The 144,179-nt window shown below is 38.3% G+C and overlaps 1 long non-coding RNA gene across 1 annotated transcript; it reads left to right on the top strand.

Moving 5' to 3' along the window:
* The first annotated feature begins 24,152 nt into the window (after window positions 1-24,152).
* LOC139083691 (uncharacterized) lies at window positions 24,153-92,760 on the top strand. Its single transcript, XR_011540604.1, has 2 exons — window positions 24,153-24,304; window positions 91,200-92,760. It is a non-coding gene; the product is annotated as an uncharacterized lncRNA (long non-coding RNA).
* Window positions 92,761-144,179: the final 51,419 nt, after the last annotated feature.

The raw sequence follows: 144,179 nt of genomic DNA, 5'->3' as shown, positions 1-144,179 counted from the left end.
TTAAATCTCTAAACTCAGGAAAATGGTTTTGTTTACTGAGCAAAGAATGATCTGAACATAAGGGTTTAGGCACAAGACCACCTACTGAGGGAACAATCGGAGTTTCATGTGATTATTTAGCTGCAATGATGTTTAATTAAAAAACCCAAGTATAGAAGATTGCTCTCTATGTGATTATTTAGCTGGCATAAAATTTAATAAAAAACCAAGTATAGGAGGTTTTCTTCCCATTTGAAGCTTTAGCAAAGATAATTTTTATCCTTCTAAATCATCAGGAAGTCTGTTCTCTCATTTCTGGTAGCTCTTATTATCTAGGATGGGACAAGATGGAAAGTTCACAAGCAGAAGTAGAAACACCAGTCATGTCCTTGGCCCCAAAACAAGTCAGTTCACCTGGCAGCATTAGACTTTGTCTCTATTTCGCAACTAGAAGGGGGAACTGTATTTATTCTCTTCCTACTGATTTTGTTCCACTCTCAAATGACTCCGGGAGAAGATAAAAGAAATAAAAATCTTATGTTTGAGCGTTGGCCACACAGTTCACTCATTATGCGTCCTCAGGCACTTCACTTCTGTGGGATCTCAGGTTCCTCCTCTGTTACATGAGGTGAGCAGAGTGGCTCCAATCAGGTAGGCGCACATCACCTCGATGGTTCGCGGGAGCATTCTCAGGCTCTGATTCTGACTGGCAGACACGTATAGGGCCGCCAGGTTAAGAACTCATCTTCTGGAACACAGAATTCCAAGGCTTTGCAAGACAGGTGGCCCAACAGCAAGAACCTGGGCTTTGAAGTCAGACAGACCTGGGTTTGAATCCTCAGGCTAGAACTTACTAGAACTTATTAGGCTAGTTATCCTTAGGGAAGTTATGTACCTAGAATCTGTAACTGCATCTGTAAAATGAAAATACTATTTGTACCTCACGAAGTTGTCATGAGAATTAAAAGAAAAAAATAAATGAAAAACTGTTCTATAGTTCTCAATAGAAGGTTGTATCCACTCCCCGTCTCTGCAAACATACCCCTCGCCACTATATGGGCAATGAAGATGGGCATCTGGCAGGACCAGAGAGGGTCAGAGGAGGCACACAGGGCTGTGGTGCTCTAGAACACCATCAGGCACCCGCAACCAGGAAAATTTATTTTCAGTGACTCCAGCAAATCAAAGGTAGGCTTCCCCGAAGTGGGACTAGATGGAAAAAAGTCTCAGACAAAGGGACCTTGGTTGGAAATACCCATTTCTAGGCATTTGTGATGCCAGCCATAGCTGGCTAGACTCCCTTTTCCAAGGGGAACTCCCTCCACGATGGCTTAGGGAAAAAGTCCAGACTTCACCCGTCTCTTTCCAGAAAACAAGAATCTCTCAGTTTGTGTTTACGAGAAGATTGTCGGTTTCACTCCAGCTGAAGGTGAAAAGAATGTCACCCTCCTCTCAGCCGAGCCGAGCCCAAAGAATTTGCTGAAGGTGTGTGGGGGGGTGTTTCTCCCCGGGGTGCCTGCGTGTTTGTATGTGGGGGGCGCCAGGCAGGAGACACAGTGGGAGAAGGGCCTCAGAGCTGGGATTCGCCTCGCGCACTCGTACACTGCGTATGTTGTGCATGAGAGGTTGGAAGTCGAGCCAGAAATAATTCCCTCTTGAGACAGAGCAGGGCAGTTCCTACTGGCTCGGTCAGGGGGTGGCTCCCCCTTCATCTGTCCTGGAGGAGACGCTGTTGACAGATTGCTGGGGTCCTTTCAGTTTAGACCTCCGTGTCGAGAATGTGTAGGGGATGCTGGCGAGGGGAGGAGAAGGCTTGCTCGAATGTGAGGATGGGCACACTGCCTCGGTGGGTAGGACACCTGCTGCTGCTTGGAAGCTTCACGAGCAGCCGTGGACCATCACGGGGGGTTGAGAGGGTTCATAGGTGTAATCTCAGGTTCTGACTGGATGAGGCCACAGTGGCAGACTTCTTGTGTGTGTCCCAAATGTGTTTGTTCTGATCAGTCCCCTGTACTTTTTCCCAGTAGAAATATGGCTGAGAAACCCAGTTATGGAGAGTGGAGCTGAGGAGGCATAATTGGCCCTATTATGATACAACTGTTGGTTGGTTCCATTCCTACTCTTGGAAAAGTGGATCGAGGAAGACATCATGGAAAGAGTAAGCCAAAGTGAAAACTTGTGGATTCTCTGGGCACAACTATTTTGACTCTGTGGACCTAGTTTTAATATGGGATTCTGGGGTAAATAATGTGTCCTCCGTGTTCTAGATTCAGCTCTCCTTACTGTCTTCCAGCTGTTTGGAGCTGGAGGGCCATCTGTATCCCCACTCCTTTATCCACCAACCCACTGGATCTCTGTTCAGTCTTTCTAGGCCAAACTGAACCTAAAATGCAAATGAGCTTCCCTGTTGTCATCCTTAGTAATCATATATTTTACCAAATTTGAAAGTAGTGAGAATATTATTGAGGAAAAGAGGTGATGAAAATTTAATTTACAAACAACAGCAATAATAATAATAATGATAACCCCCCTCTGATGAGCTGGACTCTCCCTTCTCATTTCTATGCTACTGTAGCTCTGGTTTGGCTGGCCTCCTTGGCTTGGCAAGCCGAACCACTTCATCTCCCGCTTCTCCTGTTGGCTGAGCTCCCATCCTCCTCTTGGCTCCTGTAGCTCAATTCCTGGCTGGCTACGCTGATCCCACATAATATTTTACGCAAATTTATATGAACCCCGTTACAAAGCTTAGCAAAGAGGCACTGTTTCTTTTCCTTGATAAAATTAATCATTTATAACTTAGCTCTAAGAAACTAGTCCAACTTGTGGGTGCTTAGTTTTTGCTCATAAGAAACATTCCCAGCCCTCCACCAGAAGAAAAAGATTTCCCATTCCCCTGGCCTGCCTTGGCCCCCCAAAGCGCCGTCTACTTTGGAAATTCCCACCAGTCTTATTTAGAACCACACTCACCAGTTGCCTGGGAATTTCTCCCAGAAAGCTCCTATCTACCCCACCCCTTGGGGCTTGACTTCCCACAGACCCCTGGGTGGTTTAGATTGTCGTCTATATCAACAACATGGTAAACTTATTGTGGCTGCCCAAGCTTCTCCAAAGAGTTGTGGGAATCATTTGTGAATTACTTCTTTGATTTCTCTTAAATGAAATTCTGTTTTTACTCATGTTAAATGACTGTTCCCAGAGTACATTTTTTTTAGTGGCATTGTTATATTTAGGAGGAAGATATGCTCTCTGGTTCTAACAGAAATCAATGAAACTACCAAACTCTGGATTTGCAATTAGGGCAATGTAAATTCAGCCAAAATGCACCTCTGTCAGGCCCCGATGCCTCATTAATAAAGAACGTAACTAATTTTTCACCACTAAAGAGAAAATCTAAGGACTAGGCTATATGTTTCGGCACATACATGCAGCCTCCATACATAGACCATTTTAGGAAAACAGAATAGAATTTCCACGCTCTTGTTTTCTTTAAGCAAAGACAAACAGTACATTGTAGCATCTAGCACCTCAAACTTTTCAACAAGTCAGGAGGAATGGAAAGAGCATCTGTGGATCCAGTCACTTTTCTCAAGCAGCGTGGGTGGTGGTGGGTTTGTGTGCGTGTGTGTGTGTTTTCCTATCTGGCGCTAGTGAAGGGTTAGTTGACTATGTTTATAGCTCCAGCTTTGGGAATATAATTTCTGCCCTTCATCTAAACATCTAACTTTTTTTTTTGTAGCAAAGAGTCATGGCAAATATACACTCAGGGAAGCTTTCTTCAAGTGACAATAAAGCAAATTGGGATGAATATCACTTCCCAGGTGAACGACCAGAATCTCAATGTATCATTTTAAAATAAAACATCTAAAGCTCAGAAATATGGTCAGATTTGTCCAAGTCACACAGCAGTTTAGTAACAGAGTTAGGACTAAGGTCTAACTTCTTCAAATTTCTAATCTAGTGATTTGTTCTTAACTTTATTTACTATCACTCTTTGTCCAAAATGTTTTAGGCAGCGTTCCAGATGCTCAAGCTCTATCTTATAATTCTTCCCACAAGAATTCCATATTATATTGCTCACAATCTTTTCATATTACAGTGGTCTCTCAGTGTCCATGGGGGATTGGTTCCAGGGCCCCCATGGATACCAAAATCTGCAGATGCTCAAGTCTTTTATATAAAATAGTGTGATATTTGTATATAACCTACTCACATCCTCCCACCTACTTTAATTAATCTCTAGATTACTTATAATACCTAAAACAATGTAAATAGTATGTAAATAATGGTTGTGTTGTTTAGGGAATAATGACGAAAAAGTTTGCACATGTTTAGTACAGGTGCAACCTTTGTAGGCCTTTTGATCCACGGTTGGTTGAATGTGTGGATGTGGAAGCTACAGGTACAAAGGTCTGACTATATTTGCTAAATAGGAAGGGAGTAAATAGGTGTTTAAACTGGCATCTGCCGAATGGCCTTGTTTTAGTTAATGCATATGAAACAGTAACTACCCTATATGAGACAAAGTGGACACACATACACAAATTCAGGAATCAGCACTCAGGACTCAGTATCTCAAAAAGAACAGGGTTGGGGGCCGGCCCAGTGGCACAGCGGTTAAGTTCCCACACTCTGCTTTGGCGGCCTTGGGTTTGCTGGTTCAGATCCTGGTGTGGACCTACGCACCACTTGGCAACCCATACTGCGGTGGGCATGCCACATATAACGTGGAGGAAGATGGGCACAGATGTTGGCTCAGGGCCAGTCTTCCTCAGCAAAAAGAGGAGGATTGGTGGCAGATGTTAGCTCAGGGCTAAACTTCCTCAAAAAAAAAAAAAAAAAAAAGAGGAACAGTATCCATGTGGCCAGGTTCTACAAGTAGTAGGTGGAGTAAAGGAGGATTCTCGCAAAATTGACTTGAGAAGATCAAGCCTTTGATCTTTTTAAATGAGCTTTTTATTTTAAAATAGGTTCACATTTATAGAAAGGTGGCAAATATAGCACAGAGTTGCCGGGCATCCATTGTGCCCTATTAAGATCATTCATTAATGTGATAAACTTGTCACAACTAATGAACCAATATCACAGCTAATATCATTCTCAATGGAGAAAAACTGAAAGCTATCCCTCTAAGAACAGGACATAGATAAGGGTGCTCACTTTCACCACTTTTAATTTAACATAGTATTGGAAATCCTAGCCAGAGCAATCAGGCAAGAAGAAGAAATAAAAGGGATCCAGATTGGAAAGGAAGAAGTAAAACTGTCACTATTTACATGACATGATTTTATAGATAGAAAGCCCTAAATGATCCACCAAAAAAAACCTTTTAGAAATAATAAATGAATGTAGTAAAGTTGCAGGATACAAAATCAACATACAAAAATCAGTTGTGTTTCTATACACTAATGAAAAAGTAGCAGAAAGAGAAATTAAGAATAAAATCCCATTTACAATTGCAACAAGAATAATAAAATACCTAGGAATAAACTTAACCAAAGAGGTGAAAGGGTTGTACACTGAAAACTGTAAAATATTGTTGAAAGAAACTGAGGAACACAAAGAAATGGAAAGATATTCCATGCTCTTGTATTGGAAGAATTAGCATAGTTAAAATTTCTATAATTAAAGCAATCTACAGATTCAGTGCAATCCCTATCAAAGTTCCAACAGTTTTTCACATAAATAGAACAAAGAATCCTAAAATTTATATGGAACAACAAAAGACCCCAAATAGCCAAAGGAATCTTGAAAAAAAAGAACAAAGCTAGAGTTATCACACTCCTTGATTTCAAAATATACTACAAAGTTATAGTAATCAAAATAACATGGTACTGGCACAAAAATAATCACACAGGTCAATGGAACAGAATTGAGAGCCCAGAAATAAACCCACACATCTATGGACAGCTAATTTTCAACAAGAGATCCAAGAACATGCAGTGGAGAAAGGAAAGTCTCTTCAATAAACGGTGTTGGGAAAGCTGGGCAGCCACATGCAAAAGAATGAAAGTAGATTATTATCTTATACCATACACAAAGATTAACTCAAAATGGATTAAAGACTTGAATGTAAGACCTGAAACCACGAAACTTCTAGAAGACAACATAGGCAGTATGCTCTTTGACATCAGTCTTAGCAGCATATTTTCAAGTACCACGTCTGACCAGGCAAGGGAAAGGAAAGGAAAAATAAACAAATGGGACTCTATCAAACCAAAAATCTTCTGCACAGCAAAGAAAACCATCAACAAAACAAAAAGACAACCTAACAATTGGGAGAAGATGTTTGCAAACCGTATATCAGATAAAGGGTTAACACCCAAAATATACAAAGAACTCATACATCTCCACAACAAGAAAGCCCAACAACCTAATTAAAAACATGGGTGAAGGATCTGAACAGACATTTCTCCAAAGATATACAGAAGGCCAACAAGCATATGAAAAGATATTCACCACCACTAATTGTTAGGGAAATGCAAATCACAACTACAATGAGCTATCACCTCATGCCCATCAGAATGGCTACAATTAACAAGACAGGAAATAACAAGACTTGGAGAGGATATGGAGAAAAGGGAACTCTAACACACTGCTGGTGGGAATGTGAACTGGTGCAACCACTATGGAAAACAGTGTGGAGATTCCTCAAAAAATTAAGAATATAGCTACCATATGATCCAGCTATCCATCTACTGAGTATTTATCCAAAGAACATGAAAACACAAATGTGCAAAGACATATGCACCCCTATGTTTATTGGAACTTTATTCAGAACAGCCAAGACTTGGAAGCAACCCAGATGCCCACCAAGGGATGAATGGATAAAGAAGATGTGGTATATATACACAATGGAAAACTACTTAGCCATAAAAAAGGATGAAATCCAGCCATTTGTGACAACATGGATGGACCTTGAGGGTATTATGCTAAGTGAAATAAGTCAGAGGGAGAAAGTCAAATAACATATGATCTCACTCATAAACAGAAGATAAAACAACAATAAACAAACACATAGAGACAGAGATTGGATTGGTGGCTACCAGAGGGTAAGGGGGAGGCAGGAGGGTAAAAGGGGTGATTGGGCACATGTGTGTGATGATGAATTGTAATTATTCTTTTGGTGGTGAACATGGTGTAATCTACACAGAAATCAAAATATAATGATATACACTTAAAAAAAATAAAGGCTGAATAATATTCTCTTGTTAAAAAAAAAAGAAACACGTGTGATACTAAGTAGTTTAGCCATGATTAGTCCAAAGATATATTCCTAAAAATGAGAAAGTCATATTTATTCTGCCTGGATTCGGGCTAGTCTTGAAATTTCTACAATAACTTTCAATTACTATTTCTTTGAGATGAGTGCTTTTTTTCAGCTCTTCGATTCAGCAGGTAAAGGCCTCATCCATAACTATTTTTCAATTATCTAGTACTGTATTTGTAATATTAGCTAAGTAGTAAATATTATTGTCCAGAAATTTTCCATAGAATAAATCCACTTGATGAAGGCAAATGTACTCCTTAATAGCTTTATAAATCTACCAGTCATGGCTTTTGGGTTAGAGTTAAGGAATAAAATAAGTTTACAGCCTATACATTTCCTTTTTCTTGCCAGTGAAATTGGAACAAGGAGGAGTTTCTTTGGTTCCTGAAGCATGTTTATAAACCTCTTCTAAAATGCAAGTAATTTATGATTGAATGTTCCGTGCCATACAGTGATGTACCCATCTGAAAATAAAATAAAATAAAATAGGTTAAAATTTACAGAAAAGTAGAAAGATGGTACAGAGTTCCCATCTACCCAGCATCCAGTGTGCCCTCTCGTAAGATCTTACATTACTGTGATAAACTTGTCACGATGAATGAACCAATATTGATACATTTTAACTAAATTCTTTTTAACTAAAGTCTATATTCAGATTTCTTTTTTGTTTTTACATATTATTCCTTTTTTATCCCAGATTCCCATCCAGGATACCATATTACGTTTACTGGTCATATCTCCTTCAGATCCTCTACACTGTAACAGTTTCTCAGACTTTCCTTATTTTTATGACCTTGGCAGTTTTGAGGTGGACTTGTCAGGTTTGGTAGAATGTCATTCAGTTTGGGGTGTCTGATATTTTTCTCATGATTAGAAGGGGGTTATAGGTTTTGGGGAGGAAAATGACAGAGCTTAAGTGCCATTTTCATCACATCTATCAAGGATACACATTATCAACATGACTTAGCACTGTTGTTAACTTTGAGTATCTGGCTGAGGAGTATTTGTCTGATTTCTCCTACTATAAAGTTACTCTTTTCACCTCTTTTTTTTTTTTAAAGATTTTATTTTATCCTTTTTCTCCCCAAAGCCCCCTGGTACATAGTTGTATATTCTTTGTTGTGGGTTCTTCTAGTTGTGGCATGTGGGACGCTGCCTCAGAGTGGCTTGGTGAGCAGTGCCATGTCCGCGCCCAGGATTCAAACCAATGAAACACTGGGCTGCCTGCAGCAGAGCGCGCGAACTCAACCACTCGACCATGGGGCCAGCCCCCCCTTTTCACCTCTTTTGATAATATACCCTTTGGATAGACATTTGCTACACACAGTCTACATTTAAGGGATTTAAGGGATAGAGTGTGATGCTCTGTTTCCTTGAGGGGGCTGTATTTATATAAATTATTTCAGATTTACCCTTGATTTTAAATCACAATATATATGTAATCACAAGAAACAGTAACAGTACATTAGACCATAAAAAAAAAGGTAAGATGTGAAAAGGTCTCAGGAAATACCTAGTTCTGTTTTCTTGATTGAGTGAGGACTGTATTGAGTAATTTGCATAGTGCAACTCACATGTGGTCAGGTTAAATTGTCAGCATTCATTATTCATTCAACAAATGCTTTTCTGGTGCCCATTCTTTGTTTAACTCTGGTTTCCATCATTTGAATTCAAAACCACACTGTGTGGCAGGTAAGAAAATTGCCACCACTCTCACTCAGTTTTCAGATGAGAAAGCCATGGTAGAAAGTTTTTCCTGGGTGTTATTGATCAAACTATGAAGAATACCCGGGTTTCTGGACAACAAGTACAATGCTTGACTATTCTCAACAGTGTGGTCTTCCTAACACCACTAAACAGAACAGAACAGACTGTTTTTATTAAATATTTCCATGGGTAATCCTTATTTGCTAAGCCATACCTGCCACTGAGAAGTCAAGGATTCAGCTTAAAGTTTTATTTGGCTCATCCTAGGATTCCATCTCCTCCAGCCACAACCTCCTCCCCATCCTTGCCCCCACCTCTGTAAACTCTTAGGCTGGCTCTGTCTAGATTCCTGCTACTGAAAATAAGTAGTGTGTGGACTACTTGAGTCTTGAGTGCCTACTGTTTAAATATATTATCAATGTCTTTACTAGGAATCTGTTGCTGTAGAACTTTAGTGTTCTTATAAGAGCTCAATTTATTCTGACATTTTACAAATCAGTCCAGTGGTCTTTTAGGAAATAATGAATATCTCCTATGCACATAGCATTGTATTAAACATCGTAGAAAATACCTTCAAAGCAAAAGGAAGAGATTACAACAAGATAAATGGTACTGGAAGGTTTATGATCTGGAAATTGACAAAGAATAGGAAAATTCCATCTTTTGAAAATGTAGTTCTCACAGTAAAGAGAAAGATAGAGCTGGTTAAGAGGGATGAAAATTGAAGGAAACACGAAGGTAAACTGAAGAAGTCTGGCTAGAATAAGCTAGAATGATGGGGTTAAACTGTGAAAGAATGAATCCTTGAAGATTAGATCTAACATCTTTACCTATTGGCATAATATTCATTGTCACACTCAGATTTTTTCCCTTCTCTTCCTAAGACTTCTCGTGAATATTCCTTCATAGTAAACTACTATAAAGTATTTGACACCCGGAACAGTGGTGGTCCCCTGGTCCTCTTTGGAGTGGTTTAAGGCAGACTCAAAATCTATATTCCTCTTCCTTCAGGGTTTTAGGAGCAAAAACTATCCAAATTCAGATTCATCATACATTTATTTCTGAAACAACACGTTCACATTTTATAGAGCAGGCATAGAGCATCTCTGTCGTTTCTTTAGCTCTCCTAATCTTCACGTTATTTTGGCTGCTTTTGGTCAGACAGGATCCCCTCAGCTAGCTCACTCAGTATGCAAATATTCACTGTGTAAACATTTCCATTATTCTGTAATCATTCTCTTTTTCTCTCTCTTGGTTGTGTTTATTGACCTCAAAGGCGATTAATTTAAAAAAAAATTTAAGACAAAAAGAAAAATTTCTATCACTTTGTTGGATCCTTGTCCCATGTGCTATATAGCAGGAGAAGGAGAGCGGAATAACCAGACTTCAGACTAGAAAACACTGCACTGAATCAGCCCCCTACCCTATAGCATTTGGATGGTATGAATGGGATCATTTAATGATTTGGCAGTCAAACTGGAAGTCTTAATGTCACTATGACTCAGGTCTAGCAAGAGAGGAAAGAGGTTTCAGCAAAGGAAAAAGACTATGGAACAAAACAGTATCTGTCATGTCTCTTTTTGTCCACAAATCAGTTTTTCCCTATTGTTACCATGTAGTCTGTCTCCTAGCCAACGCATTTAATGTAAGACTTAGATTTAGGCAAAATAACTAAGTGGGCTTTTCTCTTCTTTTGTTTTCAGAGTAAGAATATGTTAGAAAAGCCAAGAAGTTTCAAAAGAAATACTGCTCTCTTTCCTTATGTCTACTGACAAAGAGAAGAATAAGTCAGAGCTCAGGGCTCTCTGATCTGCTTGCCAAACAACTTTAGAAAGATGGAACTTGATTCTCCAGGAAGTTCAAACCTCAATCCCTCTATCAATATTATGAGAAATTCTGTCAAAGTCAACTCTTTATCATCTGGAATCTATAGTTATTCTAAAATATTGTCTCTAATTTAAGAGAACTTTGCAAATGAAAAGGATGAAAATCCTTTATTTCAAACATAGAAAATAAGCACATAATAAACCTGTAAATATGATTTGTCCTAAATGAGAAAGATCATCATGATAGAAAGGTTTTCAAGTTACTAAAGATTATAATATTTAACACAAGATCGATTTCTATAATTTCCCTCATTTTCCTTGCTCTCCTCTGCATATCGGGAAAGACGAAAGGAATTAGGATGGAAAAGAATGACTTACCACAGAGAAAAATACCTCCTGTCGTAACAGAGGCCCAAGGTCTGGTTAAAGGTACAGTTGGAAGAAAGAGGAAAGAATAAATTAAGGGTACATTTAAAGCGCAGTAATGATGGGAAATATTAAAAAAAAATCATCCCAGTACTTTTGTCTTGTGTCCTGGAAGACTTGTGTTATTAATAAGAGGAGAAAAAGGAGATGGGACGGGAATAGGGTTACTGATTGGAGGCAATAATGGACCATCAAAATGGATGCATGTTGCAAGCAATAATCCCGTAGAAGAAGAATTCAGATGAGAAGCCAAAGTTAAAAAATTAGATTTTAGAATTATCTGCATAGAGATGATGATTGTAGTCATCAAAGTGAATTAAATCATTTGAAAAGTTAGAGGAGTAAGAAAAGAGCTGATTATGAATTAACATTAATTTATTAATAAAAGACTTCAAACCACGAGAATTATATGAGTAATATATTTTCTGTATTTCTAACCATCTTTGTGATCAACAAGTAGGGAGACAAGCTAATGCTTTCAAAGTTAGATTGCTATTTTTCTTTTGAGTGCTCCCAAATACATTAGGCAAAACAGGATATTTTCCTTGAGCCTTAAGAGGATTCCAATGTGGAGAATCTGACACATGCTGAAAAATGGATGAAACTTGAGGACGTTACGCTAAGAGAAACAGGCCAGTCATAAAAAGATAGATACTGTATGATTCCAATTACATGAAGTACTTAAAGTAGTCAGAATCATAGCTACAGAAAGTAAAATGGTGGTTGTCAGGAGCTTAAGGGGTGGCAATGGTCGGTTATTGTTTAAAGGGTAGAGAATTTCAGTTTTGCAAGATGAAAGGAGTCAGTGGAGAAGGATGGTGGTGATGGGTGCATATCATTATGAATGTGTTTAATACCATTAAACTGTACACTTAAAACGGTCAACATGGTAAATTTTATGTTACGTGTATTTTACCACAATAAAAAATTTTTTTAAAAAAGGATTCCAGTGTGATTGGATGCAAAGCTTCCAGAACCAGGGCTTTTGTGGTATCCTTAGGGGACGTGGTAATTATTACATCCGCTGGGTCAGATCTGGCTGAAGAAAGACCTTCAAGAAAAGTTTGTCAGAACATGAAAACTGTGTGTCAAAGTCCTGATGGTCGTCACCCTCAAGACCCAGTATTATGAGATGAAAAACCCCTGGACTAGGATTCAAGGGTCAGGAAGTTTTTCTCACTTTCTCACTTTTTCTCACTTTCAAGCTTGAGGAATTGTTGAGGACCTTACCCAAATCAGGAGTTGCTTTAATAAGCAGTAAGATAGAAATTTCAGGATACCAAGAGACCAGTTAAAGATTTTTCCTTTGACCCTTTCTTCTCTACCCAAAACATTATTAAACCCCATTCAGATATTATCCACACAGGTTTCATTTGAAGTCTGAGCAGAGCAGTCCTAGACTTCTCCCTATTCCTGTCTTCTGGTGGGTGGAGAACAGAGACAACTGGATAACCTCTTCAAAGTGGTGGTAGGAGTTTGAGCATGTCCTGAATTCTTTGATTATATCTCCTTTGAATCTAGTGGAGGGTATTGTAACCTCCACTCATGATTCTGTTACTTATTTGAGGCAGGTTCCATGGGTCAGTTACTCTCTCTTCTCTAACAGCCACATTAAAAGAATGGAAGAAGCGTTACAACTTTTATTTGTTACAATACTTGAAATTTTCTTTCTGGAAAATTAACACACAGATGCTACTGTGCCTTGCTTGGTGGGTGGCAATGGGGTGGGTTTCAGACCTACACAAGAGAATTTATCCAAGAATCTCCTAGAATGGTGTGCCAAATCAATAATTCCAATGTGTTCCATAGGCCAGTGCCACCCACTGCTAAGTTTTTACTGTTACATAATAAAAATTTAAAAAGAAGCAAAATACGATATATATAAAAATATATATCTATACACATATTTTAAGTAAATACAAATATAAATATACATATATGCCTTTGTATAATTTTTAACTGTCTTTTTTTTTAGGAGGGCTGTCCTTTATTCTAACACTATGTCCTTCACTTTTGGGGTAAAAATGTCCCCTTTTTAAAATAAAATTGAAAGGCTAATGCTCAGTGTTGCATGTCCCTTAAGTGTGTGGCTTCTAGGCTCACATTTTTTTGGGTTAGAACATTACCTTTGTCATCTGTTAGCTGTGTGGCCTTTGGCAACTCAGTTAACCTTGCTACTCACCTCATAGGGCTGTTATGAGGTTTAAATGGGATCATTTGTTGATTTAACAAATAGCTATAGTGCCACTCTGAGCCAGACATTGCTCTAAGCACTTGACAAATATTAATTTACTTAATGTTCATAGTAAACTTATCTTTATCTCCTGGGTAAGGAAAGTGGTGGACCAAGAGGGAAAGTGATGAACCAAGAGGCTAATTGGTCATATGATCATATCGCCACTAAGTGACAGAACTGATATTCTCATCACGAAAATTTGACTTCACAGTCCATGGTAAGTAAATGGTACAGAGTGCGGTGTTGATCATCATCATAATTATTGATGAGCCTTGTTTTTTTTTTCAAATGTCTTCATTTGGCAAAATACTAATTTTGCTACCCTAAGTGGCCTCCTTAATTAGTTTTAAAAGTTTAATAGTCCAGGAAATTGAAAATTCAAGAATTACTCAATTTTATATCATTTCTGAGTCTCTAAGTTTCCTCATCTCTAAGGTGCAAATAGTGCTTTCTGGCTTCTGTACTGCAGTGGATTTTTGTGACGATTAACTGAGGTAAGTGAAAATATTTTGAAAAATCATGATTGTTTTGATCAACATTGAAAAAGACTTTTGACTTTTGTCTGCTGTAGGGAACTACTGTAAACGGCAGTGCGGTGAATGAGAGGCAAGTTCCTCTGGCTGCCTCTGCACACGCACACACATACACACTCACAGAATGATGAAAACCCCTTCAGTTTGTCGGTTTAATGACACAGCCGGGTTTCATGCTGTTTTACAAAATACAGCACAGGTTTGAAAATCTTTGGACATCACAAGGTACATAACTGCCACCTTTTTAATTGGGGGTTAAAAAGTGGGCATAAGAACCAAGGAATCTTAAGTCGCTCTGTGCAAGACAGTGGAGCTGTGGGGAGCGGAGCATCCAGGCTGCAGATATTTGCACAATTTTACTAGTACAAACACCCAAGGTACCAATGCTTTCATGGAAATTCTGGCTGTGTAACTGTATTAACATTGGCTTAGGCTTGAGGCTATTTTCAGAATCCTTCGCAAACTTACAGGAAGTACCTTCCCTTTTTATTTACATTAGGTATTGTTATTTTTAAGTATTGCACACGCCGGAAGACTTGTTTCCTTTGCCTCCACTAATCATCATGTTTTTAAAATCACGCATACATGAATGATCATGAAAACATATAACAATTTGGTTGAGCTAATCTGAAAAAAAAACACACCCAACTCTCACCTGATTGAGATGCTAGACCTGATGGCTCTTTCTAGCAAAGCTTGAAGGCTCACAGACTTGGTTGAGTAGACTGACCCCCCACCTCTGGGCTCCAGCATGAGCTGTGGCAAAATCAATAAACAAATAAATAAAGTAAAGTAAAGACCAGAGGCTCCGTGGAGAGTTGGGGCTCCCTGTCTCTTTTATGAGTAATGAATGTGGCAACCACAGAGACTTGGAAAAGACTAGGTTTCTCAAATCTGCAAGCTGACTTTCAAGTAGGTCAGTGCACGATTACACAGACTCACTGGGGATGGGGGATCAAGGAATAAATAAGAAGAGGGGATTCAGTCAGAACAGCAGGGGTCTTGGAAAGGAAGATACGATAGGAATTACTGTAAATCTGCCCTCCCTCTCTCCCGAAATTTGTATGTGTTAACGTTTGAATCCCTAGGATTTGTTGTGCAATGTGACTGAATTTACCAGCCAATCTCTTGAGAAGTAAGACAACTTGTGCCCAAAGAGGCCCACCTGACAAGGCCATCTGTCTCAAGCCTGGTTTACTGTCCTGGGTGGTCCCAGGCTCTTGAAACGGAACATCTTTCTCTTGAGAAATACACATGAAGCAAATAGAACAGAAGGTGGCTCTTACACACCGGCCTCGCCACTCCATCCCAAATCTTTCATGTTTTTTTAAATGGGGGTGCTCTCATGCGTCAATTCCGTATGTGCCTGTTCAGGAATGCCGGCAAAAAAAAATGTCAAGAGGGAAGAAAGAGACACTGGAGGGGCCCAGAGAGCATGTGCAGATCCAAACATGAGTAAAACAACTATGATCATCTTAGTGACTGTGATATCTCTTCTCACAACTCAGTAGTCAATCTTCAAGCTCATGGGGGGTTAGAAAGACAGAAATGCCGCTCCTTGTTCCATGTAAAATAGTTGCTATTCCATAATACCATCTTTTTCTGTGTTTACAATAAAAAATATCTTTGGGACACTGATATGTATCTTAATTTGTATGGGAATTGCCTTTTCACTAGTGCATTCATAGGAATCAAGAACAAAAAGAGGATTTATTTTTTCTCACATTTGTTAAAAGAGGCTCTTGCTCATTTCTATACAGAATTCATGATTGCCTATGTAATGGGTCACTCAATTTACTCTCTGTATATTTAAAACATTTATGACTCAAGGAGCTGTCAATAATTCTTCAAGGAAGAGAACAATGTACGTAAGGGTGCTGCTTCTTCAGGTGGAAGTCAGAAGCTGGAAATTTGTATAAGAGGGAGCCAAGCTGAAACTATACTGCAGTTCCCTTTAACTCTTCAGGAGTGACCAGGACTGACCAGGCCTTTGCTCTGTTCTGGAATCATGTGTAGGAGCCTGGGTACAGGAAGAATCTCTGCTTAGCTGTACTAGTCATGAAAAAGTTTATTACTTGCTCATCCAATAAGAGGAGCCCTGGGAGCTTAAGATGTAAAGAAAAGAGATAGAAAAAGAAATAGACTTTTAAAAACTTCCAAGTTATGAGATTAGAGAGGATAGACGAATATTGGAAATTGAATAGGAAGAAATGAAGTGAAAACCTATCACAATACAGTGACTCATCTGGCTTTGATTTTTTTTTTCCATTTAAATGTATCATCATACACGCTCTGCTTTGGCCGCTGGGGTTCGGTTCCTTGGTGTGGAACCATGCCACTCATCTGTCAGTAGCCATGCTGTGGTGACACCTCACATAGAAGAAACAGAAGAACCTACAACTAGGTACTGGGGCTTTGGGGAGATTAAAAAAAAAAGAGAAAGAGGAAGATTGGCAACAGATGTTAGCTCAGGGTGAATCTTTTCTAGCAGAAAAAAAAAAAAGAACACAAATAAACAGAGATTGGTTCTTTAAAAAGACCAATAAAATTAACAAATCTGCGTTAATACTGTTAAAAGAGAAGACAAAGGGTTAGGAGAGATAGTGAGAGAAAATGATTAATATGAGGAATGAAAGAATAGTCATTAAGGCAAATTCTGTAGGCATTACAAAGGCAATATGATATTACTGTGAACTTTATGCCAATGAATTTGAAAAAGTAGAGGAAATGGACAAATCCTCAGCAAAACTCAATTTAAAAAAAATAGAAGGAAGAAATAGAAAATCTGAATAGCCATATAACTATTAAAAGTAATTTCAGGATCACTCAGATGGCCTCACTAGTAAATATTGCCAAATATTAAAAAAGGAACAAATGCCAATCTTATGCAAATGTTTCCACAGAAGTGAAACAGTGGGAACACCTTCTATTTCATTTATGAGATCGGCATAAGCTTAATCCCAAAACATGACAAGGACATTACAAGAGAAAGAAAAATTATAGTTCAATCTCTCAAAAACATAGATGCAAAAATTCTAAACAAGTTGTAAGCAGGGAAAGAAAAGATAATACATCATAACTTGGTTTTATTCCAGGAGTGCAAAGTCGTTTAACATTGATAATCAGTCAATATATTTAAATGCATTAAGAGAAGAAAAGAGAGAAATCATATAATCTTCTCAAAGGTGCATTTAGTGTAATTCAACAGCATGTCAAAATTTTCTCTGGAAACTGGAAATAGATGGGAACTTTTAAATCTAATATGGGGCACTATAAGTATCATATAGCAAACACATATTTAATGGTGAAATATTGAAAGCTTGGTCTTGAGATTGGGAAGGAAACATGGATGCCCACTAACATCACTTCTATTCAGCATTGCAATGAATAAAGTCTTAGACAGTTCAGTAAGCAAGGGCAAAATATTGAAATGTATAAGAATAGGAAATGAGAAGTAGAATTATTTAGAGATGACACAATTTTGTAGGTAGAATATCCAAAAACATCTATAGAGAAACTACATTAGAGTCAGTTTGGCAGTTGCTGGACACAAGGTCAATTTACAATTAGTTGGACTTCAACAGACCAGTAACAAAATGAGTATAGAAATGCAAAGTACCACGAAGAGCTATGATAATCTTGAAGAAGGAAAAGAATAAATGTGGAGGAATTACACTATTGGATATCTAGACTTATTGTAGCCTATGGTAACCAAAACTGTATAAGATTAACATAAGGAGAAATATACTGACCAATGGAATAGATTAGAGAGTCCAGGAAGAGACTCACACATTAGATTAATGGCAAAGGTGACAAAGAGTGCCATGGGAAAAGGAACTTTTTTCCAATAAATGTTACTAGGCAAAATGAATCCACACAAACACACGTGTGTACATACATATCTTAACCTCTATCTAACATCAAAACATAAATCAATTCCAGATGGATTCCAGATCTAAACATAAAAAGGAAGGCAAGAAGCTTTTAGAAGAAAAATATAAAGAGGACTCCAAAAGTGCTAACCATAAACAAAAAAGAAGTATATTATTGCTTTAGTGTTAAAGACGTTTATTCACTAAAATACATCATTAAGAGAGTAAAAAAGCAACCTGTAGAGTGAGTGAAGATAATCACAATATCTCTATCTGACAAAGAACTTGTACGTACAGACACATATTTTCTGAATATATAAGAACATGTGAAAACACTTACAAATCATAGGACAGACAACTCAGTAAAAAATGAGCAGAAGACTTGAAAGGGCACTTCACAAAAGAGACTATCCAACTGGCTAAATTTATTAGTTATGATAGAAACCTAAGTTAGGACCAGCATGGCTAAAATGGAAAATATCAAGTGTTGACAAGGATGTGGAGCAATTCAAATTTTTGTACACTGCAGATAGAAGTTTTAATTAGCACACCATTTGGAAAACTTTTTGCAGTATCTGCTAAAGCTTAAAATATGCATAACATGACCCAGCAATTCTACTCTTAGGCATGTACCCAACAAAAATGTACTTACACCAAAAACTAAAATGTACTAGAATGCTTGTCCCTGCTCTATTAGTTTCCAAACCTGGAAATTACCCAAATGTCCATCAATAAAAGAATGAATAAAGAAATTGTGGTATATTTACACAATGGAACCCTATATAGCAAAAAGAAAGAAAAATCTAGAACTTCACACAATATGGATTTGTCTCACAAAAATAATGGTGGGTAAAAGGAACCAGACGTAAAAGAGTATTATATTATTTCATCTATAGTTATTCCTTTTATGTAATGTTCAGAAACAGGAAAAATTAATCAAAGTGGTTAGAAGTCATAAAAGTGGTAACCTTTGGGAATGGGGCAGATAATAATCAGGAGGGAGCAAGACAGGGTCTTCTGGAATGCTAATAATATTTGGTTTCTGCATTTGGACTGTGGTTATGTGCTTGTGCTCACCTGTGACTATTCACTGAGCTGTGTCCTTGTGATTCCTGCACTTTTCTGTATGTACGTTATACATCATTAAATTAGTGAGTGATTTATAGTCCATTCTAAACTCCAACAAATTTTGTTTTCTCATAGAGTTTTTGGCTAAGTTAATTAAAATAAAAGTTGACTGATTTATGCATTAATTTACAAAACGTTTTTGCCACACCTTTAACGATGAAACCTATTTCTTTTTTTTCTGCCAAAGCAGGATTTTCCATTACTGCCTGCTGCTATTGCATTAGAAAGTTGCCATTTCAAACACTACTGGAAGGTTCCATTTCTTCTTGGAACCTACTTAAATTACACATTTAGAACCTTTTAATTACCAAAAAGTCCCCTGTGCCCTTTGTCACTTCTCACTTAGCATCTTTAAATTTAGGAAAAGTTGCGTCTTAGAGTTTATTTTTCTGGAAAATGGGCATAGGATGTCAGGGTAAGAAGCTTTTGCACTCTCTCATATATCTTCGGATTCCTTAGAATTGTTCCATGGAATTACGCATTCTAAGTGAAAGAAGGAGAGCTGAGAGAGCAGTCAGGACAAAATGGAGATTAGTTCTCTGAGATACCTCTTCATGTGCAACCAAAGCTGCATAACAAAAAATTGATGTTCTCTCGGGATCAAATTTTATGAAACAAGCCATTTACCGAAGACGCTGGGAAGCTTCTCCTTCTGACCTTCCAAAAGCCACTACAGCAAGGACATTTCCATCCAAGGGGCAGTCTTGTCAGAGAAAGGTCAAGTGTAGCTGAAAGCCACCGTCTTGATGAAGCATTTCCTGATTTCTCTACTCATAATTAATTTCTTCCTCTACTTTAATTCAATACACTTTGTCAATTTTCATTTTTATCTTTATATTCAACCAAATGATATTTCCCCCCTTAACCAAAATGGCCTCATTTTCCCTTTTCATAAAAACTGGGTGTTTCAAGGATCGTAGTAGCATCATACTATTATGCTTTGTCTGATATTGCCCAAACCTTCCTTAACCAGCATGTTATTTCAACTTCCTCCTTACACTACTGATAAAGAATTCTTAGACTAAAATAGATACCTGTATACCCATGTTCATAGCAGCATTATTCACAATATCTGAAAGGTGGAAGAGACCCAAGCTCCCATTGAAAGATGAGTAAACAAAATGTGGTATATACATAGAATGGAATATGATGCAGCCTTAAAAAGAAGGGAATTCGTCATATGCTACAAGGTAGATGAAACTTGAAGACATTATGCTAAGTGAAATAAGCCAGTCACGAAAGAATAAATATTGTATGATTCCATTTATATGAGGTTCCTAGAGAAATCAAATTCACAGATACCGAAAGTGGAATGGTGATATCCAGGGACTGGCGGGAAGAAGGAACAGAGGGACAGAATTTTACCTGCAGACAATAAAAAAGTTCTGGAGATGGACACTTCTGATGGTCACAAAACAATGTAAACGTACATAATGCTGTGGAACTGTATACTTAAAAACAGTTAAAATGGCAAATTTTATGGTATGTATATTTTACCACAATAAAAATTTTTTAGAAACTTAAAAAAAGAATTTTTAGTGCTTTGGTTTTTAATCAGTTTTATTCCTAATATCTTATTCTGCCTGCCCCCATCCTTCTGTCTCATGTACTAACACATGCCATGCGTTTGACTTTAGACGACATTTTGGTATATTACCCAACACAAAGGTCTAAACACATTACCTAAGGAATCTAGAAGGGCACTTCCTTTTGGTGAGTGGCAATGCCTCAGAACAGAGAGGTTTACTTGTTTTAGCCCCATAAAAAAAGCTATTTTGCCCTGATGAGTTTTTGGACAATGAGACAGAACAGTCTGAAACAAAGAAATAGTGACACTAACATTATAGTTGGAGTCACAGGAGGCCACCCAGCTCCCTGCTTTAGAGCCCAGAGCAAATATGTCTTTAGAAATTAAAGGGTGCCTCATTTTCTGAATATATATGACCATGAGAAAATTAGATTGCCTCATAGAAAATCTCCTTAATTTAAAAAATTAAATTCAGGTTCAAGGGAAAAAATAATTTCTACTGTATTTTCTAATTTGTCTTTTATTTTCTGTTAAAAAGTACATACAATCCTTGGGGCTGGCCTGGTGGCATAGTGGTTAAGTTCACATGCTCCACTTCAGCAGCCTGGGGTTCACAGGTTCGGATCCTGGGTGCAGACCTACACATCACTCCTCAAGCCATGCTGTGCTGGTGTCCCACATACAAAATAGAGGAAAATTGGCACAGATGTTAGCCCAGTGACAGTCTTCCTTGAACAAAAAGAGGAAGATTGGCAACAGATGTTAGCTCAGGGCCAATCTTTCTCACCAAAAAAAAAAAAAGTAAGCACTGTCCAATTGCTTTGTCAATCTCTGTTTTCTCTCATCCTCTCACTCTCCTTTTCATGCATATAGCTCCTTAGAACTCACAGAATAAATTTCAAACTGTTTGTTATAGAATATAGGGTTTATGACAATCTGGCCTCAGACCGTTCTTCTTACCTTATCTCTTAATACTTAATACTTAATCCAACACATCCTAGGTTCACTCCAGTCATATCACACCAGCCACCTGTCCGAACTGGCCATGGTACAAACATCATTCTGTTCTTTCTTTACATATGCTATATCCTCTGATCAGAATAGCTTCCCACCTTCTCCCTGTGACAAATCTTTATCCGTCTTGGAAACGGTTCAGTCTTCACCTTCTCTGTGAAGTATTCTGTGCTTTTCCCTCCTATGGCCAGTCAGTTACCTATCCCTCTTTGACGATCCTTAGTGATTCTGGGACCTTCTGCATAGTTCTACTGCAGTGCTCATAGCACATGGTAGACATTGTCTACATGTAGGTTTCAGCTTTTAGACAAGAAGATTCTCCAGCGTGGTATCATAATTGTATTGCCGCACCTGAGGCAGTGCCTTAGAGTGGACTCTCAGATGCTTGTTTGAATACGTGAATGAATAATGAATGTGTGAAAAATCAAGACATAGACATTCATTATTATAAAACTCACAGAGAGAACATAGAGGCTTATGTGTCCCAGGACAGGAATGAAGGTAAAGTTTATTTCTAACTGAGAGGGTAGCATTTTATAGTTACTGGTTGAATGTCAACGCCACTTACAACTCAAAATCACTTACTCTGCTTTGTATCTGCAGAGCAGGCCATACCACCATTACACACAGGAGTGCTGTGAAAATCAATTCACATCAGTTAACTGCTTCAAAGTTGAAAGGTAATAAATTGTCGTCACTATATAAAATAAAAATAGTGTTGTCCTCTAGCAATTTTTTTTTTAGAGAGAAAAGAATCCCTTTCTACATAGAAAATGTGTGGCAGGAAAGTAAATAGAATTGTTTCCACTTACAATGCTTTCAAGTTATATCCCTGGAGCCATTTGGCGTGAGATATAAAGGTGGAAAGAAACAGTTTTATGCACATGCATGCTCACACACAGTACACTCTCTTATGTAAACCAGGCAGTGACAAGTCACTTGGATGGCTAAATCAAAACTGGTCCACCAACAAAATTGTGCACTGTGTTGGAGAGCATTAGGGCTCCTGGGTTTTAAGGTTTGCCTTGGCTGGAATTCATTGTAACACCACCCACCTCTCTCCAGTTGCAATATTCTAACCAGGTCACCTAGATTCTGTGAAACAGATGTTCATTGAAGAGAAAAGGAAATAGGTGGTGTCCATTGAAAAGTGATAGCCATGGCAGAGGGGAAAGTATATTTTTACCTGCAACACAAGCTGAATATTACAGAAAGTTATTGGTAGGGTAGAATTCCTGGCTCTCCAGGAATCTGCAGCACTTAGTAAGCACTTCAGTATACTGAGAGGCAGGCAAGCACAGTGGTGAAGCGCACAGGCTCTGGGGTCAGACTGTTTGGCTTTACCTCCCAGCTCTGTTCTTCCTAGCCATATGTCTTTGGGTAAACTACTTAATCTTTATTTTCGTTTTATCTATAAAAGTGAGATAATAAAAATACCTACTTCATATGGTTCTTGTGACAATTACGTGTGTTAATACATACAACGGGTTTCAAATAGTGCCTAGTGCTGTTCACTATTATCACAATGACGGTCTTTATGCAGAGGGACACCTTTGGTGATGTGGGTTGCCAACCGAACTTAGCCTAAAGTTCTAACAAGAGAGGAACAGTGATGAGAGCTTCATCAATGGGCTAGAAAACCCAGTCAGTCCTCAGTGCTAAGAAGGCTTGCACTTAGAAAAGCCAGGAAGGGAGAAGGCAAAAACAACCAAATATAGAGCCTCAAACCTTCCTTTGATATTCCAGAAGTTGCACTTTACAAAAATGCACCACAGGCTGTGCACTGGTGTAGCCCTCTGCCCTGGAACTAACTAGGCATCTTCTTAGCAATTTGATAGAGCTGTTACTTGGTAATGCTTGCATTCAGCTTTGGGGTTCCAGATTCTTTCCTTGAATCTTACTCCTCTGCACCTTCATGACCTTTCCAGACTTTCACTCGTAATCTATTTCTTTCTGAAAGAATTTCAGTGAGGGTAATCTACCTGTTCAAGTTGTCTATCTGTTTTGTGATTCAATGAGTGTGTATGTTACACATACCACTTTCTGATGTCACATTGCAATATCTACTAAACTAAGTCACTAATTGGCAGGAGTAGGAATTAGCAATTTGGATCCAGAAGCTTCTCTTTTTACAAACTTATTTTTAATGAATTTTCACTAATGTGAACAAAACTACAAGCCAGAGCATAGCTTCAGCAATCTGTCACTAACAGATAGGAATAGAAGCTGTGTGCTATTTCAGCCTTTGTCTCTGACAAGTTGTTTTGTGTTTGTATATATTCTTACATGTCTTATGAACAAGATTAACTCTACCATATCCAATAAATACAAAAGCAACAATAGTTTCAAAGTGCTAGTTAGAAGAGGAATTTGAATTTAACATAAAAATAAGTGATCTCTTCTGCGTCTGGTTATGATGGAGTAACTGGTGCCACACTAATCCTCCTCTGTAAACAGCCATAAAATGGACACCTCACCTCTCAACATGAGGCAACTGTGTTCAGGCATTGGCAACAGGCAGCACAAGACAGTAGTCCTTAAGAGAAAGGAAATCCACAAGGTGAGACCTATGATTGCCTCAGTTCTGTGCCTTTATGCAATTTCCTGAGTGCAACACAGGAAGCTGGAATCCAATCAGATACACTGGTTCCTCTGGGCTAAAGAAGCAGAGATCGGAGTCCAGAGAATGTGGCAGAATCTGAAGAGAAATTCATCAAAAAGGGAGACTCCAGAAGTCATGTGGGCTTCCAGTGGGTCTTCGGCTGCAGGAGGCCTTGACAACTACGGGGTAAATATCTTGATCTTTTGCATCTCTTCCAGTTCATTGTCTTACTAATTTCCTTGAAAATCTAGGAAATGGTTTGTCTGTGATATTCTCTTATATCCTAGGTAATTCTTCTGAAGTGTATTCATCTGGTTTTTGCTTATCATAGTCTTTGCCGTGTTCTCATTTTGTTGAATATGTACCTAGGTCTTACGTTAAATTCTTCCTGTTAATTGCTTATTTTGCAATATCTAATGTTCTATCTAGAACTGCCATTTGCCCGAGAATAACATGGGCCGGGGTAGAGAGGGTGATTCAGATCAGCAGTGGAGTCTGTCACCTCAAATCACTTTCTCAGTGTGCTTGCTGTGTCTCTCTCTGGAGAACGGCTCTGTTCATCTTCTTGGAATTCCTTCTACATCTCCCTTAACACACTTTGGAGTGAGCAGATTGCTCAGCCAGAGGCCAAAATGGCTCTTCCTGAAGCTTAGTAGTGCCAAGTTGTGCTGCTTGGTGACTTAGTGTTTGTTTTCATTCTGATAGTGGATACAAATCTAGTTGGCTACAACTTTCCTTCTCTCTCTCTTCTGTTTGGGTTGAGCTTAGCAGTCTAATTAAGAAAAATCAAAGATGGTGTGACTCTGTCCTACATTATTCAGACTCTTCTTTCCTACCATTCTATGTTTTGGGGTCAAATTTCCATAGAGTGGTTTCAAAGTTTTTCCTCTGGCACTCCCCAAATTCTAGTTTCTGTCATAAAAGGGAAAGAATTGTTTGTTGAGTCCAATAGAAATTAATGTATAGGATTGCATATAGCTCTCACTTTTAAACTCCCTCAATTTGATGCTAATTTTCACAGATTTTTAAAACTTTTGAAAATTCATGGTTTGGTGTTATAGTCATCTCCTACTTGTACTTAAGGAATAATTTTTTCATTTGTTTCTCATTTTTTAAAGTGAGTCAATATATACTGTTTAAAATTGAGAAATTTAAAAAAAGATTTTCAAGTATATTATTTAAAGTTATAAAGCTAAGCAGTAACGGAACTGCTTATCAGGAGAATAAAAGAAATACATACAGAAATAAAAGCAAAAACTGTTAAGTGTCTAGAATTTAGATAAATAAAGAAAAGAAGTGGTAAGAGAGAAATTAACATAAAGTAAGATGATAGACTATAAAATAAAATCACACATAATAAAATGACTAAATATATCTACTATAATAAATATAAACTGAATAAATTTTTAAGAAAATTCTTAGCTTAAATCAAAACCCAAAGCCCAAATATAGATTATTGATGTAGCAAAAAATTGGAAAATATTTAACATTGATATGGTTTATGACAAATAAATATCATGCTCTCATTACGGAATATGCAGGTATTAATAAGAATCCATGTATGTGTGTACACATACACACACTGATATAAAAAGTGGGTGAATATAGATTTAAACATATATAATTAGCCCTATAAGCAAGTTGCAAAACATATGTACAAAACTGACTTCATTTAAGTGAAAAACTTGAATATGTGCATTTTAAATGTTTGTATAGTCATGGAAAACATCTGAAAAGACATATAATATTTCCTTTGGGGAGCAGAATTTGAGAAATTGTGAAACGGAGAGATTTTATTTTTCACTTTTTAGAATTCTGAACTGTTTATAATGTTCATATATTGCTTTTATAACAAAAATGTTTTAAAGAGCTACCACATATATCAGATTCAAATGATGAATTGTCAAATATTTTGCATACAAAAACACATTCTTAGTCTATGCCAAAAATCATTGACACATAAAACAACTGAAATGCTTTAAGCAAGTTGAAAAACACCATTGAAGTTGCATTTCCAGGAGAGTGCTGATTAAATGTTGGAGAAAGAAGTTGGGGGAACTGCATGCGTGAAAGGAGAACTTGTGATTTAAAGCTGATATTCTTAAATCTTCTGCTTGACTCAAATACTCAAATGAGAAATATGATTTATGAGTCAGAAAACTGGAGTACAGAATATCAGGTTTTTTGTTTTCTTACTGATGAAGTTAAATTAGATGCTTGTGCCCAAGGGTGGACTATTTCCTGTCTTTTTCCTTCAATTTGAAGTCAAGACCTTGGATTGACCTGTCCACGTGGTCATTTTAGTCTGCAAAGCTAGGTATCTGTGCCTTGCAATCCCAGTGACTAAAAAGAAAAGAGAGGCACAGGTCTTCAGACACGTCTTTGGAAGGCAGCTTGGATACAGAGTAAGGTCTAGTTACCTGGATCTGAAGAGCAGAGCAGAATGCGTCCTTTCTATGGGCAGGCAGGTACAAAGTATAGAATCCACAGGGTTGAACCACGAATGATGGCTCCTCTTTTTTACGGGTGGGGCCATAAGTGAGAAGACAAAGAGGATAGAATTATTTCTTGAATAATTTCCCCTCTTTCTCTAAGAATGTGATGAGTAAGGAATAAGTGTGAGCTGGAGCAGAAGGACCAGGACAGTGAGCTCCAATCACTTTAGAGGCTGCAGTGTCCTCAGATGCATAGCAGACTCCTGGGAGGAGAGTGGAGCATCTCAGAGGCAACTGAGGACAGAGGGTGTTTCTTCAGCATAGAACAGGGGTTCTTGTGGAGCGAGGACTGATTGGCTCACTGGAATGGGGGCACATATAGTTATGAAGCTAAGACTTTGTTTTATAAAAAGGAGTTGAAAATTTTTAGCTATTTTACTCTTAGAAGAATAAGCTAATGGTTTAAGAAGTGCATTTGCAAGGTTTACTGATTAGAGTTTGAGGTTTGCCATTCAGAAAAGGCATTCGACCATATTCTGTAAGTATTTTTTCTTTCTTTCTTTACTTTTTTTCCCCTGTCTGCAGGTTTATAATAATAGTCCTCTCCAAGTTTTGGGCTAGATATCATTTCATTGATAGTTTCAAAAGAAGTATGTATGGCAACTATGGAAAATGCTCTGTGAGTCACATTTATTATTCAACAATATCAAGGAGAAACTAATGGGCATTTTATGAAGGAAGATGACTAGAACATTGCGAGTTTTCACCTTACAAATTACTTTAGAGTGTTTCTTCCAATTTCTCATAGTCCATCCTTTCTCCTTCTTTTCTTCTAGCTCTCTGAACTATGATGATGCAATTGGAGAATTTCTGGATCTAGCAGTATTGTGGATCAAAAAACTTGAATACTAACTTGCTACAAACACCCCAAAATGCTAAATCAGTTACAACACCCACTATTTTAAATGTGTAGTTATGTTTGTAAGAAAGCAAAACAAATCCCATACATGTGAAAGAAAACAATCTGAAAATCAGGATAGGGAGCTCATTACCTGATGCCAAGTTTGCTAATAGAGTGAGAAGTGGAGTTTGTGTGGAGTGTTCTCAGGCTTAATAACTCATAGGCTTGAGTTCCAATCCCTGTATGAGGACAGAAGATGGTGGCCTTGAAGCTGCACGAGGCAGGGAGATGGAACTAGAAATTCACACAATCAGGACTGTAGAAGAGGAAACTAGAAAAAACAGTCTTCCACTAGCACGAGTTGGTGACAAGGAAGTTTTAGATCTGTCAGGATCCAGGGTAAAAAAAGTAACAATACTTAGGAAACTAGGAATAAAAGGGACCATCCTTAAAGTGACATAGGGAATCTACAAAAATGTCTAGAACGATCTTCAGACTTAATGCTGAATTTTTTTGTAAACTTCACTTTAGGAGAAGGATATCAATACCAGCACTTACTGTCATTATTAGTCATCATAGTGAGGAGGAAAAAAGGTACAAGAATTGGAAATAAGGAGCTAAATATATTATTTTCACATTCTATGATTTTCTTCATAGAAAGGTCTAAATAACCTACAGACAAATTACTAGATATAATAGGGGAGTTTAGCAAGGTTGAAGAAAAAATAAATAAGAAAGAAACAATTCAAAAGAAAAATGGGCAAAGGATTTGAACAGGCACTTTACTAGAAGAGGAAACACAAGTGGCCAATAAATATGTTGGAAAATGCTCAGCCTTATTAGCAATCAGGAGAATTCGGATTAGGACTCTGCTGAATTATGATTTCACACCTACTTGATTGGCAAAAAACAAAAGGTCTGATGAGCTAAGGAGTCTTCCAAGCAGATTTCTGAAGCTCTTTTGTTCTGCATAGTTCCCTCCTTTCTGGAACTCTGCCCCAGAACTTGTTACCACCTCACCCTCTCTGAGCCCCAATCTGTGCTTCCACAGTTCAGCGAGACAATCAAACATCCTTGCAATGATTCTCCCTGTTGTGCAGAGGGAATGTGCCTCCAGGCAGAAAGTTAGCTGGGGCAGTCATTGGGCTCTTGTTTTTTCCCTTCTCTCAGGCATCACAGTCTGGGGCTACCTGTTGTCCAACACCTGAAAACAGTTGTTTCATTTATCTTGTTCGGTTTTCCAGTACTTGCAGTAGGTGAGTAAATCTGGTCCCTGTTACTCTATCATGGCTGGAAACACAATTCCTTTGTATCATGCAGGGGAGAGTTCTGAGAAAATGAAGCAATGAAGAAAAAGGACTTCCAGGAATCTGGACAGAGGTACCCTTGAGTCCTTCCTGATACTAAAGTATGCATGCATAGGGTAGAACCCCATGCAGTTGGGAAAAAAACGAGCAAGGACCTGTGAACCGAATGGTTCCAAGAACTCATGCAGGACATGAAATTTCAACCAGTCAAAGTTGCAAGTCCTCCCTGGTCACTTTAGGGCATTTATTAGAGACCCAAGGTGGGTCAGATCTTCTGAATGAGATGAAATCATCCCCAGTAAAGGGATACTCTGGGAAGGGTTACTCTGGACCTGCTCTGACAAAGCTGAAAACAAGGCTCAGAACAGATCAACCTAACTTGCAACTAATTTTGCTACCTATAAAAACAAAGTCCAACAGTCTGTAGAGGAAGTCAACAAAATCCAGACATTTAAAAAATGTACCATTCACAATGTCTAGAATCCAATGAAAAATTGTTACACTGTTAAAGCAGAAAAATGTGACCCAGAGTTAGAAGAGAAATCAATGAATAGAAAAAGACCAAAATGATGAAAACAGATGGAAATGCTGGAATTAGCAGACAAGGATGTTAAAATTATATTACAATATATAAAGGAAAATGTGAGCTGAATGAGAGAGATGGAGATATAAAAAAGAACCAAATGAAACTACAGACATGAAAAATAAAATATCCGAAGTGAGAAGTTCACTGGATTGGACTAATGGCAGATTACATTCTGCAGAAGAAGACATAGTAGTAGAAACCAACCACAACGAAGCACAGAGCAAATAATTTTAGTACATCACTGTGTGTATATACATTATATTGATAATTTTAATATATCAAATCCTGCAGTATATATATATACACACAAATCCATATAGAATGCATAAGTATATTATACATATATGCATATAATCCATATATAATATACACAAATCCAGCAATATATATATATATACACACACACATAAAACATGGCATTCATCCCAAGAGTGCAAGGTTGATTTAACATTTAATAATCAATTAATGAACTTTGCCATGTTAATAAAAGGAAGAATAAAAGTTATAATATCATTTAAGTAAACGCAAAAAAAGTAATTTAGGGGCTGGCCTGGTGGCATAGTGATTGGGTTCACATGCTCCACTTCAGCAGCCTGGGGTTCAGATCCTGAGCACAGATCTACACACCACTCACCAAGCTTTGCTGTGGTGGCATCCCACATACAAAGCAGAGGAAGATTGTCACAGATATTAGCTCAGGGACAATCTTCCTCACCAAAAAAAAAAAGTAATTAAAAAAATTAACCCTCAATCACAATAAAATTTTCATCAAAATAAGAATAGATAACTTTGTGAATCTAATAAAGCGAATTCATGAAAATTATAAGCTAACTTCATAATTAATGATAAGAAACTGAAATACTTTCCCCTAACTTCAGAAACAAGGCAAACATATTAATTCTCAACACTGCTATTCAATGTTGTATTGGAGGTCCTAGCCAGTGCAATCAGGCAAAAAAATAAAATAAGATTAAAAGGCATACACATTGGAAAGAAAGGGAGAAGTAAAGCTGACTTTATTTGCAGCTGGCACAATCTTTTGTGAAAAAAAACTTCAGGAATCATTAAAAATCTACTAGAGCTAAAAATGACTTTAGTCAGGTTAAAGGAAACGAGGTCAAAATACAAAATTCAATTGCATTTCATTATATTAGCAATAGGCAATTTGAATTTGAAAATAAATATAACATATTAAAATATGAAATAGAGAAATTAACAAATATATGCAAGAAAATTAGCAAAATATATGCAATTCTAAAAGAAAACAGGAGAAAATTTTGGCAAAATTTGGGCAGGCAAATTTTTATAAAGTCAAATATAAAAAGTATGATCTACAAAGAAAAAATTATAATATGGACTTCATCAAAATTCCCAATTTTTGTGCTTTGAAAACACCGCTAAAGAATAGAAATGTAACCACAAAAAGGGACTTTCTACCCACGGCAAAGACAAGCCAAGAGTCCAGAGGCAAAGTGGTAGGAGAGAAAGGGTCTTTTTATTACTTGCTAGCAAGGGGGAAGATGGCCGTCTAGCATCCTAAAGAACCTTCTTAAAACTACGGAATTTTGAAGTAGTTACATAGAGAAAACGGGTTGAAGTAGGGGGGTCTCGTGATGTCATCCATCTGATGTTGGCGTCCTCGAGACTCCAGATCATCCCTTCCTCTTGTCACTAGTGACGGATACCAGCAGAAGGCTTTCTCCTGGAGTTCGTTACATCCCTGGGAAAACTGAGGGAACAAAGTTATTGCCTTATTGAAATAGGGAGGTCTACATATAAGGCAAGGCTATAAAAATAGGAGAACATGTGTATTTCTTACAAGCAGGTATGTACTTATCTAGGAACATGCAATGTAGAGTATTGCTGACAAGGAGAGGGGTGTCTCATGAATCGGGGTCATTTATAGTCCTGACATGGTTCCTTTCTATAAGATGGCTTCCCTTATGCTAACCTATGTTAACCACTGGCTGGATTTATCTAGCTATTTAGGCAGCACTAACAGAAAAGCAAGTTAAAGAACAAAATACTTGTTTTCTCCCAGTATAGATTAGTAAATTGTATCTAGAATTTACGAACTACTTACAATTCCTTAATAAGAAGACAAGCAACCAGATTTTTAAGAAGAATTTGAATAGACACATCATAAAATAACTATATGAAGGCTTAAAAGCACATGGAAAGATACTGAATATCAATATTCATCAGGGAAATATAAATTATATCCATAATGAAATATCATGCATACCTATTATAATGGTAAGGTTAAGAAGACTGACAATACCAAATTTTGGCAAGAATATGGATAAACTGAACTTCTTATTAATTTCTGATGGGAATGTAAAATAACACAACCACTTTGGAAAATAGTTTGGCAGTGTCTTATAAAGTTAAATATGCCCAGTATATTAAATATAGTTAAATGACCCAGTACTTCTAATCTATATCAACCCTAGAAAAATGAAAACATGTCCACAGAAAAGATTGTTCACAAATATTCACAGTAACTTTATTTATAACAGCCCAAACTGGAAATAATATAAATATCCATCAACAGGTGAATGGGTAAACAAATTGTGGTATATTCATACAATGGAACACTGCTCAGCAATATGAAGGAAGGAACTCTTGACACACACAACAACATCAATGAGCCGTAAAAACATTACGTTGAGTAAAAGAAGACAGAATAAATACTGTAGGTTTCTATTTATATGAAACTCTAGGAATGATAAACTTGAAGTATAGTGATAGAAAGATCAGTGGTTGCCTGGAGCCAAGGATGGGGTAGCAATTTACTTGGGAGGGCACGCAAGGGAATCTTTTGGGGGTGATGGAAACATTTTATAAATGATTTTGCTGGTGGTTACAAGTACATATGCTTTGTCATAACTCAGACTGTATCCTTAAAATGAGTAGATTTTATTGTTTATAAACTATGCCTCAATAAAACTTGATTTTAAAAGTCTTGATAAAGTCAAGTGGGGGAGATAATTCATGGTTTCGATTTGCATCTCCCTGATTAGTAATGATGTCGAGCACCTTTTCACATACCTGGTGGCCATTTGTGTGTCTTCTTTGGAGGACTGTCTAGTTGAGTCCCTTGCCCATTCTTTAAGTCAGCTTATGAGATATCACCTCACACGAGTTAGGATGGCCATTATGAAAAAAGAAACAAAAAATAATGAACGTTGGCAAGGATGTGGAGAAATTGGAACCCTTGTATACTGTTGGTGGAAATGCAAAATAGTGCAGCCTCTATGGAAAACAGTGTACATTTTCCTTAAAAAAATAAAAATAGAACTACCATATAATCCAGCAATTCCACTTCTGTGTATATGTCCAAAAGAACTGAAATCAGGATCTTGAAGATATATCTTCATTCCCATGTTCATTGCAGCATTATTTACAATAGCCGAGATATGGAAACAACCAAACTCTTCATCGACAGATGAATAGATGAAGAAAATGCAGTATATAAATACAATGATGTATTAACCTTAAACAAGAAGGAAATCCTACCATTTGCAACAACTTGGATGAACCTGGAAAACTTTATGCTGCGTGAGATAAGTTAGTCTCAGAAGGACAAATGCCATATGATTCTACTTGTATGAGGTATCTAAAATAGTCAAACTCATGGAAGTAGAGAATAGAATGGTGGTTGCCAGGGGCTGGGGAGTGGGAGAAATGGGGAGGTGTTCAATGGATATAAAGTTCCAGTTCCGCAAGAGGAATAAGTTCTAGAGATCCTCTATACAATACTGTGATTACAGTTAACCATACAGTATTGTGCACTTAAATTTTTTTTTTAAATGTAACTTTACCAAAATGGTAGTTTTCTTTTTTCCTGCTCTTTTCTCCCCAAATCCCCCCAGTACATAGTTGTATATTTTAGTTGTGGGTCCTTCTAGTTGTGGCACGTGGGACGTCACCTCAGCGTGGCCTCACAAGCGGTGTCATGTCCGCTCCCAGGATCCGAACTGGTGAAATCCCAGGCTGCAGAAGCGAGCACACAAACTTAACCACTTGGCCACGAGGCTGGCCCCTGTGCACTTAAATTTTGTTAAGAGGGTAGATCTCATGTTATATTCTTACCACACACACAAAAAGATATGAGGAAACTTTTGAATATGATGGATATGTTTATTACCTTGATTGTGGTGTTAGTATCAAGGGTATATGTATAAGTCCAAACTCATCAAATTCTATACGTTAAACATGTGTATTTTTTTTGTATATCAATTATACCTTAATAACACTGTTAAAAAAGTCAAGTGGCGGAAGATATGGATCAATGGGAACATTCATACACTGCTACTGGGTACACATTTTTACAACCATGTTAAAAATAATTCAACATTATCTTATACTTTTGAAGATGTGCATATCCCTTTACCCAACAATTACACTCTAGGGTAGGTACCCTAAAGAAATCTTGTCCTAAAATTCACAAGGAAGAGTCAAAAACAAAAAAAAGCCAAGACAATTTTGAAGGAAAAAAGGGGCATTTGCCTTATCAGATATCAAGACCTACTACAAAGTAATGATATATATATATATATATACACTAAACTATTGTGACATTTGTGCAGAAATAAATCAAAACACAGAATAGAGAACCTAGAAGCAGTTCCCTGTACATATGGGAAATGGAATATGACAGGGGTGTACTTAGTAGTCAGTGGAGAAATAATAACTGTTGTTGTATATATAATGCACACACATACATATGAATGTGTTTGTGTGTGTGTTTTATAAATTTATAAAGATCTTATTATTTGCCAGGCACAGTTATAAGCATTTTTATATATTAAGACACAGTCCTCATAACAAGTCTGTGAAAGTACACTACTTCAAAAAATAGCGACATCAGGCATGCTTTTCAGAGACTCAAGATAATTTACTAGATTATTTAAGTACAATCTTGACCATTTATGGCTCATGTGAAAACCTGAGTGAAAAGTTATATTTATAATTCCTCAAAAAAGAAAAAAGACTTAAAGAAGTCTTTAAGACACCTTTTTTGCCCTATAAAAGATGATTGTTTCCTACATGTAAACATGCACACATGCACACTATTTGCAATTAGAACACTTTCGTTAGGACTTTTAACATAATATATATGATTGCGTTGAAAATAGTTGGGCAAAGGAGAGAGAAAGTAGGATATTCCTGTAAGTAGACAAAACCTTAAAAACATAATAGCTATTTTTGTTGAACATTTTCTACGTGCTAGGTATTTTCTGTAGATTATCTCAGTTTCTGTGTTATAAACATTAACACAGAAGATCAATAAATGTTACTTGACCTTTATTAATTTGGTGAGTGAGCTCTCTTATTATGAATTCAAAATCTGGTGAAAAGAATATAGACAAAACACAGATGTAATAAAATGAATTAACTATGTATGTTTCATCATTAAACTTATAACCAAAAAGATGTTTAGATTCTAAGGCTAGACTCGTTTAAGTGGATCTAAATCAATGGAAGAGTATGTTCTCGAGGAGATGAATTTTGATGAGTGCTTAAGTGCTTTTAGTAGGAATGATCAGTCTGTTCTAAGTACATGTTTCCGTTTTTGTAAGGAATTAGATCTAGAGAATCAAATTCCTGGCTAGGCTGGATGTGTGAGCAAAACTGACTAGGAGGTAACTACAGTTACCTGGTATAGGATAAAATAATAGAATTCCTTAGTCAAGATTGAGGAACTAAAATCAAGATTTCATATTTCAGCCAATTGGCAAATCTGGTGCTCTTAGGAATCAGAAAAATAATTAAATAGATGCAGGCAGGAAGAACTGCATGGAAAAATCTTGAAGAGGGAAGAAGCTGGGCATGGGGAAACAGTACAGCGTGGTGGGTGGGAACAGGCTCTGGAGTCAAACGCCCGAGTTCAGATCCTGATTCTACCACTCACTAGGTGTGTGACTGTAGGCAAGTTTCTTTCCTTTAGTATCTCAGTTTGTTCAATAGCAAAAGTAAGAGAGTATTAATGCCTTTTTCATACTGTTTGAAAATTAGTGAGAGAATCTATTTTAAGCAATTATAGCATGCCTAATACATAGTAAACACTCCATAAATGTTAGTCATTATCATTAATATTATTTTGGCTTTCCAACAAAGAGTGCTGATAAGAGATAAGACAAAATGATTGCTTTAGGTTTTGAATATAATCTGATCGTGATTCAGGTGAAACACCAACTTTAATGCACACATACACACCTGCAAGCCAGGGAGAGGTGACAGTTGTAACAGTGCAATTGTGAGACTGCAGTAAAGGTCTGGTTCACAAAAACAGCGTGGTAGGGAGCAGCTTGAGAGGTATTATCAGCCAAGGAAAGTGTTGGGACTTGTCAGTGAGCCAGAAGTACTTTGAATTATAAGAATTTAGAAGAGAATGTTATGAGGAGTGTTTCAACATGTAACAATTCCTGACTTACCATTCCAGTGAGTCATGCTGCGCTTATTACACTGGGGAGTGAGGGGTGTGACGCCTGTTCACATTCTTGCACATACCGACCTGTTCACTCACAGAGGATGGAGTGTTCACGGACATAACCTCACTCAGGCCTGTGTTCCTTCTTGCAGAGTTGCAAACCTTACACCAGTGGTCTTCATCTAGCTTCAAATTATGTATTTCATGCACTTTTTCTAACCTACTTGTGGCTTCAGATCCTTACTTCATCATTATCTCATACTGATCTTGTAGCCAATTGAAGGTAGTAAGTATTTTTTCACACAGTCACATCTTCTTCATCCTCAACTTATGATTTCAGAAAAGTCTTTAAATTCTTCTGATTATACTTTGGTTTGCTAGATTTTGCCCGTCAGTCCTACCAGTCTGTTGAGACCAGATGCTGTCATCCAACAAATTTGTTATCTATTCTGGTTGTGGGTTCTCAGGATATCTGGTAAACATGCATTCAATGACTGCATCCATGCCATTGACAGAAATATTGAAAATAATAAGATCAAGGACAGAGCCCTAATGCAAGGTACTATAGAAATCCCTCCAGTTTCATTATAGTCGAGTACGGCATAATGATATTTTGGTCAACGATGCTTTGGTCAACAGACTGCATACACGATGGTGATCCCATAAGCTTAGTACCATATAGTCTAGGTGTGTAGTAGGCTACCATCTACATTTGTGTAAGTACATTCTATGATGTTCATATAACAATGTAATTTCCTAATGACTCATTTCTCAAAATGTATCCCCATCATTAAAGGATGCATTAATGTAATTTAATAGCATGCTTGTGATATATACTCTAATTGGTGATAGATAGCAGACTATATTATTCACCCAAGTCAAGGGATTGTGTAATCAGGGAACTATGTGCAGTCAGGGAGTTCAGGCAAAATCCTTTAAACTGAATTCTGCAAATATGGCTCTGATACTTCTCATTCATTTTAATTGTTCAAATCCAACAGGGCAGGGTTATAGCTTTAGGGCTATTCTTCCTTTGAATCATAAACCTGTGTTTTTAAAGAGTAGACAGGAGTTCCTATAAATTATTTATGTGGGTTTTTCATAGCTCTAGTCCTGGGAGATTTTTGGTTAAAACAACAACAGGAGTTTCATAGTCAAATATATTCTAGAGATGCTACCTGCTGTAGAACTCTTAGAGTTTTGCCTTGCATGTTACCATCATAAAGATTTAGAAAATCCCTCAGTGAAGATGGACTCGCTTGACTATGAGATGCCTGTTCACGAGACGCCACTTAACATTTCAGGGAATGGCAATTGTGAAGCATGGGAAAGAGAGCCTTAGGGTCCTGTGAAACAAGGTGTAACACTCAAGGGAGAGGCCCCCAGCATCATGTGGGGTGGAACGCCATCATGTCGAGGAGCATAAATCCTAGGGGAAGAGAAAGAGAGCTCTGGGCCTCTGTTCTATTGGTTCTGTTCCACTGCACTCCGCATCTCCAGCACTCAGCGTTCTTCCTCACTGGTTCTGCTAGTCCCTGCAGAAGAGTGTGGAGGACAAGGATGGCAACCATGATTCCAGATAAGAGAGTAGAGGAACTACAGTCAGTCCTAGCCCAAACTGGAATCTTCCTGAGTGGAAGTGTCTCCATAACAGAGAACAACAATTTGCTGTGAAATACAATGTCTCTAAAACGTGCGACTCGTGTCATGTTCCCATGGCTGACTGTCAATCATTCTGTAAGGGGTACCCAAGGTGGCACAACCTGTTCTCTGGAGTGAAAGGAAAGAAAGATATCATTCTTATTTTGTGCATTTCCCCCACTCTCTGAAAGTCCTTTTCCTATCAGAGTGTCAGAGATAAAAAGAAAGAGAAGGACAGGCTGCATTTTGTTAGTTGTCTTTGTGGGAGGAGGAAACATTGAGGAGAAGCATGGTGGGTCCAGAGAAGTGAGGCTGGCCTCTGCTGTATGTAAGCCCCGACTGATGACTGCATCTTCACCCCCTCTCCCTGAGAGTGCTGGGATCATGGGGTTATGAGAATGTCAAGACATGATTTCAGTTTTCTAATTATCCAGGGGTTATGTCAGCCAGCCAAACAACACACTTCTGCGCCTGCCTCTTTGCCCGACAGCTGACCCTGACAGCAAGACCACCCTCCTTCCAGCATAAAATCAAATCCTCCTATTTGCTCATCCATGACTTCTCCCACACACTGAAGAGGCCAAATGTGTTTAGTTACCGGAGATTATTCTGTAATCCAGTGGGCTACCACCCTACAGGGACTCCCGCTGAGATCACTGTGTTCAGTTCCCTTTCAGAAGTCTGTTGTGATTTTAATCCATGTTGTCTCGAAAGTGAAGAGTTCAAGGTTTTCCCCTTAGCTCAGATATTAGACCGTATGTCAGTGACGAGATGCTTTCGGCAGCACCAGCAATCATGTTCCCAGACCCCTAAACAATAACTTTTTAAAAGTTCTACCAATCTCTAAATATATGCATACTCCCACCCATTCCACCTTCTTTGCCTCCTGTTTTTCTTGGCAGGTGTTGGTGTTGGGTAAATACTCCTTGCACGGAGGTGCCTGTCTGTCAGGTTCCATGGAGAGTGAAGAAAGTGCTAAGTTAATGAATTCAGGATTGTGTCTGGCAGAACGTGTGTTCCAGTCCCACGGGGCACAGCTGGCATCAGGTTAAAACAAAACAAAACATAACAATGAAGTAAATATGCAGTCCTCAGAAACCTGAGGTTAAAACAGAAGTAAATAAATGTCCTAAGTGTAAATATCCCTAAAACCAAGAGGTGTGATGAAAGCGGAGAAAGAAGGACCAGAAAGAAACAAAGTAGTCATAATAGGGCAATTCAAAAAATACTTAAAAAGCAGCAATAAGAGGTTTTCAAAACGAAATGGGTCCAAAAATGTACAATGTTTTAGGTCTTGCCCTCTAAGTGTTGTCTGATGAAGGCAGCAGTAACGAACCGCAGGGAGCAGAGCATCGTCATGCTCCCGGAGCTGCTCCAGGCACGCCTCCCCTCAGTGTCTCACTCTCTGCAACGCGGTGGCCCGCGCTTTAAAGAAAACGCAGGATCATTGATTGTGACCATTTCAAGTAGGTCTGCAGAATTAATATTTTCCAAGAATTCCATGTGATTTCAAATTATCCCAATATCCTTGGTCACAATATCTATTCAGTTAAAGAGGGGGAGGGCAGGGACATTTATCTTGTTTGTGCATAAACAGGGTTAATATGCACAATAGCAGAAGACAGCATTATGGAGAAGATAATGAAAACTTCTTTGGATATGACATTTTAGATTTTTAAACAAAAGAAAAGTAACAGAGTGAAACTTTGAAATGACATAAAAACAGAAGGAACTAACTTCTTAAAAACCTATTGATAATTGGACATACACATCCAAGATTTGTACAAAACAATGAATACCATCAAGGTGGTACCAGCAGAAGATTATAATATTTAAAACTCTAATAAAGTACTAAGTCAGGGCTCCATTTAGCAGAAAATCTTTCCTTGGAAAAAATGAAACATTCTTTCTGAGCGTTAGAGTTCCAAAAATGTATGGTACTGTGACCTCCTCATAAAAAGCAAAAGCATCGCCTTCTATGTGAGCTCTTCAGGCAAACAGATCAGACGATCACGTCTAAAGATGTTGGTGGTTGAAAGTGAGAACCATTTAATTCTCTGTACTTCTACAAAGTGGTGGAAGGTTTTGTCTACCCAAGCCATCAACAACAAGCCTTTCTTTGCCCAAACCAAAACAACAATGACAAAAACTGCTGATGAACAAGCACAAATCCTGTGTGCAATTAATCTCAAGAAATCGATGTGTTCATTGGGCACCTTATCATCCCTGACTTCTCAGCTTACACTTGTATCTCACGCCTCACCAGGTATCAAGTACGGGGTCACTTTAATAAATAAAATATTTGCTCAGTGAACAAACCATAACAGGGCAGAAAGCAGATAGTAAGTAAAAACACTCATCTTTTTTGAAGACTTGAAGTTAAGGCAACTGAAGGCAAAAATTTCCAGGGGAAGAATATTTGGCATTTTGGTCTTGACAGTTAATTATTCGAGAGGTCTTATGACATTACCTGTGGAAGGTTAGAGGGTGTCCCTCTGTAGAAGATACAGAAGAGTCCCTAGAAGCCACAATGGCCGATGTTGAGTCACCTTCCCAAAGACGAAGGCTCCTCTAAGATGTTAGAGGGGGTTCATCCTGAAAATCTATTATAAAGGGATGCCAGAGGGTGAGTATAAGTTTCTCTATCTGGAGGACAAAAAGAGTGGAACTGTCAGGGGTCTTTTTGCAAGGATGTCAGGGAACTGCACAGGAGAAACCTGACCTCAAGGGCACCTGGTGAGTCACTGGGAAAACTTAGTCCCAGGACAGTAAACTACTGGTGAGATTAAAAGGAGAATTTTGGGAACAGCAGAATATCTGTTACTCTATTTTCCCAAAGGCTTATAAACGCTGACCCAGGTAGGACTGTATGGATAAAATTGCTATAAAATATTTGAGTTCAAGGTGATGCTCTTTATGTACTAGTGTAACAAAATGAATATAAAGGATTTCTTCCTTCCCTTTACTGAGGGGATTATAGCAGCACACTGGAAGAAATAATAGAAGAATGGATGGTGACCACAAGACATGACTGAGGACTTGAAGCCACAGTTGCCTACATCAAGATCACATTATTTCACTCTTCAAGTTTGCCTAGTGGGTTCCCACCAAACTCCAAATAAAGCTGAAACTCCTTGCTGAGATGAACAAAATTCTATGCACTGACCTGCCTCCCTTCCCCTGCCCTTTCTCATCAACTCTATCTCCTTCCACTCTCTCTCCCTCTTTCTGCTTTGGCCATTATGAGTTTCTTGCTGTTTCTCAAGCAAGTCAAATCTACTACAGCCTCTAAGCCTCCGCATTAACTTTGCCTTCTGTCTGGCCTGCTCTCTTCCCAGATCTTCATCTGGCCTACTCTCTAATTGCATACAGGTTTCTGCCTAAATGTCACTTTCTTAAATAGGCTTTTTGTGAGTTCTGGACCCCAAGAGGATGAATTTGATTTGGGGTAGGGTTCCCCTGTTCTGAAGGTTGAGGATAAATCAGAGTTCTGCCCAGTGGTTAACAATATCTCCATCATGTGCTGAGACTAGTATGGCTGGGGAACCATGGTCATCACAGATATCTCTCAGGTTCAGATTGTGATACGTTTGTTATTACAACACTGTTCAGCATCATGATTTGAAGGTTCTCTGAGCTACTGTGAGTCTCTGCAGAGCTGAATGCTGGAAAGTACTCTAGCAAAACTCTTAGCATTCAGAAGGAATACTTCAAACCATGGTAACCTGATCATTCTGAAAACTAAGTTTCTAAGAAATCTACCAAGCCATATAAGAACATCTAATAGTCGTGAAATCACCTTTGAACACGCACTCCAAGACATCAGAGTATAGACGGATTTCCTTGATGTTGTTACCAAATAGTCATCAATACTGAAGACTATCTGGGGCATAGAAAAATGAGTCTACAAATAAAAATAAGTCATCTGACATCCAAAATTTGACAAACAAGCAACTATGTTAAATCTCTTTTCTCTGTGATACAAAATAATAATAAAATTAACAGAAAAGAGAACAGAGAATGAATATTTTTATCTCCTTTATCCTCAAATACCATGAATGTACACTGTAAAAAGATTTAATGCAGATGGGAAAGCATCTTATTATCAAATTTTCATTTTAAGAATGTGCTTTCAACTTTGGAATGTTTATAGGCAAGTTTGTTTATCTAAAGTAAATCCTACCCCAGTGAATTTCCTACAGTTACTACATTGCTAACTCATTTAGTACCAGGCATGACTAACTCAGATCAGTTTAATAAGTCTTGGCAGTATCAAGTGGAAGAGATGGAAAGTGATACTATCACAGTTTATAAACAAAAAAGGGGAACAACTGGTGTTACATGAATCTGTTCACACTTAAGAGTGCCAAGATTTTTTTTAAGTTACAATGCTGATCTTTGTGATAGTTAAAGAATAGACACCAGCTGCCCGGGTTTTCATTCATCAGTACCAATGAGGTGGGGTTGCAAGTACAGGTGCACACGGCAGGAGTGCACACATGCCCAGGATGTCAGATTCTCGCTCTGCTCACGCAGGTGAGATGTATAAGAGGGGAAATATTCTGGGTGCTCTCCTCAAAATTCATGGAACACAGAGCCAGAAAAAGGCCTCTATCATCATAATGTAACCATTCTAAGTATGGGCCATGTAATGAGATGGGCCCCAGAATGAGGTTCTAAGTAAACTGTAGTGACTCATCCAGAACTATAAGTTGTAATTTAGGAGGAACATAAGCACCTGGGTTTGTCTCAGATCCTTCTTCTGAAAGCTCCACCTAGGCAGTGTTGATTCCTTATCATGGTATTTGTCCTAAAATAGTCTTCTTTAAAATATACATGACTTGGAGAGATGGCTGATTCTAGAATTGGGACAGGGAAAATCCAAGATGAGTCCGGAGCATCCTGTGGCACAAATAAGTAAGCATGTGCTCAAAAACCAAAAGGAAAGTGTGATGGTTGGCAATCTATGTTCTTAAGGTGATGTCATAGATTATGAACCATATCTTCAAGGCACTGCCCTAGAACCACCATCCCAACATTTTGCCTTTTAGTAAATAAATGAGGGGCGTGAAGTGGTGTTGTTTCCCAAGGTCAGGTCAGATTGGCTGCACAACCAGAAACTTCTAAGATAAATGTGCTCTTAAACTGAGCTGAGTTGCGTTATTTATGGACCATTTACACATAAAAGATGCCCCTTATAGCTTATTGGACTTCTGAGTATTTCTCTAGGTAAGGAATGTGCTACCAAGATTAACAATCGAGACTACTGTTTGGCATTGGTTATGTTCCAGGCACATATGGCTATGGTTGTGTTCCAGGGACTTCTATAGGAACAAGGCCCAGTCACCCCAATAACTATAACCCCACTCTATAAAGCAAAAGGAGTCAATGCGCTTACCTAGGCTTTGCTTCTCTCTATTGTTGAATTTCCTCTTTTGCTGGTTTTGGTATTTTCATTTTTCATGATTTATTCCCTCATTTCAGTGAAGCATGTCCACTAGACATCTCTTGAGAAAGGAGGAAAGGGAAGTAATTTTCAAATTTGCCTGTCTGAAAATGAATTTTTTTCGTATTCACATATTTGATTAATAGTTGAAGTGTCAATTATTTTAACTGAAATTACTTAATGATAAGGTTAAAACACACCTCACAATTTTTAATGCATTGCCTCGCTGTCTTCCATCTAGTTTTGTTAGACTGAAAGCCGTGCTGCTTGTCTTTTTTGTCACGGTATCATTATATCTCTAGAAGTCTGTAGAGATCTCTTTACACCAAGTATTCTATAATTCATGTTTTTAGGGTGCCTGGGTGTTGATCATTTTCACTCATTTAGCTGGAATCTCGTGTCCTTTTGGTCTGGTAAATTTTCTATTTTATCTTTAATAATTTACTTTTCTTTGTTTTCTCTACTCTCTTTCAGGATCCCTAGTCATCAGATGGTGGGCCTCAAGAATTGGTCCACTAATTTTCTTATATTTTACTTCCAATTTTCTATCTCTTTATCTTTTTGCCCTGCTTTCTTGATGATTTCTTCAATTTTATTTTTCCAAATCTCCTATTGTTTTTATTTCTGCTATCATATTTTAATTTTCCAAAGTTCTTTCTTTTTCTGTTTTTTTCATTTTTATAATATCCTGTTATTTTTTTGAATTAAGTATTATCTTTTATTTATTTAAATATATTTATCAAAATTGCATTTTTTTTTAAAGATTGGCACCTGAGCTAACATCTGTTGTCAATCTTCTTTTTCTTCTTCTCCTTCTTCTCCCCAAAACTCCCCCAGAACACAGTTGTATATTCTAGTCGTAGGTCCTTCTGGTTGTGGCATGTGGGACGCTGCCTCAACATGGCCCAGCGGTGCCATGTCTGTTCCCAGGATCCAAACCAGTGAAACCCTGGGCCACTGAAGTGGGGGCTGGCCCCCAAAGTTGCATTTTTAAAGTTGTCTATGTTTCCTGTGTTGCCATGTTTCTTTCAAGGTCCTTACTTTCGTTTGTTTTGGTCTCTGTATTTTATTTTTACTTTTCACAATGAGCCCAAATGGTGGGCTAATCCATTAGGGGACCTCCAAACATCAGTATCTGTAAGTCTTTTCTTTAAAGCTATTCCCTTTCTCCAAAGAAAGCAAATTCTGCAGACGATGGAATTGGGAATGGTGTATCCCTGGCTGCCAGCATCGTGGAAGCACAAGGACAAGACACCCTTCACTCTGGAACTTTCCTCTTAGCCCTCGTTCAGTTTATACCTGACCTTCTTTCTACTGTTTTTGCCTCTTTCATTCTCTTTGTCTTTTTGGTTTATATCTTTTAAAAAATTTCTTTACTGTCATGACTTGAGCTTGTGGTCCACCGTAAAAATTCACCACGTTTAACCAGTTTTAGCTCCCCCTTGGTGCACAGTGCCTGGAATACCACAGATTCTCGGTAAATGTTAGCTGGGGGGTGGCTTAGAATCACAGTCATTTTATTGTGAAACAACGGGAGAGAACAGTCTATTCATTAAAACTTTTCTTTGCTGAAAAACAGATATTTCCTCAGACGTAGTAGAATTTTTCTATTAAAAGAGATGAATTGTGTTCCTGCCACATTTCCAGCACAATATCTAAATTTAGAATTTCAGTCACATCCCCTGACCCCAACCATGGTTAGACTGAGAGCTCCTCGAGGGCAGGCTCGTGTCTGGCTCTTTTTTTTTTTTTTGGTCTGGACATAGTTAGCTCCTAAAAAAACGCTGAATGAAATTTTCCTTTGGATAAAAATGAACCTGGTCTAAACTGATCTTAATCATAGTCTAGTTTAGTAGCTTGGCAATAAGATATAGGAATCAGCAACAGTCAGACTGACAAATGCCCCAGGCAGACCAATGGTTTGTTGTTCTGAGCAGGCCTTTTCAAAGCGGTATTTTAAAATTTTAGCTCACTTTTGTGTGGAAGAGAGGCGATATTGTGCATCAGAGGGTGAGGTAAGAGGGCCAGAGATGGCAGTGCCTCTTCTGGTTCCAAACTTGCAGATCCCACTTGATTTGTCCTCTTATAAGTGAGGCTCTGCATAAAGAAAGCTTTACAGTTAACTAGAGAACCATTTGCAAATTATTTCAGATACTCTCTATTGCATCAACACGGTTCTTGGAAGTAGAATACTGCTGGTGCTGGTGCTGGTGAGGATTCTTACAGCTTAGCCCATGTGACTCATATGGTTCTCTGCCTAAAAGGAGTCCACATATATTCACTTTTCTCTATCTCATTATCTGTCCTGTGCGTCTTAGAAATTCATGCCCTGGGTGATTGCTTAACAAGTATTACCCTTAATTCAACTTTAGTGAATGTATATCTATATTGAATTTTTTTTTCTTTAAGTTGGAAAACTAATGTTGGAGACAAGGAAAGAAAAAGGATGTTTGCCTTCATGATCTTGGTGGGGTCATTTCCATAGCAATTCTATTGTTATAGCCTGTCTGAGTAGAGTCTTAGTCTTAAGACAGTTTTATGGTTACTGAGCGGAGACTAATTCAGTATTGTGGTCCTAGTTAGAATGACGCTAGAGGTGTTATCTCAAGTTATCATGTCTTCGACTTGGTAACTCTTGGCAGATACAACTCTCGGCTTATCAAGTTAGGTTTCTTTGGACTAGAATAATGGTCGGAAATGAGACCACAGTGAGGGTAACTAAGCAGCAGCTTTAAAAGTTTTGCATCTGAAGCATATAGCCAGATTTGCTCTTTGAATCTCAGACAGCTTCGCAAGCAGGGATATGAAATGTGGAATTTGAAATATGTGTGAATGGTGGTGTCCTCTTCCCAACACAAAGCTAAACATGGTTTTATTTCATTTTCTTGATGTTTTCACCTCTGGTACAGACTTCTCGTTCCTCATACATTGTGCTTAGCCTAGAGTAGGATCTGCCTTCAGGCAGTCACTATCTTGGTGTCTTCTTGGGCAACTTCTGGATGTTAAACCACTTTAGATGAACTTGGTTGTATTTGCTTACACATCAGAAGGCGTTGCTACCTGTTTACACATCATTCTTTTTTTTTTAACCTATCATTCTTGATTACTACTGTGTCTAAAACCATCTTCTCTGGATGTCTTATTTTTTCCTTTCTTCTTAGAACATTGATTGGTTTGGGTCCTTCTGGGCCTAAATATATCCTTAGTATTGGCAAGATTAAAAAAAAAAACAGACATTTTTAGTAGTTATTCCTCAGAGATACTCTACTTTATTGGTATAAAAATTTGATGTAAAATTAAGGGAAAATCCCTTAAAAATGAGTCAAAATAATTATCACATATAAATTTACAGATACATCCTGCAGAAATTTTAAAATTTTTGATATTTATTGCGTTATAAAACTTAAAATGGAAAATAAGTTAGACAAGCTTTCGTATGTGTACTAAAGAAAATTTTTAGCTTTCTTGACATAAATGTAAATCGAAGGTTTTCTGTCATCTTATTTGAAAGAATCTGCACAATGAAGGTTTTTGCTTTCAGTCCACAAAAAGAAACCATAAATCTCACAGCAATTTGTTACTGGTATTGGGGGATCCCTAATTAAGTTATTCCACACTGAAAAGGTAACTCTAGAAAGTAAGTCAGAGCAAACATTTTCACATGCTGACAAAACCAGAATAAGGGTAAGGCCCTCAGGGATGAATAAAGGTCTGATTTCTTTTGTAGCTTGTCCAGAGATCTGACTGGAAGGAGAATTAATATACAGTACTATGCTGATGGTAAATACATTATTATTTTTATTGTTACCCACAATAATAAATTTATTCATTGCACTGGAGAGACTATATAAACGACCAGAAATAACCACTTCAAGGAATTACTGCAATGCTGGGAAACATAAAATAGAAAATTTGCAATGAGGTGTTTGTTCCAGAACACACATAATTCACATCAAAGACATATCTTTGTGGGTTTTGCCATAAAATCCAACTAATGAATAGCACTAAAATAGTTGATCTTACTATCGAGCACCTATCAGCTGCCAGGCACTGTGTTAAGTGCCTCGTCTCGTTCAATCCTCACAACAGCCTAACCATTATTATCCCCATTTTACAGATGAGGAAACTGATGCTCAAAGAGTTTAACTCCTTGCTACTCAAAGTGTGGTCCAGGAGCAGCAGCAGCAGCGTTACACGGGAGCCTGTAAGAAATGCTTAAGGATAGGTGCTTTCCTAGAACTGTTGAATCCGCCTTATCATTTTAACAAGATCTCTGGTGATTCTTATGTGAGAGTAGCACTGGCTTAAGTAAGTTGCCCAGGCCATGCATTTAGATGCTAGCTGAGCCAGGACTTAGTTTAGTCAGTGTTAGTAGATAGCAGGCTCTAAAATGTGTATCCTGGGAAGTAAACAATAAAATTATTTTGTAAATTAAAAATAAAAAAGGGAAGTCTGTGAATGGGCATTGTGCAGGGCACACATAGGTCAACTCAAGGTAAAGGAGGATAACTAGGGTTGCAGACCCTGGAGGAGTCCCTCTGCATTCACAGCAATGTGGTCCTGACTCTGGGAGCAAGTCACATCAGTTTCTCCGACAACTCCAAGTGCCTGCACCTCATAGTCTCTATCCCCTCTCCCTTCCACACACAGGGAAGGAGGAGTCAGAGGAGGAAATGCCCTCCTTCCCCTTGCAGGGGAATGGTAGTCTCCGTAGTTCCTCATGCAAATTCTGGCAGGTCTGGCCACCATGGCACCAGACATGCTCAGACATGTCCAAGCCACCTCAATGGAGACAGCTTAAGCTCTCAATGGGACTGCCTTCCATTAACGAGGAAGATGGGTTCTGCAAAGATTAATGTTATTAAAAATGAGAGAGGAGACACTGCTGTGTTTCTTCCTCCCTCCACATGCCTGTGAGCTCTGGGCAATCCTTGTCTCTCTCCCCTGCAGGCATGCAACCTGCAGCCCCTAGGAGGCCGCCTCCTCTCCTGAGACATTTTGCCTGCCATTTCCAAAGCTACATGAGATTAGGGCCTCGACCTGGCTTTCCTGACTCCAGGATGATGTGGTCAAATGGGGCTTATCAGGGATGCCCCAGCCACCTCCTTGCTGCGACTGTGCCTGACTCAGCACCGAGGAGATGGGACTTTTCCCAATGACGTTTTTCACATTTGCCAAGACATCTCTAATCTCAGGGGATATGTGAAATCAAGACACCAGGCAATTGTGTATGTTTGAGTTCATTTCTTATCATTAGGGAAAGGAGTCTATAACCAGAGACAAACTAAGTACTGTAAAATGAATTATTGCATTTAATTTAATCCTAACAGCTCCTTTGTGAGATAAAACCATTTTTAGGTGAGGACACCAAGGCTGAGCTAGGCAAGTTAAAAAATTAGGTAGTTAATAATTAACAAGGTAGGAAACAATAAGTGTTGGAGAGGATGTGGAGAGAAGGGAATCCTGACACACTGCTGGTGGCAGTGCAAACTGGTGCAGCCACGTTGGAAAACGGTGTGGATATTCCTCAAAAAGTTAAGAATAGATCTACTGTATGATTCAGCTATTCCACTGCTGAGTATTTTTCAAAAGAATATAAAAACACAAATGCATAAAGATACATGCACCCCTGTGTTCATCACAGCATTATTCACAGTAGCCAAGACTTGGAAGCAAACTAGGTGCCCATCAAGGGACAAATGGATAAAGAAGATGTGATGTATATATACAATGGACTACCACTCAGCCATAAAAATGATGAAATTGGCCATTTGTGACAACATGGATGGACCTTGAGGGTATTATGCTAAGTGAAATAAGTCAGAGGGAGAAAGTCAAGTACCATATGATCTCACTCATAAGTAGAAGACAAAAACAACAACAAACAAACACATAGAGACAGAGATTGGATTGGTGGTTGCCAGAGGGGAACAGGGGAGGGAAGAAGGCAAAAGGGGTGTTAAGGCACATGTGTGCGGTCATGGATTGTAATTAGTCTTTGGGGGGTGAACAGGATGTAATCTACACAGAATTCAAAATATATAAATATGTACACCTGAAATTTATATAATGCTATAAACCAATGTTACCACAATAAAAAAGATCAAAGAACGAAATTTTAAAAATTAGGTAGCTAATTTATAATTTATTTATTTATTATAAAATAATTTAATTATTTATTTATTTATTTATTATTCTTTAATAAATTAGGTAGCTAAGAAGTAATGAAGCTAATCAGTGGTATAGGCAGGATTAAAATTCATATCTGGCTGCTTCCACACCTCGTCAGAGTCTTGTTACAGGTGTAGACATTGGCTCGAGGGACTGACGGGCTCTATCTGCTGACGGGGCATTTTTGTGAGTACGTGCCCTTATCCTAAGGTAGGAGAGAATAAGTGACTCTGAGCTTAAATGAGGGAAATGAAGTACGTGGTGTTATCCTATCCTCCCTACACCTATAGAGGCTGTTAACCAAGTTCATTTACAGATTGGTGTACAGGAACCCCTACGAAACTGCTCGGTGGGCCCCTGCTGTGGGTAGAAGTCCGAGGTGGTGCTTAACCATCCCCACCTAACTGTCAGTAAGACTCAGAAAAATAGTATGGGCCCTGTGAATGGTGTTGACAGAAGAATGTGCTGCCGCTGCCAAGGGGAGGCCATGCCAACAAGAGCCACCATCATCGTGACTTGGTGATGAGACATGCCGGGGAATGTGTCGCCAGCAACAGCTGCCTCCACTGAGAACCGGTTCCTCCCCAGGCCATGTGGAAGCTGTACACTGGCACCACCCCTGGGAGACAGTCCAAGGCCACCTTTGGGAGCCCAGAGAGCGTGTAGCCAGGGGAGACCTGGCTCCCTCACCATTCTCAGCATGAGTCACATTTGTCAGGATAGAGTTTGTTGATCGTTCAGGAAACTCCTCAGTGAGAATGAATAACAAATTCCCAAATGAAAAACTGGCAGGATCAGAGGCACTGAAACTTGAGGTTTGGGGAGACTCCTGTGAGAGAATTTGAATTCTGACTCGGTTCCTTGGCTGGGGAGCGCCTGGAAAAGGAGGGTTGCACGTTATCGTTTGCCATTTGCTTTGGGACATCTGGCCAACAGCTGTTTACAGAAAGTCATCTTTTTTAAGCCTTGGGGGTCATTTCCTCACTGCGCAATGATTTTTTCCCTTAGAATTGATCTTATCCTTCTGGCACCTCCATCTTTCTGACATCTATTTTTGAGGCGTAACCTAATTCTTTCCTGAAATTTCTGGATGTTTCTCTGAGGTTCTTGCCTTGCTCTTTATTTTCAAACACTTTTCTGGGAGTTCTATTTACATGACTTTGCTTAAGGGTCCCCAGACTCCTCTCAATCAACTGTGTCAGCCTGTCAGTGCGGGCCATTCTTTCATCATTTCATTCCTGTTTGGGTCTTGTCTTGCAGCTCCCTAAACGTTCTCTTCATGTCCCCACCGCCCAAACATTTCACTCTTCACCTTCACAGAAGAACACCCTCAGCGATGTTTACATATAATAAGCTACCTTTTTCCAGGGCTTGAGAAATTCTCTAGGAACAACTTAGTCATTTGTGGATGCTCCTTGAAACTCTATCGTTCTGCTGAGTTTCCAGGTAATTACTGCTAACTGCAACGCTTGTGGCCTAAGAGAGCCTTGGATTACCTTCTCCAAGCAGGCCAAGAACATTCCCATGGCACTAGGCAGAGTTTCCGAGGGTGGGAGGTTACTGCCAATCCCTCCCTCACTGAAATGTGACACAAAGTGCTGGTTGTCCCACAGGCTTGGTGTGGAGACTGAATGACGCAATGTATCAATGTATTAAGGTATATTAACAAATACGGCACAACGCCTGGCCTCCCTTCCATTAGCATTATGTGTCTTTGATGCTAAACGTGTTTGAATTCCTTTCACAGCATCATTTGCATTCTAACCTACTTTGACTCTCTTGTGATCAGGGGGCCCTAAAGGGATGATTTTTATGAATTTGAAGTCTTTGCCTTGGATATATAGATTATTTTTCCTAACAAATTGCATTTTTGAATTGACTAGTACCTAGATAAATCAAGTTTCTGAAGTTGTCTTTTTCTGATTTGTTTTTCCTTTTGTTACACAAAAAGGTTGCTGAAATATGTACTGAATTCTCGTTAAAGGCAACACCTCCCTATATTCTCAGATGAATATGCTGTAAGGAAATGAATTATGTATTTTTTTTTGGTAAAATGATTTCAGTAATTTTTTTTTTGACCAAAACTCTTTTCTTGGGCCAGTGCGGTGCATAGGGGTTAAGTTCCTGCTCTCCACTTCTTCAGCCCGGGATTTACTGGTTCAGATCCTGGGCATGAACCTAGCACCGTTCACCAAGTCATGCTGTGACAGCATCCCACATATAAAATAGAGGAAGATGGGCACAGATAGTAGCTCAGGGCCAATCTTCCTCTGTAAAAAGAGGAAGATTGGAGGCGGATATTAGCTCAGGGCTAATCTTCCTCCAAAAAAAAGTCTTTTCTTATTACCTTGATGAAATGGTGTAAGTATCATTTCTTCTCTCATTCTGATTTACTTTTTTGGTTGAGGGTAAAAAGATGATGTATTCATACTTAATGCTGAGATATTTTATTGCAGATATTCCAGACTAAACATGCTTTAATTATTCTTTTATAGCTCACTTTAAATTTCAAAATAGAAAATATGTTTTAAAATTAATCAGCAACTGAATATGTGCCATAAAAGAGCATCTGAGAATGCCAAGACTAGGACAAGACTCAAGGAGAGGTCATTATTATTTAATTATTTTAATCAATTAGTCATTTAGTTATAGCAAATATGGATAAAACAATAGATTACAAGGATTAGAAATTAATTCTTTTCCCCTAAATCAGGACTATTAATCTTTTCCAGCTTTATTGAGGTATAATTGACACATAAAAATTGAATATATTTAAGGTGGACAATGTGAAGATTTGATGTATGTATACATTGTGACATTATTACCACAATCAACTTAACTATCCATCACATCACACAGTTAACATTTTTTGTGTGTGTGGTGATAACACTTAAGATCTACCGTCAGGAAATTTCAAGTATACAATGCATTGTTCACTGTAGTCACCATGTTGTACGTGAGGTCCCCAGAACTTATCCATCTTATAATGGAAAGTTTGTACCCTTTGACCAACATCTACCTATTTTCCTAGTCCTCGGTCCTTGGCAACCACCATTCTACCTTCTGCTTCTAAGACGTCTGCCTGTTTAAATTCCACATATGAGTGAGACAATGCAGGTTTTGTCTTCCTCTATCTGGCTTATTTCACTTAGCCTAATGTCCTCCAGGTTCATCCATTTTGTCACTCATAGTGGGATTTCCTTCCTTTTTTATGACTGAGTAATATTCCAGTGTATACGCAGTCATGTGTAGCTTAATGACAGAGATAGGTTCTGAGAAATGCATTGTTAGGCAATTTCATCATTGTGTGACCATCATACACTGCACTTACACAAACCTAGATAGTATAGCCTACTGCACACCTAGGCTATATGGTATAGCCTGTTGCTACTAGGCTATGAACCTGTACAGCACATTACTGTACTGGATACCACAGGCAATTGTACCATAATGGTAAGTACTTGTGTATCTAAACATGGAAAAGGTACATTAAAAATACAGCATAAAAGATAAAAAAGGTTGCATCTGTATAGGGCACTTACCGTGAAAGGAGCTTGCAGGGCTGGAAGCTGCTCTGGGTGAGTCAATGAGTGAGTGATGAGCGAGCATGATGGCCTATGGCATTACTGTACACTGCTGTAGACTTCATAAACGCTGTACACTTAGGCCACACTAAATTTATAAAAAAATACTTTTCCTTCTTCAATAATAAATTAAGCTTAGCTTACTATAACTTTTTTACTTTATAAGCTTTTTAATTTTTTTTAACTTTTTGACACTTTTGTAATAACACAGGTTAAAACACAAACACATTGTACAACTGTACAAAAATATTTACTTTCTTTTTATCCTTATTCTACAAGCTTTTCTCTAGCTTTAATATTTTTCTTTTACCTCTTAAACTTTTTTGTTAAAAACTAAGACACAAACACACACATTAGCCTAGGCCTACACAGGGTCAGGATCATCAGTATCTCTGTCTTTCACCTCCACATCTTGTCCCACTGGAAGGTCTTTAGAATCAAAAACACACATGGAGCTGTCATCTCCTATAATAACAATGCCTTTGTCTGGAATACCTCCTGAGGGACCTGCCTGAGGCTCTTTTTGAGGAGGTGTCACTCTTTCAGTAATACTTCCATGGTGGTTCGTATAGTTTGTTTCTTTTTTTCATCATAGATTTACTTGTAATCAGATAATGCACCATGAACGTTCCTCTCTCTTAATGAAAACGTTTTGGTATTGGGGTCCACGTTTTTAAACATTTTAAGGATCATGTTGAGGTCTGCAGAAGCTTCTGCTAAACTTTTCATTTCTTCTCCTGCAGTTTCCTTTTCTCTTGCTGCTTCTTCAGCTGTGCATTCCTGTTCCAGTTCCAACCATTCCTCATTAGTCAATTTCTCAGGAGTCACCTCTAGGAGCTCCTCAGTGTCATTCTCATCCACACCCATGTTAAAGCTGTCTGCCGTCTCAATGACAGCCGTGTTAATTTTCGCAACCTCCTCATCCTTGGCAATTCCTTTGTAGTGCTGGATGAATCTCTTGAGTGTCTACTTCCAGACGCCATTCATCCACTCCTTGGTGACATTACCCCAAGCCCAAGAAAGATTCTTAAAGCAGTCATAGATGTTCTAATTCTTCCAGAATTGCATCGGTGTCTTCTCAGTGTCTTCCTCAGTTGCAACAATAGCCTGGGCAAAGATCCTCCTCAGGTAGTTGGCCTTAAAGGCTGCCATTAGTTGGATCAAAGAGGTGGTGTTTGAAGGGAGAAACACCACTTTGATATTGCGATGAAGATACCAAAAAAAGGAGGATGTCCAGGAGTATTATAAACAATAAGCAAAATCTTGAAGGGTATGTTATTCTCCAAACAGCATTTCTCCGTTTCACTGGCATAGCAATGCAAGAAGCAAGAAAGTCCAAGACGGAATTCCTCTCCTTGGAAGAGAACCTGAGCCATCCATGACTTCTTATTGCTCCTATAGTACACTGGCAGTGTGTGCTTATTGATGTGTTTGAAGGCCCTGGGGTTCTCAGTGTGCCAGATCACAAAGGGTTTCAATTTGTAGCCTACAACATTGCCCCCAAACAGGACTGTTATCTTGTTTTAAAAGCCTTGAAATCTGGCATTGATTGGGCCTCCTTACGGATGAAAGTTCTTTCAGGCATTCATTATAGAATAGGGAGGTTTCATCCATATTGAGTATTTGCTCTGGCAAGTAATTTTCCTTCTCAATCAGCTTACCTAGAGATTCCAAAAATTCTTTAGCTGCCTTCACATCAGCACTCACAGACTCACCACTCACTTTCACATGATGTGATGAATAACAATCCTTGAATCGTTTAAACTACACAGAGCTAGCAGTAAATTCAACATGGTGGTTGGGTCCAGCCTTTGCTTTCAACATCACAAATAAACTTTTTGCCTTGGGCATGACTTGTCATGGTGCTGAGTGGGATACGCTTCTGTGTCTGGTCTTCAGTCTAGGTCATTAGCAGTTTCTCCATGTTTGACATAGGCCCTTCTTGAATTTTTGTTTGTCTCATTGCATTCAATAAAGCAGATCCTTTAACAGCTTCTGCCACTTTGTTCTTGTTCTTCAAGTGCATAGCTATGGTGGAATGGGACATGCCTGACTGGTGAGTATCACTGATTTTCACCTTCATATTCCTTAATCACTTTTAATTTTGTTTCCAGGTCAATCACTTGACATGGCCTTTTACTGGCAGCTTTAGCAGTGGATTTTGTATGCTTAGGGGCTGTGATGAACAAAACAACACAAGGTTAAATCAAGTACAAGAGAAAATGATGTAATCCAAAGAAGGATTTAACATGAGATTATGAGGGTGCTGCCAATGTAATACTGTTTTACAGTCAACTTTTTTTTATAGGTAGAAAGAGTACACTCTAAAGTAGTGATAAGTATAGTATATTAAATACATAATCTGGTAACAAGGCTGTTTATTATCATTGTCAAGTAATATGTACTGTACATAATTGTATGTGCTATCTTTTTATATGACTGGCAGCACAGTAGGTTTGTTTACACCAGCATCACCACAAACACATGAGTAATGCATTGCGCTACAACGTCACAAAGGCTACAAGGCCACTAGGCTAGAGGAGTTTTTCAGCTCCGTTATAATCTTTTTTTTTTTTAAAGATTGGCACCTGAGCTAATAGTTGTTGCCAATCTTCTTTTTTTGTTCTGCTTTTTCTCCCCAAATCTCCCCAGTATATAGTTGTATATTTTAGCTGTGGGTCCTTCTAGTTGTGGCATGTGGGATGCCACCTCAGCATGGCCTGATGAGCAGTGCCATGTCCGTGCCCAGGATCTAAACCAGAGAAACCCTGGGCCAATGAAGTGGAGTGCGCGAACTTAACCACTCAGCCACAGGGCTGGCCCATGCATTATAATCTTATGGGACCACTGTCGCATATGTGGTCTGTCACTGACCAAAATGTCAGTGTGCAGCTATTCAGGTCTTTTGCCTATTTTTAAATTGGATTATTTTACTTCTTTCATATTGAATTGTATACGTTCCTTATATTATTTATATATTAACTCTGTATCAGATTTGTAAATATTTCTATTTGTCTTTGAAGTCCAAAGTTCCCACAAAGGCACTTTTGTCCATGGGTGACTACCAAATTATTGTTGTTGTGGGAGGATATGAGTGGGACACCTCCTATTCCGCCATCTTGCTGACATCACATCCGTGCTTATTAATTTGTATACTAGATAACAGCCTTATATAATTCAATAGATTTTTTTTCCATCACTAAATAACAGGCACAAATACCTGACAACTCTGGTTAAAGAAGATTGGAGGTAGGGTTAAAAATGAAGGGGGAAGCTGGGACTAACATTTATGGTACTGTGATAGAGCTGATGATCCTCTCTCCATCCCCTCCAAAAAAAAACCAAAATTGGCAAAACAACCATTTTTTATTGATTACAGATGGGCAACAAATTGAGAAGCATTTATTGTTGAAAAACTCTTAGAGTGTCTGGTACGAATGTGGGAGTCTATGGCCTATTGGCTAGGGGTTGCTTCCATCCCTCTTATGACTCGATGATAATGTGGTTTTAGTAGCTTGGGATTGGCCTCAAAACTTGCAGCTTTGTAACCAGAGGTGACAGGCTTGATTCACAGCAGGGGACGGAAACTCACAGCTTTGTAACATTGCTGTATTTGCTGAAATTAAGTCAACAGTCACCTGAAGTGGATTGTGATAAGATTATGATGTTAAAGATTCATCTTGGAATCCCCAGAGCACAGAAATCTCAAAGATACAGGTAATAAAATAAAAGGGAGGAGGGGCCGGCCCCATGGAAGTTTGTGCACTCTGTTTTGGTGACCCAGGGTGTGTGGGTTCAGATGCTGGGCGCGGACCTAGCACTGCTCATCAGGCTGTGCTGAGGCAGCATCCCACATAGAAGAACTAGAATGCCTTACAACTAGGATATATAACTATGTACTGGGGCTTTGGAGAGAAAAAAAGAGAGAGGAGGATTGGCAACAGATGTCAGCTCAGGGCCAATCTTCTTCAAAAAAGAAAGAAAGAAAGAAAAGAACAGGCTTGTTGACAAATACATAGTTAAAAAAAATAAAAAGGTGGGCTCGCCTAGTGGCATAGTGGTTAAGTTCGCACACTCTGCCTCGGGGTACAGGTTTGGATGCTGGCGTGGACCTAGAACTACTTGTCAAGCCGTGCTGTGGTGGCATCCCACATAAAATAGAGGAAGACTGGCACAGATGTTAGCTCAGTGGCAATCTTCCTCAAGCAAAAAGAGGAAGATTGGCAAAAGATGTTAGCTCAGGGTCAGTCTTCCTCACAAAAAAAAAATAAATAAAAAATAAAAGAGAATTAAAATTACACACAAAAATTAGTTTAACCAGAAAGAAGTCAGTAAAGGAGGGACAGAAGAACAAAAAAGGTGTGAGACATATAGAATAGAAATACCAAAAGGTAAATGGACACTCCAGTTAAGAGGCATAGAGTGTCACACTGGACAAAAATGATACAACTGTGTGCTCCCTATAAGAGATACACTTTAAATCCAAGGACACAAATGAGTTCAAAAGATGGAAGATACACCATGCAAATAATAACATAAGCAGCAATTGTAAGAAGGCTATATTAATAGCCTACTCATGTATTATTTCACAGTTTCTCTGGATCAGAGATTTGGGCATGTCGTCAGTGGATCCTCTGGTTGGGATCTTGCAAGAGCAATCCAGGCATCAGTCAGAGCTGTGGTCTCATGTGGATCTCAACTGGCGAAGGATCTGCTGCCAAGCTCATTCAGGTTGTTGGCAGAATCAGTTCCTTGCAGTCATGGGACTGAGAACTCAGCTTCTTGTGGGCTTTTGGCCAGAGACCACCTTCAGCTCCTTGCCACGTGGGGGTCCCCAAAATGGCCCCTGGCTTCCTCAAAACCAGCAGGGGAGAGAGAGTGAGACTCTGGTAAGTTATTGAGCAATTTGACCCAATTGACATATATAGAAAACTCTCCCCAACAACAGCAGAATACACGTTCTTTTCAAGAACACATTGAACATTCTCCAGGTAATAAATTCATGATGCTATAAGCTGCTAAGTGAGTGGATATTTGTTATGATGCGGTAGATAACTTATACAAAGGGAAACTTCTTCAGCTTGATGAAGAGCATCTATAAAAAGTCTGTAGCCAACATCACACTTAACGGCAAAAGCTTGAATGTTTTTCCTCTAAGATTGGGAATAAGGCAAGAATATTTACTCTCACCACTTCTATTCAACATTGTACTGGAGATTCTAGCCAGGGAAGTAAGGCAAGGAAAAGAAATTAAAGGCATATAGATTGGAAAGGAAAAAGTAAAAATTTTTATTTGCAGATGATATGATTATGTAGAAAGTTCTGTGGAATCTATAAAAATTTTTATCTATTACATGATTTTAGCAGGTTGCTGGATACAAGATCAATGATCAATATGCAAAACTCAACTGTATTTTTATATATTAGCAATGAACAATCCAACAATGAAATTAAGAAAATGATTCCGTTTACAAAGAATATTCCTGTTGGGGTGAGGGTGGAGAAGAGACAGACAGACAGACAGAGAGAAAGAGACAGCGGGAGAGAGAGAGAATGAGAATATTCCTCTAGAAACTGGAAGAAGTTTGGGAGAGTGGTTTGAAACAAAGTTATGGAGGGCAAAGGAGGGTTGGGTCATGAAGTTCCTTTGCAAGCTATGTTAAGAAGTTTGGATATTAGCCTAAGAACTAGTAGAAAATATTTGAGGGTTTTGTGTTTTTGTTTTTTTTTTTAAAGATTTTATTTTTTCCTTTTTCTCCCCAAAGCCCCCTGGTACATAGCTGTATATTCTTCGTTGTGGGTCCTTCTAGTTGTGGTATGTGGGACGCTGCCTCAGCGTGGTTTGATGAGCAGTGCCATGTCCGCACCCAGGATTCGAACCAATGAAACACTGGGCCGCCTGCACCGGAGCGCGCGAATTTAACCACTCGGCCACGGGGCCAGCCCCTAGGGGGGTTTGTGTTTTTAAAGAAGGAAAATAGAACATTTCAACTCAGAAAGATCACTCTGGCTGATCATTCCAGACTGAGAAGGACAAAACTGGATTAAGAGAGACAGTTAGGATGCTATTGCAATAATCCAGGCAAAGAGAGAGTTAGAAAAACTGGAAAGAAGTGGTCATATTTGAGAGCTGTTTTGAAAGGTAAGCAATCTGAAAATGATTGGGTATATAAAGCAAAAGTATGAGTCAATAACAAATATTCTTGGTGTTTTCTCATGAATGCAGAATTTCCTGAGAAAGTTGCCTAGATGATGGGCTATGAAAGTTTGTTCCAAGCAAGGTCATATTTCCTCATGGAAATTTCCTCAATCTCTTGTACCTGGTTGCCTGCAAATTACAGTCCTCACCTGTGTCAGTGGGGTTAGATGAACCTTAGGGTTCATTGTCTTCCAGTTGTTCTATCCATTATGGAAAGTGAGGTATATGAAGTTTCTAACCATTCTGACTGAATTAGCTATTCCTCTCTTCAATTCTGTCTGTCTTTGATTCATATAATTTGGGGCTCTCTTGTTAATAATTGTTATATCTTCCTCATGTATTGACCCTTTTATCATCATCAAATATTCTTTGTCTCTAGTAACAATTTGTCTTAAACTCTATTTTTACTGAGTTCATAATAGTTTGCATCATTGTGACACTTCAGTTGTATGTTTTTTCTTGTCCGCCACCATATAAGTGCTCTCCTTCACTCCCTGGACGCACCCCGAAGCCTCCTTCCCCTGCTAATCACTGAAGTGTTTTCTTTGTCCATGTGTTGGTTTATATTCCACATGAGTGAAATCATACGGTGTTTGTCTTTCTCAGCCTGGCTTATTTTGCTTAGCATAATATCCTCCACGTCCACCCATGTTGTTGCAAATGGGATGATTTTGTCTTTTTTTATGACTGAGTAGTATTCCATTGTGTATATATATACACCACATCTTCTTTATCCAATCATCAGACTATGGGCACTTGGGATGCTTCCAGATCTTGGTTATTGTGAACAGTGCTACAATGAACATTGGGGTACGTTTATCGCTTTAGATTGTTGATTTCAAGTTGTTTGGGTAGATACCCAATAGTGGGATAGCTGGGTCATATGGTGGTTTTATTTTTGGTTTTTTGAGGAATCTCCATACTGTTTTCCATAGTGGCCGCACCAGTTTGCATTCCCACCAGCACTGTATGAGGGTTTCCTTTTCTCCACATCCACTCCAACACTTGTTATTTTTAGTCTTAGTGATTATGGCCATTTTAACAGGTGTAAGGTGTAAGGTGGTATCTTAGTGTAGTTTTGATTTGCAGTTCCCTGATGATTAGTGATGTTGAACATCTTTTCATGTGCTTCTTGGCCATCTGTATATCTTCTTTGGAAATGTCTGTTCATATCCTCTGCCTATTTTTTTCATCAGGCTGTTTGTTTTTTTGTTGTTCAGTTGTGTGAGTTCCTTATATATTATAGAGATTAACCCCTTGTCAGATAAAAGATTTGCAAATATTTTCTTCCAATTTGTGGGTTGTCTTTTGGTTTTGATCCTAGTTTCTTTTGCCTTGCAGAAGTTCTCTAGTCTGATGAAGTCCCACTTTATTTTTTCTTTTATTTCCCTTGTCTGAGAAGACATGATATTTGAAAAGATCCTTTTAAGTTCGATGTCAACGTGTGTAATACCTATATTATCTTCCAGGAGTTTTATGGTTTCAGGACTTATCTTCAAGACTTTCATCCATTTTGAGTTTATTTTTGTGTATGGCATGAGATAATGGTCTACTTTCATTCTTTTGCAAGTGGTTGTCCAGATTTCCCAACACCATTTGTTGAAGAAACTATCTTTTCTCTATTGTATGTTCTTGGCACCTTTGTCGAAGATTAGCTCTCCGTAGATGTGCAGTTTTATTTCTGGGCTTGCAGTTCTGTTACATTCATCTGTGTGCCTATTTTTGGACCAGTACCATCCTGTTTTGGTCACTATGGCTTTGTGGTACATTTTGAAGTTAGGGATTGTGATGCCTCCACTTTGTTCTTTTTTTTTAGGATTGCTTTAGCAATTCGGGGTCTTTTGTTGCCCTGTATGAATTTTAGGATTCTTTGTTCTATTTCCATGAAGAATGTTCCGGGGACTCTGGGATTGCATTGAATCTGTAGATTGCTTTGGGTAGTATGGACATTTTAACTACATTTATTCTTCCAATCCATGTGCATGGAATCTCTTTCCATCTCTTTGTGTCATCATCTATTTCTTTCAGTAATGTCTTAGAGTTTTCATTGTATAAATCCTTCACCTCCTTGGTTAAATTTACCCCTAAGTACTTTATTCTTTTAGCTGTGATTGTAAATGGAATTGTATTCTTGAGTTCTCTTTTTGTAAGTTCATTATTAGAGTATAGAAATACAACTGATTTTTGTAAGTTGGTTTTGTACCCTGCAACTTTACTGTAGTTGTTAATTATTTCTAAAAGTTTTCCAATGGATTCTTTAGGATTTTCTATATACAAGATCATGTCATCTGCAAACAGCAAGAGTTTCACTTCTTCACTCCCTATTTGGATTCCTTTTATTCCTTTTTCTTGCCTAATTTCTCTGGCCGAAACCTCCAGCGCTATGTTGAATAAGACTGGTGAGAGTGGGCATCCTTTTCTTGTTTCTGTTCTTTGAGGGATGGCTTTCAGATTTTTCCCCATTGAGTATGATGTTGGCTGTGGGTTTGTCATATATGGCCTTGATTATGTTGGGGTAATTTCCTTCCATCCCCATGTTGTTAAGAGTTTTTATCATAAATGGCTGTTGGATCTTGTCAAATGCTTTTTCTGCATATATTGAGATGATCATGTGGTTTTTATTCCTCATTTTGTTAATGTGGTACATCACATTGATTGATTTGCGGATGTTGAACGATCCCTGTGTCCCTGGTACAAATCCCACTTGATCATGATGTATGCTCTTTTTGATGTATTACTGTATTCAGGTTGCCAATATTTTGTTGAGGATTTTTGTGTCTATGGTTCTTTAGTGATATTGCCTTGTAGGTTTGCTTTTTTATGTTGTCCTTGTCAGGCTTTGGTATCAGAGTGATGTCGGCCTCATAGAATATGTTAGGAAGCATTCCATTTTCTCTGATTTTTTGGAATAGCTCGAGAAGGATAGGTATTAAATCTTCTCTTCAAGTTCAGTAGAATTCCCCAGGGAAGCTGTCTGGTCCTGGGCTTTTATTTTTTGGGATGCTTTTGATGACTGTTTCAATCTCTTTACTTGTGATTGGTCTATTCATACTATCTATTTATTCTTGATTCAGCTTTGGGAGGTTGTAAGTATCTAAGAATTTATCCATTTCTTCTATATTGTCCATTTTGTTGGCATACAGCTTTTCCTAGTATTCTCTTATAATCGTTTGTATTTCTGTGGCATCGGTTATTTCTCCTCTTCCATTTCTAATTTTATTTATCTGAGCTTTCCTTCTTTTTTTCTTTTTAAGTCTGGCTAGGGGTTTGTCAGTTTTCTTTATCTTCTCAAAGAACCAGCTGTTTGTTCCATTGATCCTTTCTATTGCCTTTTTTGTTTCAATTGCATTTATTTCTGCTCTGATTTTTATTATTTCTCTCCTTCTGCTGACTTTGGGCTTTGTTCATTCTTCTTTTTCTAATTCAGTTAAGTGCAGTTTGAGATTATTTATTTGGGATTTTTCTTGTTTGTTAAGGTGAGCCTGTATTGTGATGAATTTCCCTCTTAGTACCACTTTTGCTGCATCTCATATGAGTTGGTATGGTATGTTTACATTTTCATTTGTCCCCAGATATTTTTGATTTCTCCTTTAATTTCTTCTGTTGATGCAAATAACCCATAACCAATCTATAAATAAAAATTGGGGTGAGTTTTTTCTGAGTCAAACTGTGAGGACCATATAGCCTGGGGCCTTCCTTCCTAAGGAAGGAAGGGTACCAAAGAAGTAGGGTGTACAGAGTGGTTATGTACCCTCAAAGAGCATGTTTCACATGATTGAAATGTCCCTTTTACAATGGTCATGAGACTGCTCTGTTGGCACAGCAACTGACGGACACAGCAGATAGTAGGTCTGCTGTCTCCATGGACACAGCAGGGTGGCAGGTCTGTTGTCTCGAGCTGGGTGGTCACAGGTGAGCACAGCAATCAATTCCTAGTCTAGGAAGAGATGCTTATCCTTAAGGAAATGCTGATGTATGGAAAATTGCATCTTCATCTTAAGGGCATTTGTTCTTGTCATAGAAAATTCTTAAAGCGGGTATATAGTGCATGCTCAACAGCCATGTCAGGCCCTTTTGGAAAAACAAAGTCAGGCCAAATTAGATTTACACCAGATGGCTTCTTCATATACTCCAATACATCCTATTGCTTACCATTTCTATTTGTCACTTCAAAGATCCATTGGTTGTTCAATAGTATGTTGTTTAGTCTCCAGATCGTCTTTGTCCCTTTCTCAGCTTTTTTCTTGTAATTAATTTCTAGCTTCATAGCATTATGATCACAAAAGATGCTTGTTATTATTTCAATCTTCTTAAAGTTATTGAGGCTTGCCTTGTTTCTCAACATGTGGTCTATCTTTGAGAATGTTCCATGAGCACTTGAGAAGAATGTGTATTCTGCTGTTTTTGGATAGAGTGTTCTATATATGTCTATTAAGTCCAACTGGTCTAGCTTTTCTTTTAATTCCACTGTTTCCTTGTTGATTTTCTGTCTGGATGATCTATCCATTGATGTGAGTGGAGTGAGGTCCCCTACTATTATTGTGTTATTTTTAATATCTCCTTTTAGGTTTGTTAATAGTTGCTTTACATACTTTGGTGCTCCTGTGTTAGGTGCATAGATATTTATAAGTGTTATGTCTTCTTGGTGGATTGTCCCTTTGATCATTATATACTGCCCCCTTTGTCTCTCTTTATGTCTCTTATCTTGAAGTCTACTTTGTCTGATATAAGTATTGCACCACCTGCTTTCTTTTGTTTACCATTAGCTTGGAGTATTGTCTTCCATCCCTTCACTCTGAGCCTATGTTTGTCATTGGAGCTGAGATGTGTTTCCTAGAGGCAGCATATTGTTGGGTCTTGTTCTTTAATCCATCTTGCCACTCTGCATCTTTTTATTGGAGAATTCAATCCATTTACATTTAGGGTGATTATTGATATATGAGGGCTTAATGCTGCCATTTTATCACTCGTTTTCTGGTTCTCCTGTATTTCCTTTGTTTCTTGTCCTGTGTCCTTTGGTCTACCAATTGAGTAATGTAGTTTTTTATGTTGGGTTTCTTTGCTTTCTCCTTATTTATTATTTGTGTCTCTGTTCTGCTTTTTTGTTTAGTGGTTACCATGAGGTAGTCCATTTTCTGATGGCCTCTTATTTCCTTAGGCTAAACTGATTCAGTCTCCTTCCTCTTCTCCTCCTATGTTGTTTTTGTCATATCTTATTCCATCTTGTGTTGTGAGTTTGTGGTTAAAATGAGAAGATTGTCTTTCTTTTTGGTGTTTTCCTTCCCTTTATCTTTAATGGTATACTTGAGTATTTGATAACCTGTTCTGATAGCTACAATTTTCTGATTTTGTCTACCTATTTATCTCCTTATTCTATGCTTTATAATCCCTTTCTCTCTCTCTCTCTCTTTTTTTTTTTTCAGGTATGAGGGCCTTCTTGAGGATTTCTTGTGGGGGGTGTCTTGTGGCTATGAACTCTCTTAGCTTTTGTTTATCTGGGAAAATTTTTATTTCTCCATCATATCTGAAGAATATTTTTGCTGAATAGAGTATCCTTGGTTGAAAGTTTTTGCCCTTTAAAGATTTGAATATGTCATTCCAGTCTCTCCTAGCCTGTAAGGTTTCTGAAGAGAAATCCACTGAAAGCCTGATAGGGGCTCCTTTGTAGGTTATTTTCTTCTGCCTTGCTGTCCTTAATATTTTTTCTTTGTCATTCACTTTTACCAGTTTCACTACTATATGCCTTGCAGTAGGTCTTTTTACATTGACATATTTAGGAAATCCGATAGCCTCTTTCATGTGGATTTCCATCTCCGTACTCAGGTTTGGGAAGTTCTCTGCTGTTATTTCTTTGAACAGGCTTTCTGTTCCATTCTCCTTCTCTTCTCCCTCTTAAATACCTGTAATTCTTATGTTGCATTTCCTAATTGAGTTGACTATTTCTCAGAGACTTTCTTCATTTATTTTTAGTCTTAGTTCTCTCTCTTCCTCTATCTGGAGCATTTCAATATGTCTATCCTTGATTATGCTGATTTGCTCCTCTATGATGTCCACTTGAGTGTTCAGGGAATCCCTATTTTGTTTTGTCTCATGCATTGTGTCTTTCATCTCCAACATTTCTGATTGGTTCTTCTTTATAGTTTCAATCTCTTTTGTGAAGTAGCTCCTGGATTTGTTCAATTGTTTCTCTACATTCTTTTTTAACTCTTTGAGTTTTTTGATGATAGCTATTTTGAATTATCTGTCATTTAGATTACATATTTCTGTGTCTTCAGGACTGATTTCTGGGTACTTGTCATTTTCTCTCTTGTCTGGAGATTTAATATAATTTTTCATACTGCAACAGGCCATGGCTCTGTTTTTCTACAACCTGGTATAATTGATTACTGTTACTACCTGTCATTGCTTGGTGGGAGTCAAGAGCTGTGTATTTTGAGCCCTCTATGTTCCACCAGTATCCCAGGCACTGGGGCTGGTGCTGGATGGGTGGATGGAGGGTGGGATGCTTTCTTCTGTGTGCTCTTGTGAGCTTACTCACTCTGCCCTACCTATCTGCTCCCCTGGGGTGTTAGCTTGATGAAGTCACCTACACAATAGTTTTCATCTCGGTAGGGACCTTTCCCCTAGGCTGCAAAGGGAACTTAGGGGTCTTTAATGTTGCCAATAATGGGTGCTCCCTCCCCTCTTTCCTGGATTGCAGTCTTTTGAGGAGGGAGCAAAGTTTTCTCTTAACCCATTCCACCTTCTCTGAGGAGGGCTCCAACCTCTCCACCCTCCAATGCATGGCTGCATGGGTCTCTCAGATGCCTTTTGTATTGCGTGGACATCCTCTGTTGGAGTATGAATTTCTGTTTCACTGTATTATGGATGGGAGAGATCACTGGGAGAGCTCACTCTTCCATGATGATGATGTCACTCCAGTATCACTCCTTAAACTCTATTTTTAATGACATGAGTATTGCTACTCAAGCTCCCTTTAGGTTGCTGTTTTCACACTATATCTTATTCTATCATTTTACTAGCAACCTATTTTTATCTTTAAATATAAAATATGTCTTTTGTAGACAGTATATAATTGAAGCATAGAGTTAGGGAAGGGGAAATTGGTTTAGGACAAGTTAAAATGCCACAAATCTCACTGTTCTTAATGAGACTTGGCCATTTTTATTGGGTAAAGTCTCCTTTAATTTCTGTAAGTCTTGGTTAATTTTAAGAATTCTGAAAAGGCTGATTCTGACAATTTTTACCAGTGTTCTTATGGTTCTTATGGATGAAAACTTTTTTAAAAGTTTTACTCCACCATTTTCACTGATGTAACTGTGTAATCTGATTTTTTAAAATAGTCTATCAACCTAAGATACTAAGATATTCACAAATGACTAAAAACGAGAAACATTAGTATAATATTGGAAAGACATAAATAATAATTGAAAAGCCTGCATGCATGTTTTGTGATGACTGCATTATATAATGGTTGTTGGTTAGTGGTTCAAAACAGATTTTTAGAGAAAGGGCAAAAGAATCTGCTCGACTTATGAGAAGATTTGGAATGTTTTCTAAACCTGTGTACTTTAGTCAAGACATAAGCTCCTTTTCCTTAAATGAACAACTTTATTCTCTTGGGAATTAAGAGGTCTCTGAGAATACACTACCCTTTGCTTAGAATGGTATCTTTCCTTGATATGCTTGACTATCTCACCCTTGTTTTTTAGAACTCAAATTAGACATTTATCTCTTCAGGATGCAGTCCCTGACAACTAAGCCCACCCCGGTCAAGCAGTTCTTCGATATGTTTCCATGGCATCCTGAATTTATATCGTTATAATAACTATCACACTAAATTGCAATTGCCTCTTAAATGTCTATATTCCCCAATAGACTTGAGTTTTGGTGAGAGTAGAGATAATGTTCATTACATTTCTAGCACCTACAAGACAACTCAATACATATTTTTACTTAAAATAAGTTGGGACATATTAGACCAAAAAAAGCTTTCTTATTTTTGGCGGGGGGAAGATTAGTCTTGAGCTAACATCTGCTGCCAATCCTCCTTTTTTTGCTGAGGAGGACTGGCCCTGAGCTAACATCCATGCCCATCTTCCTCTACTTTATATGTGGGACACCTACCACAGCATGGCTTGCCAAGTGGTGCCATGTCTGCACCCAGGCTCAGAACTGGCAAACCCTGGGCCACTGAAGCAGAATGTGTGCACTTAACAGCTGCTCCACAGGGCTGGCCCCCTAAAAAAGATTTTTTAAAAATCATTTTAAAATTCTATTTACCTACCATCTTTCACATCTCTTTCTTCTTTCTCGCTCATTTAATGGGAATAGGTTGATAATTCCTGAGGAAGTCCTTGAACTCTATAATTAACCCTTTGCAAGAAAATGATATTGCATTATTTTATTCTGATATAGCTAATTAACATCACTGGAAGAGTTTGAAAAAGAAAAACCATTGTTTTTGTAGGTTATTATAGAAGTTCTCTAGACAGGAAATTATTTGGGGAATTATTGCCAAAAAGATCCTAATTATAAGACACATACAGTGCATTGCAGAAAATACCATATGCTCTTTTGCGTTTGAAACCTCTGAAAAGCATTTGATTGAGAAAAGTCCACTTGCAGAGGATCACTGGAAAAATTACACATCAAAGAGGAGCTATTTTTACCATACAGAAAGTGAATGTCTAACATCATAATCTCTATGAAGAATCAGAAAACTAAGTGATCCCCCAATCTCCCATGGCAAACTCTAACCATGGGCTCGAACCATTTCAATTATGTTTATTTATTCATTCAATAAGTTTATTCATTGATTCAGTAGACTCATTCATTAAATAACAGTCTAGGTACTGTGATAGACCCTTCGAATTATAAAGATGAATGAGACTGGTTTCCTCCTCTGAGAAATTTACATTCATGGAGGAAAGACAGATAGGGAAATACACAATTACTGTATAATGTGATAATTGCTCCTACGAATTCATGTGCAGGAGCCTATGGAAGTAGAAAGGAGAGAGCACATAATTTGGGCAAGGGTAAGAGGAGACCTCGTAGGATATATATTTAAATCATCTTGAAAAAAAAGTATGAGTTATTCAGCTGTATAAAAGAGGGAAATATTGCACGTGAAGGTTATAGAAAAGAAGCAACGGAGTATTAAAATGTGATCTTTCCTATTCGAGAGTTTTGGATGATGCTTCCAAGCTCAGAATAATAGGTGTTAAAACCCTGCACATTCTAAGATAGGTGTTAGGTCTTCCATTAAGGCTCATAAAGGTCCACCAATTTGACTACTATCAGTCTTTGTGATAGACATTATTAGTGGTCTTCTCCTCCTTAGACAATAAAAAGACACATATCAGACCATGCATTTAGGTGGGACAGTATGTGTAGTTCTTGTCAATGAACTACGGTTAGAAGAAACATATCTCATGTCTTAGTCCATTCAGGTTACTGAAACAGAGGATCATAGACTGAGTGACTTATAAACAACAGACATTTATTTCTCACAGCTCTGGATGCTGGGAAGTCCAAGAGTCCAAGATCAAGGCACCAGCATGGTTGGGCTTGGATGAGGGCCTGATTCCTGGTTCATGGCAGACTGTCTTATTGATATGTCTTCACATGATGGAAGACTGAGGGATCTTTTTGAGGCCTCTTGTATAAGGGCACTTATGCCATTCATGAGGGCTCCGCCCTCAAGACCTATTCACTTCTCAAAGACTCGAGCTCCAAATACCATCATATTGGGCACTAGGATTTAACATATGAATCCTGGCAAGACACAAATATTCAGTCCATAGAATATCACTTCCTGATTAAGACACTGAAGAGCTCTTTTTTCTCTCCTGGAGAGAATCTGGAGACACATTTTGAAAGAATGGAGTCATCAAGTGGTTAAATTTCCATCTGCTGCTGGATGCAGCAACTTGCTAGGTATAGGTTTCCAAGCTTGAGATGGAGGATTGGAAAAGTTATAATTTGAATCAAAGATCGAAACCTTCATACAGATTGGATTGGATTTTTTAATACCTGAAACTTGAGAATATTTGTTGATTTAGGAATGGTCTGAAGAAACTAAGGGGTCAGTTCAAGATTTTATCTAAGTGCATTTAAGTACATTTCAACAGAATAGTTTTTAAAAGGAAATAGTGGCAAAGAATAAACACTGCTTGTACCTTACTGAGTCAATGCCTGCAATCAACTAGTTACAGCAATAGGGGAGTGCTTGGTATGCATGGGAATTGCAAATAATTTGTAAGCTTGAAAGTAGCCATTGAAGAGATTATGAAAAGCCTCATATATATTGCTAAGGAGTATATAGGGAGTGAGAATGAGGTTTGGCTCTTAGGAGATCACTTCTTGAGCAACTTGGAGTTGGATTAGAATGAGTTAAATAGTAGGATGACCAGTCAGAAATCTCTTGTAATCTTCAAGGTGAGAGCTATGAGGGCCAAAACTAAGGCAAGAAAATAATGAAATAGGGAGAAAGAGATATTTGGGAGGTGGAATATAAAAAACTTGATTATCAATTAAAGATAATGTATAGGAAGAAGATTTGTCCATCATGCCAAGAATTCTGTCTTAGGATGTCTACTACAATGGAGAACATCTATGGAGGAGCAACGCAAGTAGAAGGAGGATTCAGTTTTGATTGGATAAGTGATGTGTGTGTTGCCTCTGGAACAACTAGAGCTAGATATATAGATTGGGAGTCAAAGAGAGAATTCAAGAGAGAGATCAGAGTTGGAAATCTAACTCCATTTGCTTTTATCTACTATGGAGCCATGGATGTCATATGACATAGTCTGAATGAGATGCAATTGGAAATTTGTTGTATGGCGAGGTTCCAGGAAAGAGCTTACATCCTTGATTGCAAAAGATATGGATTTTGCTGTCACGTTTCTTGCCCTTCTGCCTTTTGTCACTCCTCTTTCTTTCTCCTACCTGGAATGAGGTCATGAGGCTTGGAGTAGCACAGTAGCCATGTTGTGTTCATTGGCAACAGCAGAAGGGTAAAGACTGTAAGCTGGGAATTGGGGAGCAGAAAGATGGAAGGAGCCAGGATCCCTGTTGGCATCACTAAAACACCCTGAACTGACTCCCTCTGGATTTCTTTGTACATGAGATAAATAAACCCATAAATATATAATCCATTATTAATGAGATTCTATATTGTAAATAGCTAAATACAGTCAAAACTGATATAGGAATCATTAGTTCTTAGATGGTAGTTGAATAAGATCATGATTCTAAATGCCCAAGGCGCTTGACTAAGCATTTGGGAGATATTAGCTTGTTTGTGACAATCTGCATATGTTGAGTTCCCAGGCAAGCCAAGAAAATGAAGAGTTGTGTCACAAAGGAGCAAGTGAGTGATTGAAGCAAATATGCCTGAGAGGTCAAGTAAGGCTGCCCTAGTTTTTCAGTCATTTACTAAACTCGTTCTATAGATATATGTCAGGCACTCACAGCTCAGTGAGTGGCTCCTCTGGGGCAACTGCAAAGGACAGAGATTTTCCTACATGGTTGTCTTCTTGATTATTGCAATTGCCTTCTTGGTGATCTTGCTGAAATCTACTCTCACTCTCCATCTTTGTTTTTATTTCAGTCTCTTAACTTCCTGACTTTGGGGAGCCCTTAAGTCTGGGACTGAATCTCCATTGCCATGTGTGCTTCAAAGTCACACAAACGACATGAGCTCTCTTGGTTTGTGTGATAAAAGGGGCTGTTGTGGATTCATATGTTGAAATCGTAGGGTCAGTGCAGATGTAATCAGCTAGGAAGAGATCATACTGGAGTAGAGTGGACCACCTAATCCAATGTGACTGGTGTCTTTATAAAAAGGGGAAATATGGACACAGGCACACACACAGGGAGAACACCATGTGAAGATAAAGGCAGAGATCAGGATATTTCTACATGCCAAGAAATGCCAAAGATTACCACAAAAACACTAGAAGCTAGGGGAGAGACATGGAATGGGTTCTCCCTCACAGCTCTCAGAAGGAACCATCCTTCTGACATCTTGATCTCAGACTTCTAGCCTTTAGAACTGTGAGACTATAAATTTCTTTTATTTAAGCCACTCAATTTGTCGTACTTTGTTATGCAGCCCTAGCAAACGAATGCAGAAGCTGCTGTTTCTTTCCCTTGGTCCCAGTAGAAATAATTCTTTCTCTTCTGTTTTTGACCTGTCCTATTCTCCTCAGACAGTCACTTCCAGGATCTCTTGGGATCTCCCTTTCTAATCAAACCTCCAGGGAATATTCTCTATGCTACCTTCTTGAAGTGATCCTTGTTGTTTTCATATTTCAAAACCGAAAAGTTCTTAATGGTCTTCCTCTTGACGATTGTGTTGGAAAGGTTGATTGGATCCATTTTTTAAAGTGTGAATCAACATTCATTTATCTCCTTACTTATTCTACTGGATTGGCAAAGGGTACGTGAAAACGAACTGCCATGAAGATTTTATGGTTTTGATGAAACATTTATATTCAGGATTAAAATGAAACATTTAGTTTCAATGCCATCCCTTTTCTATTTAGAGAAGTAATAGAGTTTAGCTGCTGTCAACTTTCACTAAACAGAGGGTATGTTCTAAAAGAGGAATGGTAGAGGGGTGTGGGAGAGGAAGTTTGTGTTACATTTTGGAGTTTATGAGGAATACTGTTTTAGATCATAGAGAACTAGATACAATTTGGAAGGGATGAGAAAAAAAGTTAAAGGGTGGAATATTACTGTACTTTATTCCAAGAAAGGATATTCTGTCCTCTTTAGAGAGCAGCATGATTGAAAGAGGGGTTCAGCCAATGGCCAGCTGCATTAGAGCAATACCAGAAACAACCTGGGCTTCCACACCCTGTGCAGGGCCCTGCCAGGCCACAGAGTCATTTTGGCCTGTTTTCATGTGGATGTTTCAATCACGCATAGAGAGTTGCACTGGAGGGGAGTAAATGCCAATCCATCTTTGCTATCATTCAACTTAATTCAAGCCACATTTATTAAATGTTTCTATGTAGCGTGCACTTGCTAATTGTGCAAAGATGAATAAGGTTTGGGCCATGCCTTACTCAGTTCACAGTCTGATGAGGGACATCAAAAAGTCTTCATGTAATATGTCAGACTTGGAATATATCAGGAACAGAGATCAAGTCATGTTCTTCCTTGTATCCCCACAGTGCTTCTCATAATGTAGATCTTTGGTAAAAATTAAATAGTACAGATACTTGTAAGGTGCCTATTGGCATGTAGAAGAAAGGAACAATTAGTTCTACTGGGAGATATTAAAGAAAGACTCAGAAACGAAGTTATAATTAGATTGGGACTTAAAAGCTATTTACAACTTCACTTGGTAAAAAAATTGGGAACAAAGTGTTCCTGGTTGAGAGACTAAAATTCATAAGGACAAGAACACAAGCGAGCATGACTTGATTACAATGAATTAATAGTGATATTGAATAAACACTTAATTCATTATGGGTGATCCATCATTTTATTCTTACAACAATACTGTGGGATGAGTACTATTTCACATAGTACACAAACGAAAACATGATGGTCAAACAGCCACCAAGTATCAGAGGCAGGATTTGAACCATCAGCCCCTCACTGCACAATATTCCTTGGAAGAAAAAATGAGGAGGGGATTCTGATGGTTTTTAATCAGGCAAACGGCATGTTCTGGTTTGTTTTCAGCCAGGTGGAACAAAGATTGGAAGGTGGCAGCTTTCTGCCAAGATACTTAAGCCAAGTTCAACAATCAACTTAGAAAGCACACACCTTTGATGCTCTAATTCAATTAAATCAACTTGAAGGAAGGCACTTGGTTTATACGATCTGAACATACAAGTTGTCAATACTATTGAAAGTGGAAATAATCTATAGTAAACTTATATATAGTAAGTATTTTAAATTAACGTGAGTCACATGGACATACATTTGGATATAGGATTTTTAATTATCTCCACCGTATTTTGTACCTTTATCCTTCAGGGCCTAATTTCAAAGTCAGGCAACCAAATACAGAGAAGTCAAGGCCACTTTTTTTGGAGGGTCTGATCAGAGGTAGAAGTTTTTAAGTCTGCATCCTCAAACATAGCATTTCCCTTCCAAAGAGGCCTGCACTTTATTGTCCTAAGTGCCATTTTGAAATAATTACTGTGCTCTTCTTTTGTTCAAAGGCCCAAATGCTTCTATTTATAAGAAGCAATTCTAGAGGATATTTGGCTTCTGGATGTCAAGAGCTTCAGAAGAAACATATTTTGGGGTGCTTTCAAAATTTTAGTAATGAAATAACTGTTATTACTTCCCTCTCTGCCTTTCACCTTCAGCTCACTGTGAAGTCAACTTTATTGTTCCAGCTGAGCAGCTTCCTACGAGTCACTGTGGCTCAGTCAGACCCTCAGCAATCACAAGAACGCAAGAGGAATTAGAGATAATTAGAGGTGAAGAAAATGAGAAGTCTATTCAAATGTATTTCTAGCAACACAATAACCAAAGTGGTGACTAGAACTTTCCAACAGGCAAACTTTATTGGGTTAGTTATTTCTTAAACTATTTGTCTTCTTTCAGATATTGTTTTGATAGTCTGGCTCTATTCTCTCCAGGGAAGGAAAAAGAATACTATATGGAGAGTTTTTTACATATCCTTTATTCTCCCTAAAAGACGGCTGATTTTAAAGCTATGTTAGTACTTTTCATATTGTTGCTGTTACTATTGCTATTGATAATGAAACACTCCATTAATATGACACTCTTTAAAATCACACCTGGCAGGCAGACATAAATGAGAAGACAGAACGGCTCAAAAATTCTAAGACTGAGTGGTAAACACTAGTAATTCCTAACCAGGGGATCGGTGGGTGAATGGAAGGACTTAGAATAAACTCTGAGTTATCTGCTATTTTTTCCTTAGAAGAAAGAGGCAATCTGAAGTTACAAAAAGAAAGGCAGTTATGTGTTATTATTTTGTGCCAATTTAACAGTATTTTGACTAAGTAAGGAAAATTGTGACCACTTATGTTTCATTTCCACAAAGGCAAAGACAGCATTTCCTAGAGTATGATTTACAGAAAAAATAGTTCCTTGGGACAATAACAGGTGCTCCAAGGAAAAAACATAAGCTAAGTTTTTACAAAGGTTTAAACAAGTTAAATGGGTCTCTTTGGAACAGGACTTCTTGGAGTTTTTAATATGCCAGTATTCATTGTATAGTATGTAGCATTTCCAGAATTTGTCTTACTTTTTTTATGGAGGAAGTTTCAGGACTAGTGTTCCTCAAAACACTTTAGAACTCAGAGTGAAAGGTATTTCAGGGGCCAACCAGTGGTGTAATGGTTGGGTTCACATGCTCCATTTGGTGGCCTGGGGTTCATGGGTTTGGACTCCTGGCACAGACCTACACTGCTCATAAAGCCATGCTGTGGCAGAGTCCCACAGACAAAATAGAGGAAGATTGGCACAGATGTTAGCTCAGGGCCAATCTTCTTCACACACACAAAAAAAGGTATTTCCCTTTGGTATAAAAAATGGCTTCATGCTACCTCATGACATTAAGGTGTTATGCCTTTGGTATTATACAGAAAAATTACTTTGGCTATACGCATACAACTTTTTCTCATGTTCCCCTTAGAATCTGTAGGAACTAACATCTCATTCAAATTCAGGGAGTAGAAGATATGGCAGCTAGCTGGTGCTTTATTTAGATGGCTCCACCAAATGTTTTATTGTATCTGCAAACATAGTTCATAAATATCTAAAAGGTTGCTATGGTCTTTTGCTAGCGATAGCCCCTGAGGGAAGGACAAGAAATAATTAAAGCTGGAGGTTTAGAAAGAATTTTTTAAAAAGGCAGATCAATTTACTGAAAGACGATGTGCACTCTGCCAATATGGGAGGTTTGTCATTCAGTTTAACTTACTTTTATTGAGATCTCACAAGTGACCTTATACTATATTTTAAGATGAGAGTTTTATGTTGGGTGATGTGATTAAACAGAAAATGGCAATTACTAAAAATCTTTGATCAGGAAGTCTGATGTTCTCTTTGAAATCCTACCGGTAAATTGGAACCCCAGCCATTCCAAAGACAGAAAATCATTGTGGCAAAATGAATGGGAAGACTCTTGTTATTTGATAACCATTTCCCTTAGAACTTTGCTAAAAATACATTTTATTCTTTCAGCTTTCAAGGAGATGGTATGGACATTATCAAAATCATTATGATTTTAGAAGTTGATCCGTTCCCAAGGAGTAACTGAATTTCCCAATGAAATACTCCCTAAATAAACATCTCTTATTGCCCAATGCATTCTGCAAACATCTTTAGAGGCTTTTAAAATTTTATTCTGAGGTCCTTGATGAAATAGCCATGTATAGTGTTGAAATCGGTTCAGTAGAGTGAAGGTCTTAAGAATAATCATATCTCATAATCCAGAAGTCCCTGGCACGAGTGCCTCCTTGATATAGTCTTCCTCATTCCTCCAGGGTAGTTTATTGCTTTTAATGTATTTTGGAAAATATGTGAAGTACTTAAACCACTTCTATAATATATCGATCCTCTTCTTTAATACTACATGCATTTGAGAAAACAGACACTAGACATTTTTTTCTGTTTTTCTTGTATTTGAGGTTGATTTCAGAGGCTTTTCCAGAGTCCATACTGTAAACAGACATATATGTTCAACATCTTATACTCAGCAATACATATTATACTCAATATCTCTCTGACAACCTTGTATGAGCACTGGCTCCCAATCTGTCACTGGCTTTCCAATACTGGTAGTGTTATTACCCCATCTTCCACAAGACTTACTGGGCACCTATTTTTATGTCTGCCCAGTTGTTATTCACCCCTATTCTTTGACGGTTTAGATGAATTCTATGATCACAAATTCCAGTTTAACTCAACAAGCTATAGTCATCAAATATGCAAGAAACAGTCCAGGCCTTTGGACAATCCTGTAGTAAAACATTCTTTCCAAGAAAAAATTCAAGAGAATTGCAAGAATGTTTCATGAACTTAATGAATGGAATAGCAGTAAAATACAACAACAAAAAAAAATCAGGCTCAGAGTTTCAGAATGTTAGAGCTAGAAAGGAAGTTAGATATTGTGTAACTCAACTATCAACTCACAGAAAGAAAAGGAGCCTTCCTGAGATTAAAGACTCTTTAGAAAAAGTTACACCATCCATTGCAAAGGTCTCTTGTTTCTCCGTCTAGCGGATTTTCTATAGATCATTTGACTTGCTATAGTGTATTTGCTATTAAACGACTCTGCCTATGGTTCTCCACCCGATTCCAAAATTTCTGGAAGTACTCACTCAAAGAAACTCAAAATTATTCAATGTTTGTAATAACACTATACCATAGGATCTATTGGCATAGATGTGTGTTCTACCTAAGTTATTCTGATTAAGCTTGGAGAGATTAGCCTATACAAGATTATACTTTACAAGAATAGGCCCTTTTTATGCATTCTCCTGAGAAGAGTTCTTACTCTGCCTTTATATCCTGGCCAATAGAATCCTGAGAAAAGTGTTATTGGATTCACTCAAGTTCAAATGCTATTGGTTAAAAACAAGTGTGGCTAGGCTGTCAAGACTTTATATGACTTTAAAAAGAATTAAAGCATTATTGTAAAATGTTCCACTGTTAACCTAAACATAGATGATATCTAGAGGTATCACTAGCTCTGTGATGCTATCGGTCACCGTCAATCCCACCTCACTAGAGAAGATGAAACACTTAACTAAGAATGGGAAATGTCTCTCCAGGTTTGGGTCCAAGTCTTCTTTGTCATCTCTCATACTGATTCTCTATTATCCACGGATTCCCTTTCAACACCATATATGTTTTTCGAAGACTCATAGTGAATCACAGTGTTACATATCAGATCCTCCATCATTCTTTCACTGAATAAAGATTTCATAGGTGTCTATACGTGCTGAAATTGGACCAGGCAGTGGAGATAATATAAGGAACACGTTAGGCGTGGTCCTCATTCTCACGGCCCTCTCCTGCTGGTGACTGTATCCTTTTTTGACATATATGGACTGTAGAGAATTACTGGGTTTTATGCCTGTAGTTGCTCAATGTTTGGTTATCATCAGCTCTTTTTTGTTGTTTCAACTATTTTTATTCTTATTTCATGCTGTACAGGCATACTCAGTATGGAAATATTGGAGGTTTACTCTCTTCTTGTGGGAATGTATTCATATAATTCCTATTACCAAATGCTTCCTTTGATAGATGACTGAAACCAATAGAGTTTTACAGATCTTTCTGACTTTCAATAGCAAGAGAACAGTCCAAGTTGTATGCTGCTTGACCCATTTCCTTTCCTACTCCATGTAAGTCCTTTATATTATGGTTATATTCTGTTTCCTAATATTATTTCTTCTTGACTACTGATGAATGTAAGAGTTGAGTACTTGCTTTCGTATTAGATTTGTTATTCAAAACATTATTCTATATGTGTCACTGCTATCTGCACATAGTCAACTCCTAGTCTAACCTAACCCATCACTCATCAAAAAACCAGTCAAAGAACTCACTCAATAAAGATAAATCTTTGGAGGCTGTGGTTTCAGAACAACATCAAACCAAAGTGAAGGTTTGTCTCTAGTCTTCAATGGAATCACAATTTTCCTTATTGGATCTGCTATGAATGTTATATTTGGTTTCTGGTGGTATCTCATTAATGTCATCTATGAAGCATGTTCTACATTAGACAGGGTAATATGAACAACAAAAAGGGGCCCTAGAATACCGCCAGTATATTTATTTTAAAACAATGACTATAAAATCCCAGAGGTGCCATTTTGTATAATAGTGGTCTGGAGACAAAGCTTATCCATCCTGGAGTTTTCATAACTAGTGAAAGAAAGCAAGGCATTTCCATTAATCATGTAAACAAGTGCTAAGCTTGTTTGTGCATGCTCACAATAGAAAGTTTTATATAAATTTGTGCACAAATTGTGTGACCCTCAGGCTCCTGGCAAGTTGCTATTGTAGCCCTTGGAAGTATAGAACTTGGACAACTTAAAATTTACAGCTTTTTCTGCTGGGCTCCGTTTCATTGACTTTTCTTTTTTGTGGTCTCCTGGGGACTTGATGCCTGATTCTAATATGCACATTTGTGATCTTATCTCTCCGCTTGAGAACCCCAATGAATGAAATAACAAAAGCAAGTGAATTAAATTGTTGAAGTTTAAAGGAAATGTTTTGAACTCATTTTTCCAATTTCAAGACTTTCTATTAAGTTCCTTGAAAACCTTCATTTGCTAATAATTATGTAAACAGAACAGTAAAGAGATGGACAAGTTCTCTTACTTTTAGCTGCCTTCTATTAAAATTTACCTTTCAAAATCGTTGACCTTGTAAACACAAAATTTGTCTTCTCTTATTCAAAGGTCACTTATCCAGCAAACTCTGCTAGCTGGTTTTCAAGTACCTGGAAGAATGCCTACAAAAACAGTCAAAATTGATTTTACAGTCTCTTTGCCAAAGGTCCTGCACTCCATCCATAAAACAGACTCTGACAATCATTGAAAGCCCATTGTACTCATATTTCACCCTTAATTATAATGTATTTAATTAATTTGTTTCCTGGTTCACACCAAGTTTGGATGCAACAACTCAGAAGAAGCAGTTTTACAGCCAGTTCCCCTGATTCTAGGAAGCAGTGTCATTTGACAATCCGATAACACAATGGGAGAGGGAAAGCCAAAAGCAAAAGCAAAAATAAAAACAAAACAAAAAATTGGCTTAAGAGTGCCATTCTGAGGACAATTGCTATGTGGCCAAAAGCTCTGTTCACTTAAACAACCCATGAGATTATCAAGGCCTCACTGTACAACAAAGAAGTGGATTAATTCATTCAACACACATTTCTTAAGAACCTAATAGGTGCCAGAGATTGGGGAAGCAAAGACAAGTAAAAGGTGGTTCTTGCCCTTAAAAATATGATAGTTCAGCTGGGAAAGCAGAAACATAAACAACAATGGTAGAAAGAGATAGAAAGTACAATGGGAGTATAAGGAAGAAAAAAATTGATCAGTCTTGAAGTCTTAATGGATAAGTAATATTTGAAGTTGGTCTTAAAAACCAATCAGGGACTTTCCAAATTGATAATAGGGGAGTGGATATAATAGAAAGAAAGAACAATATATGCAAAGGCATAAAGTAACGAAAGAGGTTTTGTGTACGGCAGGCAGAATTCTAAGATGGTCTCTAAGATTCCCACCCTTGCTAAACAGGCCCAGTGTAATCCCTTCCCCTTGTGTGTGAACAGGGCAGGCCTGTGATTGTGATGGCTATCATTAACATGATTATGTTGTATTATTGTGAAAAGAGATTTTGCAGATAGAATTGAGTTCCCTAATCAGTTAATTTTGACTTAATCAAAATGGGAGATTATCTTGGGTGGATGTGATCTCATCAGATGAGCTGTTAAAAGAAGTTGAAAGACTCAGAGAGAGAGAGATTCTCCTGCTGGCCTTGAAACAGCAAACTGCCACCTTGTGGACAGGGCCTGTGGTAAGGATTTGAGAGCCCCCTCTAGGAGCTGAGAGTGACCCTAGTCGTAGTGGCCCCTACAACAGCTAGTGATAAAACAGCTACCTCAGTCATATGGCTGCAGGAAAAGAAATTCTACAAACAACCCAAAGGATTTCGGAACTGGGTCTCTCCATGGTTAAACTTCCATATGAGGATTCAGGCGGCTGATAGGCTGATACCTTGATTTTACCTTAGTGAGACCCTGGCTGGAAGACTCAGGTAAAACGTGCCAAAGTCCTGATTCACAGACACTGTGAGATAATAAATGTGTCATTTTAAACTGCTAACTTTCCGATTTGTTTCACACCAATAAGAAAATACAGCATTTGGGGGGAATAGAAGTTTAAAATTTCAGGATGGACAAGACAGAAGGAGACTAGGGAAAACTAATTAAGAGTCTGCTACATAATGAAAAGAAGTCTGAATTTACCCCTTGGGTCACAAGGACTCATTAAAAGTAATTAATGTAAAGAGAGGCAATAACAGGTTTACATTTTAGAAAGTCAATGTTGGCTTTGAACAGGAGAGAAGATGGAGAAAGGGAATCAGACAGTCCTAAAATAATCCTAATAAGTGATTATGCAAGTTTATTGAAAGGCAAGGACAGTAGTAAGGAAGTAGAAGGAGAAGATTAGAAAAATATTTAGAAGGTAAGATCAACATGATGACCAACATGAGACCAACATGAAAGAAAAAGATTAAAGGAGAACGATTCCAAATTTCCTTCCTCAGTGATATGAGAACAGGAGAAGATAAACAATTAGGGAGAGAAGTTATTTTGGATTTAGGACGTGGCATGTTTGAACTGCCCGTAGGATTTCCAAGTGATTAAGAAGGAGCAGCTCATAGTCCGTTAAAAATATAGTTCTGGACTCGAGAACAAGGTGGAGGCTGGAGATTTCTTTGGGGAGTTATCAAAAGAGTTGAAGGCATGGGAATAAATGAGATCATCCAAGAAGAATATGTACTTTGAAAAGATGATGGCAGATTAAACTCTGGGGAACATCAACATTTAAGTGTAAGTACAACAAGAAGAGCAGAGGAAGAAAATAAGGAATTGTTATCATAATAGGAGTAAAATCTGGAGAAAATGCTATCATGGACTCTAAGAAGGAGAAATTTTCAAAGCAATGAACATTGCCAAATGTCAAAAGGCAAACAGAGTGAGCATTAAGGAAGAGTCTTTGAATTTAACAATAAGAAAGTCCTCATTGGCCCTAATAAGAGCAGTTTGTCCTTACAAGAGGGTTTCAAAGGAATGGTGGGTGTTGATACCACATTGTGGTGGACTTTAGGAATGAGTGGGAAGTGAGACATAGTGGAGTACAAGGACCACAAGGCATTTGTTTCAAGTAGCTGGGCAACAAGAGAAGAAGAAAATTAAGGGAAAAGGACACTATCAAAAAATTGCACAGACAACCCATAGAATGGGAGAAAATATTTGTAAATCATATATCTGATAAGGGACTTGTCAGATATATATATAGAGAGAGAATATATAAAGAACCCTTGCAACTCTATAGTAAAAAGACAACCTAATTAAAAGTGGGCAAAGTATCCTTATAGACATTTCTCCAAAGAAGATATACAAATGGCCAATAAGCATACGAAAAGATGCTTGACATCGTTAGTTATCAGGAAATGTGAATCAAAACCTCAGTGAGATACCGCTTCACACCCTCCAGCATGGCTAGAATCAAAAAGTCTGATAACGTGTTGGTAAGGATATGGAGAAATTGGAACCCTCATCTACTGCTGGGGGGGAATGTAAAATGGTGCAGCCACTTTGGAAATCAGTCCGGCAGTTCTTTAAATAATTAAATATAGAATTGCCATATGACCCAGCAATTTCACTCCTAGGCAGACACTCAAGAGAAATGAAAACATATGTCCACACAGAAGTTTGTACACAAGTGTTTATAGCAGCATTATTCAAAAGAGTCAAAGGTACAAACAACTCAAATGTCCATCAATGGATAAATGGATTTTAAAAAGCTGGTATATCCACACTGGAGTATTATTTGGCCATAAAGAGAAATGAGGTACTGACATATGCAACAATATGCACGAACCTTGAAGACACTATGCTAAGTGAAAGAAGCCAGTCACAAAAGACCTTGTACTACGTGATTCCATTCATACGAAAGTCCAGAATAGGAAAGTCGAGAGACAGAAAGTAGATTAGTGTTGCTTTGGGCTGGAGGGAATGAGGGATGATGCCAAAGGGTGGGGACAGTGATGGCTAAAGCATACGAGTTTCCTTTGGAAAGTGTCTAAAATTTACTATGGTAATAGTTGCATATACCTGTGAAAATGCTAAAGCCATTAAAATTGTACACTTTAAATGGGTGAATTGTATGGTATGTAAATTATATCTCGATAAAGCTGTTTAAAAAAAGAAAAAAGACCGGCGCAGTGGTTAAGTTTGCATGTTCCACTTCAGCAGCCTGGGGTTCACCACTTTGGATCCTGGGTGCGGACATGGCACCGCTTGGCAAGCCATGCTGTGGCAGGCATCCCACATATAAAGTAGAGGAAGATGGGCATGGATGTTAGCTCAGGGCTGATCTTCCCCCAAAAGGAGAAAAAAAGAAAAAAGAAAGTAAAAGGAGTAATTCAAGGTAGATAGGGTCAAACGGAACATTTCTTTTAACTTGTGAGAGATTCCAATATGTTTGAGCTCTAAGAGAAAGGATTTGGTGGCTATTCATAGTGATTGATGCTCACGATGATAACTCTGAATCATCAGAAAAGGTCAAATGCTGTTTAATATATAATATCTTTTAGAAAGAGTTCCAGCAAAAATATCTTGATGACATTTACTCCTTTGAAAGCTAAACTTGCTTTCTTTTATTGGAAAATTAATTTGTAAAGAAGATACATTCCCTTACTGATGATGGACAAATGAGGTGTTACTCTAACTAGAGGAAGAATGGTTACCAAAAAAGTGTCTTTTTAAACTTTATTTTTTATTTCTGAAGTTTTGAGGCACTTTTGGGGCTATGAAAAAAGAAAAGGAAAAACATACCAAATCTTATGATTCTCATGCAATTATTAATAAGATCTGTATTAACCTTTAGCTGTCTGGCTCCTAAGTAGTAAAGGTTTTATAGTCACGCTGCATACCTGTCACACTGAAACGGAGTAAGAATGGAAGTGCCACTGGACTCAGCTTTCCAGCTGATGAATACTTATCTAGGATAATTTCTGGTCCTCCTTGTGTTTTATCCAAAATGTTTGCCATCACCATTTTGTTTCTTTTTTAAAATTGTGTTCAGCATTATTATTGCTTTTATTTATTTATTTTCTACGTAGTACTGTATTGCTCTTCGATGCCTGCCGTTGTAGCATCTTGCCTGGCTATTAAAAACAGATTGTTGAACACTTTCTAGCAAACCCCCAGACGATCTACGTGGATTTATTTGTTTTAAAATGTATTAAAATTCTCTGGATACAGATTAATTTTGTTTGCTCACTATTTTTTATTGTTTCACCTGCTATTGAGTAGAAACTGCAACTGGAAAGGTTTTTGTTTTGTTTTGTTTAAGTTACCAAGTTCTATCAGAATTATTTGAAAATGCCTAAACATTTTTTACTGGAATGATCTGCTTTCAAACAACCCACCACCCTCAAGAGGCGATTACTCACACAAGGTACCCAGATGTCTCGGGCAACGAGCGGATATTCAGCATCTTTAAGGAAGGGCAAGAGTACTTTGGAACTTGGCAGGAGCTCAGCCCATTAAGGGAAGAGACTCCCCACTTCTCTGTTGATGACCAAGGAAAACGGTCTGCTGGATTCCGAGTGTGAGAAAAGGCAGCTGAGCCTTCTGCTGATGGACTAAGCCAGGCAAAACAACTCGCCCGGTCCTGCGAAGGCGAGCCAGATCAGAGCGTCCTGTGAAGGGAAGTCCGAGGGGGACAGCGATTCATTTCTGGGAAGAGCATAACGAGAGCAAACTGCATAATAAATAAGAGCTGTTTTTCTCTTGATTTGGATTAGAGCTTCAATGTAGAGATCAAGTGGTTTTACAAGAAGAAAAGGAGAAGGGTCTCTGGTTTAAATAAAAGTGATGAGTTTCGATCTTGTACCTATTTAGGGAAGAAGGCTTGAGAGAGAGAGAAAAAAAAAAACTCTTAGGGCTTTTCTGTAATTTCCTCATGTCAAGTATGAAAATGGGCCTATTCTGCTTTTCCTCCAAAACTCACCACATCCATTCTCCTGCCTTTCTATCTTGAGACCAGAAACTCCAAATAAGCTTCTTTTGGTGTCTTCAGAGGTCAGAACAGTGGATAAGGACTAAAACAGACCTGAATTCTGGAAAAAAATTTGTTATCCAAAGACACAGATCCATTAGTCTGAAACTATATGCTGTCAATATTTTCAGGAGAATGGAAAAGACATAGACTTTAGCCTCCAAAACATTTCATTTGAATCCCTGTTCCCTCATTTAGTAGCTGAGTGACCGTTAGCCTCCTTAATCCTCAGTTGTCTTATCTTTACTTTTCTATTTCCTCATCTGTAAATTACGGATACTAATACTATTTAACACTGTTTAACAATCAACTGAGATATTCGTGAAAGCTCTTTGCAGGTTGTAAAACATTATATTTATGCTAATTGGAAAATATCCTTGAACATCATTCATTTAACTTTACAAAGCCAGCATTTGAACATAGAGTTATATGCCTCCAAAGTTTGACCTTTTTCTAAAATTGCCCTGTTAGAGAACTATAAATAAATAAATAATAATATTTATAAATAAATATTTCCAACAGGCAAGACATTTTTCTTTAAGAGATACCAAACAGAATCAGACATAGATACTGCTTTCAAGGAGCTAATAGTTTCTTATGGAAAACAAGACATGCATTCAAATATTTACCCTCATATCTTAGAAAATGATGTCTTAAGGATGTTCACTCAACTAATTGTTTGAGAATCACCTACTGAGCATCTGTAATGTAATAGGTACTGTGCTAGACCCTGGGGACAGAGTGATGAGCAAAAATGGACATGGTTCTGGTCATTTTGGAGCTTATTGTCTAGAGGGGGAAGAAAGATATTGATCAAATAAATGAAAAATCACAACATTTATAATGGCTGCAAAGTAGAGACACTTATAAAGTATTAGATGATTCAGAGAGAAAGACTACTTCCAATGGAGGTATAGAGGGCTACTTCTAAGAAAAAGGTTCATCGGAGCTCAGCTTTTGAAAACAGGTAAGATTTGGATCTACTGAAAGTTGTCTCAAAGAGGACACAGACAGCACGAGCCAAGGAACAAGGTTAATGGAGTGAGTACTCAAAAGTGTTTGGAGGAATTAAAAGTAAAGCCATTTGCCTAACATAAGCGAAGATGATTAGAAAAATAAAAATTGGCAGGTATGTTGGAGCCATATGGTGAGAGTTTTGAATGCCAGGTTAAAGAGTTTGGATATTATTCTGGATCTATAAAGAATCTCTGGAGGTTTTTGAATGTAGGGACATGATCAGCAATATGCTTTATGAAATAATTTGCCGAGACTGTGGAGGATGTATTGGGGATGATGAGGCAGTTAGAAGAAGAGATGCCAGTTAAGAAGCTACTTCAGCAATGAGCTACTTGAGGACTGAGACATGGAAGGTCCAAATCAGGCAATTAGCAAGGGGAATGCAAAGGGCACTGCTGTCAAAATATTGACCGATCTTGATTGTGGAAACAAGGACCATAAGGAACCATTAGTAAATATATGGAAAAGAAAAAAATCATCTGCAATTGGCATAACATTTTTTTTTTCTGAATGAAACATACTAGCATTGCATACATGTTAACATAAAACTTTTGGACTTCAATCTGCTCATCTATAAAATAAGGTGAATAATAGTCACTTGAATGGAAAGTAATAACAAAGTTTTTTTGTTTTCTTTTAAAGATGGGCACCTGAGCTAACAACTCTTGCCAATCTTCTTTTTTGCCCCTGCTTTTTCTCCTCAAATCCTCCCAGTACATAGTTGTATATTTTACTTGTGGATCCTTCTAGTTGTGGCACATGGGACACCGCCTCAACGCGGCCTGACGAGCAGTGCCATGTCCAGGCCCAGGATCCAAACCGGCGAAACCCTGGGCAGCCAAAGCGGAGCGCAAACTTAACCACTCTGCCACGGGGCCGGCAACACAAAGGTTTTATTCAATAAAGCAAATAGACACATTAGGGTCCTTCGTAGAAAATGGATGACCTAGATTCACCTATTCAAGTAGAGAATGTCAGGGCTAGATAGAAGCTTAGTGACCAGGGTAAGCAAGTTAGGAAGCTGAAGTCCAGAGAGATTAAAGGACTCAAATGAGGCCAAATAGCTAACGAGGCACAGTCCAGATGTTCTGCTTCTCAGGCCAGGGCCTTGTCACTACTTCACACAGCCTCTTACTTTTAACACTGATGTTTATTTAGGAAAATGATATTCTCATTGCAACTAGGCTTGCTCAACCCATAATGGCTGTACACTGTTCAACAGAGGCTGTGAAGGAGAGATTCCTTCTTACTTTGGATGAGAACAGCCGGGTGTAGGCTGTTTCAGCCAGGGCTCTACACAGATTCTCTGCTGTCTCCATCCTAGGATTCTGTCCTGTGTCTGAGAAAATTAGCTGATGGGAAAAGCCACAGAGGACTGAGAAGCCACTCAGGAAAGACCTCATTCCAAGGAAAAGGGAAGCCAAGAAGCACTCATTTGGATCAGGTTGCACAAACCAGGTCTGGGAGAAAGAATGCTGCCTGTGGCCTTATCACTGTTGGCTTCCATTTGAGTCACTGAGCGAAGGGACTGACCCAAAGAGCAGATAAAACTCAAAAACTGCTGTTTCTCTACTATCTCTGTGAGACGTTGAGAACAGAAGAACTGTCATAGGCAGCCTCCACGGCAGTGGGTTGCCAGCAGTGGCAGTGGCAGTATGTGTTGTGTTCGCAGAGTGCCAACACCTAGTCACAAACATCAACTCTCTTGGTTTTGATCATTGACGTGACCAATGCAAATAGCAGCAGCAGCAGCAGCAGCAAATATGCCTCTGCTTGGCATTTGGTAGCTTATGTCACTTTTACTTTGGCACCATGGTAGGGAAGAAGTGGATACAAATGAAGTACCAAGGGTATTTGTGGGAATCACGTAGGGAACTCCCAGAATTCTTAGTGTGGAAAATTCAGGGGGATGAATTTCCTACAGAATGAGGTGGAGGTGAGCAGGTAAATTCTCTTATTACCTAAGATTTCTTCTGTAGGTAACAAACAAAAATGAATTTAAACCTGCTATTTTTTATTATTATTATGTTTGTTCTTTTGAAATAGCCTTGGTGTCTGGAACATTGTTGGGGCTTGGTCAGCTGGTGGGTTTATATTTCTGAGTTATCACAGTTTCTGTAGAAACAGACCTCTGAAGAGCTGACCTGTTGACTCCTCAGATCTACTGGTGAGTTTTGTGGAAAAAGTTAAAGACCATTTGAACTGACTGTTTTTCTTTTGCTACATCTCAAACAAGTTTTTGTTCCATGTGTTGCCCAGTAGAAAGAGCACAAGGTTAAGAGTTAAAGACCTCAGTTTTAGACTTATTGTGCAATATGACCTTAGGGAGGTTATTTACTTTCTCTGTCTGATGGCTTTATCTTTAAAAACAGAGATAGTCATCTCTACCTTAACTGATCTTTTTGGAATTCTCGTCAAATTCTGTTCAGTAAAATAAGATTTGTTTTAAATTGCACTTAATAACAGGAAATCTATCTTTCCATGAATATATGGGATTATTTCATAGGCTTTGCTGCAGTGTCTTCCAAACTGTGTTCGTCATAATGCTAATACCCGTGAGAAATTCCTTCATTAAATCAGTCAGGCAAATGCTGGATTCGACAAAGTTAAATTTAAGTCTCATTACCGAAGGACTTCTCGGAACCTTTAAAATACACTTTCTCAGTATTCAATACGGGGATATATTATATAGAATTTCTCGTCTAACCTCACTCAGGTGCTTCAGAGAACATAAATGTGAGAAAATCTGTTTAGAGTATCATTTGGATTTTTGAAATATGGTAATGGACAATTCACTTAGGCCCCTATTTGTCAAAAAAAGCACATTTATTAGTCTGAGTCATGCTTACTGATGAATATATTTGAATGATGGGAATTTTCAGTGCCTTTGGTTATAATAGTGAATTAGAATTGATTGATATTTTTAAATTGCCATTAATTTTTCAAGAATTGACTCAAGAATTCAGGGGCATGTAAAGGAAGGGAAGTGGCTTCTATCAATTTTGGTTAAACTTGGTTTGAGGCTTAAGATAAGACAACAAACAGATAAGCCACTTCTCTCTACAGTCGTCAGTTTTGAACATTTGGATTCTACAGGCAAAGCACTTTGAGCTTCTTAGATGCTGGGTGACTCATTACCACCCATGGCTGTGTTCTTAACTCTAAATGGGGGTATAGTACATGTCTACCCTAGTTATTGAGTGGATATCCTAATCATTGCCTATAAAAACACATGTAATGGCAGTAAGTCACTGAAAGCATCCATTTATACAACATGGCACGAATCCCTTAGATTTAATTCATTAGTCCAGAATATGGGTTCCTGATGTAAGTTGAGCCAATGAGAATCCCTTCTCTAAAAATTTTCAATTGAAATGTTAAGATTCTGGGCTTAATTTTCGCTTATCCCTTAATTGCTGTCACCCAGGCATAGTGAGCAGACCTGTTCACCATCAGGACTGGAATGTAGAGGAAAGTTGGTCTGTGGAGCATGGTAAGGATGAAACTGACATGTAAGGGAGGAAGAGCTGAGAGGCGGAAAGAGATTCCTACTTTCCGGTCCCTGGTTCTCTCGCCTCCTAGAGGGCCAGTGCATTTCTTTCTTGGGCACTGCAAGACATCTCTATATTCTATCACTTTTCCTCTAAAAATATAGGCATACCTTGGAGATATGGTGGGTTTGGTTCCAGACCATCACAAAAAACAAATATCTCACAATAAAACAAGAGTCACACAGATCTTTTTGGTTTCCCAGTGCATATAAAAGTTATATTTACACTCTACTGTAGTATATTAAGTGTGCAAAGGCATTATATCTAAAAAAGATGTATATACCTTAATCAAAAAATACTTTATTGCTAAAAATTGTTAACCATCACCTGAGCCTTCAGTGAGTCATACCGTTTTGCTGGTGGAGAGTCTTGCCTCGATGTTGATGGCTGCTGAGTGCAGGGCGGTAGTTTAGGGCAGCTGTGGCAATTTCTTAACTAAGACAACAATGATGTTTGCTGCATTAATTGGGTTTTCTTTCACAAAGGACTTCTCTGTAGTATGTGATGCTGTTTGACAGCATTCTACCCACAGTAGAACACCTTTCAAAATGAGTCAGTCCTCTCAAACCCTGCTAGTGCTTTATCAACTAAGTTTCTGTAATATTTTAAATCCTTTGTTGTCATTTCAACAGTCTTCACAGCATCTTTACCAGGGGTGGATTCCATCTCAAGAAACCACTTTCTTTGCTCATCCATAAGGAGCAAACTCCTCATCTGTCCAAGTTTTATCATGAGATTGCAACAATTCAGTCACATCTTCAGGCTCCACTTCTAATTCTAGTTCTCTTGCTGTTTCTACCACATCTGCAATTGCTTCTGCCACTGAAGTCTTGAACGCCTCAAAGTCATCCACGAGGGCTGGAAACTTCTTCCAAACTCCTGTTAATGTTGACTTTTTCCCATGAAGCACAAATGTTCTTAATGGTATCTAGAATGGTGAATCCTTTCCAGGTTTTCAATTTACTTTGCCCAGATGCCTCAGAGGAAACACTATCTTTGGCAGCGATAGACTTGTGAAATGTATTTCTTAAATAATAAGAATTGAAAGTCAAAATTACTGCTTGATTCATGGGCGGCAGAATGGACATTGAGTTAGCAGGCACAAAAACATTAATCTTGTTGTACATCTCCAACAGACTCTTGGGTGACCAGGCATATTGGCAGTGAGCAGTAATACTTTGAAAGAAATCTTTTCTTCTGAGCAGTGGTTCTCAACAGTGGACTTAAAATATTCAGTAAACCATGTTATAAACGGATGTGCTGTCATCCATGCTTTGTTATTCCATTTACAGATTATAGGGAGAGTAGATTTAACACAATTCTTAAGGGTCCTAGGATTTTTGGAACAGTGAGTGAGCATTGGTTTCAACTTAAAGTCACCAGTTGCTTTAGCTCCTAATAAGAGAGTCAGCCTTTCCTTTGAAGCTTTGAAGTCAGGCATTAACTTCTCCTCTCTAGCTATGAAAGTCCTAGATGGCATCTTTTTCCAATAGAAGGGTGTTTCATCTACCTTGAAAATCCTGTTGTTTAGTGTAGTCATCTTCATTAACTATCTTAGATAGATTTTCTAGATAACTTGCTGCAGCTTCTATATCAGCTCTGGCTGCTTCGCCTTGCACTTTTATGTTATGGAGATGGCTTCTTTCCATAAACCTCACGAAACAACCTCTGCTAGCTTCAGACTTTTCTTCTGCAGTTACCCCACCTCTCTCAGCCTTCATAGAATTGAAGAGGGTTAGGGCCTTGCTCTGGATTAGGCTTTGGTTTAAGGTTGGCTGGTTTGATCTTCTATCCAGACCACTAAAATTTTCTCCATATCAGCAATAAGGCTGTTTTGCTTTCTTATCACTCATCTGCTCACTGGAATAGCACTTTTAATTTCCTTCAAGAACTTTTCCTTTGCCTTCACAACTGGGCTAGCTATTTGGTGCAAAAGGCCTAGCTTTTGGCCTATCTTGACTTTTGCCATGCCTTCCTCATTAATCTTAATCATTTCTAGTTTTTAATTTAAAGTGAGAGATGTACGACTCTTCCTTTCACTTGAACACTTAGAGGCCATTGTAGGGTTATTAACTGGCCTGATTTCAATATTGTTGTGTCTCAGAAAATAGGGAGGCCTGAGGAGAATGAAAGTGATGGGGGAATGGCCAGTTGGCAGAGCAGTAAGAACACACACAACACTTATTGATTAAGTTAGCTGTCTTATATGGGTGCAGTTCATGATGCCCCAAAATAATTACAATAGTAACGTAAAAGATCACTGGCCACAGATCACCATAAAAAATATAACAATAATGAAAAGTTAAAATATTTTGAGAACTACCAAAATGTTACACAGAGACATGAAGTGAACAAACGCTGTTGGAAAAATGGTGACAATAGACTTTCTTGATGCAGGGTTGCCACAAACCTTCAATTTGTAAAAAATGCAGTATCTGTGAAGTGCAATAAAGCAAAGCACAATAAAATGAAGTATGCCTGTAACTTGAGCTTGTTTCTATTTTTCCAAACAACAAGTGAATGATACTGTTCAATACAAAATGATACAAAGCGAATAATATTGTTCCAAATACTGAAAATATGGTTTGTAAAACAAAAGGGTCAAGTTAAGACAAAGTATAACATAGTGGGAAATGCATAGCCTTGGGTAATAGACACCCCTGAGTTTGAATCCTGGCTATTCCAATTAAAGGATCCCATGGATAGTGGGCAATATTACCCTCTCTGAAACTCAGTTTCCTCATGTATAAAATAGGTGTAATACAAATACCTACTTCAGAGAGTCTGGGTGAAGGTTCCATGAGATGCATAAAAAGCTGAAAAAGCATGTAATGAGAATTCAATCAATGTTCTAGCTATTATTATTTATTCTCTCATGGAAATAACTTTAATCAGCTTGTTATCTTCATAGTTGTCTAATATCAGATTTTTGATAATGGAGTTGTTGATTTTGTTTGTTTGTTTTATCGTGCTTTCTTTTAAGGTCTGTGACACTGAAAAGAGACGAGCATGTAGGCCCAGCTGGGGCTCTACAGGGGACTCTGGGCAGCCAAAAGTTACAGGTGACTGGGAATGTGAAAAAAGAGGCCACACGTTTGACAAAGGAATACAGAAAGAAGGGAAGAAAATCGTCCAGACCAGTCTGGACCAGACCTGAAAATCGCTGCCATGACCTTGTTACTCAGAGCACTTTCCACACACTTACACTAAGGAGTCAAATCATCCCCTTCACTCCATTCTCCTCTACAAGTAAGCTCTGTCTTCAGGATTATTTACATGACCATCCCTTCTTCGCAAGGACAAGATGTCTATGAATTACACTGGAGTCAAATTGGCCTCGTGGAAACAAACTGCCCTTTTTCAGACAAGGGTCCATGGAGCTTATGAAGAGGGCAGAAAAAGCCTTAGGTTCTCTTCCAAATGCTCATGGTTCTGGGGGCAGGACCCGCTCAGGTTGTTTCCTCTAAGGCCCAGCCTTCCACGCTCGCTCCTGACCAGTAAGATTCAGTAATCCTCCTCTTGCCGTGCTCCACCACCTGTTTGGGAAGCCAGGGAAACACTGATGACATGATTTTAAAGAACGCAATTTTATTTTTGAATTTTTTCCATCAGGAAATGGACTGTTGTCAACTTACGTCTTTGCTTTTTATTGGTCATTTTCAATGAGTTTGTCTCTGCATCCGTTTTCATATGACCTGTTGGTTCTCTGTAGCACTGGATCTTCTGTTGGTAAAGGTAATTAGGTAGATGAGATTATTACTATTTCAGCAGGGAAAATAAAAGGACTTAAGCAAACCTGTTTGAGGGTAGTGCTTAAACTGGAGAAAATTCTCTAGATTAAAACAACAGAAGGGGAGGAAATGAAAACCAATTGGGGGGCTCAGAATTGGATCAAAAGCAGAGGAGTCTGACTCAGTGTGAAGGAAGGAAGAAGTGTAGACTGATCTGTGCGGGTCCATTTCTCCCAATGATGGCAGCTGGTAAAGGCTGCAGCCTAGCACATTCAAATATTGAATTCTGCTGTTTTTCTGAATTGGCGTAAAATAATGTTTCCTGGCTACGTGATGTCACTCTTCTTTCGTATAGGACATACAGAGGCTTCTTTCAGAGACGCCACAGGTTACATTCTGTGGCTGGCTATTATTTCCTATCATAAGTAAAAATATGCCCCAAATCTTAGTTAAAAGGGTAAACTACTTTCTGATAGCATGTTTTAATGCAATCTCTCATCTTTTGTGGCTCATTTTCTAAATTTATGTGACGGTCTCAGAAGGTCTCCTTGCTATACTCACACCTTACTAGTTCTTTCATGTGTTAATTAGATCTGTTAGGATTTTTCTAAATCCCTAAAACCATTTAAAGATGCTACTGAAGACTGGTCAATAATTCAGCTCTGGGTTTTTTAAATTACTTTCTCAGCTCTGCAATTTAGAGTCAAATGAAATTCGTTAGCACCTGTAAACTGTGTAGTTGCTTTATCAGTGACGTGGGATTCAGTTGGTGAACTTTGGGAGACAAACAATAAAATATTGGACTGAGGGAAATTCTCCTCTCCCCAACTTATTTTATATATTGAGTGGTAACCCCATGCTTCTCAATAAGCAAAAAACCCCCACCATATGTAAAGTGGGCTTTGGAAATGCTAATACAAGGATTGATTAATAAGTAACCTCATTAATTAAATTGATAAACTTGAGAATGGGTTCAAGAAGGTGAGGAAAAAGAAATGTGTTTTAAAGAAATTAGATGCATGCCAAAGATGGAAAATAGATTGAAAAGGCTTGAACCTGAAGAGCAACCACTGCAGGAAATTTATCTCAAACAAGAACGGCCAAGCAAGCTTAATTTCAACTTGTGGAACTTTCTCTTTTCACTTATGTAATATCATTTTCCATTATACTCTACTGGAATTGTAGAATGCAGAGCTCTTCTCCACTATCTAAACAAAGTCAAATAAATAGATTGAATAATAGTACCACAAAGTAGTGATTTGTATAATTAAAGAAAGAAAAAGCCACTGGTGAAGATCACTCCAACAGGGAAAGAATAAAGTCCTATGAAGCAGAAAACTAGAAAAGTCTTGAATTTTGTTTTGTTTTATAAGCCTAACCATAGATTATACTGCTGTACCTTTTTTTTTTTTTTTGGTGAGGGAGATTGGCCCTGAGTTACCCTCTGTTGTCAATCTACCTGTTTTTGCTTGAGGAAGATTGCTGCTGAGCTAACATCTGTGCCAATCTTCCTCTATTTTATGTGGGATGATGCCACAGCATGGCTTGACGAGCAGTGCTAAGTCTGCACCTCGGATCCAAACCTGCCAACCCTGAGCCGCCCAAGTGGAGTGTGCGAACTTAGCCACTACGTCACTGGGCCATGCCATGTTGTTCTTTTATAGAATGTAGTCATTCATTTGTTGCAGAGACTCATCAACTCCCAAATGGCAGACATTGTGGTAAATGCTGGAGGTATAAAATAATTAGACACATTACCTCATTTCAAAGATTTAATCATCTTAGGTGGGAGATGTACAAGTAAGCAATTTAATACAATAATCATATAGCAAGGATTGGTAATAGGAGCGTAGAAAATTACAACGGAAACTCAGAGGAAGTCACTACCAGTTCAGCACAGAGGGGTCAGTATCATTTCACAGAGGAGCCAACAGTTGAGTCACAATTTGAGAGATGAGCAGGAGCTCACCAGGTGGAAGAGGGAGGGTGGCTTTTCTGGTGAAGGGAAGAGCTTAAAAGAAGGCAAACACATGAACGCATTTAATGCGATATGGCAAATGTGTGGCTGAAGCATGGCATGTATGAGGGTATAAATCAGGATGATAAAATGGAGTTGAAAGCATAAGTTAGGGCCAGAATGTGAAAGATGTTTTTCTGCTGTCTTCCTTAAATTGAGAATTTTGGACTTCATGTCTTATGCATTAGGATCTACCGTCTAGTTTTTATTTGTACACTTCCTAGTAGCTGAGAAACATGAAAAAAAAAAGTCTTAAAGGCTTACTTAACTCTTATACAACATAAAGACTGGCTTAGAGAAAGGCTAAGAAGTGATAGAAAAGGACCAGCTTACTGCAGTAACCTAGATGAGAAATAATTAGAGCTTGAACTAAGATTGTGACAGAACAGATAAAAAGATTCAAGATATATTGATGAGGTACAATTAATAACGATTGGTGACCAGAATCTGAATGCCATGGGTAAAAAACAGTCATAAATAACCCAAAGATTTCTAGCCTAAGCAACTGGATGATGTCACCCATCGCTCTGGCGTATAAGAAGGGAGCAAATTGTGAGAGAATGCAGTAAGTTCAGTTTTGAACACGCCCAACTGGCGATTCCTGTAGGGTGGTCAGATCGTCTGTCTTTTAGGCAACTAGAAATATGAGACCAGGGTTTAGAAAAACTAAGAGGACTAGGAATATTGTTTTGGTGGTCACTGGAATATAGGGGAAAACTGAAGTCATGGGTGTGGATGGGATTGCCCTGCAAGAGCATGGAAAGGGGAAATTGTCCTCTGCAGCTGTGGAAAGGAAGCCAGGAAAGGAGATAGAGGAAAAGGAGTCATCGTGACAGAAGAATCAGAAAAGAGCTGAGGGAAAAACCGTTTCAAGGAGGAGGGAGCAATCGACAGTATTAAATCAGTTAGAGAAATCATGTAAAATAAAGACAGACCGTCTTTTTTGAAGCTGGTAATTACTGGTGATCTCAGTAAATTCAGTCTCATGGTCCTGGTGGGGCGAAAACCAGATTACAGTAGGTTGAAGAATGAATGGAGCGTGGGGGAAAAGCAAGAATCAATGATTTGGAGATTATGGGAAAGAGAGCTGAATCAAACAAAGAGTAGATTTAAAAGGAGGGAGAGACATGTTTATTGATGCAGGAGAAAACCCAGGGGAGAGGACCATTGAAGATTCGGGAGAAAGTAGTGCTGAGGGAGCAGAGTCCCCTCTCTTTACTCACACGCTTTTAAATCATATCTCCCAGCCTAAACTGCGGCTTTGTGGGGAACCGAATAGTAGCCAATTAAAAGTGAAATTAATCGATAGCAAGATCTACCTGGGTGGGGATAGTGTATTTTGTTTTTAAAACCAAAACAAAAATAATTGTGAACTTATGAACCATTCATCGTTCTTTTTTTTCTCCTCCACAAACTATTCAAGTTAACAGGGGAAAAATAAAGTTTCTAAATAAAGTCTTCCTCCAGGATTGCATTTGGGACTTGCCAAGCCAAACGAACCAAATCTTTTGTTTCTCTAGCAATCTTGCTTCCCAAGAAAAATACACCTGCAAGTATCGGGGGCCAGGTTTTCCCCACCCTCGGCCAATTTTTTTCTCTTTTTTTGCCCCTAGAGCAAAGTTAGAGGGCACATCTACATTGTGCTGTGCTCCCCTTCAGCCAAGAAGGTTAAGCAAGTGTAAGTTAAAGCAATCAAATAACTCTTTATTTTGGAGGTGAAGTAATTGCCCCCTCATTTGCCCCTGCAGATGCTCGGGCCGTGAAGTGATGCCTTCAGTGTATTCCAGGCCTGTACAGTTTGAGGGTTCTTGACAGTTCTGGCACAGTAGCATGCAAGTTACCATGTGTTAGTGCTTGTGATAATAGCTATTGTCTGTACCATCTAATTATCTCGTCTGGCATTCCACAATCAGTCATTCTTCCAGGGCTTGACAAGAAGCAAATTCTTCATATTTTATGTGCATCGTGGAGACACTGATCCCCCAAGTGTAAAACCCAGACACTTTATGTGAAGTTCTGGCATGTAGGCAGCCTTTGTAAAATTCCAAACTATGGAAACTTTACTCACTGTATTTTATTTTGGAAGTTTGGGGTTTAAAAAAAATAAAACTAAAAAGGGTAGAGCTCGAGATTATTCTGGTGTCTAGAAGTTCTTATACACCTAGATGTGGTTAGTTGGTGGTTAGTTTCTCTACCTATTAAAAGGAAAAAAGGGGCAGCTAATAATTTTTGTTTACTGTAGCGTGGGCACCTTGAGAAGTGCATCATTTGCCTTATTTATTTCTCACAACAATCCTAAGAGATAGAAATAAGCTCTCCTTGTTATGTACACTTAGAATTGAGGCTTAGAGAGGTGAAACAGTTTGTTTCAGATAACACAACTAGTGAAGGTTAGAGCAGAGAGCTGATTCCATGTCTGTCTTATAATTCCTAATACCTTCTTCTAGTACTATTTTAAGGTATTTCCTGATGTATATATGTACCACAAGGATCCAAAATATTGGATCTACACAGAAGTAGAGTCTAACAGCAGGAAAGAACCATCAAAGGATCCCATTACTCGTTGTATGGAGTACAAATGCCTCGAGAATCTCCCTAGACACTCACTCCCTTCAGCTCTGTGCTAGATGCCTTCACTGGCTCTGACATAAGCCATGTACGTAGGCATGCTTGAAATGCCTTCTCTTCTCTCCCTCTATCAAATCTTCCCTTCTGAACCCAGTTCTTCTTTTGCATGAAGCCAGCCGTGAGTGCACAAGTCCTTAGTGGACTTTTCCTTCTCTGCTCTGGTTCACTTAGAGTTCCAGATGCTTTAATTCACGTAAATTTATACTGCTATATATTTTTAGCCAGCTTCTTCCTGTTTGCCTTGTCTCCTTACTAATCTTTTTCTCTTTAACACTATCCAGTACTCGACATGAATTGAGGGCCTTAGCAAGGAAGAAAGTGCTCAATAACATTTTTGGATGAGTAGAAGTCCATTTGCTTGGGACAGACAAAGGGAGACAGAAAACTACGTAGGAAAAATTGTAAATTTTTGAATCGCGAAGCCAAGGCACCCACCATGAACGTGCCATTTAGTGTGACACAAACATACATTTTTGACAAGCTAGGACTCCCTTCTCTTGACTGCAGGAGACAATGGAGTCTCATCTGCTCCCTCAGCCTGTGTGGAAGCCCAACATAGGCCAAGACATCAACAGCTGTGAACAATGCGGTAGCAGGCAGACATCCCAGAGGAGAGTTTCTGGATATCATCCACTGGCATTCAGCACCCATTTCCAGCCTGTTGATATTCTCACATCACAGAGACCAGAAGTCTTAGAAATGCATTTCTCCAGACACCCCGCCCACAGACTTTCGTTACTATTTAGTGGTAACAAATCTTTGAACAAGATGTGAAGGCACCTCCACCATCAAGTTTCGACACCAATAGTGGTTTCCTGAAGTCTCTTGACCTAGGGGTGCAGCAGCATTTTCCTGACCCTTTGCACCAGAGAGGCAGGAAAGTTAGTGGCCCCTCTCCCAGTCTTTGCTCTTTCATCGCTTCCAAGAGTTTCCTAAGCACGTTTCCCTTTATTACATCCCTTTTCAGTCTGAAATACCTAGAATGGTTCCCATTTTCTTGATTCATACAGAAAAGGACTTGAGCTAGGACCTGAATCCCAGCTCTGTTCTCAACGAGAAAGGTTAAGAAGCAGTTACTTTTCTGATAAGTCAGATTCTTCTTTCCATCTCCATGCTGAGCCTTTTCCTCTATTAAAGTGCTGTGGACTGAATTGTGCCCCCTCAGTTCATATGTTGAAGCCCCCACCCACAATGTAATGGTATTTGGAGGGGGGCCTTTGGAAGGTAATCAGGCTTAGATAAGGTCATGAGGGTGGGGCCCTCATGAGAGGATTAGTTAGCAGCTTTATAATAAGAGGAGGAAAGCGATCTCTCTCTTCACTAGGTGAGGAGGTAGCAAGAGGACAGCTGTCTATGAGCCAGGAAGAGAGCTCTCAATAAGAACCAAATTGGCTACACCTTGATCTTGGGCTTTCAGCCTCCAGAATGGTAAGAAAATGAATATGTGTTGTTTAAGCTGCCCAGTCTATGGTATTTTGTTATAGCAGCCTGAGTAGATTAATATACAAGGATTTTAATTTGGAATGTGCTAAACTTATTTCTCTGCTCTCACTCCAACCCTTCCTATTACAATGGAGCTGCTGACACCTGCACTTTATTACTCACTAGCTAGACCAGAATAGCCACCAGGAGCGGCCTGTGCTTCCACAGCACATGGATTTGAGCAATGTTCTGACATCCTTGAGTGACCCCAGAGTCTGATCCAGGCTGGTCTGCTACATCATTCATAGACGGTTTGGAGGATTGCTGAGGGCTTGCCCTGACACTGGGAATAACCAAAACCCAACCTCCAGTGATTGGTACCTTACCCCTTCCTCTATTTCTTCTAGAGCTTGAGCTTAGGATGGATATCATTCCTGAAGATATCATGGAGAGCAATGACCCCTGTAAATACCCCCTTTCCTTTTGCAGGAGAAGAACATTACCAAAGCTAGGGAGGTATCTCCTGTGTCCTGGAAATGGAGTCACCTGGGACTCCCAACATTCCTAGAGAATAAGAGTTGAGATCAAAACTGAGACTTAATCAGAAGGACCAAAGCCCTGAGTGAATCCCATGTTTTCACCTCAGGCTCCTCCTCCCCACCCCTTTAGACGTTCCACTTAAGCCCCAGGGAGAACACTGCATAGAGTTACTTCTTGCAGCCATCGTTAAACTTGAAGGACTGGGAGAAGGTCCTTTACCCTGATGATCCAAAATTTCTGTGCAGGAGAAAAGTAGAGTTCTTCTTTGGAAATATTGGGAAAGCTAATTGATAGAATATTGGGACAAAAATCAGGAATGTTATACTCATCTGCAGCTCTGAAAATAGAAGTTCTGCCTCCTGATGGGGATGTTGGTGGTCATGCTTGGCACATAACTGCTATTAAAAATTGAAATGAACCGGGGCCAGCCCCGTGGTCGAGTGGTTAAGTTCGTGTGCTCCGCTGCAGGTGGCCCAGTGTTTCATGGGTTCGAATCCTGGGCGCGGGCATGGCACCGCTCATCAAGTCGTGCTGAGGTGGCGTTCCACATGCCACAACTAGAAGGACCCACAACTAAGAATATACAACTATGTCCTGGGGGGATTCGGGGAGAAAAAGGAAAAAATAAAATAAAATCTTTAAAAAAAAAATTGAATGAACCAATCAAGGAGATGAAGACAAGCTAAAGAGGAAAGGAGACCACACTGTCCTATGATCTTTCTGGGAGGAAAAACTATAGAAAACATAAACCATTGGATTAAAACTATGCAAATTCTGTTGTGGGTGTCTATTCTCTATTTGCTTGGAAATGTCAACACAAAATAACCAATTATACACAAAATAACCATTGTATGGATAAGAGAGATGGGTGAGGTTTACTTGAGTCAATGTGAGGATTATAACCCCAAAAGGCCTTTTCCAGAAAGGAAGAAAGTGTTCTGGAGAAACATGGTTTTTAGTACAGTTTTATACTTTTTTAGAACAAAGAACATACATTAAACATGTCCAGGATACGTATTCATCAAAGTTTCAAAAAGGTATTCAGTTGCAAATTAGCTGGTCGATATGACCCTGATGTTGGAAAGGAACTAATATGAGGGTATGAGTATTACCAATAGGGTGTTACCAACAGGACATAGGAAGGGAGGTATGCATTCTTAAGAGAGCGCATTCTTTACTTTAATGGTTAAAGCAGATGTACAAAGTCTGTTTGATAGACCATACATCTCTGTGTAAGGTACATCCTGTATGGCTGCATATACCTTTGGCCATAAATCCCTATTTTGGTAGACTGTCCTAGATCACAGATGCAGCATTAGACCTCACATTCCTTTTTAATGGAACAGCTTGTGGAGGAAGGTGAGGGTTGGGAACTAGGTAGTAATACATAAGACATACTTTCAAAAATGCTGTTCCAGATAAAAGGCGGGGAAGAGAGACCCTATTCAAAACTCTGGATAGCAGCTCTGCCTTGCCAGTAGGGGTAGCTGCTGAGCTGCCAAAAGATGGCAAACTAGTTGAGAGGTTCTTTCAGGCCTGGTGGGAACTTCAAGACCTGGACCAAATTTTCCACTTTATTTCTGGCCACTCCCCCTAAAATATCATATCTCTCAACCATGCAAAACTACTCATCATTTCTTTACCACACCCAAATTTGTTTTTGTTCATGTTGTTCTCTCTCTGCTGTAGTGTTATCTCCTTCCCATCCTTCAAAGCCAGATCAGATATGACCTTCTCTGACCAACCATCCAAGAAGCATCAAGTGGAACAAATCCTCTTCTAGATGATGTGTTCTACCTATCTATCTATCTATCTATCTAGTATCTATCTATCTATCTATCTATCTATCATCATCACCTGTCTACCTATCTATCCATCTACTTATCAGTCACACTGTTTTGCAATTTTTTCTTTACCTATCTGTTATCCATCTGGAATGCGAGGTTTCTGAGGACAAATTCATGTGGTGTTCACTTTTTATCCAGAACCTCGTGTAGTTCATGCTTCACAGACACTTCTCTGGACAAGGAAGAGGACACCATCAAGAAATCCTATCAGGATTGCTCAGAGTCCATGTTCCAAAAGATGCCATGACAGTTCAGGGCTGGCTGAAAGGATTTTTATGTTTAACTATCCTTCAGGGAGTAAGAAACACACTCCCCACTGGACTCCACAGGCAAGCACATTGGTTACGAGTGAGGTGGGTGCGTCCTGCATCAGTCAGTGTCCTCACTTTGAGGGATGCGTTATTCACAGGATAAGACTGGCAAGGGACATTGAACAGTTAACACTATCAGAAACACATAGAAGAGAGGTACTTCAGGTGCCCAGGACATACTCTGGACAGACAGTGCACACATGTCTGCAGCCAATGAGAATTGACATCTCAGTGGAAGAAGCCTGGGCCCATCTTCTGAGTCATCACTCCAACAACAGAGCTGATTTCGCTTGCAGGCTAATCTTAGTGCTGCTTAAGGGTTTATTCCCCACTGACTTCTTTCACCACCAGGTAGTTTTAGGAGATGAGAGAGAGAAGGAAAGGGAGATTTCAAGAATCAGAATTCTTATAAGAAGGAAGAATTTCCACATCAAAACCTAGATCTGTTTGTGCCAAGTGTGAAAAGGCATGAAATAGCTAGGCATGAGCTATTCCCCAAAGACTTGTCTTTTACTAGAAAGAACTTTGTAAATGTTAATAGGTACTAGACTAGCTGGAAGCAAATTTGCTCTGGGCCCAGGGACATAAAATAATCATCACTTTGTTTGCCTGATTCTAAATGGGCTTAGTATTGATTTGCATTATAAGAATTCCAAATTCCCACCACTCTGGGAAAGTAATCCAAACCCACTACTTTTCATTCCTGGTTGTTTCCTGCACATGGAACTTCTTTGAAATTCTGTGCCAAATGTGGAGAAGAATACACATGAGAAAAAGCCTGACCAAATATTGCATCTGCTCCCCTTGCACAGTTCCACCCCAAACCCATGAGGGTGGGTTCCGTTTCAGCTGGTTCTCAAGGGTGTGGCTGGAGTTCAGTCCATACACAAAGGAAGGAATTCAGATTAATAATAGTCCTAAGAAAGCTTGAGAGAGCAAGTGTAGTGTGTACCAGAGGGCACACCTCTACTACATGGGACTTAGGAACACACATTAATACTACATTGCATGTCATGAAAACATTGAGTTTAGAATTTTAGAGCAAAAGGGACTGAGGGTTCTCTTCCCTCTAACTTCATGGTTAAGGATCAGGACAGTGAGGGAGCAGTGCTGAGACTAGGAACCCCATCTCCTGACTTCCATGACCATACTTCTTCCTCTCTGCTGCAAACTCTGTCCAATCTGGAACATTCTAACTTTTAAATCTTTTACATGCGTAATATGAACTTAAGGCATAGAACAAGTCTGTTCATTCACTCATGAATTCAACAAATAGTAACTGTCTGTTATGTGCCAGGACTGTTCTAGCTGCTGCTTGAGATAGTTCAGTGAACAAAACAGACTAAACTATATTTGTAGGGTTTATACATTCCAGTGGGATACGTAAGGCATCTGTACTCATGCCCATCTGCCAGACCAGAAAATGAAGCCTCAGAAATAAACAAAAAAAAAGTGGCTTGGGAAACAAGCTAATTAATGACAGATTTGGCACTTTGACTTAGAGTTCTTTCCCCAGAATGGATTCAAATCAATGGTTTCATCTCACAATGTATTCAGAGCCTCAGAAGGTAAAAAACTTATGTTCACACAGTCCTTATTTCAGTCAGGCAGAAATCTGCCTAAGGATGGAAGCTGTTTCAGGAGGAAGAGCTGAAAGGATTTTATTTAAAGAATGTGGATTTATTAGGTTGGTTTCTAAGTCTGTATAGCATTTTGTGTTCTTGGTGATTGCTATGGATTGAGTTGTCTCTTCTCAAAAAAGATATGTTAAAGTCCCAGATATTTTATGTGACCTTATTTGGAAATAGAGTCTTTACAGACATAAGTCAGTTAAAATGAGACTAGTAGAGTGGACTCTAATTTAATAAGACTGTTGTCATCAAAAAAAGGAGAAATTTGGACATGGAGACAGACACAGAGCTAGAATATATGCAGACATAGAGAGAAGATGCCATCTGCGAGCCAACGAATGCCTGATGCTGTCAGAAGCCAGGAGAGAGGCATGGGATGGATTCTTCCCCACAGGCTTCAAAAGGAATCAACACTGCTGACATCTTGATTTTGGACTTGTAGCCTCCAGAATGTGAGGCAATAAGTTTTTATTGTTTGAGCCACTCAGTTTGTGGTACTTTGTTACGGCAGCCCCAGGAAACTAAAGCAGTAATCCTAGCACATCCATTCGTTTCATGTTCTTACAAAAGGAAATCATTTTTCTTCATGAGGAAAATATTCCCACACCTCCCTGAATTCTCCCACATTTCTCAGGTCAGGGACACAGACTTGCTGAGGTTAGAGGTGGAAGAGAAGGAAGTCTCAGACAAGCACTATGCTGATAGAGACTGAGTGCACGTCTGCCCCACCCTCCCCCGTCAGTCACTCACACACTCACATTTCATAGCTCTGGGCAACCGTCTGTAGTGGCGGGAGACCCAGCCCTAGAGATAAAGGAGGTCTGTTCTCTGACTGTTCATTGTTAGATCAGAAATTTTCAAAAGTTTTCATCATATGACTCATGTCGTTAACAAACCCACACAATTGAGAAGATATAAGGGAAGGAAATATTCTGATTCCATTTGTAAAAAAAAAAAAATCTCCAAATTGATGATGAATCACAGAAGGAAAATATATGAACTTTCCTTTCTAGTGCACCACCTTTGAAATTCACAGAGAAAGGGCTTTTCTTACGTGCTCTCAGATAGCACCAGTCAAAACAAAGCACTTTATTTATTTATAGTTATAAATTAGTGTCAAATTTAGGGATGACTAAGTTTGACCACTAAAAGGATGAAAACTATATCAACCCGCTGGATTGAGTAACTTCTTCGTAACAGGAAATCTCTAGTACATAGTAGATGCTCCTCATAATGTTCGTTGAATTTGCGTAAACTAAAAGCTGAGGAGAAAATGGAACAGAGACCTCTTTGTTAGAAATCAGAAAAGTGTGGAGGAGTAACACAGTGGACGGGAAAGATGAGATGTACTGTGCTCACTGTGCCTATATCATGATAATTAAAGTCTACATTATAATGGGTTTCACTGCACAGTGCTGTTGACAATCGTCTCAAGACACATGACTGTTTACAGTAACCACGCTGACATGCCCCCAGGAGAGCACTTGAAAATGTCCAGTTACATGATGATATCTGGCAGAGGTCCAGTTTTAAACCTCTCAAGTGGCTGTGTTTGAACAATCACATTGCATTTCCTTTATGCATCTCAGAATTGCCACAAAATTGGCTTTAATACCAGCAGTTTCAGTCTCTTCTACCACTCCACTCACCGTAAGACTTACAGTTAACTTAAGGGTCTTAGGGTAATCATCTGTTGGCTGGTTATGGATTCGTTTATTCAGCCCTTCTTTATTGAGCATCTGCTTTGAGCGTAGTTCTATAGGTGTTGCAAGGACACAATGAAAATTAAAGTAAGGAAATGAGTAATTTTTATTCTCAACCTACTTGGCCCTGGTGTACTCTCCTATGAAAAGGTGACCCAGTAGTCTATTCAAAAGCTTTCTATGTCTTGGTGCCATCACTGTGGGACCATCATTTTGCTTCATTTCCATCTTTTTCTTTCTCAGAAGAACATGATGGTTAAGAGCACAAACTTTGGAGCCAGAATGCCCAAGTTCAAATCTAAGCTCTGCCACTCAGGGCCTCCGTGTGGCCCTCTGGGAAAAGTCATTTTCCCTCTGGGAAAAGTCATTTAACCTCTCTGTAGTCAATTTCCTCGTGTGTTAAATAGGGGTAATAACAATACCTGTGTCATAGTGTTGTTTTAAGCATGAAATATGTTCATGTACATAAAGAGCTTAGAACAGTTTCTTGTAAATAGCGTACGCTCTAGAGGCATATGCTATAGATCACTGGCTCATAAATCAGGGACAAAAGGTGGAAGAAGGAGATGGGCAATACAGAACAATATTAATAAAGAGACTCAGAAGCCTTTCCACTGTCAGTTAAAAGGAAAGGAAGATTGACAGCTGTTGACACATCCATTCTCCTATCAGAGACTTCAGAAAGGAAGGTGTTTTGTGTCAAAACACACTGTTCTTTACCAAGGAAAAGGGGGCAAAGTATTGGTATTATTTTAAGTAGCAGGTTCTTGCTGAACACGGTTCTACAGTTCAGCACTTGAGGCAGATGGGAAAAGCCACATGCTTGTGGATTTTCCCACTTTTTCCACACTCGCAGACTCACAACCACTTTTGGTGCCCGTGGTTTACCCTCTGTTTCTCTAACTCCTGTTTATGAGTCAAGCGGTTTCATGTCATCAGATTGATGGGGAAAGTGTGAACAGGGGATAAGGATGTGGAAGCAGTTTCCACACTGGGAAGGACCACAGTGTGCCAAGGTTAAAAAGGAAAAAAGAAGCCAAAGCCTTCAGGCTTTGAGAGATTGTGTTTAGTTAACTTTGAGAGTTTGAATGCGATCAAAGTAGCTATCTGAATATTTAAAAGGCATTCTTTCTTGGAACATGAATAAAGGTCTCCCTGTTGGAGGAGGTTGAGGTGATGGTGGCAGCCAAGTAGGGTGGGACTGAGGTCAGAGACAGGCAACCAGATTTTTGATATCTCTCTCCCTTTCTGCTTGGAAAGGGCATAGGTCAAAGTTCACCAGTGATGGCAGCATCCTGTCTGGTCATGACAATGCTCAGTAATGAGGTCAGCAAGGACACTGTGAGCCCTACAAAGCTGTTTGTTTCAGCTGGCATGCTTATGCAACAATTTGCTGATGAAAGCAGCTGGAGAAAAATCCTATTCCTTGTTCTTTGCTCCTGCTTAACCCCAGCAATGTCAAGTCTCTTAACTCCATGGAATCATAGTTGATCACAATTCCCAAAGCCCTCAGAGATATACCCCCACCCCTGCCTAATTTTAGAGACAAAGCAACAAAGCTTAAAGAGGTTAAGTGACTAACCACCAGCTAATGAAAGAGCTGGGACTGGAATCCAGTTTTTCTGGCTCCTAAAGAGGAAGTCTTTTACCCTTTCCACTTTCCCATCCACATTTTGCTGAATTCTGGTGGGCATCTGCTGAGGGATTCTTGGAAGAACAAAATATTTTTAGTCTCTAAATTACCCACAAAGATAGCAGCAATTCCAGGGTCAAAGACACAGTTCCTCCGCGGGGATGTGGGTACGTCTTTCTCATTGACTCTATTACTTGTGTCATTACTAAAGAAAATTGACCAAACTTTCTTTGATGGGAAGATTGAAGAGCAAAGCAGTATGGAGGGAAAGAGTGGTTTACGAGAAACCTCCACTTAGAAAAAATTTTTTTAACTTCCCTGACTAAATTTTATCAACGTTTAACTAAAATAGTTAATGGATCTTTCAAAAAGTCCAATCTACCTTTTCTGGGCTTAAAAGTGACTTCCTCCTAATTTAGCTCATTTCATCTTCTTCCTAACCTAGCACTATTTCTCCTTTTGCTGAATAAGTCTAATTTTTCTTTCCGTTTTCCTTTACAGACTATGGTTTCTAGAATTCCGATCATTTTAAGTAGTTTCCATTGTAACCTCTCCAGTATATCCACATCCTTCTTAAATTGTATTGCTCCTAACCAGACATAAAATTCCATTTGAAAAGTTCCCATGAAGGAAGTGAGACAGTAAGAATATAGTAGTTATTCATGTACATTATATAACATCCAGATACAAATAAAATACATTTGGCAATTTCCTGCTTATGAAACGGGGGCATGTGGGGACTTCGGGTGAACTCAGTACTGAATCGGTTCTACAGTTTGCCCTCTCACAGCTCAAATACTATTAATTCTTTTTTTTTTCAATCATTTACTCATTAATATCTTAATTCCAAAAATAATTTAAGGGAAGTTCATAATAGAGGCAACATTTGAAGAAGGATTCAAAATTCAACAGATGGAAGATTGAGGTAATTGTTTTTAAATCTTAGGTAATAATAGAATTAAGCATAAAATTTAGCTTTGAATTTCCTGGAAGCAAGGCATAAAGAGAAATTTTCTCTTTTAAGTAATTTTAAAGATTTCTTTGCTCCAGAAGAACAAACAAGATAAAAGTGTTCCTGCTCATAGCTCTTTGCTTGAATTTCTCAGCCTGTGATCCAGCACTTTAATAAGTCCTTCTCACAGGCTATGGGCTTCCTTTTTTTTTTAAAGATTGGCACCTGAGCTAACAACTGTTGCCAATCTTTTTTTTTTCTGCTTTATCTCCCAAAATCTGCCCCCGGTACATAGTAGTATATCTTAGTTGCAGGTCCTTCTAGTTGTGGCATATGGGACGCTGCCTCAACGTGGCCTGACGAGTGGTGCCACATCCGTGCCCAGGATCCGAACCAGTGAAACCCTGGGCCACCGCAGCAGAGCACGAACTTAACCACTCCGCCACTGGCCGGCCCCCTATGGGCTTCTTGAAGATAGGCTCCATTCCTTATAACATAGTTTTTGCTTGATTAATGCTTGTTGAATGAATGCATGTTACTTTCTCTGATTTCCCAGAAATCTTTCATCAGGTCCTCAAATTTCCCAAAAATATCAGCTAAGTCCATTAATGTTTGTTTGCACTGTTTAGATTTCTTACTGAGTGTTAGACATTCTTGGTTCATCAAGCGGTCTTTGGCCGTATTTGTGTATTTTTAAATATCATCTTGTAAAGGCATTTGTAAGGACACTTGCTTTGGGTGGTTGATGTGCAGGTTCATGTACCTCTACCCTGATCCACACCACATCTTCCTCAGTAGGCAAGGATCGGTGTGGAGAGGAACAAGGCCACTGGTCGGCTCTAGAGCTGAGGCAATGGCAATGGTCTTACTATTTGGTCATTATGAAAAATCCTGATGTTTTAATGTCTTTGTTTTTTAGGCCAAACCAATATACCCTTTATCAAAAACTTTGATATTCAAGGAGCTTATTCAAACACACTTAATAGTGCTAAGTAAAAAAACACTTAAAATCAGCATGCTCAATTTACATAATCTCTTAAAATCTCACTTTATTTTCCCTGTAAGTTGACCTCAAGTCTACTAACCAGTCTGGTTTTTTGCTCCTCTAATCCTTATAGCCATAATAAGTGAAATGTCTTAAAACAGATAACCAAAAAGACAGCATGCTCAAAAGGAAAATAATTTTTTTAGTAAACTAGAAACAGAATTGAAATGCAAAACAGTAAGCCTGGTGGAAGTCACATGGTGGAGCCCTGCTGGTCTCCGTGCCCAACAGAAGGCGTGGTGACCAAATCTTGGTTCCTCAAGGGAAACCTATACAACAGTCCTGCATGCAAGGGAGAGGACCAGAACCAGTCTTACTGCTTGAAATCAAAACCTGGAGAGAGGCGCCCCTATGTATCAAGGTAGGTTTTAAAAATAACTGTCAATCTGTTGCTTGGACCCAGGGCTTTATAGGATGTTGTAGGTCTAGAAGACAGAAATACTAAGACGTAGCTTTATGACCAGGAACTAAGCCAAACTGCTAACTAACCTCATTAAAAATGATTTTGGATAGAAGGAAAAACTAGGGCTCCCATGTCCCAAATCTAAGATCCTCTGTAACATAATCAAAATGCCAAAATTCATGGTTTTACATACAGGAAAAATTTAGCTTCTTCTTTTTTGGACCCTCAGAGGAATAGTGGCCTTGGTCGTCCTCAAGCTTGCCTTCTCTGAATTATTTTGACACTGCTGAGTACCTCTCCTGCTTGAAACTTTCTCTTCTCCTTTGACTGCAATGACACTGCACTTCCTGGTTCCTGGTTCCCTTCTTGATTTTTTTCACAGGCTACTTTTCATCATCATCTACCTCCTTAAATAAGTGGTTCTCAGGATTCTAGCTTCAGGAACCTTCTTTCCTTTGACTAAATTCTCTTCTCCTGGAGCTTCAGCACCTCGCTGTCAATGACTATCAAGATTCTTTGCTTTCAAAAGAATTGAAGAAGAATTAATCAAGTTATTGGCAGACAGTTATTAAAAAGTATTTTGATGATATATCACCATATGATATTTGGCATCAAACTCACAAGTTCAAAATGAGTGATGTTGCTATAAGAAAAGTCCTTCATTTGCTTTTTTATGAGAATAAGCTTTCTTAGCACTTAGAGCTATAACAATATACAAAGGAACAGAGGTGATGCTGAACACTGCTCCTTTGAACAATAAATAATCGCCAGACACCTGGACTCACTGGAAAAACAAAAAACCCTATTCATCTGAAATATAAATATATTGCCAATAAAATTTTATTTTAATATTTAATAATTTTCCAAAATTTATAATATATTTATAGTTTGATCAATTTTGTAATAGTAATAATAACTCAATTCAAAAGAAAGCATTTTGAATTTAGAATCTTGTGTCAAAGTAAATTTTTTTTTAATTATTTTATTGAGATTATGTTGGCTTATAACATTGTGTACATTTCTGGTGTACATTATTATATATAAGTTTCTGTATAGACTGCATCGTGTTCACCACCAATAGTCTAGTCTTTATCTGTCACCATACATATGTGCCCCTTTATTCCTTTCATCCTTCCACCACCCCCTTAACCTCTGGTAACCACTGATCTGTTCTCTTTATCCATGGTTTGTCTATCTTCTACATATAAGTGAAATCATACAGTGTTTGTCTTTCTCTGTCTGGCTTATTTTGTTTAACACAACACTCACAAGGTCCATCTATGTTGTAGCAAATGGCACAATTTTGTCTTTTTTTATGACTGAGCAGTATTCCATTGTATATGTATACCACATCTTCTTTATCCATTCATCCATTGATGGGCACTTGGGTCGCTTCCATGTCTTTGCTGTTGTGAATAATGCTATGATGAACATAAGGATGCATAAATCTCTTTGAATTGTTGATTTCATGTTCTTTGGATAAATACCCAGGAGTGGGATAGCTGGGTCATATGGTATTTCTATTTTTAATTTTTTGAGAAATCGCCATACTGTTTTCCATAGTGACTGCACCAGTTTGCATTCCTATCAGCAGTGTAGGAGGGTTCTCTTTTCTCCACATGCTCTCCAATATTTGTTATTTCTTGCCTTGTTAATTATAGCCATTCTGATGGGTATAAGGTGAAATCTCCTTGTAGTTTTGATTTGCATTTCCCTAATAATGAGTGATGTTGAACATCTTTTCATGTGCCTGTATATCTTTCATGGGCATCTGTATATCTTCTTTGGAAAATGTTCCTATCTTCTGCTCACTTTTTGATGAGGTTTTTTGGGTTTTTTTTGTTGTTGAGTTGTATGAGTTCTTTATATATTTCAGAAATTAACCCTTTGTCAGATATATAATTTGAAATTATTTTCTGCCAATTGGTGAGTTGTCTTTTCATTTTGTTCATGGTTTCCTTTGCCTCGTTGAAGCTTTTTAGTCTGATGTAGTCCCATTTGTTTATTTTTCCTTTTGTTTCCCTTGCCTGAGTAGACATGGTATTCAAAAACATAGTGCTAAGACTGATATCAAAGAGTGTACAGCCTATATTTTCTTCCAGGAGTTTTATGGTTTCAGGTCTTATATTCAAGTCTTTAATCCATTTTAAGTTAATTTTTTGTGTACAGCAAAAGATAATGGTCTACTTTCATACTTTTGGCTGTCCAGTTTTCCCAACGCCATTTATTGAAGAGACTTTCCTTCCCCCTTTGTATATTCTTGAATCCTTTGTCAAAGATTAGCTGCCCATAGATTTGTGGTTTTATTTCTGGACTTTCAATTCAGTTGCATTGATCCTTGTGTCTGTTTTTCTGCCACTACCTTGCTGTTTTGATTACTATGGTTTGTAACATATTTTGAAATCAGGGTTTGTGATACCTTCAGCTTTGTTCTTTTTTCTCAGGATTATTTTGGCTATTTCGGGTCTTTTCTTGTCCCATACAAATTTTAGGATTCACTGTTCTATTTCTGTGAAAAATGTCTTTGGAGCTTTGATAGGGATTGCATTGAATCTGCAGATTGCTTTAGGAAGTGCGGACATTTTAATGATGTTAGTTCTTCCAATCCACAAGCGTGGAATATCTTTCCATTTCTTTATATCTTCTTTAATTTCTTTCAATAATGTCTTAGAGTTTTCAGTGTATAGATCTTTCATCTCCCTGGTTAAATTTATTCCTAGATATTCTATTCTTTTAGTTGTGATTGTAAATGGGATTGTATTCTTGACTTGTCTTTCTGCTAGTTCATTGTCACTGTATAGAAATGCAGCTGATTTTTGTATGTTGATTTTGTACCCTGAAACTTTGCTGTAGTGGTTGATTATTATTACTAGTTTTCTGGGGGATTCTTTAGGGTTTTCTACGTATAGAATCATGTCATTTGCAAACTGAGAGTTTTACTTCTTCCTTTCCAATTTGGATTCCTTTTATTTCCTTTTCTTGCCTAATTGCTCTGGCCAAACTTCCAGTACTATGTTGAATAACAGTGGCGAGAGTGGGCACTCTTGTCTTGTTCTTGGTCTCAGAGGGAAGGCTTTCAGTGTTTCTCTGTTAAGTATGATGTTGGCTGTGAGTTTGTCATATATGGCCTTTATTATGTTGAGGTACTCTCCATATCTGTTTTATTGAGAATTTTTATCATAAATGGATGTTGGATGTTGTCAAATGTTTTCTCTGCATCTATTGAAATGATCATCTGATTTTTATTCCTCATTTTTTTAATGTGGTGCATCACATTAATTGATTTGTGGATGTTGAACCATTCCTGCATCCCTGGAATAAATCCCAGTTGATCATGGTGTATCATCCTTTTAATGTATCGTTGTATTCAACATGCTAATATTTTGTTGAGAATTTTTGCATCTATGTTCATCAGTGATATTGGCCAGGAATTTTCCTTTTTTGTGTTGTCTTTGTCGAGTTTTGGTATCAGGGTAATGTTGGCCTTGTAGAATGAGTTAGGCAGTATCCCGTCTTCTTCAGTATTTTGGAACAGTTTGAGAAGGATAGGTATTAATTCTTCTTTGAACGTTTCAGGGAATTCACCAGAGGAGCCATCTGGTCTTGAGCTTTTGATTTTTGTTTTTTGGGAGGTTTTTGATTAGCGTTTCAATCTCTTGTGATTGGTCTGTTCAGATTCTCTATTTCTTCTTGATTCGATTTGGGAGATTGTATGGTTCTGAGGACTTATCCATTTCTTCTAGGTTGTCCAATTTGTTGGCATATATGTTCTTATAGTATTCTCTTATAATCCTTTGTATTTCTGTGGTATCCATTATAATTGAAGAACCAGCTCCTAATTTCATTGATCCTTCCTATTTTTTTTTCAGTTTCTATTTCATTTATTTCTGCTCTGACTTTTATTATTTCTATCCATCTACTGACTTTAGGCTTTGTTTGTTCTTCTTTTTCTACTTCTTTTAGATGTAGTTTAAGAGTACTTATGTGAGATTTTTCTTGTTTGTTGAGGTAGGCCTGTATTACTATAAATTTCCCTCTTAGTACCACTTTCACTGCATCCCATAATAGTCAGTATGTTCTATTTTCATTTGTCTCTAGATTTTTTTTGATTTCTTCATTGATCCAATGGTTGTTCAGTAGTATGTTGTTTAGTCTCCATATATTTGTGACTTTCCCAGCTTTTTTCTTGTAGTTGATTTCTAGTTTCATAGCATTGTGGTTGGAAAAGATCCTTGATATGTCTTCTTCAGTTTATTGAGGCTTGCCTTGTTTCCCCACATATGATCTATCTTTGAGAACATTCTGTATGCACATGAGAACAATGTGTATTTTGCTGCTTTGGGATGTTCTATACATATCTATTAAGTCCATTTGGTCCAGTGTTTCATTTAGGGCCACTGTTTCCTTGTTGACTTTCTATCTGAATGATTTATCCATTGATGTAAGTGGGGTGTGGATGTCCCCTACTATTATTGTGTTGCTGTCAATGTCTCCCTTTAGGTCTGTTAATAGTTGCTTTATATACTTTGGTGCTCTTGTTTTAGGTTCACATATATTAATAAGTGTTATGTCCTCTTGGTGGAGTGTCTCCTTTATCATTATGTAATGCCCAATTTTGTCTCTCATTATCTTTTTTATCTTGAAGGCTGCTTTGTTTGATATAACTATGGCTGCACCCACTTTCTGTTGCTTGCCATTTGCTTGGAGCACCATGTTCCTTCCCTTCACTCTGACTTTGTTTGTCTTTAGAGCGGGGATGTGTTTCCTGGAGGCAGCATATTGTTGGGTCTTGTTTTTTAATCTATTCAGTCATTCTGTGTGTTTTGATTGATGAATTCAATCCATTTACATATAGAGGGGTTATTCATATACCCTTAATGTTGCCGTCTCTTGTGTTCCAGTTGTTCTGTATTTCCACTGTTTCTTTCCCCTTGCATTTCTGACTACCATTACAGTTTTGTGGTTTTCTTTGATCATTTTCTCAATTTTCTCTTTATGATTTGTGATGCTGCTCTGATTTTTTATATTGTGGTTACCATGAAGTTTGTATAAAAGATCTCATAGATGAGATAATCCATTTTCTGATATCCTCTTATCTCTATCAGCCTAAGCACATTCCATCCCATTCCTCTTTCCCTTATATGTTTTTGTTGTTACAAATTATTCTTTTTTGTGTTGTGAGTTTGTGACTAAATTGAAGTGTTTGTAGTTATTTTCAATGTTTTCTTTCCCTTTATCTTTTATGTTATAAATAAGTGTTTGCTAACCTATTCTGATAGAGAGCTGCAATTTCTGATTTTGTCTGTCTATTTGTCTCCTTACTCAAAGCTTTGTAAATCTTTGCCTTTTTATTTTAGATAGGACGGCTCCCTTCATCATTTCTTGTAAGGCAGATCTAGTGGTGATGAACTCCCTCATCTTTTGTTTATCTTGGAAAGCTTTTATTTCTCTGTCATACTTGAAGGATAATTTCATTGGGTAGAGTATTCTTGGCTGATAGTTTTTGTCTTTCAGTATTTTGAATATTTCATTCCATTCTCTCCTAGCCTGTAAAGTTTCTGCTGAGAAATCTGCTGAAAGCCTGATGGGGTTTCCTTTGTAGGTTATTTTCTTCTCTCTTGCTACCCTTAATATTTTTTCTTTGTCATTGACTTCTGGCAGTTTTAATATTATGTGCCTTGAAGAAGGTCTTTTTTGCATTGATGTAATTAGGAGTTCTATTGTCTTCACTTACTTGTATGTCCAATTTCTTCCCCAGGTTTGGGAAATTCTCTCCTATTATTTCTTTGAAAAAGCTCTCTATTCTTTTCTTTCTCTTCTCTCTCTGGCATACTTAGAATCCCTATGTTACTTTTCCTAATTGAGTTGAATATTTCTTGAAGAATTACTTAATTTAAAAAAAATCTTTATTCTTCTCCTCCTCCACTTGAAGCATTTCTAGGTTTCTATCTTTGAGGTCACTAATTCTCTGCTCCATAAGGTCTATTCAATTTTTTTAATGCTTTCTACCTTTTTTTATCTCATTAATTGTGTTCCTCAAATCCAGAATTTCTGTGTTGTTTTTTTTTTTTATGGTGTCAATCTCTTTGGTGAAGTATTCTTTCTGTTCACTGATTTATTCTTGAGCTCATTGAACTGTCTTTCTGAGTGCTCTTGTAACTTGAGTTGCTTTATGATAGCTATTTTGAATTCTCTGTCAGTTAGATTGTAATCTTCTATGACTTCAGGTTTGGTTTCTGGAGAGTGGTCATGATCCTTCTGCTCTGCAGTATTACTGTAGTTCTTCATGGTGTTTGATGAATTGATTTGCTGCCAGTCATTTGTGGTAGTAATCACCTTTTCTTATTTGGGTACAGCTTTGGATACTTTGGTTCTGGTCTTGTGTTCACCTGGGTCTTGTGTTCCTCCACTGGCTCTCTGTGGGCTCAGATGCTGCTATCCTGTGCACCACCTGCACTGCTGTTTCTGAGTTGTCTTGGGGTACTGTTTCCACCCCTGCCAGGTGTGCTAAGTTCACTGTTACTGGTAGAGGTCTGGGGACCTGGAGATTTATATACAGCCCCCACTGCTGGTGGAGCTAATTTAGGGTTTGCCATCAGTGGGGGCTGGGTCATGTGTTCTGCTGTGGTTCCTGTTGATTCTGGTTTCAGATTCCCCCTGCCACTATTGTGGAGGAGGACAGGCACTGTTTTTCTTGTCCCTCCTCCACTCATAGTTGTGCCAGCTGGCCATTATGTATTTGTAACAGGGAGGCCACCATGGCATAGTGGGATCTCCTGTGGGCCAGGCTACTGCCATTCCATAAGCATTCCTGCATGGGCCAGGCTGCCCCAACTTCTGCTCACAGTTGCTCTGGCCACTGTGTGAAGATCCACGTCCTGGAGTGCTGCTGCCAGGGAGAGGGAGGAGGCTGCTCTCCTAGTTCCACTGCATCCTGGGGGTCCAGTCCACCCTCCTTCAGATGTATAGCTGCAAGGATCTCTCTGGCATCCTGTTGTGCTGTGTAGGGAATGTTCTGTTGGTTAATGGATATCTGTTTAGTTGTAACTTAGAGGGGAGAGATAAAGGGAACAAATCACTCTGCCAAGATGCAGATATCACTCACAGCCCCAAAGTAAATTTTTAAAAGTAGGTTTATTTACATTTTTTTTGGTTGCAGAGAAATATGACAGGGCAAGCAATAAAATAGTTTCAAGTCTAAAAACATAACATTAGAAATAAATATTGCAAGGAAAATGGAATAGAAATATAAGTTCAAGGAGAAAAATTTTCTAGTACTAACAAGCAGCTCATTCATTTAAAAAAGAAAAAAACTTAATGGATGATCTTTATCAGTTTGCTATGCTGTTTAGATTCCATTTGATTAATTTAAAACAGATATAAAACATTAGTGCTATAAATTATCATAAATTACATCCTTTGCAACTGTTTAAACTTATGTTGAAATTTTTTAGATATCGACTTGAAAATGTCTCAGAGGGTGCATGGTTTTTCCAGATATTTTTAGGGAGCACATGGGAAAAACCGTTTGAGAACCACTGCTTACTTCACAGACCCAATTCACTAATGGTGTTCCTAGTCTTTCAATATATTCTTATTAGTTCTAAGTCTATATTTTAAAAGGTTGTTAAATTAAAATTTTAAGTTCTTTTCGATATAGATTTAAACTGTTCTCTTTAAGCCAAGAGAAATATACACATCACATATTTCCTGTAATTAATTCTAGCTTTCCATGCTTTATTCTCTTTTTATGTGAATACTCATATTTAAAACTGCAAGGCTGCAAATCCATAGAAAAGAGGTATTTCCATCAAAGCACACATACCCTTTTAAGCTCTGTCTATATGATGGTTCATAGTGAGTCTATGCTTGTCCATCAACTACGATATCCTAGCTTCTGGTCTCTGCAGCCTCAACTAGTTCTTCAAGGATCAGTGCAAATGTCGTTCCTCCATGAAGCCTTTTCCTGCAATCTCAGGCACACTTGATCACTTCCTCTAACGTGCTTCCGTAGTACATGAAACCCTCATCCATCATGCTCAAGTCTAGAGCAGTGAAGATACAGTTGATCAAAATCACTTCAGGTGTGAGTTCAAAGTCAATTGGAACCCTAAACTGGAAGAAAGAGCCTGAGAGGCAAAGACTGCAGTCCTCGATGCAACATGAAGAAGAGTAGCTGTTGAAGTTGGTTCAGCTTAACAGGCCCTGGAATGGTCACATCAGACAAGTTTTCCCATTGTGATCACATCTAGAGAGGAGTTCAAGCTAAGAGAGAAGAGTAATACAGTAGAAGGAATAAGAACCAAACAAAGTAAAGGGTCAATCATTTTCCATCCAAGGAAATCCCACAGACGCTGGAGCAGCCATTAGCATACTTCATCTTGTAAAGCTGTGTTTGTTTACACAGAGCTGGCAGCTTTGAACCCTTGCTGAAACCTGGTTTAGAAATGCAAACCCATAGAGAAACTTTCCATCTTGTTACACATCCCATCATAAGACTGACGTCTTCTGTTCTGTTTGCTACGGACTGGTGGGTGGCTTTAATTTGATTTTCCCTCCAGTCCCCAAGTCTCAACCTTTGCCAAATCAAGAAGCAGGCAGGGAGAGGACAAAGGTGGAAAAATACATATGCATTTGCATTCACCAAGTGATCTCAGAAGTAATTAATACTGGTTCAGGTTGTCCATGTCTTACAAATCGGTTTCATTCTGCAAATTGTTTACACACCACTTTTAGTGTGTCTCTAATAAATTAAAATCTGCTGAAATGGTAAAATATACTGAAGATACAGTGAATGGTCTACAGGCTACACAGAGGGGCCATTATTCTAAGAGGAAGTAGGAAAAGCAATCATAAAATTTTGAAAAATTATGCAATAACTTTGTAGTTATTGCCCATCTGTATTCATTACAATGATCTACTTCATAGACATATAAATAGAATGGGAAAGTAACAGATCTGCAGTGTACTCTAGATGTGGCTCACAACTTCAGTCAATGAAATTCAATTAGTCTTTAATAAAGAAAACTCCAAAAATGTCAAGCATTTGTCTGTGTATTTCTTTATGCTGTCCTGAAATCACTCTCAACTTCCTTCCAGTTCTTCCCCTTTTCTCTTCTCAGAAAATCTGTTTTGTGGATAAACGAGAAGGTATATTTGATTAGGTTTATTGGGGGATGTAGGTGCATTGGCGGCATCATTCTTAATGGGTGTTGAGCTCTTTATATTACATCTTTCATAAGCACTTAGTTGAGTTCTAGCAGGCCAACATCATGCTGAATGTTCTCTAAAGAAAAGGACCACACAGATAAGACCGTAAAATTGCCAGGGACTCAGAACAGGTTTTATGACAGGCATGCTGATCAAAAGGCTTAACCAAGATGGTTTTAAATCATGTCTGGGCTTTGGAGAGTTCTCAGGTTCAAAGAAATGGTTCTGTGTTTTGTTTATTTTTGGCAAAACTCTGTTTTCTTCAATAACCTCAGAAAAACAAAGCCAACAGAGTGAGGCCGTACTCAATTTTGTTTCTATATTCAAGCAAAATATACCACCTTAAGGAGGTCTTTTCCTTTCAATCAGATATGTATATTTTAAAGAATATTTTGAATTAGATACGCTCATTTGAACATTCACCCCTTTAAAAATAAACCACTTTAAATTGTACCATGAATTACACAAATTAACTGCTGTGAAAAAAACAGTTCTAGCTGTGTCTTTTGTTGTTTTTTAAAACTCAATGTCAAAATATTTAGCATTGCTGTATCCTTTTTTTTTTAACTCAAAATACAAAATTACTAGGTATAGTGTGAAGCAAAATTGTGGCCTAGAGCAAAATGGGAAATTGACCACCTTTGCAACCCAGAAGTCAACATGTGACGGAAGACATTAGACTAACTGAGGCTCATTCAATACACAACTCCTTCCTTGTTTCCTCCTCAGTCCCCCTTCTCCTCCTGTTTCCTTCTCTTTCTCTTCCTTGTTCCTCTTACTCTCCATTCTCTCCTCCCCTTTCTCTCTTTCCTTTCCCCCTTTTTTGTAGGTCAGCAAACACATGCAAACTTTGGAACTCTGCCTAATTGCCTGGTAGAGTGGGTGTGATATGACTTTCCTATAGAAAGATAGTTTCCGTTTGTTTCCTTGCAGAAGTACGAATCTCCCAGAACAATATCCCATTGTGCACGTCTAAGATTTTGTCAAATACTTAAAAAAGGTGAGAAGAAAAGGAGGAACAAATCTCTATCTGCTTTTCAAATACCTCTTTTTATTTTTTTGCAGAAAAGCAAAAAATGAATATGCATAAATAATAAAAATATGTGAAGCAGTTGGAGTTGCAAGAACATTGTGTAGTACATCACTTAATCACATAAACCACAAGCAGAAGGAAAAAACCTAACCCAAATATGCTATTTAATAATCACTGAGGGTCAGAAAGAAGCCACAAGCATCCTAAAATCTGTGTCCTTAGCTTACCTCAGATTTGGAAGGGGGCGGGGAGATCATGGGAGAGGAAGCATGGTATGTATTTCTAATTGCTGTTTAAAGGTCTCTGCACAGCATTCAGCTATGAGGCCAATTAAGAAAGGAGTTGGAGTCTGGATCCCTTTCCCGGTTTGATAGATTCGGAGTAGGCCCTTTTATGGTTGTTTTTTTGATTAGCTGTGTTTTGCTTTCCTCCACCCAAAACTCAGAGTTCATCTTGGAAAAAGGTAAGTCTTGAGGGAAATTTTGAATGAAGGGCAAAAGAGGGAAATGTCAAAAAATGTGTTTGCAGAAGATAATCTTGGAGATTATGTGGTAGACTGGGAATGGGGTGGGGGTGAAAGGGAGGCTGGTATGAGGTGAAGAGGCTTCAGGGAAGCTGGTCAAAAGCCAGGACACAGAGTTCATCCAGCTCCAAGTAAGCCTTCGAAAAAGAATCAGGGATAGCATCCCAAAACAAGAAAGCCCAGCAGGGTGTTTGAAAGTTATAGATACTGGGGGAGGAGGCAAACCCTGGCAGATGAATCCAGAAGCTGGCAGGGCTTGGAATGTGCTTAAGTATGTGAAGTTTGGAGCGCCAATGAGACATACCCACAGACGTTTATGGCCTTCTTGCTAGAGTATATGTTTAATGTACTCAAGCCAAAATTTGTAAGTCTCTAATATTCATCATGTAAAAGCCTACTTGAGGAAAACGTGATAACATTCTGTATATTCATTCACCAAAATGTTTGACTCTGTTAAGGTCGTTTTAACTAGTGTGGGTCCGTAGTGGGCCCTGTCCTACTCCTTTAAGGATCCCACAGAGTAATTCCGATGACCTCATTCAAACTAATAAGCATCACTTTCTCCCTTTCTTAAATCCACATCCCTTTGGCTCTTAAGTATCATGGAATGGGAATGTGACATTTTAAAAAGTGTTGTGCTGACAGCCAGACAAACTGAGGCTCCATCTAATTAAGAAGGAAAACTTGTGCTATGGCTGTAAAATGTTCTCTCTAGTGTGCTCCACGATATACTTAACCCAGCCAGGTTGGGATCATGGAATAATTTAATGCATTTAGTATCAGAAAAATTCAGATTGCATTGTAAATATCATTTCTTCTTTAAGTGTCTGTCCATGAAATTCTTGAGGGCACAGGCATTGTCTTACTCATCTTTGAGAAGATGATTGTACTGACTGAGTAAAGGACAGCATCTAGCTTAGTGCCTTAGAATATAATAGATTTTCGTTAATTGCTTATTGGATGGATGGAAATTATTTGGCTCCTGAAACTAAGTGTCAGGAAACCAAAGTACATCAGTAGAAAACTTCAGAGTAGAAATGTTTGATTAGGCTCGAGTAATTTTTTTAATGGGGGACCCCAGTCTCTGCCTCTGAATTTCTAGTGTTCTTTGGTGCAAAGCTCTTATTATTATTTGAGTACTCAGTTAACATCCACATAAAATCAAGTAAAGATTTATGGTTCTCTTTTACATACAAGTCTTCCCAAACAGATCTCGAGGCTTTTTTCCTGACAGCCTTGAGAATGAGCCGAATCAAAAGCAAGAGTGTGATATTGTAATGGAATATTATACATCATATTAATTTATTTACCTTTATATTGCAAATTTTTCTCTATTGCCATTTTTTTGTGATAAAGGTATTTTCAATTCTATGTAGTCAAATTTATTGCTGTTCATTGTGTAGTTTATGGCATTAGTGCTCTATTTAGAAAGGTTTAAATGCCATGAACTTATATACATATTAACCTATGATTATTCTATTATTTTTATTACTTCACATTTCACAATTGATTTGGAACTGAATTTGATGAGTAGTGTATGGGAAAATATAACTTTATATATGTTTTTCCCAGTAACCAATTGTTCTAAAACTGCATATTAAAGAATTCAATCTTTATCATTTACTGAACTCCTATCTATATTGAATCTGCTTCTGGACTTTGTATTGCCTTATAATGAGTTTCTATAAGAGTGAGAGCATTGTCTTATAATTTTTTTGTGCTTCTTGGAGATGCAACAATGCTTTGTACTTAATAATCATTGAATCTATGGATAAATTCTCCATTTCGTTTACTCAGTCTATCAGATTTGCTAATTCTACTGCATAAATATCCCCGGAATCATTCTTCTTCCATTTTTCAGCCGCATTGTCTGCCCTTGCTCAGGGCCTAATAATTACAGCCTTTTTCCAATGCATGTTACCCACAACTGGAATAAGGTTCTAAAATGCAAATGTGATCAAGTAACTTCCCTAATTAAAATTTGTAAACCATTTCATTTCATGTTCCATTCCTTCAAGGGCCACCAAGGCCCTGAGGCCCTGAGCTTGACCAAATGAAATTATTTGTAGTTTCCAAACATGTCTTGCTGGTTTTTGTTTTCTTAAATCCTTGCCTTTATAAAAGTTGTACAGCTGTGATAGATGTATGGGCAAAGTGGATTAGGATGAAAGGAGGGACTTCTTGGGAATAGAAAGATTAAGTGAATTTTGGCCACGATGAACAGAGGCACAGAAGTGTGGAACAGACTCATGGTGTCCCAGAACCACAAGTCATTGAGAATGACTAGGGTGCCGGTGAAGATGAAGACGAAAATGAGGTCCAGATCATAAATTCTCTTACGTGTCATCCTGCAGGTTTGAGGTTTTCTTATAAGAATGTGCAGTCAAATTTAAATGGGGAAGTAGCTTGATTATAATTGTTTTGGAAAAGGTACATTTGATAGTAGTCTGCAGGATGGATTGAGAGAGAATGAGTCTAAAAGCCAGAAGCCAGATTAATAATAGATTCTTCAATAATACAGGGCTTGAGCCCAGGCAATAGTATTGAGAATCAGAGGAAAGGACACATATGATGTTAATAAGAAAATCCTAGAGCCAGCCCTGATGGCCTAGTGGTTAAAGTTCAGCACACCCTGCTTCAGCGGCCTGGGTTCGGTTCTCAGGCATGGAACCGCTCCACTCAACTGTCAGTAACCATGCTGTGGCAGCAGCTCACATGAACTAGAAGGGCTTATAACTAGAATACACAGCTATGTACTGGGGCTTTGGGGAGGGGGAAAAAAAAGAAAATCCTATAAGACTTTGTGACTGACCAGTCATGAAAGTGAATAAAAGGAACAGGTAGTAAGTAATCTCCTCACCCCCCAAGTCTTCCACCTACCACTATTTCTGGCCTAAGTGGGTAGATGGTGATATTCTTTACTACGATAAGAAATGCAGGAAGAAGATCTGTTTAGGAGATTGTGGGATGGGGGTGTGCAAAAAGAGAGACGATATAATTAATATTGGACACGTGGAGAGTTTTCAGAAGGAGAGAATTGTCAAGAGTGTTAAATGCTGCAGACGGCAAGTCAGATGCAATCTGAAAAGTCCCCATTTGAACTTAAAACAGTTGATAGGTTTGGATGTTCTTCCTGCAAGCTGGAAAGTAAGAAAGCAGAGACTGTCAGTACAGACTTCTCTGGAAATAAGCTTAGCAGTGAAGGAAAGTAGATGGGTAGATCAGTGGTGATAGGTGGCCGCTGTCCTACATCTTTTATTTTGCCGTGGGATTCATGGGAGTTGATATTATTTCCCAAGCTGGAGTGTAACCTCTTTGAGGCCAGATCCTGTGTCGTGGTTTCCTGGATGACCACTTGCTTTTCAAAGCCCTAAAATTTTACAAGTTTCTAATCCTCCACAGTGTCTATAATTATCCTGGTACTCAGGCAGTAGCCTTCAATTATATAGTTGTTGAACTGAATACTGTGGATGGATGACTCACAACACTGAACTGGATTATTCAAAATGTCAGTGCCTCAATTTCCTCCTCATCAACAGCAATTACTATTGGAGTTCTTTTAATAGTAAATTGAACATGGAAACATTGTCCTAGCTGTCAAGCAATGTTCACATTCGTCTACTTAATGAAAAGGCCAGTCTTCCTTCCTTCCTAGAAACATGATGAGGAGTAGCGAATATATGAGGGCTAGCACACGCATAGGGCACGAGGACACAGCCAATGCATAAAATCCCCCTTCATATATTATGCGCTCTGAGTAGGTATAACCACGAGTCAGCTAACCACACGAGATGCTTTTAGGTCTGGCAAGTGGGATGGAAAGCTCCCTGCACTGGTCTCCTCTGTGAGTGCCTGCACGCTTTCTGGTTTCAGGCTGGAAACGTCCTGTGGTGTGTCTGGCCTGGCCAAACCCAGGAAGTACTGAACTTATTAAAATTTAAAAACAAACCAAAGATGTTTGGAATCTCCCAAAACACTCATGTTGTGTCTGACGGTGAAGGCTTGGATTCATTTCTGATTTGACATGAGCACCATACATCAGGACAACACAAACAGTGCAGGGTGATTTTATGAAAGAGCTACACCCTTCGGTCTTATGACAGTCTCGCCAAGCAGCCCTTGTCCAGGGCCTAGAGGAATTTTGTGAAGCCTGCCCTCTTCTTTCAATTCTTTTTGTTAGGTTGCCATAGGAATTTGTGTTTGTGAACAAATTTTTAGGCAGTGTGACATGAACGTCCTGAAGCAGAGCTGGGGGTACCTTGCCTCAGGCTCCACCAACCTGTGGAGGCTGGTTTGATTGTGGCCCTGTATTTGGGTGAATCTGGCCTATGGTGGGCCGTGGGCCCCCAACCTAACATATTACTTAGGAAGAGCCAGACCACCCCTGGATAGTCCATAAGCATCTGTGAATGGGTAATCAAGAGTTGGCTAAATCAAGCTGATGACCAAAAATGAACCTCATGGTCAGGAATGAAGCTTCCGGAACAACACACAAGGGTGTGTTTGCCTCCAAATTATGTTTAGATCATCGAAAAGAATTATAGAATTATCCAGAGCTGGAAGTAACCAGAGCAACTATGTAGCTCCACCCCTCCATTTTTTTGCAAGAGGGAAGTGAGGTACAAAGGTTTTTACATGAGTTATCCAAAGTCAACAGCAGTTAATGATGCAACCAGAACTAAGAACCCTGAGCTGACCTCCTCTCTCCTTTTCAGTGCTAAAACACAGTCTCATACACACACACAAATTCCACACAAGTTATTTTAAAATAACTTGTTGTTCATTAGAGATTTAAAGAAATCAGTTCTGTGGTGTATAAAAGGACATTTAGTGCATGGATGGCCTCTTTAAGTTAATCCTGACATATCCAGTTGTATATAGAGTTTGGAAGTTATGACAGGTAGATAAATTAACTTGCATAAGATTATAGAGACATTTTAAGGAGGAAAAGGACTGAGACTCTTGTCTTTGAAATTCAAAGTAATTAAAATATATTGGGTCACCTGTGGTGGTCCTGAATAAGGTCAAGCAGAAAGGGAGATAAAATTTCTGAGAGAGGATTCAACTGAGACGGAACCTACCATGATGGTATATCAGTCGACAAGTCTGGCATCTAAGAACTAGGAAGTAAACAGTTGCACAAACCAACATCCCTGACCCAGCCATTCTAGAATCAACTCGTGCTGGGGAAGTGGCTGTGCTGATGAATCCATAGAACCCAGGACCATTTTGATTGAGAATACCATTAGCTCAGTATACCACAGAGAAAAGAGATGCGTTCTGAACACTGTAAGGAGCTGCTACCTTCTGAGCAGATATCTATTTCAGCAGCAGTGACCTGAGCACAAGACTGTAATCAAGCCACCTTTCTGAAGGCAGCCAAGGTTAGAGCAGGTACCACATGAAGCTGTGGCCTTAGCTTTCACAGCTGTAGCAAGTAGGCGTCAGGAACTTTCTGAGCTTGTGGTTGCAGACCCAGGACTGCTGGGATTTTATAAGGAGGCAACAGCAAGCTTTGACTTTACCAACAGTGCCAGCAACAAGTTGGGAGGAGGCATCTCTTTAGACTATGAGTTTTAGTGGTGCCCCTGGTCTCTGGCTTTAGTGACAGCAATTATGATAGGGCAGGACATATGGATCATCTAGTCTGGGCAGTGAATGTGGATTCCTCCAGCTTCAAAGGAGACCATCTTCCTTCCAGCTCATTTGATTAGGGGTCAGCAATTAGAATTGGCGCTTTGGACATGAGTAAGCACTCAAAGAGATTCTTGGGTGTGTCAAGAGAAAGTGGGTGAAAGAGAAGACTGGTTTTCTTGGGACATCACAGCCCAGTGACATTGTATGTACCCTAGACTATTAAAACAGGTTGTGCGAGTTTAAACATTTTACTTAAGGACATGACATTTAAATTCAACAGATTCCTATTTCTTCTAATTTAAAACCTGAATAGTATATCTGAGCTCTTTCAGAAGTATGGTGACTCTGTGCCTCTTCAAGAAGTTTCTTCCTTTCTTATAAATGGTTTCACTACATTTCACCATGCAACAGGATTCCAATCCTAAAAAGGCTTTCTTCTTTCTGTATTTGGCGCTGTCTCTATTAGTAAAGGGAATTCTTCTTTAAACCAATTTAAACATTCAGTACACCTCCTAGCTCGCTGAATTCACAGATGGAGCATAATGGGAAAAGGAGACTCTCCAAAGAAAGGACTATGGTAGATGTCCAACAAACTCACCTTGAGATAAAGGAGAACTTTTGCTTACAGCTATTTTTTCCCTGATAGGTGATATAATAGTTTCTCTTCATTAGAATTGGTTTTCATATAAGTTTTTCAAGCCTTAGTGAAGGAAAAGTGTATATTTTCCTGTCTGTGACATCCTTCGTAGTCCTAGGTATCCACATCAGATGTCATCTCCTCTGTAAAAACTTCTACAAAAACTTCACTTCCCCGTCAAAGTTATCTGTTTCTCCCACTTTTCCCCCATTTTTCTTTATTCTTACCATTAGATACAGTGACAGTGTGTATGCATCTCTTTCCCTCCTACACAGTGTCTGGAAGAAGAGGACCATATCTTATTCATCCTTATAATCCCAGTATCTCTCATATAGTAGGCATCTTAAAAAAATCTTGTTGGATTTAATTGAACCTATATAATATTTCAAAAATATAGAATTAGTTTTAAATTTCGAGGATCACCCAGTTGGCTGGGAGTCTCTGCTTTGGAAAGCCAGTAAATTATTTAGGATGTAAAGATTTTAGGAATGTGGAACCAGATGTATCAACTCAATGATTCATTCCCTGTGGAATTGGGAAAATTACCATTGTCCCATTGAGCCTATTTCCCACATAAAAAATGAGGATAGTATTTACCCTACCTGCCACATAGGGTACCTGTGAGGATTAGAAACATTCTAATATATATGAAGGTATTTTGGAAATAGTAATAGGCCATTTACAATTATTAAAATTATTTTAATTTCTCCCTTATATTTTTATAATCCAGCATGTGACCACTTAATTATTTCAGTCTTTAAAATACACAAAGGCTAAAGATGGAAAGAGAAATGTAAATTTATATTATGTATTTTTACCCATTTGATGCTGATATTTTATCTTCTATGTAAAAGTGTTTAATTTAAAATAATAATAATATCAAAAAATTTTTAATAAGATGGGCTGCAATCTATTGGCATTATTTCACAGCTTTAGTCATTGCTCAGCTGTTGTCTAAAACTTGCCACATGGGAATTTTTTTCAACGGGAAATGTTACAGAATTATAAAATTAGTAACTTCAGGATGTCATCCGAATCCAGCTTTCTTCTGTTAGGGCTGCAAGACCATGATATGGTGGCCTGTTCTTCTGTAAAAAATCTCCAAAGAAAGGACTTCTATGATCTTACTCAAAGAGTCTAGCATTTTCTCCAGCTCTCAGGGTTGGAAAGTTCCTTACTTGTAGCCCAAATCTCCTGATATGAGGACCATTTCTTCTTGTTCTAATCTCAGTTGAGATGCCAGGGAGCTGCTTACTATTTTGTCTTAAAAAGTTGTCTTTTGCATACCAGAAGAGTGTTAAGTAATTGATTCAAACTCAAACTTTATAATACAAAATACAAAAGAAATAATTTGATCCTTTTAAATTAACCCTTAAAAAAGCCTCACTTTATTTATTTTTTAATGAATTCTTTCTATTTCTTCTGGAACTGTTAGAAAGTGTGGATTTTGAAATGGGATATAATACCATTAAAATCATTCTACTATGTTTCAGTAAAGTGAACATAACAATGGAGACGGAAACCGGCCATCCAGGCTCAGCTCTGCTCCAAACTTACTGTTTTCTCCCAGACAAACCATTTCACCTCTTCAGACCTCAATTTTTCTAAATGTGAAAGATGCTGATTGTACTGGATTCCTCCCATTGCTATCGTTCAATAATGGCCTAAGAATAGATAGGTGGACATTTTTTAAAAATTCCAAGATGACATCCTTCCCTGGAACATTTCTAGATTAATTCCTTCCTCTGTAAATAAATGAATAGATGAAGGAATAAGTAAATAGGAGATGATAGATGACAGATGCATAGGTAAGTAGATAGATAGGTAGGTAGATAAGTAGATAGATGGATGGATAGATAGATATATAGGTAGGTAGATAGATAGATAAGTAAACAGAGAAGTTATTTCAAGAGTTTCTGAGACACAAATAAAAGAGAAGAGGAAAATATCCCTGGCAATTATAAATAGTTTAGTGACTATATAAGCATTATTTTCTACAATAACTGAAATAGTATATTTTTAGAATATTCGTCCTCTGCTTCAGGAATTTTGTAGTTAGCAAACTTTGGTTGTTATGCAAATAATAGCTTTCAAAAAAAGGGATGGTTTTAGTGATTTGGACATAAGATGAATGGAATTCATCTAGAACATGTTCTAGAAGACCTGGGTAAGTCTCAGATACAATTCCTTGGGTCATGTCCCTATTGCCTTTAGAATAAAGTTCAAAACCTTCAACGTGGTGCACAAGACTATGTTTTGATTCCTCACTCCTTTCCATCATCAATTTTCTAAACTGGTAGTTCTTGTAATACTCCACCTGATTTCATGGCTCTGAGCCTTTTCTCCCACTGTTCCCTTAGATTTGAATGCCCTCCTTCCAACCCCTTTGATATCTTGCTACACTCCTTCCTAGTCTGATAGGACTGAGATCCAGCAACATTACATTGGCTCATCCTTCACTCATTCAACAAATGTATTTCAAGCATCTATTATTCCCACTCAAGAATGCAAAGGTGAATTAGATAAGTCCTCTGCCCTTGAGCATCTTACATTATTGGAGAAAAACAAAGACATGTAAATCAGTACATTCAATAAAGTGTTAACAGGGACTGAAATGCAGTTTGGATAAAATGCGGCTGAAAGGAGGGAGTGATTAATGCTGTCTCAACGATTTGAAAGAGAAAAGATGAAAAAAAGGGGTGTTGTAATCAAAAACAAATGCATTTACCAAACGAACTTTTGGGAAATTAGGAGGAGAGAATTTCAGACAGAAAAGACCTTAGGAGTATTAAGGGAGATATAAGGAAGTATTACCTTTAGGTCTTAGTTATTGGATGATGTGAGAAGTTAGGTGAAACTTAGTCCTATGGCTTAGGTGCTTGGATGGATGGTCACACCATTCATTGAATTAGGTAACACAGAACAAGTTTAGTATGAGGAGAAGTAGATACTTTTAGTTTGGGACATGTTAGGGTGACTTAGCATGTTAAGATGAAGATTCCAGCTATCAATACTATCTAGAGCTCAGAAGAGAGATTTCTTCTAGAAATAAAGTATTGAGAGTTATCAACATATACGTATAATTTTACACCATGGTAGTAGATGACACTAAGTAGGGAAAGCTTATAGAATGAGAATAGAAAACAGTCTAGTCAGAGTCCTGGAGAACACCATTATTTAAGAAGCAGATAGAGAAAGAGAAGCCATCAAAAGACACTTAAAAGAAATGGATAGAAATAGGAGGATGAGGTGGAAGAGTATCTCATAAGTCAAGGGAGGAGAACCATTCAAGAAACTCAGTATTAATAAAATCATGAATGAAAGAAGGGACATTACTACCGACCTTACCGAAATATGGAATATAATGAACAATTCTATGCCAAAAAATTAGATAGCCTAGATAAAATGGACAAAGTTGTAGAAAGACATAAACTACTAAAAATGACTCAACAAGAAATAGAAAATCTGAATAGGCCTATAACAAGTAAGCAGATTGGGTTAGTTATCACAAAACTTCCCACAAAGAAAAGCCTGGGAACAGAGGCCTTCACTGGTGAATTCTAGCAAATGCTTTGGAAAGAATTAACATCAATTCTTCACAAACTCTTCCAAAAAGAAAAGAGAGGGTAACACTTCTTAAGTTACTCTATTAAGTTAGTATTACTCTGATACCAAAAGCAGACAAAGACATCACATGAAAAGAAAACAATAGGCCAATATCCTTTATGAATATAGATGCAAAAATCCTCAACAAAATATAAGCAAATTGAATCCAGCAGCATATAAAAAGAATTATACACCATGATCAAGTGAGCTTCACCCCAGGAATGCAAAGTTCATTCGACATATGAAATCAGTCAGTATTAAGATAAAGGTCAAACACCATATGATCATCTCAATAGGTATAGAAAAAGAATTTGACAAAATCCAATACCTTTTCGTGAATAAAATACACAGCAAACCAGGAGTAGAAAGGAACTTCCTCAACCTGACAAAGGTCATCTATAAAAATCCCACAGCTAATATCATACTTTATAGTGGAAACTGAAAGCTTTCCCCCTAAGAATAGAAACAAGACAAGGATATCTGTTCTTATCACTTCTTTTCAACAGTTTACTGAAGGTTCTAACCAAGACAATTAAGCAATAAAAAGAATAAAAGACATCAAATTTGAAAGGAAGGAGTAAAACTATCTCTATTTAGGGTGACGTGCTAGTATGTATTGTATCTATATATATGTGTCCTAAAAAAGCCACAGAAAAACTCTTAGATCTAATAAGTCCAGCGTGTTTGTAGAATACAAGACCAACACACAAAAAAATAATTTGTATTTCTATACACTAGCAACAAACAACCTGAAATGAAATTAAGAAAACAATTCCATTCATATTAACATCAAAAATAATATAATACTTAGGAATAAATTTAACAAGAAGTACAATACTTGTACTCTGAAAACTAGAAAATGTTGTTGAAAGAAATTAAATGAAACTTAAATAAATGGAAAGACATCCATGTTAATGGATTGGAAGACTTGATAGTGTTAAGATGGCAATACTCCCCAAATTTATCTATATATTCAACACAATCTCTATCAAAATTTCAACTGCCTTTTTTACAGAAACAGACAAATTGATCCTAAAATTTATATGGAGTTATAAGAAGCCTAGAATAGACAAGTAATTTTGAAAAAGAAAAACTAATTCACACTTCTCAATTTCAAGACCTTCTAAAAACCTGCAGAAATTAAGAGAGTATTGTGCTAGCATAATGATAGACGTATAGATCAATGAAATAGAACTGAAAGTCCAAAAACAAACCATATATCTATGGTCATCTGATTTTTACAAATATGAGAAGAGCATTCAATGGTGAAAAAATAGTCTTTTCAACAAAATGTTGGGGGAAAAACTGGTTATCCACATGCAAAAGCATAAAATTGGACTTCTACTTCACACTGTTTACAAAAATTAATGCAAAGTGGACAGAGGCACAATTGTAAGAACTAAAACTGTAAAACTCTTACAGTAAAACATTCATGACCTTGGATTAGGCAATGCTTTCTTATACAACACCAAAAGCGTAGGTAACCAAAAGAAAAAATAGATAAATTTGACTTCATCAAAATTAAAAATTTTTGTTCCCAAACAATTCTCTCAAGAAAGTGAAGAGACAATCCACATAATGGGAGAAAACATTTGCAAATCATATATATAAGGATCTCATCCTCAAAATATATAAAGTACTTTTACAGCACAACAATAATAAGACAAAAAACCCAACTAAAAGTGGGCAAAGGATTTGAATAGTCCTTTGTCTAAAGATGTTCAAATGACCAATAAACACTTGAAAAGATGCTCAACATTCTTAGTTATTAGTGAAATGCAAATAAAAGCCACAATGCAATACCACTTCACACTTACCGGGATGGCTACAATTAAAAAAAAAAAAAAGAATTGTTGGTGAGGATGCAGAGAAATTGGTACCCTCATATATTGTTGATGGAAGTGAGAAATGGTGCAACTGCTGTGGAAAACAGCTTGGCAGTTCCTCAAAAAGATAAACCTAGACTTACTATACAATCCGAAACTTTTACTTCTAAGTATATACGCAAGAGAATTGAAAACAGATATTCATACAAATGCTTGTACATGAATATTTTTAGCAACATTATCCGTAATAGCCACATTGTGGAAACAACCCCAATGTCCAGCAACTGACGAATGCATAAACAAATGTGGTATATCCGTAGAATGGAACGTTATTCAGTCATAAAGAGGAATGTAGCACTACATCCTACAACATGGATAAACCTTGAAAACATTATGGGAAGTGAAAGAAGCCAGTCACAAAAGTCCATATGATTCCATTTACATAAAATATCAATGATAGGCAAATCCATAGAAACAGAAATTAGTGGTTACCAGGCATAAGAGGAGGAGAGAACAGGGAATGATAGCTAGTGAGTAGGGGATTTCTTTTTGGAATGAGGAGAATGTTCTGGAGTTAGATATCAGTGATGTTAGCCAAACCTTATGAATATGCTAAAACCCACTGAATTATACAATCTAAAATTGTGAATTTTGTGTTATGTAAATCATATCACAATAAAAAATTGCATTTCCCTAATGGCTAATGAGACTGAATATCTTTTCGTATGTTTATTTGCTTTTAGTACATCTTATTTGATGAAGTGTTTGTTCAAATATTTTGAGAATTTTTATTGGGTTGTTGGTCCTCTTATGGAGTTCTAAGAGTTCTTTATGTATTTAGAATACAAGTCCTTAACAGGTGCATGTTTTAGAATTATTTCCTCCCAGTTCCTATCTGTTGGTGTTGATTAGTCATCATCTACTTGCCTGTTCCACTGAGACAGACTCTGTATACTGTGCTGACCCCATTTTTCTCAAGAGTATATGGTAGAGATGCATAGAAAAGAGCTTGTGAGTGAGTGCTAAGCTCCTTCATGCTTGAGACTCCCAGATATGATGAACAAATACACTAGCCCACATTCTGCCTTTAAGAGTTAGTCAAAATTTTAGCAGAGTTCTTACCAAATTGGGTGTTGGCCATTACTCTCTTCCATTCTTTGCCAAAAGGGCAAGATTCTGGCTGTCCTCTTTCTCCTTGAAAGGTCTTGTCACTCTTTGAGATTCAGATTACTTGAATGAAATTACATGAAATTACATGAAAACTCTGGTCCCCGATGGGCTCAAGAAAATCTATTATTTGAGTATTTTATTTTATTTTTACTTATCTTGCTGATTTTCCAGGTTTTTCTCATTGTTCGAGTGGGAGCAGTGTTCACTTAAGGCTTTCTATATCTTACGCAGAAACGTTTCTTTTTAATTTTGGTATCTGAAACTATTATGTCCTTTTTTCTACTTACTTAGCAGTTAACTCGTTCTTTTTTTTTCACTTCTTAGCCCACTGGTATAGAACTTTCCTCGTTTCTAATACGAATATTTAGAACTATAAATTTCCCTCTAAGTATTTTCATATGTAGTGTTTTATTTTCATTCAGTTCAAAATATTTTCTAATTTTCCTTGTGTTTTCTTCTTTGATCCATCGGTAATGAATAGAGAAGTGTTTTTACATTTCAAAATATTTGTGGTTAGTACAGAGATTGTCTGTTATTTATTTCTATTGTAATTCCATAGATGAGAGAATAAACTGTCTGATTTAATTCTTTTAAGCTTATCCATATTTGTTTTAAAGTCCAGCATATGGATTATCTTGGTGAAAAATCCATATGCACTTTAAGAGGATATATATTTTGCAGCTGTTGGATGTAGTGTCATAGAAATGCCAGTTGGGTGAAAACAGTTTATAGTGTTATTCAGTGCTTCTAAATTCTTCTAATTTTATGCCTCCTTTCTCCATTGAAACCCAAGAGGAGAGTATTTGTATGTTTCTCCTTTCAGATCTGTCAGTTTTTGCTTTATCTATTTGAAAAACTTACAACTGAGTATATACATGTTAACATTACTATGACTTCTGAATTAAATGACCTCTTTATAATGATAAAGTGTTCCCCTTTATCTTTAGTAACATTCCTTGTTTTGAACACTAATTTTTCTGATGTTAATATGGCTATTCCAGTTCTCTTATGATTAGTATTTTCATGGTATATATTTTTCCACTTTCCTTTTAAGCTATATCTTTATATTTAAAGTGAGTTTCTTGTAGGCAACATATAATTGGGTCTTGCGTTTTTATTCAGTCTCTCAACATCTGACCTCTAATTAGAGGTTTTATGGTTTATATTTGATGTAATTAGTGATATGATCAGTTTTAAATCTACCATCTTGTTAGCTGATTTCTATTTGTCCCATCTGTTTTTGGCCCTTTTCCCCTCTTCTTCTTCCTTCTTTTGGATTTATTGACTAATCTTGACTATTCTATTTTATGTCCCCCTATCGGCTTATTATCTATAGATCTTTGTTTTACTTTTTGCTGATTCCTCCAGGGTTTAAAAAATACATCTTTAAAACATCTCGATCTGCCATCAACTGATATTATTCCACTTCATCTGTAATGTAACAACTTTCAACACTATAATTCTTTCTTTCCCATCCTTTGTGCTATTTTTTTGACATGCAGTTTATTGTTACCTGTAAATGCCACAATTCACTGTTAATGTTTTGCTTTAGTAAATTTATTTTATTTTTTTTAAAGGTATGCTTTTTTTCTGGTGAGGAAGTTTGGCCCTGAGCTAACATCACTGCCAATCTTCCTCTTTCTTTTTCTCCCCAAAGCCCCACTACATAGATGTATATCCTAGTTGTAAGCCCTTCTATTTCTTCTCAAAATTCTGTATTCATCCTGCTGGAGTAGGTTGAGAATCTTAGATCTATACGTTTACGGTTTTCATTAAATTTAGGAAATTTTTAACTATTGTTCCTCTTATCTCTCTTTGAGTTTCCAATTACATGTATTGTCTGCCACAGGTCACAGAGGCTCTGTTAAAAGTTTTAGCCCTTTTATCCTCTTTGCTTTATTTTGGATGGTTTCTACTGCTATATTTTCAAGTTCACTAATCATTCCTTTTACAATTTATAACTTGCTTTTAATCTCTTACAGGAAAATTTTAATTTTAGATATTGTATTTTTCCTCTCTAGACGTTCCATTTGGAACTTTTTTACATTTTCCACTTTTCTATTCACTATGCCTACACTTTCTTCTAAATTGTTGAGCTTTTTTTCTGTTATATTAGATGTTTTAAAGTTCTTTTCTGTTATTTCCATCATCTCTGCCATTTCTAGATATGTTTCTATTGACTGGTAATGTGTTATATTGTTTCTAATCTTTCCTGTTAAGGCGTCATATTTTTCTGCTTCTTTGTATGTGTAGTAATTATTTTTTAGTAGATTGTGATTTTTATATTTTCAAGTGTTGGAAGTGATTGTAGTCCTTAAAGAGAATTGGCTTCTGTTCTAGCAGACAGCAAGTTACTGTGATCAATTTATCCATCTGAGGCTTGCTTTCAAGCTTTTAAAAGAAGATCTAGAGCCGCTTTAATCTAATGACAGTTTAGCCCCACCACTGAAGCGTGACTTTACTGGGGTCTCTAGCAGTGGCTGAAGTGTTTAACAAGGATTCTCTACTCTCTGGGTGGTTAGAACTTGAATATCTCCCAAACTGTGTGAACTCTAAAGACTATTTATCTTACAGCTTCTCAATCTTTTTTTTGGCCTAGCCTCATAAGGTTCTACCCTATGCATATGCATAATATTCAGCTGCCATCTGAAAGGGACTCTTATGCAGATTTTTGGAACTGTCTCTGTACGTATCTCCTTTTCCTCGGATAGTCTTCCCTGAAAATGCCAGGCACTTCAGCTTCCCTGGACTCTTTTCTCTATCTTCTTAGTTCAGCAAGTCTGCCATGCTCTGTTGGAATACCTACATCTGTGCTGAGGTTCAGAAAAGCCTCAGAGCACAGAGCCAGGGCAGTTGTAGGGCTCCCCTCATTTCTTGCTCTTCTCTCAGGATCAGAGTCCTCTGTTGTCTATTATCCAATGTATGAAAACCATTGCCACCTTTGTTTTTCCAGTTTTCTACTTGTTTATTATAGCATAATGAGCCCAATTATTCTATCATAGCTAAAACTCACTAATTAAGCCTTAAAGTTATCTTTTGATTATATCCCACAAATCATATTGTTGGAAGACAATTTTCTGTGAGTCTCTGACATTTCTGCATGTCTTGTGAGCAAGGCACTAATTGCCTTTTGGTCCCAACTCTTTTTGAATGTTTGTGTAGCAAACATTCTTGAAAGAGAGAGTTAATTCCCCTCAGAGCAAAGGGCAAGTTTCCTTACAGCTTTGGAACACAGCTCCCTCTAGAGCAAATGGCAGACACACTTACTTCCCTTTAAAAGGAATTGGGCTCCTTAAGCTCAGGGCTCCTGTCCTCTAAAGCAACTCACAGTACTTACAGGCATCTCTGGCCCTCTTCACTTGGGAACAGGTGCTTGAAGAAGTGATGCAAACATGCTGATATTCTGTCCACTCCTATTGATGTCAGCAATAAATTGCCTTTTGTCTCTGACCCAGGAGTGTCATGTCTTCTATTAGCATCCATGAAACTGTGGTAGACTATACTGTTAGCATGCAAGTAGGGCAAAATCTCAGACTCTTCACAATTTTTGATACTTCTGAATGTACCATTTACCTTTATATTGAAGGAGTTAAAAATAAAATACATGCCAATTTATAACAATAGCTAATATTTATTCAGGGAATACTTTGCAAAAAGTGCTTTTACATAAAATCATTCCGAAAACCCAGCCAACTAAATTTTTCTTCCCATTTTTCACACTAGAAATAGAGGTTCAGAGAGGATATGATTTGGGCAGAAACCAAATGGGTAGTAAATTGTAAGCCAACATTCAAAGTTAAGCTTTTTTGTTCTCCTTCCAATGTCGTGAAAACTCCTAGCACTACACAATTATAACAATATTATCATAAAAAAATATCATTGAGGTTTAAACTATGTGGTAGACTAAAATAACTATAGAAATTCAAAGAAAGTGTAGCCTGGGGGCTGGCCCCATGGCCGAGTGGTTGGGTTCGCGCGCTCCGCTGCAGGTGGCCCAGTGTTTCGTTGGTTCGAATCCTGGGTGCGGACATGGCACTGCTCGTCAAACCACGCTGAGGCAGCGCCCCACATGCTACAACTAGAAGAACCCACAACGAAGAATATACAACTATGTACTGGGGGGCTTTGGGGAGAAAAAGGAAAAAAATAAAATCTTAAAAAAAAAAAAAAGAAAGTGTAGCCTGGTGCTAGCTAAATTCCTCAGAAAAGACTGCAGGAAGAAGGAGTAGGCAACCTAAGCTAGTGCCCAAAGTCTGACACTCAACGGCTTTCCTGTGAAGGTTTCTATAAATCCTGCTGTCTACAATGGAGCTATGCTATTTCCGGCCACAAAAATAAGAAGATAAACGAGAGCACATCCATGAAACATGTTGAGTGATAATTCCTTCTCTATCACATATCCATCTCTCGCTTACTCCCCACTGTGCTGTTCGGGATTGGACTGCAGGCTGATAGAGGGGGTCCCCGTGGTTATAGGCACAGTGAGATATTCTTCAGTCTCTAAAGGTACCATAGAGATATTTCTTGGCAAAGGACTTGATAAAGTATTTTTTCCTTTCAATTCTTACCCTGAAAAGTAAATAAATGAAAATACCCAATTTACCAATTAAGTACTTAATTTTAATAACCTATTTATAAAATCTTAATAAGGCATTTAAAAGTCTCTGCATGTACCAGAACATTGAAAATGAAACCTACCCTCTAAAATTCTCTGTCCTCCAAAATCCTGACTCTCAATGACAGAACTCAAGAAGGAGCACAGAAGCCACCAGGCTTCTACAGGTCACTGAGGTCAGGGATGGGAAAAGAAAGAAATTGACCAATATCAACTATCCTTTCGCCACGTTAAAAATCAGTCTTAACTGACTTCGTCCTCAAGAAAGTAAATCGAAAAAGAGGAAAAAAATATAATCAATCTTGCAAGTTCTAGTGAGAACATAAACAACTTATATAAACGCCTAAATTTGACTAGAAGAGAAAAATGGGTATTATCTTGAACAGGAGTCTGTAACCAGAAGCTCTCTGGGTCTGGCCTTAAGTTCTCTGGGAATCTGCTAGGGAGAAACAAATTGAATTCTTCCACAAGTTAAAGAACTGGTACTTCAAATATCTTTTTAGCAACTGGAGAAAAATACTTTTTATATGGTTTTTAATACAAAAAATATTTATTGAGGGGTATTTTGTACTGGCAGCTATAGGAGACATAGAAGTAATAGATAGAATATGGCTCCAAAATGCTTAAATGAGCCGGTAATTTTGCGTTGCTAATAAACACATTTAAATAAGTGTATGGAGTCAAGGCTTAATAAGGAGCTGAGTGAAGTGGACGTAAGGAAACGGAAAGAGAGAGTTAGTGAGAGGTAACATACAAGGTACAAAGAGCTATTCTTGGGGACATAAGAGATCTAAGAAACCTGAGGCTGGATGACAGTGGAGCACTTGAGATCAAGATCTTGAAGACCTTCTGTCACCCTCACGGAAATGATCCTTCAGGGAGTACAGACAGCAGGAGGTAAGATGAACATGGTCGTACTTGGAAGAAAAGCAATAATATGACAGTGCAACAGCATTTTGAGATTTCAATATACTAAATTGGATTCTATTCTAATTTTTATTAAAAAAAAGTAGAACGTCATAAAATTTTCCTAAGATTTAAGCTATGAAGTCATAGACCAAAAAAAGTAGCTAACCACAAAATATGATTGATTGAATTTCATTTCCCCTATGAGAAGAGCTGATGGGTCCAAATGTAGTCAGTAGGTACCAGAGTTCATTTTAGGGAAAGAACAGTCATTTTTAGGAAAATACTGTGATAAAATATTTAGAGAAGCAAAGTGTGGCCCTGAGGACACAGATTAGGTACTCCCGACAATGAGAAAACTAGACTACTCTGTCCAAGAAGTCAACTCTAAGTTCAATTGGGGAAGACAGAAGAGAGAATGAAATAAAGGCCAGACAAAGCAGTGGGTTGCTGGAATCTAAGTTAGTGGAAATGGCCAAGTGGGTTTTTGAAGAACGTGGAAGTCTAATATACAGTTTGAAATTAACTGCTGGGTTGTTCCATATCGCTTTACCATTTCCACTTGACCTCTAGTCGATACACACATCAGTCGCATGGGAGTAATATTTGGGAGGGAGGAAATCAAGGCGAAGGAGTTGTGCAGAGAAGAGATAACGACCCAGCTGCAAGATGCAGATTGGACAACATGTGCACACGCCAGAAACCAGAGCCAGATGTAATTGAGAGAAACCAAACACCTTACAAAGTGAAGACATCTTGGAAAGGGCAAGGTGACCCAGGCTGACATCTGGGTAGCATAGATAAGAAAGGATCCTTTTTAAGCATTGCCTAATTTGTATCTTAAAGTGACAAGGCAGTGATTTCCCCATGGAATAAATTTAGATATATTTTTTGGCACACTTTAAAAGCAAAGTGTACCATTTAGCTGTTCACGTGGACTTTAAGAGTTTTACTGGATGAAGATTCGAAAGAATTTTAAGCAGCAATAAGTACTTTCAATCACAAATTAATTTCATTATCATTTTTATGTATAATTTGACAAGTATATATTCTGATTAAAATTAATTCCGTCAGTATTTTTAAACAGTAGCAATACTGAGTTCTTTTTTTTTAATACTGAGTTCTTAATATGTACCAGTTCCTTTTCTAGTGTGAGATTTTATTATTTGATTAGTTGGACAAAGTGGAGCAGGGGTCCCAAGAAACATAGCTTGAAGAAACTACTTCTCTTTTCACGTATAAATTCAAAGTGATAAGGAAGCTCTGCTCTGCCATGTTGTCAGGACCCAGGCTTCGTCTGGCTTCTTGCTCCATCATTCCTGGACCATTCCCTTTCTGTATGGTCCAAATGATTCACCACCAAATCTTCACCATGCCAGCGGGAAGGGGGGAAATGAAACAAACAGGTGACATCTTTTAAGGACACGCGCCAGATGTTGCACACACCTATTTCATTTATATTTGGCTAGCCAGAACTTAGGCACAGGGCCACAACCAGCTGCTAAAGAATTGATAAATGAGCCTGTATTACAGGTGATGATCTGTCTAGCCAAAGGAGGGATTTCTATTACTGTAGAAGAGAAGCAGCAATGTGGGGGACAACTAGCGCTCTCTGACACTCTCTCCAGACCATGGGATTCCACAGTGAGAAACACAGACTTTCCATACTCTCCATATCAAGATAAGAGTAAAATTGTTCAGAAATTGGTGAGATTAAAGCCGCTTGTGGATAGCCTTTAGTAATAAACACAAAAGTCACCACAAAATCTTCCAAATCAATCCAATTAAAACTTTTTTCTCTCAACTCTCTGTGCTTACATAATTGGAAAGCTGAGTACAGTTTATCCTCTGGAAACCCAACTCATCTCAAAAATGTCTAAAAGGATCTCCATAGGGTGGTAGTGCTTTTTGAGCTCTCCACGTGGCATGGCCTTGTTCCCTGCTTTGCAAGGGATCAAACTGGCTGCCAATAACCTCATTCTCAAAAGCCTGGTGTATGGAAATTAAAATGCCAACTTATTAAGTTATAATAAAAAATATGAACCTGCAAGGTGAACTCCAGGTGCTGCTCCAATATTCTCTCCCAGTCACCGCATGCTGAGGTGTAACTGAGCCACAGACTCCTGCAGCTCTCTCAGCTGTCTGCAGCCCCAGAGCAAATGCACAAGACACACCCCTCACTTGCTTGTCCAAAGCACGGCACACATGGGGCAATCATGTTGGCAAACGTTACTAACACTAAAGGATAACATGAAGAAGTATCAATAGGTTGAGGAAACCAAAAAGTGATGAGCACACATTACTTCTCCCACCAGTGTTAACGCCTCCTAGGAACTCCTGTGGCCGCTCTCTTCAGCTCCTTCCCGGTGCTGCCGTGTAGGAAGGTCTGTACACCTCCTCTCGCGAGAGTCCTCTTTTTATGTCCTTTCTTCCTTCGTCTTGATTCCTAATCTTTTGACTAGTATCCAGCTTCCCCTGCTGCGGAATAAAAATATCAGTTGATATTTTAATAATCTCAGTAATGACACTCAGCTCACATTGAAAGCAGTTTCCCCCTTTATTCAACTAAACACACTCCTTACGCATAGGTATTCCTGTTCGTTTTCCCATTCAGAACTTCCCTAGGAAGAATGGGTAGGTACTTGCTTTATATCAGCATGATTATGAAGCTTTCAGAAGATTAGAAAGCTTTCAGAACTCAGGAACTCCCTACATGGGCTGATTTCTGTTTCCATCCTAGAATTCAGAGACTCCTACAGTTTTTCTTTTAATAGACATTTCTTTCTTGGAGAGATCTATCATTATTAGCCCCATGTACTGTGCATACAAACAAATTGTGAGCCATCACCCACTGCGTGTGTTGTCATTAATTACGAGCATGCCTTACGCCTCCTTTTAGATGGTGAGTCGGTGGTCTCTTAAAGGCAGAGAAATTCATCTTTGTAACTCCACTAATCATAACACAGTGCTTTGTTCATATAAGGAGATCACTGAGTATTTTCTGAGTTAAAGTAAGAGAGGTATCCGTAGTTCAATATGGAGAACGCAGCCTAAACTCCACAGTCCGGTAGAACTTTCCATGATGGAAATGTTCTATATCTGCACTAAGTCGGTCGTCAGTAAGGTACAGGTGGCTACCGAGCACTTGAGTAGCCAGGTGACTGAGGAATTGAATGTCTAATTTTAGTAAGTTTTAATTAATTTAAATTTAAACATAAATAGCTGCATGTGGCTAGTGACTACCTCATTGGACAGGGCAAATAGAAGACAGAGCAAAAATGTCTACTTCTTTTATATTTTGAACTGTGTTTTTCTTTCTACTCCAAAACAAACAGGATTATTAGGAATGACTTTGTTCTGAAAGTTGCCATGGGTGCCAGGCTCTACTTTTATCAATTATTCTTCCCTCCCGATGACCCTGTGAGGTAGATTATACTGTTAGCCACATTTGGCTGAAGTATGGAGATGTTAAGTCTACTGTCCACAGTGGTAGTTTAGCTGAAGCTGCTTTTTAAAAAATGAATGAATGAATTAGTGAATGAATGAGTTGAGACTGGCATCTCAGACATAGTACCAGGTCTAAGTGAGCACACTTTCCTCTAATAAGTGTCGCTAGCTCTGGGTGAGGAGATGAATTCTAGAATTCCCACATGCCTGAAAACAGAATGTGAGTTACTGCCCTGTCCCTGACTTTTTCCAAGCTGCAGGCCCCAGTGCCTTTGCTTCACTCTTGCTGCTCTTTGCAAGCGCTCAGGGAGGAGAAAGCTGGAGTAGGGATTTTTCCTACATTCAGGCTCTAAAGGAGAGCAACTGGACAACAGCCTTTTCTCAGAGAACTAAACTAACTGATACACAAATGTTTGCTCAAGGAAACTGTTTCCACAGACAGAAAAGGTAGTAAACTATTTTTTGGGTGGGGGAGAAGGGTCTAGAACAGGGGAAAGGTGTCTCGGAGGGACTTTCTTTTAACACAGAGAGTACTCCTAGGGTTTTTGTTTGGTCTTTGTGTGTATGTGTGTTGCTATTTGCTTCCAAAAGGCAGAACCCAGTGTCTAAGGCCTCAAAAATTTAATTTCAGTAAATGCCAGAAAAGGGCATTGCTTCCCCGTGCACACAATCAGCGTTGCTAAGGTTAGTGCTTAAAGAAGACATGAAATCATACTGAGTGGGAGGATGGGACAAGAAAATCAGGACACAAATGGCTCATTATGTAGGATATGCAATGGAGCAAAAATATCCACCCCCAAACTGGATCATGCATGGTCTTTTGAGGTTAACAAAAGGAATGCCGTGGTAGAAATGATGGAAATCTGGAAGAATGAAGTCCTTGGAGCCAATCCTGTCATTCTCCCTGCTTTTATCTCCCCTAAAATTGGCTCATTACCCTACTAGAAAAATACACCACAGAATGAGGTTATGTTCCAGAAAGGAGGAAAAAACGTATTGCCTTGAGCATTGTCTGTACAGAAATGTTATTTTCCTTTATGATATGGAACATGTATATAGTTGAGTCAGCCTAGCAATTAGATGGATTGATGCGAATGTTTGCCCTGTCCTTGTTAAAAGATGACTCTGTGATTTGGTTTAAATGTGTCCATGTAAAAATCTGTTTTCATCTTTAACTGTTTATACCTATTTGGATAGGCTGCCGTAAGCATCCACTGCACTCTGTGACTTCCATTATGATGGTGTTTATTATGACACATTGTGCAACAAGCAGGTGGTGAGGATGATAATATGCTTGAAAGAATACCTATGTTCTCATGGCAACAATTCGCATAGCGCTGTAGGGATAAACAAGGGAGCCCAGATGGGAGTTGCTGTTAACACTTGAGTTTGCACACCTGTATTAATGACACCCGCCTACAGAGAAAACAAAATAGGGACACTCCTGTAGCCTTCTGGCAATTGTTAAACGTGGGAACAACAGCTGTTTCTTAAGACCCTACTATGTGTATGTGTGCAAGGCAATGCATCAGACTCTATGAGAGGGATAAAGGCAGGATTTGATATCTGCCACAGTGAATATCTGATATTTTTTGCCCAGGACCCAGTCTCCCTTCTCCTGGATACAACATTCTGATTTCACCTTCGGGAGATCCTCCACTGTCAGGGCATGGGTTCAGGTACTAGAACCTTTGGCTTCAGGTCTGGTTTCCTGACCCAAGGCTCATCAACCTGGCTCACAGTGATAGGATCAGGGTGGGCATATGACAAAACGCTGGGCCAATGAAGATCCATACTTAGGATTTTTGTAGAGCCACTGAAGAAGAGGCATTTAATTTCATAAGAGGTTGCAAAACTGGTAAAATTTGCACCTGGACATCTTGCCACAGCATGGGAAGCATCTGCCTGAGAATAAAGCCAATAGAAAGAATAACAGAGCTGAGGAGAGACATCCGTATTTTCTGAAGGTCTAGATCCATCCACACTTGAAGTTCAGCCCCTTGAGCTTTCCAATTACATGAACTGATGGATGTTCTTTTTTCTTAAGCCCTTTCAGTGTGTGTGGTGTTTCTGTGGCTTGCCATCGGAAGAGTCCTGCCTAAATACATCTCTCTCTAGGAGAGTGTGGATTTAAAAGAAGAAAAACTAACACTCATTGACACCTACCACCTGACAGGTGATTCAAGGACATGTTCTCATGTAAGCTTACAATTGTAGGGCCTAGTGTTTCCACTTTATAGATAAGGAGTGTTCTGTGAGGTGGTTTCACTGTAATTTGGTTAACATTTACGAAGTTTCAAATATTTAGATTGTTTCTAAGTTTTGGCTGTTATAAATAAGTTGTGGAGAGCTGTGTTTAATTTGGTCCTAGCAGTGTTTTTAAAATCTAAAAGCCTTTAGGTAGAATAGTTTGCTGGAGTCCCCTCTACTTGCTATGGTCCAACATCCTACCCCTCCACCACTTTCTATGACCTGTCTGACCCCAGGAGACTCTTGAATTTTCAACCTCTATAGAATGTCATAATGAACATTCTAGTACATACAGCTTTGTCTACTTCAATTCTTTCTGAGCATAAATTCCTAGAGGTGGGATGTCTAGGATAAAAGATATGCATTTTTACAGGACTTTTGTCATCTATTTCCAACCTGCCTTCTGGATAAGCATATCAATTTACTCTCTGACCCGGAGTGTAGGTTTATGCCTTTTTGGTCACACTCACACCAGCACTAGGTGTTATCATTCTTTTCAATCTTGGCCAATCTGATAGGTAAAATTATTATCTCCTTGGCATTTCTCTGTTATTGATTGAGTATACATGATGTAGGGTATTCATATTTCTTTTTTCTTTTTTTTTAATTGCCAATTTATGTGTCTATTCCCTGGTTAGAATTTTGACAGACCCGTAGAAACTAGAGCCAGTGGTGGGGTGGGAGTGGAGGGTGTAAGGAAGAACAGGAGCTATGAGGAGGAAGGGTGCCATCCTGTCCTATAAGCCTTAAACCTCCTCTTGCCACTTCTGTGGCAGTGGGTCCCTGGTGAATGAAGAAGACTGAGCCTTGGAGACCCAAGGAAAGGCCGAAGGTGAGTTGCCGTATCAAACTGACAAGTCGAGAGACTGTTTGCATGTCGCTAATGGCATTGATCCTCGTGCTTTATTTGAAAGATCCTCTTTGGAATTGGTAGACATCTTTTAGCTTTTCTAAAATCGAGTTTACACTGAACCTGGCCAGGTTTTGTGAGTGCCGTTGCTTTCTTAATCTGAGACACAAACCCATCTCCTTTGTAATAGTTTCCTTTTTTGTTATGTAACATTCACTTTGTGAATGCCTTTTAAAAATCTGATCTTCTTTATTTCCTGAAATTATCTTAAAATTTTATTAAGACATCTCTAATTCATCTGAATTAATCTCTATCTTTTCCTTTCCATTTTGTCTCAAGAAATCCTTCTCCTTGGTTATTCTAAAAGTTGAAGGTGATGGATTTGTTCTC

Source organism: Equus przewalskii, chromosome 5, assembly GCF_037783145.1.
Source record: "Equus przewalskii isolate Varuska chromosome 5, EquPr2, whole genome shotgun sequence".
NCBI classification, from domain to species: domain Eukaryota; kingdom Metazoa; phylum Chordata; class Mammalia; order Perissodactyla; family Equidae; genus Equus; species Equus przewalskii.
This window is presented reverse-complemented; position numbering and strand designations above follow the sequence as displayed.